The 121,896-nt window shown below is 33.4% G+C and overlaps 5 protein-coding genes across 19 annotated transcripts in view; 4 read left to right on the forward strand and 1 right to left on the reverse strand.

Moving 5' to 3' along the window:
• Positions 1–2,748, forward strand: part of Yellow-b (L-dopachrome tautomerase yellow-b) — a 23,776-nt gene extending 21,028 nt beyond the window's left edge. The window contains exon 6 of the mRNA XM_076388565.1: positions 644–2,748. Coding sequence (XP_076244680.1) covers positions 644–943 — 300 coding nt within the window. The 3' untranslated portion in view covers positions 944–2,748. The remainder of the gene's footprint in view (positions 1–643) is intronic.
• A 6,694-nt stretch (positions 2,749–9,442) lies between these two features.
• Positions 9,443–24,605, forward strand: Cyt-b5-r (Cytochrome b5-related). The gene is made up of 6 exons (XM_076388587.1): positions 9,443–9,580; positions 17,023–17,275; positions 18,482–18,749; positions 20,870–21,161; positions 22,425–22,640; positions 23,849–24,605. Exons 2-6 carry the CDS (start codon positions 17,045–17,047, stop codon positions 24,123–24,125), a joined length of 1,284 nt encoding a protein of 427 aa, XP_076244702.1. The 5' UTR covers positions 9,443–9,580; positions 17,023–17,044; the 3' UTR covers positions 24,126–24,605.
• A 1,265-nt stretch (positions 24,606–25,870) lies between these two features.
• LOC143185986 (uncharacterized) lies at positions 25,871–40,649 on the forward strand. Its single transcript, XM_076389338.1, is given in 16 exon segments — positions 25,871–25,971; positions 27,228–27,335; positions 29,571–29,629; positions 29,632–29,649; positions 30,449–30,618; positions 31,046–31,324; positions 31,400–31,624; positions 31,844–32,050; positions 32,263–32,457; positions 33,053–33,186; positions 33,697–34,069; positions 35,165–35,386; positions 35,472–35,540; positions 36,794–36,846; positions 36,929–37,082; positions 40,467–40,649. Coding segments are annotated over 16 exon segments (2,550 nt in total).
• A 7,277-nt stretch (positions 40,650–47,926) lies between these two features.
• Positions 47,927–61,867, forward strand: LOC143185987 (platelet-derived growth factor receptor alpha-like). The gene is made up of 19 exons (XM_076389339.1): positions 47,927–47,959; positions 51,470–51,600; positions 51,814–52,246; positions 53,024–53,151; positions 53,313–53,466; positions 54,596–54,719; positions 57,074–57,267; positions 57,499–57,666; positions 57,774–57,926; positions 58,005–58,144; positions 58,223–58,382; positions 58,470–58,570; positions 58,660–58,810; positions 59,309–59,533; positions 59,772–59,940; positions 60,305–60,572; positions 60,655–60,986; positions 61,070–61,175; positions 61,487–61,867. The coding sequence occupies exons 1-19, from the start codon at positions 47,956–47,958 to the stop codon at positions 61,865–61,867; spliced, it is 3,522 nt and encodes a 1,173-aa protein (XP_076245454.1). The 5' UTR covers positions 47,927–47,955.
• A 3,649-nt stretch (positions 61,868–65,516) lies between these two features.
• Positions 65,517–113,373, reverse strand: Mhc (myosin heavy chain). Of its 15 annotated transcripts, XM_076389996.1 has the most exons (26): positions 112,958–113,373; positions 108,961–109,104; positions 108,003–108,159; positions 107,424–107,650; positions 107,068–107,131; positions 106,631–106,729; positions 105,996–106,099; positions 101,476–101,613; positions 100,683–100,952; positions 97,489–97,659; positions 91,844–92,023; positions 90,683–91,101; positions 89,083–89,203; positions 86,729–86,992; positions 80,862–81,071; positions 74,345–74,718; positions 73,736–73,964; positions 73,365–73,648; positions 72,602–72,680; positions 71,484–72,213; positions 71,032–71,393; positions 70,541–70,936; positions 69,746–70,090; positions 69,170–69,418; positions 68,285–68,354; positions 65,517–66,519 (listed from the first exon to the last, which is right to left on the reverse strand). In XM_076389996.1, the coding sequence occupies exons 1-25, from the start codon at positions 113,162–113,164 to the stop codon at positions 68,310–68,312; spliced, it is 5,868 nt and encodes a 1,955-aa protein (XP_076246111.1). In that variant the 5' UTR covers positions 113,165–113,373; the 3' UTR covers positions 65,517–66,519; positions 68,285–68,309. The 15 variants fall into 15 exon arrangements, with proteins under 15 accessions (XP_076246111.1, XP_076246105.1, XP_076246104.1 ...); XM_076389990.1 differs by lacking the exons at positions 68,285–68,354; positions 97,489–97,659; positions 105,996–106,099 and adding exons at positions 93,755–93,925; positions 103,211–103,314; XM_076389989.1 differs by lacking the exons at positions 68,285–68,354; positions 97,489–97,659; positions 105,996–106,099 and adding exons at positions 95,282–95,452; positions 103,211–103,314.
• Positions 113,374–121,896: the final 8,523 nt, after the last annotated feature.

Genomic DNA, 121,896 nt, shown 5'->3' on the forward strand with positions numbered 1-121,896 from the left:
ATTCGAACATTTTATTATTCACATATTAAATAATCAGAATATAATTTTAAATGATCGTGATCAAGACACCATAAAGCATAATTCCAATCTATTAAATAATGACCAAGTGATTAGTCACTGGGACCATAATAAATGGATTCTTTAAATAATTGTGTTAAATATCAAAATTCTATAGTGTTATCTCGATATAAGCTCGACAATATATTTACGTTTTCTTAGAACTGCTCTTTCACTTTACTTAATCATCGCCTCTGATAGGTGCATTCTTCGCAAATTTTTAGTATTTTCACTTTTTTAAGTACACATATATGAAATTTGCAAGTGGTAGCTAATGCAAAATACCGAGCATAAAAAATGTAGCTTTACTCAGTTGAAGTTGTTAAAAAACTTGTATAATTTATCTATTGAAAACATTTAAGATTACTTATCTTTGATCAAACGAATTTTGATTTTATCATCCTCTATTTTTATCTTTATCAAACAATAAGATACGTAAAGATAAATGTTAGACAATAAGTATTTTATTGTCAGAAAATAATTGATTTATTAGCATACTCATATCTCCTTATTAATTCGATTAATCAAAATTCTGCTGCATTTTGTATTCATGATTATAATAAGACATACATGTGTACTATTTCAGATCGATCGAAAGGGTAATCTTTGGGTCCTCTCAGATCGCCTGCCAGCCTTCATGTACTCTGCCTTGGACCCCAATGACTACAACTTCCGCATCCTCACTGGCCCTTCTCGAGAGGCCATAAAGAACACCGTATGCGCGGCCGGAAGTCCTCCAACTACGAGTAGTCCTCGAGACTCTCCTTCAAGAGTCCATGTCGTCTCGCCAAATAAATCTGTAAACGGCGGTTGCGTCAACAATATCGAATTTATCTTCGTATTAGCAGTCGCTATGTCGTCTTTTTTCGCGAATGTGTTCATCTGAAGAGCTGCCTATAAACAAATATGGTTATAAACGCTTGTAACGCGTGATTCGAACTATCAAGAACGTGAATCTTGGAAATCATTAGAAGCTTCCACGTGAGGAAAAACAAATCGAAGCGAAAGATTCCCCGGAGTAGTGTTGTAAGACACAAGCAGTGCATTAGACAATTTGTGATGGAATGTTACACGCGGTTTTCTGGGAATTTTAGTTGTAACCGATGCGAAAGCACGTTGACGTCAAGCTACGATGTTTTGGCTTCTGCCAGCGTGCAACTGACTTTCAGTTATCTAACGAGTGTCAATATATAGTAAGGCACGAAAGTACTCTGATGACTACCGATTAGAAAGAACTGATAAGAGAGTTATACTTATTGTAATTTTCGTATTCTTGTTTGTTTACGGTTTAATTATTAACTCTTTTAGTTTATTTTTCTTTATGTTTTAATTTAAATGCTTTAATTTGTTTTGAAAAAAGAAAGTTATGGCAGATCTTTTCCTGATTGCAGAACAATGTTTGATATTTTTAACAATAGACAGTTAGATGATCTTTAAAATCAAGAATTATTGTATAATTACGGAGCAAAAATTTAAAAATGTTTCTTACATGTTTAGTCATTTTTCGGGACAATACCGTCCATAGTATTCATGCAATTATCTCTTCATTGTTTAAGTCGTTGCATATATTTCACGGTGTATCATTTCGAATGGCTACCATGATATCTCAATAATAAGTTGACCGATTTCCTACAAATTTTATGCACGTGTAAAATAAATGATTCTTTATCTGTCGAACTGGAATTATATTTGTATCTGAAATGGTTTTTTCTATTATCACCTGATGAAGTAAAAAATTCCATGGCAAAAAGAAAATTTATTTTATTCTAGTTCAGATGGTAATAATTAAACATTTAATTAAAATTTCCAAACTCGTGGTTTGTAATTGTATCATGATTTTTTATGTTAAAAATTGCCTAACATCGACGCCTCCAAGTGGAATACTCCCTTCCCACTTAATGTAATTTACACAAACGAGTAGAATGTACGTATAGATGCTTTAACCCTCCCAATAGGATACTAGAATCAGTGATGACTCGTCGCTGTGAGTCAGAAATGACTCCTGCTTCGGACCAGTAGTGCGAGGTTAACTAATGTAACTTGATCTTTTATAAAATATTTTTATTAAGCTTTTTGCTGTATTCAACTTGCCAATTTTTACATAATTTAAACAAAAATAGAGGTTGTCGGTAAAACTCTACAATATACACTTTGTAAATTTGCTTCTGTAGATATGAAATCGTTGTACATTGTAAACAGCTCTTACATAATTGTCAATTAAAAATAAGCATGGTTTTATATTTTATAAATTCTGTACAAATTGAATACCATTTTGTCTAATAAATAAAGTCATATATTTTGGTAATATTTTCTACGCTTTTGAAAGAAGTATTGTATAGTACGACGTAGGTGTCCTTGTATAGCTTCAGGAGGAATAACATCATAGGGTTGAAGAAAAACGATTTCATTCCTTTACTTAATTAAAAAATACAGCCTTTAGAAAATATATTCCTAAAATATATACATATATATTTAAGTAAAATTCATCTAAATAAGAAAGTTATACTATTTAATAGAATCAAATCTATTTGTTAAAATATAAATAAAATCGTCGCTAATGACTGATATCAATGAGTCGTTAAATTCTTATATACACAAAAAAAAGAAAGTTATAGGTCGTTTTACTGTGCTATGTACAAGGCTCAAAAAAGTAATATATTACTAAAATTATTATGGCAATAAAAATGATTGGCACAATTATTCCTTATACTCATTTTATTTTTTACAAACATTACCCTTTTCTTTGTTAATACTGAATAAAAGTAAGGAAAAATATGTAAATAAATATTGTTTTTGACATTATGTATCTACTTTCTTAAAAACTTGTAATTTTAGCGCATAGATATTTAGCGCAAAGGTATGTGTACCAAGCAGCAGTTTTTCTATGTTAGTAATATGGAAGTAGACTTTTAATTATTTTGACTTGATAAAATTGTCATACATTTTAATGTGTTTTAGGTTGTTTTCAGTGCGATTTTCAATACGTGTAAAGTAGAAGGTATGTATTAAAATAAATCGTACCTTTCTAATTCAAATAGCAGCATATGTAGACATTATTTCATTTTACAGTAGAGTCAACTCTTATCTAAAAATTATAATCCCTGAGGCAATTAAATTGGATTTGTAACACACTGAAGCTAGAGCCATTAATTCTGTACATTCTTTGATAGGAATTTGGATGCTCAAGATCGAAGAATATATTAAAGATATATTTTAAAGAAGAATTAAAGAATATATTTTAAGAATATATTAATATTCTTCGATCTTGAGCATGCAAACTGCTAATAATTGATTAATCCGTAATCTAGTATAATTACTAGTATAATTATCTAGTATAATTACTAGATTACGGATTTTTATGCATGTATAGAAATTTGAAATGTATAAAAAGTTATAAAATGCGTATGCTATTAAAAAATATAAAAAATATAAAAAATAGAGCGCAAATTACAATATTTGTAAGATGAAGCAAATCTTTGTTGAAGTTCTATTTATTGAACTGTGTTTATGAAAATATGAAATTGCATGAATATCCACAGTCTATTAATCAATTATTAACTAACAAGCAAAGATAACAAATACTGTGATCTCAAAACTAATAAAATATGGCAAATAATCGAATTTTTGCGAAATTCTTTTGTTTGTAAAGAATTTAAAACTTTAAACCCGTTTTTTTTCAAAATATTTTTATTTGAACTAATTGTAGGATTTTCTCCACCAATTCTACATTTTCTCGTCTTCATTTCTTATCATTTCTCATTTAATAATTTTCTATTTCTGTGTACTTATTTTGCAAAAACATGTTTTCAGTTAAGTGTATTGGAGTTCTCTAAAAATAATAGTTACTATTTTTCTCATTCTAAAACGAATATTCATATTTTACTGAAATTAAAAATTTGACGTTTTCTCAAAAATTATTGTAATTGAATTTTCATACGATAAATTATAATTACACTAATACAGATTAAATAAATGTTTTAATTTTTTTCGCAAATGAACTGAATATAAACAAAATAGGGTGACATGTCTAATCGACAGAATTCTGTAACGACTTCCATAATGCAGTTAAATACGTCTACTTAATAAACAAATTCTCAAATATTTTTCAATGTATGCATTTTTAAACTTTTCTGATCATTAACACCTCAACAAACTATGTGAACGTCAAAAATAATTCACAAAAGATATATTTTTTCCAGTTTTCAAAGCGTTGTTCCCCCTAAGATAGTTAAAATATTACATTTATTAATTTCTTTAAATTATATTAAAAAGGAATTTTATATGAAAGACATTGAAAATTATTTCGTTTGTTTATTTTATCAGTAAATCTTAAACAAATAATATTACATTTCTGATACTTCATGTTTCTATGGGAGCAAAGAATATGAAAAATAATAATAATAAGTCATTTCAACGACACAATAACTTTCACACTAAAGTATCTCGTCGAAAGAATAGATTTCCTTATAACATCACTGAACTCATCGCTTTTTCCTTATCTGTACGTTCAATGATTGGCTCATTTTATTATTGAAAATTATGGAGGTGGTGGGGTGACCATTGACTGGCAGACAAAAACATTCACCGATTTAAGAAACGAGGCACGTATACGCATGACAGTGTTCGGTTCCAAGGCATGAAACGAGACTAAAATTGCCCGAAGAGAGGACATTAAGAAAGATCTTATTTTTTGGAGAAATAGAAGGAATACTATACATTGAGATATTTGATCGGGTGTGAGTACCAAGTATTTTCTTCTTTTCAAAATATACAACAATTTTTGTAAAATATTTGAATCTGCTATCATTAAAATTACATTTCTTAAGCACAAGAAAATAATATTTTAAAAGTGAAGAGAATCTTTGACTTGTATTTTCTATATTTCTGAATTTAACAGAATAATCTCTGCCTAGTATTTTTTTTGTTATCAAATTACGTTTGCAAATGTCTAGGCAATTTAATCATAATTCTGAACTTATTAATTACCTATGAGTTATACTTTAAATAATTCTACATGAATTTATTAAATAAAAGTAGATATTAAAATTTGAATAATATTGATATTTCTAGGTATTTCTAGGTATATTTTTATGTATAGGTATCTATTTTATGACAGTCCAATATTAAATTAGCCTAGCTTATCAATAATTAAATATTTTGATAAATAAATCTAACTAAATTTCAAATATTTGAGTACAGTGGAATCACGAAGTTCAACAATCCGTTCTAGGAGATGAATTTGACTTTTTAATGAAATTTTCCTATTTGAAATAATGTAAATTGAATTAATTCGTTCCAGACTTTTAAAATTGACACAATACGAAATATATTAAATGCACATTTCAAAAGATCAAGTTCAATAATTAAATGCTTCTGTCCATAATATTACACACATAAAAAGCACTGTAAATTTAATAATTAATCACTTTTTAATTTTACTTTAGAATCCACTAGTGGGGAGTTGTGGTTCATGTATTTTCCAAATTTTCTTTTAAATTTTCATTTTTATCGAAGAAGTTTCAAGTACTTGACTTAACGTAAAATTGCATTATGTAGTAGACACTTTGGTCAGTATTTCAGATATTAAAAGCCTAAAGCTGTAAAAAAATTCAGCTTGAACATAAATAATCTAGTTTGTAGAAAACGTGAAAATATGTTTGTTTAAAAAGAAATAAATAGAAGACAATTTCTATCCATTATTAGAATCTGGAAGTAATAAAAAAGCTCTACCCTGATATTTTTTTCAACCTGCTAACTCTTATCATATCAAAGTAGAATTATCTTCATTAAGCTCTCGTTGTTAAAGAGTTTTAAGCTGCTTTCTCACTAAAGCAGCAACTAAAAAGTTCGTACTGCCTGTTGTTGCTGTATGTTCCACACAGTATTTGACAAATATCAAATTTTTTTAATTTCAAAGCTATTCATATGTAAAAACAGTAATCACATTGTTTCAAGTTGTGAATGATTGAAGACGACTTATTCCTTGAAACTACACGATTTACGTTACGTTTACGTTAGTCAACTTTTGGTCAGGTAACCAAATTGATCAACCTAAAATCGATTAAAGTTATCAATATAAACACAATTTCAAATTTCAACCAAGTTTAAACGATTCTTGATTTTTCAACTGGAAGTAGCTCATTCGTCTGTTTTTGGTTGAACATTGAACGATCTAATCGGCCCAGCAAAAATTGCCTAATCGAAGCACAGCTTTAGATCTTAAAGATCTATAAAAACTTCAGGTAGACATATATGATTTATGAATATATTAAAATATGACGAATTATTAACTAAAAAACAACACCTTTGAGACTGTACGTTTGTCAAATTCGGAGGTAGAACCTAGAATTGATTTGATAATATGAGTAGCTGACACAAGCTACATTTATCTTTATTGTCCTCCTTCCCATCTTAGTAATCAGATCGATTTCTCACTTCACTGTTTCAAGGATTAGACGTTCACAATTGCATTTTGCTGTGAATCAGACAACAAAATATACGTATTAAAGGAACTTGATGTCCGTCTCCTACTTACTTTTTATGTTTACCACTCCGATCGGAAACAAATAATAATAAACGACAACTTTCATTACTAGTAATAGAAATTTGAAAAAACGTGAAGTAAGGCGAAGAAACATTTAGCAATCACTGATAAATTTTTTAAGAAACATGGAACATAATAATAGATGCTTTAAGAACATAATAATAGAAGTTTCAGTGGGAACGCAGTTTTATATTAGTATGTGCATAAAGTAGGCTACCTGATACACAGTAAATACAGTAGAATCATCATTAACCATATCTCGGTTAGAGGAGACTAGAAGCAAATGTAACAATTGGGTTTTTTGACTCTGTAACTACTAAGTTTCACAGAACTTTTAAAAACGTCGTATACGATAGTAAACTTACAATTTTAAACTACATAATCAAACCAAAAAACTAGCAATATATTACATTAATTTTTTTAAATAAGTTTTTGTTTTAAAGCATGTCATTTGTTATTTTTGTCCTTATTCCTAGGGACGAAAGTAACTTGCGACAATATGAGGTAGGGGCGATGGCAACACTCAATTTCACTTTAAAAATTAAATTAAGTAATAAAAAAAATACTTTTGAAAGGTATTTTTATTTATTCTGAAGGTAAAAATAATCATAAATATCAATATAAAATTAATATAGACTTTTAAAAAGCAAGCCAACAATTTGTTTTTCTTTTACGAATGTTGGATATTCTGTAGACATTAATTCTATTTGAAGATCACGTTTCAAAATTTAAGAAGTCCATTTTTGTCGATTTTCTGTTTTTTTTTTTTTTTTTTTAAATGTTGTATGGTAGTCGAAGAGAAAGTTTTTATTATACATCAAAGTTAAAAAGCTGAAAATCTTGACAAATCCCAAAATATCAATAACTATTTTCATAATGGGTATATAGGGAAGTAAATTGATAAGTCCATGCGAAACAGGAGAATACTTTAGTACATCAACGAGAAACTCAAAGTTATTAAATAATTTCTAATAATTGTATTAAAAAACATTGACTACACTGATTGCATGACTCATTTTTGTCATTTTATAGTGTTCTGTTTCAAACTTTAAAGCCGCTGTTCTGTAGAGTTTAGGAAATATGACTTAAGAAGTTCTTTCCTTAATTTTTATTGAAATAACATATCCAGTAAAGTAACAAGCATAGAAGAAAGTCGCAAGTTAGAATCGGTGCAAAAGTAGCAACTTGTTACTTTTATCCTTACTAACGGTACTGTTCGTGTACATGTTCTACATTCTAATCTAACTTATAATCGTAACAATTTGTATACTTACCTATAAGGTCAATATCTATTGGACACAATACACAGAAAATCAAAGAAGCCAGAATAAAAGGATACGTAATTAAAACAGACCCTACAAGTTTAAATTTAAAATGTTAAAATACGAAGAATCGCTTAATATCACGTGTTGCTAAAAATTAAGGTGGAGGAGAGATGGAAATGACATGCAGAAATGGAAGCACAAAATTATTGGTCGACTAGCATTTGTTTTAGAACGTTTGTTGCATTCATCCCGTGTTACGTTTGTCTGTGGTCTTTTCTACTGTCTCTACAATGTTCCTCTTACCTCGTTTACCCTTCGAGCATCCAAAACTGTACTTCCGTACGCTTGCAGCCAATCATAATTCGAACTTAAATTTAAATTCATTAAGAGTTAATAAAGTGGTAATTTATACTTATACTGTTTATGACAAATTGGTCATAAAATTGAAAAAAGTGTGACTACTCGTATTAAAATAAGTGAGAAATGTGAAGTAAAAATTTATTTAGGACTAATTACGATTTGTATATTTTCTGATTTTCGTATCTGTTTATTTTTTGTATCAATATCAGTATTTATAAACATTGTGAAATTATGTTGGTGGATATTTATTTTGGGGTCAGAAGTTGAATATTTTGCACACAAATGAAGAATCGATAGATATTACAAATACAATTACAACTTACGCTACAATTTGTTATGAATATAGAAAGAAAGGGAGTTTTCAACAATATTATAGTATAAAACTTATAGTAAATAAATTAATACTATACTATAAGCTATTTAATTACATCGTACAGTATTAATTAATAATTGAAATACAATACGATGTTCTACTGTATTTTCATTATTATTACATCTATCATGTATAATGCTGAATAGTCTAAATTGTAAATAATCGAGGCCCAGTCAATCGATGGTCTCTTGTATAAACAAACATAAATAGTCAAATAAATTTCTCTCCTATGAGATAGTATGAATTCTATTTCCATATGAGAATACATATCGTATATACATTATAAAAATTAATGAATTGTATGTAAACTGAACTTTTATTAAATGATCATTAAAAATTAAAATTGTTTTTAGATAAATTGAGCTGAATTATATGTAAGAGTTTCATATATTTTCTTTACATTTTGTAAACCTTAAAAGATTAAAAAAAAATTTATCTTCACCTTTCCACAAAAATAGATATCTAGTGCATAAACCGATGAACCTCTACGAAATAAAGCTTTGATAGTATTGTTTATATTATATATTATAGTATTTATTATTTTCTATTAAGTAGTTAGATTAATTTATAAACATCAGCAGTTACAAATTGCAATCATTAAATGGTTCGGAACTGTTGCATTGTTTGAACATGGAAGTGAACATATTAATTATTGAAATGTCATTTCCGATGCATTATACATGACATAAACTTGTTATCTGCAATTAAGCATCCTGACCTTTAACTTCCGCCATGATTTCACGGAGAGAAGATAAAACTCGGACTATAAAAACATTGGGCGGTGACAATGTAAGCTTAGTTACGCTGATAAACTCATGCGAGTAACTTCAAACTGTAACAATCAAAAATTTGACCATTATTTAGAGTGAAATTCATTGATAAAATTTATCAAATGGGAGGAGGACATTAAGTGATACGAACGGTGTAACGCAATATTTATGATATTATAGATATAAAAGATTTGATCAAGAATTCAGTTACGTGAGTGTCAGCAATATTCATTGTTAGCTGTTTTAATCTTTATGAAAAGATTATTTGTAACGTAAGACAGTGATAAAGTATCGATTTATTTTACCACTTTTATCTGGAAAGTCTGTTTATAAAATCATAAACAAAGCGTAGAAACAACTGTTTTTACGTTACTATCTCGTTAGCAGAGCAAGTGTCTAAATTAATTTTGGACTTATATAAATTCGACTAACATAGTTATTAACATTTGGAATTTTCTTGCGCAAAGAGAAATCAGCTTGTTTTCTTACAATTTGAATCGTCGCGTTCTTTGTTGTTGCGTAAACAATTGAAACATGTGTCTGACTGGCACGCACTTCAATTGTGGTCACGCAGAACCAGGTGTGACTGCGAGGTACAGGTTCATGGATACTGCACTTATCTTGTGTTGATCAGAATGTAACTTCATGGTTTTAATGCGTCCTTGAACTGGTTTTCGTAAATTGTCAGTCGGCAAAATTGCGTCATTTATTCTAAAGGGTTAATACACTTTTATTGAATTTAAATATGTAGGTACTCTAAATAAGAATTTTTCGTTGTTTTTGAATTAATAATATTTTATAATCCGGATAAGTAGTTAAAGCAAATCAGTTATTATTTTGTAATTTAACCAGACAGTGTTCAATCTGATTGACTGTTTATGTCAGTTAAGAATAGGCACAGATACGAGTTTCAATATTGGTTGCAAACTATTTTATGTTCACAATCAGAATCATATATGGATAGAATCAGTAACTCAAATTTTATCACTAGACTGAGGATCTTTATAGGAAACTCTTTTGTATCTTTGTATTTAAAACTGATCAAAAGTTAAGTACCTATACGTTTTAATATTTGGAAAATGAAACAAATTTGTACTTAGTTTCCATTATTTTAATCATATTTATGGAAATTTGCATTTGCATAAAACTGTGCAGTATATTTATTATTATACAAAATATTTAAAATTTAATATTGCATTTAGAAATCTACTTCTGCCTAGAATCCTAATTGACTTCAAAGGAACCTTTAATGCTATTCCATTGCGTTAAATTTAAACTTGAACAAAATTTCATAGTAGGTTAAAAACTTGAACAATTTTTACAGTTAAATCTTCTTAGAGAAGTATCAGTTGATTTTCTCCAATACATGTATATCTAGAAAAATGAATTAAATAAATGCAATGTTACTAATTATAATCATTAGCACAAAATGCTTTTAACGATTTAAATAATTATCATAAAAATAGTTCTTATTTTATAGCAAATGCTTTATAACTTTATTTAATGGTTGAAGTAATGGATTAGATGAACTCTATGTTTGGTTTTAGGGTTGTCCATCGAGGCATGAATTTGCAAAAAAAGCGAACGATATTTTTAAAGTGACTTATTCAAGGGTATTATTTAGAAATGGCTTGAATATGTCTTAAGAACTCCGTTATACTTGTTTCTGATTAGTTATACATAATATACCTGTTTTGGGATTCCCTGAATTGTAAAAAAGCAATGGTGATACAGAAAACGATGTTTATCTTTTGTAAATGGCTTTAAATGGAGGAAAGTTTTAGCGGTTTACTTAACAATTTAAGGACCGGTATGGTTTCTTTCAAACTTAGCGTTGCTCGCAGTATATTTTGCGATATAAATCAAACCAGGGCCGGTTCTAATCTTTTAGCTGCCTGCGTGCTAGAAACGTTTGACCACCCCAGCCTATCTATGTAAATTACGAGTAGATTTATAGTATGTTTTTATGATAGTTACATGGAATCAACAAGAATAAAATAAGAGGTAAAACAATCCGTAAAAGTGTTTCGTGTATTTATTTTCATTTTATTCAAATAATAAGTTAGAACTGTACGCTGCTGGCTTTCTTGTTTGACAATTCATCAACAACATTTGACACAGTAAATTAATTATTGTGTAAAACGTTATATTAATGTCTCTAAATTCCAACTGTCTATGCTTTTGGTTATGTGGTTTAAAACAAGATATAAGATATATAGAGATGTTGAGAAATCGAATTGTTGAATGTTTTTATAGTAAAACTTGTTATGTTATTTTTGTTTAATTTTCATTGTAAATAGAGATTCAGAAAATATAAACTATTTTTATTCTTTAAAGTGCACGCGACTGCACAACTTTTAGAACCGACCCTGAGTGACACAGACATAAATTTTTGTCTTTGGTCCTTAACCCATTCGAGATGAAAGATTTCTTATAAGACGAACCTCAGGGACCGAAATTTTACTGTTTTTATTATATTACACACACGGCGTGTTATTCGTCGTTTTGGTTGAATACTACAAGGTTAGATGCTGGATTAACTCGAATGGGTTAAAGTATTAATAAATAGTTCATTTATTGGTACATGTAGGTATGCTATTACCGATTTTCTGCGATTGCACCCCATGACTTCCAGGATCTAGTTCTTTTATATCAATAATAGAAAAATTCGAAAATTTTCAACAGAAAGTTAGTTAGAAAAATTTATAGAGTTAGTTAATAAATTGTCGATTCACTATTATTAATTCCTTGAAAAGTATACTTTGTTGCATATTTGCTCTTTCGTACAGTGAACTGTTTGTACCTTTTTAAACGTCACAACGCAAATAATTTCGCCTGTTGGTTCAGGAATTATTTCAGGTAATCGTAACGATAATTGTAATGTTTGAAATTAAATGGTTATAACTAATTTTTTTGTTAACTTTCTATGTATTGTCCATGGCTTCTTCAGTCTTCTGTGACTGTTAGAATCCATTTTTTAAAATCAAGTAATTAATGATAATTGATTATTTTTTCCAAAGAATCTGACAGTATTTTCGAATTAGTCTAGTAGGATTCAAATTTGATAAAAAGTTGAGTGATTAAGATAAATATTTTCATCAACTGGTATACATTCATTTCACGTGAAGTGATAAGACTTATCTAATAAACGTGACATTTATATGTATGTATATTAATATCTATCTTTATTTTCATGAATAAGTATATGTATGCATATATTTCTGTAACAATGTACGATTTCCAACTGCTGAAGTAGGATATCGTCTCGGGGTCAAAGTGCGCAGCAATAAGACTTCAACCGCAATTGTTTTTATATACAAGCACAAAAAATTGTTTTCCGTGACACTCTGTTGCTAAAAACACGTCATTCTTCGTCGAAATAATATTTCACTTCAGTTGGTACTACTTGTCAGGTATATTTCCTTAGAAACTGAATAACACTGAATAAATTTTAAAACACGTGTCCTTCTTTAACACGTTGACCGCTACGGTGGTCATGTGTGACCGCAGATGGTTTTTCCTTTCGCGCCATGGTGGTTGTCAGTGACTGGAGTGCTTCAAATATTTCTAATTATAAAAATTGAATGAACATTGACAGTTAATGAATTTTGAATATCACCGTTAATTAGAGAATGCTTTGAAATAAAATGTGCACTATTCAGCAATTCATTTTTATTAGAAGATCAAAGATGAAAGATTAATTTTTATCAAATCTTCCAGTATCCAAAGTCCAAAGTATTTTAAACATAGTTGCGGCTGGTTAATACAATTTGGGCAATATGTGGTAACCTTCTTGATCCGATTTTTAGCAATCTTTATTCCAAAACTTGCAAAATTTTGTTGGGTAACAAACTTTGCAAAATTTTCGCACCAGGTATGCTAGCCCTTTTTTCTTTTGCATTTCATGCCGTAATATTCTTTGGATAGATATGTACCACATTGTACAAGCGTCGTAAATATCCATGGCATAAATAAATATTCCAAAATAGTTATCAAGTGTCATCGAGTGCACCAAGGCGCCACGGTGGTCACCCGTGGCCACCAGCAAGATAAACGCCTCATGGGTACGAGTTGACTCATATAACCATATTTATTATTATTTTGCCATTATATGCTTAGAATAATAAAAATACTTTCGTGGCATCCTGAGCAAAACATGTGATTTCGGCGCGGCGGTCAACGTGTTAATTAAATATTCATCTGCCGTTATATTCTTATCTAAATGCAGGGTACTATATGTATGTCTCAAATTATACTTACTTTCCATCTTTACAGTTTTTTGTGGATCGAAAAGGATCCATTTTTTGCTGTGTAATTGTATCGTCATAAAACGAGATAACATTTAGTTAACAAACGGATAGCATTACTTTATGGTTTATCAGTAACTGTCATTGTACTTTTACAAGTATATTTATCGAACGTATTGTTTGTGCATTTCTTCTGAGTGCACGCGATCGCAAGCTATTCCTTTTTTATCGTATTTTTTATTTTATTCGACAATTACTTTTTTATTTTATTTGATTTATAGAAATGCAATTCTATATACTTATTCTTATTTCTTCTGAGTTTGTGGTTAAATTAAAATAATTTATTAATGAAATGTTAAGTTGACGTATACTCATGTCACAAAATACTTACATACATGTCAAATCAAAAACTAATTACTAGACTGCGGATCTTGATACAATTATGCGAAATTTCAGTGTTCAGAAAAGAACAGAATTCATATAACATATAAAAATGTGCAAAATATTGAAAGTTAAATATATTTTATAATTTATGGTATTTTGAAGATGAATCAAATTTCAATTAGATACAACTTATCTAATTGTATTTATAAAAATAAGAATTCACATAAATATTTACCGTTTACTACGTATTAATTAATAATAATTGACAATTATTTGTTTGTGATTTATCAGTACAAGATGATTAGTTTAATTGGAAAATCTCCGAGCGTTGGCAGCATTTATTGTATGTATATTTTTACCGATAGAAAGTCCAAGATAGCACCAAATATTCCAAAGAACCTCACGTTTTCGCAATCAAATCTTAAGTAATGCTTGTTTATAATTCAGTTGTAAACAGGTCAAATAACTTTCTTCTGCAAATGATAAACGGGACCTTACTACTTATAAAAAATTGGAAACATTTTATCAAAATTATTTCGTTGCCGGTCTATCTTTATGTACCAGATAAAGAGGAAAGACAAACGTACGCCTAAGCACTGCGCAGTGATGATAAATAGCAATAGTATTTACCTCTGAATATACAAATTTTTTTAGTCGCGCAGCTTAAAAGATTTTCGGAAAACATTATGAAACATGGAACATACTATCGTTGTTTTCATACGAATTGGCAATAAAATTTGGCATATTTTGATAATATACATATGTACGTGTGCTTACTGTGTATAACTTCATAACTCGTTCCTTTGTTAAATGTAATGATTTTAAGTAACTATACGCGTAATGGTTTTAAGTAACTATATAAGTACTATGTATAAATATTCGTGAACGATTGTTGGTTTATATTTTTAGATCAGTGTTTTGATAAAATTTAAAATTATCACGGTTATTCATATTTGCCACACATTCAAATCAATTTTTTTCCAAAATGATTAATTTTTTTTTTTACTTAATATTTCATCAACAGAAATTAATTCACCCACTTCTACTATTAAAGTGAACTCTCAAACGTTCAGATTTCTGCCATGTTTCATTTTAGGATGGTCTGGTATTCTGCATTCGAAATATAATATAATTCCTGCTATAGGAGAGAACTGGGACAAAACTAATATTTTTTTATTTTGATTTAGTTGCCAATTGCTTTTTAAAGATATAAAGAGGAAACGTATGCCTTAAGAAAGTATGTTTAGGTATTGGTCTATCATTTGATCCACATTTTAGCCTTACGTGATAAGTAGTCAAGGACCTATAATAGCTTTCCGGAGTTACTGTCATTGTTACTTTCATCTTAGAGGGTAAGGATGAAAGCACCTTTCTATGGAGAAAATAGTATCGCTAATTGTCTCAAAGAAGATTAAGTAAAAATATTTTTTCCAATGCAATAATAGAACATTTTATTATAAAAGACGATAGAAGCAAGTATTTAAATAAACGTATTTTAAGTAATAATAAAAAGAAATATATTTTAAATAACGAAAGATAAAAAGCATAACTAGCTTCGTACGTTTCTTTGCGTATTGATTTAATATTTTTTATTATATTCCAAATTACAATTATAATAGACGTAATAAAGATCACTCAACGTGAAGCCTTCATGAGGCCAGCTCTTACAATTTAAGGGATCCACTTTTTTCTTAAGCAGCCTTCACTAAAAGACTAAACCAGACTTCAAACTAGATATGTATTATCTGAAGAATTCCTATCCTGTATGCTATTTTGTTTGCCTTGTTTTTTCATTGTTCTGTACCAATATGTACACGTTGAATTTTCATGTGAACAGTAACATGTTGCTAATAGCATATCCCCACAGTGATGTGTTACTTCGGTCTCCACTCGCGTTTTTCAAAATAAAAATGTTACATTCTATAAACTGCAAAAGACTTACCGAAGACAAATACAAGAACTTATAAAGACATTATCTAAGAACACTGTGGCCAATGGTTGGCTCAATATTTATAGTATAACTATGAATATTAACAAAAAAAAATAAACGAAAAGAACAGAAACCTATCTGGATGATCTAAATACATAAATTCAGTTCGACCACTTGAAATGGGTGTTACTGCTCAGCTCTAATTGATAAAATAAAAGAAACGTGACTATACACACGTAACTGTGTAAAAGAAATGTTTGTGGAACTGCGGAGGAGGCTTGTTACTTTCATTACGCCATTACTTTTGTTCCCACTCTACTCTATCCTTATTCAAATATATTAAATAAATAAAATATATCTTTCTATTAACTAGAGTGCACGTTTTATTAGACTAAAAAACAGTCAGTTTGTTAACACCATTATAAGTAAAAACTTATAGCAATAAACTCTCAAACATCGCAATGTGTGAATATTCTGAATATTAACCTCTCAGTGACGGACTCCATCTTTCGTACGGACATCCATTTTTTTTGTGGATCCATTTAGGAAAATTCTTCTAAATAACTGTATGTCATTTAATTTAGAAGAAATAATACTTTTCATTTTCATTTGCACAGTATTTTTTAGACCATAATATGCTAGCGTTAAGGGGTTAATGCGAATTAGTCTATAACTGTAGATACATAAAATACATGTATGTGACTCATGTACTATGTATATGTATAAATATATATGCAAACATAGTATAATCATTTTTCTTTCATTCATTCAAGTGTATTTAACAATTCATTCATTAACAATGTATACTTATATATCCTCATTAATAATTTATAACAATTATTTTTTTAGAATTCACAAATTTTAATGCTTAATGGTTTCAGCGAATATTTTATAATTAGTAAACTTAGTACAATTGATATGCAAATTTGTACAGCAGTATCAAAGGAAACACAATTACTATAAAAATTCATAAATTCCTTCAAAGAAATATCTTTTCGTTCTGGATAAAATAAGAAATTTGTTAAATATCTCATTTATATTACTATTTCAACGTATCCACGTATTTTCACAATGCTATTATTTTGTTTACAGAAGACGCTGAAGCAACCGTGCAATGAAGAAACTGGAAAGCTCAATACCAGGTCTAGAATATCTTCCTGGTAGAGATGTAGCGTTTAAAACTCCATATGGTTTCATTGAAGGAAGAAGGAAAATCGATGGTGCAGAGGGACTATGGAGGATCAGGAATGGTTTATACGATTTGGAAAAATTTGCCAAGTTTCACCCAGGAGGAGAAGAATGGATTCGTCTTACCAAGGGAACTGATATTACAGAAGTTTTTGAGGTAACTGATTGTTTTAGCACTACGAAATTCAAACTAATGCAACATTTAAGATCATTCCAAATTTCAAAAAGAAGAAGAAATTAAATCAAACCAACTATGAAAAATGTACACAAGTTATTTTTCTTTTGTTATTTATGATCCCTAATTGTGAATACAAGTGGTGCCGTATAATGGCATTTAAACGGTCACAATTTGAATTTGATCAACAAATTTTTTTAAGTGTCACAAACCATTAAAAAATTATTAGACATTTTTATTGATTTGACAAACATTTGTTCTCCTTTTCCGATTTTATAAAATTTGGTAATTTCTTTCATGGTTGATTCAAAAAAGATGGTAAGTCCGCAAACAGTTTTAAATAATGTAGAAGCTTAATAAGTTTTAACTTCATACTTCTCAATATAAATTCTATTTTGAAACAAAATATAAGAGATCAATACGTACCCTAAACATATAACAAAATTAATAAATAGATATACTTTTTAAAATGTATTTAAGAAAATATAAAATTAAAACTTTAAGATTGTTGCAACAGCTTAGACATTGTTTCAGCAAAATCTAAGCTTAATTTGAAGACTAAAGAGAAGTTTTTTACACTATTAGAAAACAAATTTCCTCGTTACATCCTACGCATCTTAGTATCTAATTTTTTTCGCTTTCTTGACTGTTATAATAGAACAGACGGGAAGATATTACTGCCAGTCAAATTTTGATTCTCTCCTCCCGGTTTTTAAAATTTTTCTACGTTTTGCGGTCTCCTATGTCCAAAAATACCAAAAAATCGATGACTAAATTCTGCGTGTATGCAGGCGTCTATTTCGCTTTATATTTCTAATGGATTATCGAATTTTGAGATTCTTATTTTCGAATCTTGAGATGATTATCGAATTTTGAGATGATTATCGAATATGAGATACCATGTTTCAAAGGAGGTTGAAGTTAGAGAAAATTTTATTCTATTAAATATTTAGCACACTATAAAAAAATACTACTGGTGAAAAAATTTTTCTCAAATATCTCCTTTCCCAGCTCCAAACATAAAAAATGTTTTCTTTTGATAATAAGCTACTTGTCTATAAGATATTGCAACTAGGTTGCCAATTTTCGTAACTTAAACCTAATTCTGTATATTAGCAATAACAATTTTAGGCTAACTGTACATTTTGTTGCTGATATTTTGTTTTAAACGAGCTTTTTTGTTTTCAGTCACATCATATAACTGATAAGGCTGCAAATTTATTACCCAAGTATTACATAAAAGATGCAACTATGCCACGATCCGTCCCATTAACAATTGAACCGAATGGATTTTTCAAAACATTCAAGAAACGTGCTGCAGAAGCCTTGAAAGATGTTGATTTTCATCGACCTTCGAAAAAAACAAATTTAATTGCCGATTCTGTCTTTACTACAACTATTCTTCTTAGTCTCGCCGCAGTCTCCACACAGTCTCATCTAATCATTATTCCTGCAGGTCAGTAACTAGGCTGCGAGTGTTTATGCATTTATTAGAAATTGAAGTTAAAATAGTACAGAATACACATAATTTGTGAAAAGATACAAAATACCTATATAAAGCATACGGTATAATATTATTTTTGAAAGTGACCAAAATCTGTACTTAAGTTTCATTCTTTTAGTTGTATTTATGAAAATGAAAATTTGCATAAAAATCTGAAGTCTAGTAATAACTATCAATGGAAGCCAGTACACGAAGTGTGACTATGAAATTCCGAAAATAATTCACTAAAAAATTTTATAATTGAAAATTAAAGAGATTTGAAATCACCAAAATTGTTTCTTTAAGTTTGTACACACTCTATTTGGAGACCAATTCATTGATTGTAATGTTTCTGATATCTATATTGTAATATCTGTTTCAATAACAGTGTTAGATTACTTTAAGTGTTAGAAAATGAGTAAAGGAGTGCTTTTTTTATTAATGTTTTTACTCGAGAAAGTTAAAAAAAGGTACACAGGTATACAGGGTGAGTCACCTAACGTTTGCACCCCAAATATCTTAGTTGTTTTCCAAAGATACATCAAATGTCTTAAGGACAAAGTTGAATGGTTCAATGGAGCTCATACAATGCTAAAAAAATTTTTTTTTTTTTTCATTTTTTTAGAGTTATTAAAGTCACCTCCATTTTTTTGAATGAAACCACCTTTTTTCAAACACCTACAATGGTAAACCCTTCCACTAGGAATTTAGTGACTATTATTATTCAAGGTCATTCAAGATCACGGATACAGAAAACATATAAGATTTAAAATATGAAAACGGAATACCTGTGTTTCATAAATGTTTGAAATGATGACCGTTTACGTCGATACATTGTATTAGAAAAAAATGAACGAGTTTGCTGCAATCCCCATTGACAAAAATTAATTCGATTCTGAAAATTACTTCCGTGTAATTTCTGATGTAGCGATATGTGAAACGGATGAAATTTATGTCAGGCGAGAATTTGTATTACGCTACTTTGACTGATGCCTGCTTCTCAGGTAATTTTTCTCGTACTCACATTGGATTTCAGCTATGGAAATATAGAATATAGAAAACGGATATTTATTTCAGTGTCTTCATTAGTCGCTGGATTCTTGCGTTTACGTTTTCTCTGTTCGTGACCTTGAATGACCTTGAATAAATATAGTTATTGAATTTCTAATGAAAGGGACTATCATTATAGATGTTTAAAAAGGGGTGGTTCCATTTTAAAAAAAGAACCTGACCTTGATATCTCTAAAAAACTGTTAAAAGAACAACAAAACGTTATTGTTTCGATGAATAATACTTTGAACTAATTCATGAATCAAGTCCAGATATGCTTTCCTTTGGAGATATTATTTATGTAAGCGCTGGCACGTACCAGTGATTAATCGTAATTTTAAATTTTCCATTTTCTATTAAACCTTTATAAGCTTATTATAGTAACAGTACAGAAAAGCTATAAGAATAAATTGATTATTTTACAAATTTTTGTGTGACGTAAGTCCATAGACTTATTGATCTAGAAATTTAAAACTCTTAGGTATTATTTTACTGAGAATTGTTAATGAACGATAGATGTTAATTAACTAAAAATTCATTCACTGGATTAGCATTAGCACATAGAATCAAAAAGTGATTTTATTTATAACGCGTTTCAAATAAACTATTATTAACGTTTTGATAAAAAAAATTGAGCTCAATTACGTATTTGATAAAGCAGATTACAGGTTTTGAAAAGTTTCTAGTTCCACCTCTGTCATTTGCTATAATTCTGAATCTTGCTATCAACAATGAGTTTGTAAAACTTAGAACACACACTGAAAATATTATCGCTAATAGAGATTTTCTACTATTTCATTATGCAGTAATTTATCTTAAAAAATGCAAGTAGCAGAAACATTTTACACCTATAAAATTATTGTTGTTAACTAGTCATGAAATTACGAACAACTGTAGTGTAAAATTAAGTTTATTATTTAATGAAATTAAGTCAGATTGATATAATAGTTTTCATGACACTGAATATAATCCCACAGTCTTATCTGTCTCTAGGTCTCTATCCTTTCTTAAATTTTGTTTAATCAAAGATTTTTTAATTTTAGGAATTTTTCTCGCATGGACAGCGATAATCGCTCACAATTATTTCCACATGAGGAACAATTTCCGAATGTATTATTTTGATTTATCCACAATGTCATCGAAAGAATGGCGTATAACTCACGTATTGAGTCATCATACCTATCCGAATACTGTTTGGGATTATGAGGTATATGCAGCTGAACCATTCTTTGAGTGGCTTCTATTCCAGAAGAAGAGTCTAGTTCGCGGCTTTCTCAGTCAAATACTTATGCCACTTTTCTGGGCTCTAATGTTCTACGAGCAAGCAGTTAAAAGGTTTAAATATTATTTCTTATTTTCACTTCGGCGTTTACGAAATTATCTTTGCGCTCTGTGGCCAATAGAAGGCTACCTGTATCTGCATGTTTGAAACTTTTTGAATACTGTGTGTCATCGGTGTACGCACACCCGTCTCTCAATTTATAAATTATTCCTCCGTTTATATAGTACCTTTGTGGTTTCAGTTTCTGCAATCTTACGCGAATTTAATAATTTGATATTAAAGCTGAAGTAGAACTTCAGAGTAAATTAAGCAATGAAGATAGTGACTGACAATGAGCCAGTTAAAAAGAAAGAATTGATCGTTTTGAAATACGATGCCGACAATGGCACCGAATTTAATTTATTTTGGTTTTTGAAGATTTCTGTAATTTTTTGTTGTTGTGAAGTACATAATTATTAACTATTAAGAGATTATATTCACCTAGAAATTCGCAGGAAACTTACAAGCTCGAGAATTATTTTTAAAAAGAAACTATCAGTGAACATGATGCCTAATGTTTTTTCATTGAAAGATACATACATCTCTTAGCTTTATTGTTTTACGTTTCCATGATGAAATACTATTAAATAAAGGAGATGTCGCTGTCTATAAGACATTCTTTTATGCGTTTGTTGGTGGATACTCCCTAGTCCAAACGTCTGGAAACAAAACTGAATAGATATTGAAGATAAATAAAAAGAAGCCCTTGACGATTTCATTTTTAAAAATTTTATTTCCAAAACTTCAAAAATAAAAGAAAAGTACTTTTTTCCATTGAAATTCCATGTTTTAAATTTATATGGCTGCTATTTCGTAACAAAATATAAAATTAAAATTCGGAGAACATTAAGGACTTCTAAATTTTATCTGTATTTAATATTCATTCAGCTTTTTACTTTTAAATGCACGGCTAGAGGATGTGTAGTAGCAAATGTATAAAAAAACATTTATCGACAGCAATATCTCCTTTAGTTAATAATATTTCTTCATGAAAATTTAGGATAATATAGCTAAGCTATGTATCTTTTAGTCGAAAAACATTTTGCATCGTTCTCATTGATGATTTTTTGTTTAAAAACAATTCTAGAATTTGTAAGTTTCTTGCAGGTCTCTACGTGGAGGTAACCCCTTAAAATGTTTCCCATCTGTAATCAAACACCCTGTATAATTATTCAGAATATAACAGTTTATACTATAAAAGTAGTTATAATAATCGTTTATACATTTACGTATTAATGATGGAGCTACTAATTAACGATAAATTTTACTTGTTGCAGGTATTTTTCTGTTTTCTTCGAATATCGTAAATTCGAGTTTCGTGATGCGGTACCATTCTTTCTTCCTGTCTTGATGTCCTTATTTGCATCGAACTTTCTGGTTGCTTTGAAATTTTGGTTACTGATCGTTATGACAAGCAGCTTTGTATTCTCCATGATCGGTTTTAATGCAGCGCATCATCATCCTGATATTTTCCACGATGGTGACATATACAGGTTCGTTCATAATAAAATTCTAAATAAGTAATTATCTACGTGTAACAAAAGCTTCTTCGTTTGTGTTTCTATTATTGTTTTTAAAATCACTTTACTTTTAGCCTGATGGTTCATGTACTATATGTACATGATACTCTATTTGATAATATTCTATTTTTTAAATATTCCAAGGGTATAGTCGAATCGGCATGGTGAAAATGCTCTCAAACCAAATTAAATTTGGTGTACATCAATTGATAGGGCCCTCAAAGAAAACTCTTTCTGTCAAATTTCAAGCCTGTGCCGTTATTAGGATGATAGGTGAACGGTGAAATGTCATTTATAGTTCAAGTTTCATATTTTTTGTTTTACTTAAATAGCAATTTATATTGGTTCTTGATTTTCTATACTATACGTATAATCTGTGTCTATTTAGACTATGGCATTTAGATTGTAAAAATATATAACCTACCTTGATCATTTCAATACAAAGTCAATATTTTTAAACTTTTTGAGTTTCTTAAAAATCAGTTTTGCAATTGAAAATTTTGAACGAATTCACAAACATATATTCAAGGAGAGAGAATATTCCTGATTGTTCTTATAAATTTCTCGTCAGTAAAATAAAAAATATGGAACTTAAACTGTAAATGACGTTTCACTTTGTAAGAACCCTCTTAACAGGGGTACTGTGTTGAAAGTTAGTAGAAAGGATTTTCTTCGAAGAGCCTATCGATCGGTGTGTACTAAGAATAAGTTGAATTTGGTTCGGCGGCACTCCCACCATGCCTATTTGATTACACCCTTTGTTTAATTTCCAATGTTTTCTCATTTAATTCAGTTCATGAACTACAATTTTCTCAATAGAATCATACACCTCTTTTTGAATAAACTACAGATGTTCACGAAAGTTATTATTTTTTTAAAATACAATTAGGGAAATGAAACCTAACTAAAAATTTATTTTACCCTTGCAATATTATAAAGAGTTTTCGATATTTTATACATTTTCATATGTTTTTGTATATTTTTGAATATTATTTGAATTCTGTATCTTTTTGTAGGTTCAAGTTTTCCATAAATGTATAAGAATCCGTTGTATAACTATAAGATAACTTTGCAATCCTTTAATGTGTATTTATTGAGTTTTAAGTTCTAAAGAAACACAACCGCTGTAAAATTTACTTAATCTTGATACATGTAACTAAATGATGCAATTGCTTTTCCAGGAATGATCTCGATTGGGGTTTGCTTGAATTGGATGCCGTGAGAGACCGAAAGGTGATCGATGATTTCGACTTCCTCGTGTTAACCAATTTTGGCTTGCACGGTGTCCATCATCTTCTGCCAACCGTCGACCATTCCTATTTGCCTCTCTGTCTAGACGCCTTCGAGCAAACTTGTAAAGAATTCGGAATTAAAACAGATAAGATGACGTCATGGGAGCTTGTGAAGGGTCAATTTGAACAGCTAGTGCGTCAAGAACCAAAGAAGAATTTTAGATAAAAGGAAATAAATTATGATCGGAATTAGAGAAACATATGAAGAATATATTGAAAATGATTAGTCCTTGTGAAATGATTAATTTTTTTATGAGTCTGTGCGTTTTTCTCTATTCCAATAGAAATTAAAGACTGAAAATTCGAAATATGTAGAAGTGCCAAATAAAAACGTTTTTCGCAGAAGTAGTGCTGTGTGTCAATAGTAGTGTCTATAAATATGTTCATTAGATTATATAGAAATAGTAATAACCACTTCATGTTTTATATCCTACGTTAATAAGATTGATATTATGTAAGTTTATTTTTAATGATGCACAGATAGTAAAGGAGTTCTAGTAGAGGCTAATGATTTTATGAAAAAGGAAGCGGAAAATGTTGGATATCATTTTTCATTTTACAATTTTGTTCTTGAGGATAGCGACATAGAATACTCGCTTGTGATACTGTTATTTTAGAAATATTAAAGGATGGTTATGAATATGTATGTATGTATTTATATCAATTTATTTCTTTAGTATGGAATCACTTAAACGATTATTTGAAATATAGAAATTCCTATTATTATTTATAAAAAGTATTATATTTGTAGTTATTACTACAGAATAGTAATGCAAGTAATGCTTATTGTTTCTAATCTATTAGAAAGAATTTTGCAAGATTTTGCTGAAATAATGCAGGCAATGTATATTGTTTCCCTCTTTAGGAGATAATTTTTGATACCAACATAAAATCGATCCAAGAGATCAAACAGTAAAATTTCAAGCTTTAATTCGGTTTTTATCGCAACAATTTTGAAGGAATTTTAACAAAATTATGCAACTTTAAAGTTCGACAATTTTTCAGCAGTAATTCGAAACGATTTCATTCGAAAGTTAAAAGAAAATACCTTTTAATTTTCTTTAATGTTCATCGTAATGATGTTACTAAATTTGTTTCAGTGCTAACTGTGAATTTCATTCCAAACAAATTTTCACTTCCATTTAAAAAATGGAAAATGATCTTGAAGTTTTAAAAAATGCAAATGATTGAAGCAAACCAAATGCTTCACTATTTTCCCTCCTTCAAACCACATAAATTTCATCTCAACTAATATTCACTATAGTTGTAACTTTCACAGAGTTGCCGCACTATAAACAATTTTTTTAAACGATTCCATTTAAAAAAATGAACTTGACCTTCATATATCCTTTATACATTTATTTACAAAAAACTAATTGTGTCAAACTATTCCCTCCCTCCGTAACCATCAACTTCTGTCTGAAACATTTTTTACTAAAGTTACTACTTAAGGCGTAATCGGGGTGCCTTTATCAACAAACAGAGGTTCACTCACTTTCGTTATCCTTGACTTTTATCCTGCTTTAATGTTTAGAATTGTTTCTATAATTTGCTTTCACTTGTCTTTATTGACAATTCAAGTGTAGTTTTTCTGTTTTTATATCTACAATCATTTGTAAACAATTTTCCTCAGTATTCTTCATTTTCAATTACGTACTTCCTATTTTTAAACCACATTCTACTATTTCAGTTTGATACTTATTGTTCAAAGCTAAGAAAGAGGAAGGCTTTTGAACTGAAATTAGAATAACTAATTGTAAGCCATGTAAGGCTAATTATGATTAAATACATCACACACCATAAAATTGGAGAGAAAGTGAAGCAATAATGTATAAGGACATTTAATCTTTAAATCTTACGGCAAAGAATAAACGCAGGGGGCGAGGTGAGGGGGTTACAAGGAGGTACGGTATGGGGTCGATTTCTTTACGAAGGTATGAAAGGAGGGGCGCAGCCAGAACGTTAGAGGGTACACCTGGTAATTCATGTGACCCCAGAGAGACGTGTCGTTCGTATCTTGAAACAGCTGTCTCCCATTCGCGCCTGTTTCTTCTACAAACCAACACCCGCCGAAATAAATCTTTTCACGCTAAAACTGCAATTCTTTAACTAAATATTCAATTATCCGAATTGCATAATTTTTCATTCAATGAAGAAAATAACTGTATATCCGAGTATGAATAGTACGATGAGAATTACACAGTAAGCTTTAAAAATAATATTGAAATAAATAAAAAAATAGTAAAAAGTATAATTGCAAATTTAAGAATAATAGATAAAATCACAGTTCAGTACACTCAAACATTTACTACTTTAAAAAACAGACGCTCCTATATTGAAATTATATTTGTATCCTATTCTTATTATGATTTTAAGATAAACATACCAATTAAATGTTTATAAATAGTATGGTAACACAGAATAAGAAGCAATAAAAATATTTAGAGTTTGTATTATATTATGTAGCATTTATTTGTGCTTGCATTGAAAGGTCATCGTTCGATCATACGAGCATCGTACCTTCCAACTAGTTCGGATGATTGAGATTCTACTTGTACCACTTTTGCATTTGTTAGCTCCTGTTTCTTTTCAGCTTACTTCTTCAGGAAGCTACATAAATGAATTATTTAATGATATTGGAATTTTCAATAATGTACAAACTGATTATTCTTTATTAGTACCTATCCATATACTATTATTTAATAGTAACAAGTCAAAAATTATTTCTTAGATGAGCTTATTTCAGTTTAAGTAATATTTGTCCTACAAAAATAATCGAGTAAGAAGTTTCATATAAATTTAATAATAATTTAGGTTAATCATGCAAGTTTAACAATAAGTTCTTGAGTTATAGGCAGTTATGTGTACTCATAAATTTTGTAATATAGTTCTACGTAATAATAACTATTACTGAAAATAAAAAAATGTTGAATTAAGGATACTTTACGGAAACAATATCATATTAAATTTGTTCACAGGGAAGAATCTATAGATTTTTGATAAAATACTACAAAAAAAGACCCTTATATATTTAAAGCTATCATGATTAACAGAACATCTTCTTGACTTTCTTTTGAAGCTGACTGTAATCAAAAACTTGTTTCAGATTTTAGACATACAATCGGTATTTTTCATTAACTTAACTTGTCACAGTTTTGCGATTTTGCGATCTTTCTTATATACATATGTTTACATAATTCCTATAATTCACGCAGAAGTAAAATAATTGTCAATATGTTACGGTAATTGAGAAACGTTCAATTCACAGGATATTTCACGTACCGTCTAAAGCATTGAAGTCTCCAGACTCCAATTGCTTGAGTCAGACGTATTTACTAAAGGAGAAGATGATTGCAAACTATTCAACAGAAATTTCGTATTTTGTGTTCCTTTCAGGGTTTTTAAATAATAGATAAATTAAGAAAACTTAGTATGTTCGTCAGATCTCAACAATTCATTTTAATTTTGTTCCTACATGAGTAGAATTCATATCCATCTCTTCTTCAAATAATCCCATATAATAACGAAATGCTACGCGAGCAAAAGGAGCTGAGAATCAAATATTCTTACACTTCGTTTAAAATTTTGAATGATGTTAATAATATATAAGAACCGATTTTGAAGCTATATATTTCCTTGATATCATACCATAAAATACAGTTTGGGCCACTGAAATGGGAAGATTTGTGGAAGGAATTGTTTACAAATCTTCCCGTTTCACTTGTCCACTGTATATAATATCCTACAGACGTCTAACAAAAATGTGGAAAACAATTTGCACCACTTGATTGAAACTTTAAAGAAGTGGCGACGAAGATTGCTAACTACGCCACTGCTTTTACACAATAGGCCTCTCTGCCAGCGGATTGGTCCCTTGCGTAATGCTCGTTCGTTGATTCGCTGTTGCATCCATGTGGAACTCGACTAACCGTCGTTTTAAATCGTAAAAACCGGTGCGGAATCTTGCGCGAGAAACGAGCAGCAGAATCTTCCCTCGCATACGGGGGTTAGAGCTCGATGGGAAAAGACGCGTATGTCGGGAGCCGGCTTATCCACAAAAAAAAGTTTCATCGGAAGTGATAATTAACAAATTAGTGCCGTCACCACTGTTTGTGTATTCCTTGTTTTAGTAAATTAAAGAACATTTCACAATGTCGTTTTCGAAAGCCAGAATCCAAAGATTTAACGAACGTGAAAGTGAGTATTGTCAAATCGTTCTATCGTTACAATAAATATCGTAAAATATTGACCGAATGAATTTGGCACGATAACAATTCGTGGTCAAAAGAATCAGCAAAACCTGTTTTATTTCATTTAGTAATCATTTGGAAATTATCGGAGTACGTATATCCATGCGGATTTCCTTAAACTGTTTTGGCGGGAATTTCACTTTTCCAGAGATCGAACTAACAAAGAGTGTGATACAAAAATTTGCTTCTGTCTGCAAACGCAAATTAATAGTGATTTTCAGTTTGACATCCGTCATATGTATATTTTTTATTGTAATTCATCACTCCTAAAGTTAAAGAATTTATTGGGAACAATGATTTCATCATATGTGATTTACTCGTGGGAATAATATATACGTTTTGTGTGTGTACATGTATCTTTTGCATTTATACTTATTTGTTTCTTAATTTATCAATATTTTTATATTGTTTCTCTTTGTACATGAATAAATAATTTATGAATATCGTACATTTCTTTTATTTACTGTTATATGGAAGTCAATGTACACGTGAATGAGTTTATTTCTTATCTATGAAAATGTCTCTAGCAAAGTATATGGTTTCATTTCATTTCGTTAACATTTAGATAATAATCTTATTTCTCTTTATCTTTAGGAAATTGCACAAATACGAAACAAATCGTTTTTTAAAATAATAATTTTTCAAAATGACAGTTTAACCGATTATAATGTATGATCCACATTATGCATGAAACACAAACTTTATCTAAAGGTATATTTGTCATCAATAACTTCCACCCCAAATTTTTTAGTTTAATTTTTTTGCTAGCTGCATTCTGTTTTGTATATTATCAGAAATAAAACTTTTATATAGAAATTTGTATATTATAAATCAGAAGTGACGAAATAATATACAATAAAATAATAATAATAAACAATTACATAATTACAATTATATAATTCGGTTATCTTTGTAAATAATACTTCATTTAAATGAAGTCAATGTACTAAAAATCATAACTACTCTATATATTAATATATAAAAAAAAGAACAATAACGAGTGTATTAATAAATTCATAAGTGTATCATTCACATAATGTCAGATTCAATAATAAAAAAAATGTTTATGCAACGCAATTGATAATATCATCCTTAAATAGTTTGGAAAATACATTAACCATTTGAAATCTTAAAACAATCTGGATATAACTCTTGATTTCATATTACGTAATGTCTTTATTTTGTCCATCACACTTATTGAAAAACATTAACAAAAGAGAAATATTTGCCGAAAAAGAGCAGAGAACAAATGAAGATAAATGTGAGATAGTATAACATTGAGACAAGAAATGAAGTGTGAGACAGTATAACATTGAGACAAGAAATAATACAGGAACTTAATTTTGACACAACGATGGGAGGGGGTCACATACAATACGGAGACGATTTCGTTACGGAATTATGGAGAAAGGGACGGTTAGGTACTACAGAGCACACCTGGTAATTCTGTGACCCCAGACGAAGGCGTTCCTTGCATTTAAAAACAGCTGTCTCCTATTTGCTCGAGTTTTCTTATGTCAGCTAACGCCCGCCCAAAACGAGAATCCTTTCTACCGTTTCAGTACTTGCTACTTCTCTGTCTTGCTCTTCTTTTTGATATGCAGTCTAAACTTCAGTCAGAGAAATATGAAGCCTTTTTAGCATTTCAACTAAAATCTTCTTATATTCACTTATTAATTAATTTTATTCATATTGTCATTGATGTTATGCATTTGTTCCTTAACAACATCAATTTTAACTCAATTCATTCAAGACTTATGTTTCCTTTACATATATTTTAATTTTATTATTTAATCTCTCTCTTTTTTAAATGAAACATAATAGAACATGCTAACTTTCATTGAATAGAGTTTTTGGGTACTAATGTATTAGAATATTTAGTTTTTTGCACGAACGTCATTCCGATGTTTTATTTTGTGAAACCTAATTTTTTTGTATGCTTGTGGGAATAATAATAGGAGATATATGACGAGAATATTTAGTAACAAATTCGGCTTTTCGGTGAAACAAAACATATGATTATAAAAATATGTACATAAATAAATTCTATATTAAATTTGTAGAAAATAAAATAATACCTGGGAAAGTAATATTTTTATCGTTCTTATTATTATGATTTTGTGATTAGCCATAATTTATCATAACGTTGTTGATTTGAAATACATAAGACTCAATTGCAGAGTAAGTTCAAATTCAAGATGAAGTTTTAAAAATTTTAATTCGAATATGTAATTTACAGATGACGTACCCCCACCAGGAGCATACGATCCAAAATTTGATAATAAGGTGAAGAGTTTCGTTATTGAAAAAACGGGGAGATTTCATGACAACAGAAGCGTTGCTAGTGCCGAATGCAACGTATCAGTTTCCACGAAAAGCACAAATAATGGAGTAACCTGCTTTAGAACGGTACGAATTAAAATTAATCTTGCCGATTGAAGAATGTATTATAAAGAAAATTGGAATAACAAAGCAAATAAAATATATTGGGGAGCTCAAAAAAAAAAAAAATTCTTATCACATTTTACAACTCTTTTTATAATATGATAAGTATTTTGTTAAAAATGTGTTAATGTATTGGGAGAGACATAAATATGCTATAAAATCCTCAATTGCTATGGAAACAATAACTTTTCATAAAAAAATTGTAATACTGTGTATGTTCTAAAAGTTTTAAATAAAAATTTCCTATTTTTTTTACGGTGTTTTCCGTAAATGTTAGTTGCTGTATTTTTAAAATTACGGTAATTGAATAATTTGAAAATTAATACCTGCATAAGACATTTGCATTTATATTTATCTTTTAGTGTTAATTTATTTCTATCTTCTCTTATAGCCACAACTTCCGCGAAAAAAGGTTACTCCGAGACCAGGTTTAAAGGTGAAGCCACGTTCACTTATTCCTGCCAATGATCAGAAATTAAAATACAAATCGGAGCATCAGCTGGCGGATCTTGAAGTTGAATGTTCAAATAAAAATGCAACGATACGAGAACACGAGAAACTTATCGAAGATATGAAGGAGGAAATGCGAAAGCTAGAACTACAACTAGAGGAATCCCGTAAGAGGCAATTGAAAGTGGAGGAGCAGCACAAAAAGGATATAGAAACAATGGTTGGAAAATATACTTCATAATCGAAGATATAACCTTATTCTTTTCGATTATGAATTTATAAGTTTTATTTGCAGGCTAAATTACAACAAGATGTACTAAATGGTCATGAAAAAAAATACCAGATTGAAGTAGAACATCTTCGTTCCCAATTGCTAGATGTATCAGAAGAGAAAGAGCGCGAAATTCAAAACAGGAAAACGACGGAAAGCGATCTTAGAAACCGTATCAGTGATTTCTTAAACAAGATAACTGCGTTAGAGCTGGAATTAACTAACGAAAGACGTTTAAGTAACGAAAAAGTAAGGAATAATAACTTTTAGACAAATACAACTATCTACAGTTAAATTGTAATAATATATTTCTCGGAATCAAATAAATCATAGTAAAATTACAGTTATAATTAATACCTGTTAGCTTCTATACATTATTATTTGTTTATGTATTGTATCCAGTTGCTGGGTTCTTACTTGTTTTTTAAACGTTGTAATTGAATTCTATCATTTACTACTAATTTACAGATTCAAAGTCTGCAAACAGAAATCGAAGAATTGAAGATGAAATTGGAGGAATTAATCGAAAATCACAAACACGAAGTCGAATCGTTGGAAGAGGAAAAAGATGAACTCAATTCTCGGATTCAAAGTTTAAGGAACGAGATCGCGGAGCGTGAAAAGAAGTTAAAAGAAGTGATCGCAGAAAGTGACGCGAAAGTAAGCGGGTCACATGTGTGTAGACGCAAAACATCACTGGTTCTACGCCTTTGTAATAGCTTAATAAAAAGTTATATCAAATTGGAATTTAGATTAGGATATAGTGATAGAAATTTCACCACCTTTTTTCAGAGACCTCTTAGAATGTCTATTTCCTGCTTTCTGTGATGTTTGCTCGAATATGTGAAAATCTCGTACATTCTTCTGATTTGAATTCCTTGGCGTAGGTAAATGCTATGATCAAAGAAGCAAAAGCAGCTGTCGAAGAGGAAATGCGACTCACTATGGAGAGATATAAATCGTGCTTGGCGCGAGTAGAAATGGAGCGTACAGCACTGGAGGAGAAATTGGCTCAGAAAGACGCAGAAATTGCCGCGCTTTTAGCTACTGTTGAAGAATTAAGGTCTTCTGCGGAAACTCAGGTAAATCATGTTAACTGAAAAATTCAAGAATACGCATAATAGGCCAATGCATTTTTAATTTTGAAAAAGTAGGAGAGAACTCTTCATAACTGCAGTGAAATTTTCCACTTGAATTATCTACTGTACAAGGGAATTTATACTAATGTAGACAAATTTCCTTGAAAAGATCACTTGTAATTCCCTTTTTAGTATTTTAATTGTGTAGACTTAAACAAAATGTTTGAAAATATTCTATAGTAATTCTTTCTAGACTCTTAAAATTATGCAATCCATGCAATGTACAAAAAAAGAATCGGTTATGAAATGAGTATATTAATTCAATATCTTTTTAGCAAAAACTCCAGTTATATTTACAAATTACGTAGCATTCATTACTCAATAGCTCATACTAATTTCTTTAAAAGCGTCATCTACGGGAAAATATTTGAATTTAAAATAGTTATTAGAAACAAGAAAGTAGATCTACAAACTTTAAATTAATTTAGACATCTAATATTAGTATATATGTATACAAGGATAAATCTTAAAAAGATTCGTTTAATTAAATTCATAGAATAAAAGGTAGTTTTAAAAGAATTTATTTTACGAAATTTAGGAAAGCTTCGGTCAGAGTTTACAAATGGAATTAGATCGAGCAGAAACTGAATTAGCAGAGAAGAAAGAAGAATTAAAAGCCTTGAAGGATCAAATTCGATTGGAAGCGGCTGAGATGGTTGCCAGGAAGAAAAGGTATTTATAAGTATAATATTTAGCATATGTAATATTAAAAACGAAGGATTTTCGAGGATTTTAAAGTAAATAGTATATGTATACGCACTAACAATGAATTTAAGAACTAGGATGCGGATACTTATATATCTATGAGAAATTGAAATGTGCGGAAAAGTACAGAATACATTTACAAAAATATACAAAATATGCAAAGTACCTATTATAATTTATAATATTATTTTCATACAAAAAAAAAATGTTGATTTAAATTTCTAAAAGAGAGGCTTTTCCCTACAAGTCCATCGTCAAAAGACTCAGGGAAAAAGTTTATCAAGGTCCCTACAGTCGTGTGAATTTGTAAAATTTTTTAGGAAAAACACCCTTAATTTTATACTTTATTTCTTATTATAATAAAATCGGCGAAAAAATGAAATTTCTGAATGTGAAAGCGGAGGTTTCCGAATTTACAATAAGTTCTGAATTACTCTAGCTAAACCAGCATACTGAAAGTACAAAAATAATGTTTAGATTTGAAGTTATAATGGCTGAAAATCAAGCGTCGGTTGCCGCTTTGACTAAACGACTGACACAAAGTAATGCTGAAGTAGAGCGGCTGCAGCACGAACTGAAACGTGGTGAAGATTGCATAAACGAGCACCGTGATTTGTTGAATATTATGCGTAACAACTCAGAGATGGTGTATATACAAGTGCACACTTTGATGGAGCAGTTGGATGCTAAGAAAGGATTGGTCAATCAACTGGAAGCTGAAAGCTTAAGTGAAGTGGAATCGATCAAGTCAATGTTCGAGGCCAAAATTGAAGATTTGAAACAAATAGCGATGCAAAGAGTAACAAAACTACAAGCGGACTGTGATGTAAAGGAAGCTAAAAATATTGAGGTGACTTTACTTCTTTTTTTAGTTAGAAAGTTTTCTGATCTAGAATGGGAAAAAAACAGTGTTACTTAGGAATTTTGTTTTTCGAAAACTATGATTAATAGTTTGCTTAAAGTTTATACATTTATTTGTATGCATTCGAAGGAATCATGTAAATTTTTTAAAGTTAAAATAATCTTTAATATTAAAATTATAATATGTCAAAGGAGGTGATAGACGAAAAATAATGCCGCTGGAGGAAAATACATTGAATATTTATAAGATACTGGTATTTTAACGAAGATGTAACTATGTGAACTATAGTAAATGGATTAATTTGTTTACTTAAAAAATTCAGAATTAGGACTACTCGAGTATTATTGAAAAATTGTCAAACTGCTGAATTCCATAGTTTTGTTAAAATTTCCCAAAAACTGTTGTAATAAGAAGCAAACTAAAGCTGAAATTAAAATTCGAGTTTACAAGCAACAGTTTCCGTAATTTTATTTTATAGTATCGAAAAGTATAGTCTTTTGTCTTATAAAATAAACGAGACCTAATTAAAAAACATATTTTTTTAACAAAGTTACAGCTAATTAAAGAAACGCTTCCATTTTGGTAGCCTCCCTTTTAAAGCAGTGACCAAAAAGTTACAACTATTTAACTAAACGTCTTCATTTTGGTAATCCCCCTTTTAAGGGAAGGTTTAATCCCTTGGGTACTGACCAACATGATTCTAATTCGATAATCAGAGACTGTAAATGACTGCAGATACCGAGTTGATTGTGAGGAATAAAGAGGATACTGTATAAATGCAAAATTTTATAAAGATGACGTCAATAATTTTGGAAATAATAAGGATACCAGTTCAAGACAATGATCTCTTTGATTAGCATAACAATAATAATCTTGCAAGCCGTATAACTTTATCAATTTCTCTAATTTCAAACGATGTTCTAGGAACACGTTTTTAAGATTTTCGAGTTTAAGAGAATATAAAAGAGAAAACAAAATAGATTTTTTTTTTAATTCTAGACCAGAAGACCTCTTTGATGATATTATCAAAAAGTTCTACTGTTTATGAATGAATAAATTTAACTGTTTAATCTTGAATGTCAGATGGAAAAGCAACTTCAGGAAATGCGCGATCGTCTTCACGAAGCGCAATGCATGTTGCTTAAATTGGAAGAAAAATATGATACTCAGGAAATTGAGATCTCTCGGATGGAGTTGCACAACAGTAAACTGGACGAACAGTTGAAGAAAGCTAAAGCAGCTTTGATGGAGACTAACAAATTGTTAGAAGATCAAACTGTTAAGCATCAGCTCGCTTTGAATAAGGTATGTTTCTAAAGCTACCGTATTTTTTTTTTATTTACTTTGTGAGATACGAAAATCATATTATTAATTTTTATGTGAATTTCAGGCACATTCTAAAATTCAAGAACTTTCTGGTAAAATTAAGTACTTCGAAGAAAAAGGAGCTGGAATAGAGGTACTTTATATTTTTAATCTTTTACTATTTCTATTAAAATTATTACCACTCAATCGAAATAATTGTGCTTTTTAAAAATAATTTCAATAACAATGATTACTAATTCAGAAACAAAGTAAGTTAAAAAGCGATAGAAATATCCTTATTTTGCCCTTAAGGCTGATGGGGGTGAAATTTTTAGCGATTTGGATCATCAGAGCAGGTAGAAGGTTAACACGTATGTAACCATAACAATTTATACTTGAATTTGTACGAGAAATTTACGAAGTAAGGTCACTAAGCATGTAGCAATAGTTTCCAGAATAATGAATTGAAAACTTGTTTTAAATGAAACAGATATGAGGCCACTTTGATCTTTATGAGATTTATTTCAGCGTTGGATTCATTGAATGTAACGGTCCTGATACTCACTTCTTGATATTTCTTTTAATTTTAATACTAATGTTGCGTATATGACTTTAGTCTTAAACTATTATTGAAAATGTTTTTTGATTGCTCCTTTTACTTGAATTAATAAAACAATATTATAAGGAGATAAATTATGTGAATATGGACATGCTGCAATATTGTGATCGATTTTAAAGTTACTATGTTATGTTGAAAAATCTATATTCAAGCTTTTCATATTAAAAGCAACTTTCCTAGCTTGTGAGACTTTTTCAAAATTTGAAGATAAAATTCTCGATTGATGGTTTAATTGAATAGAAAAAACTTCATGTGGACGATTGCTTTTCGATAAAGAAAATAATTTACTGATTTTTACTTTTACAACGGTGGGATATGTTTTATAGTCATTTGATTATTACCTTGTAATATTTTTTAAGTCTTTGAATAAAAAAGGTAATAATAACAAGAACGTATTTTAATAATACGAGTATTTGAAGAAATATCTATCAGGAAATGAGTACCAAAAACGTTACGTTCGATAGATTATACACTGAAATAAGTGTTTAAGTATTGCGTTATGGGAACTGCTTTGAAAGCTTTGGAAGTAGTAATCTTACACCTATTTAATTTCTAAAATAAAAGTTTGAAATAAATTATACGTCTGAGAATTTTATAATCACGCGTCGTGTTACTTAAATATTTTCTGTACGCTGGAAGAGGATTTTTACTTACCCATTATGTTTAAAAAGAACATAAAAAACTGATTTCTAACAATAATAACTATTCTTTACATATTTAAACTTTTTTTTAATTATAACAAATTAATTTAAAAATTATGAATAAATTGAAATACTGTCTTCGTATAGGATAAAACCAAGGAACTCGAAGAAGAAAAAGCTCGTCGAGAAGCAACCGAAGTGTATGTCTTCTTTATATATGTAAATTATATCTTTTATATAAGTATTGCATAATGAATAATAGATCTCCTTTCATTCACTTAGGGAAGTCAAAAGACTCGCTGAGTATAACGATCGTCTTAGTAAAGATTACCGAGAAGTTAGTGAGAAATACGCTGAATTGGTTGGCCATCAAAATCACAGACAAAGAATTAAGCATGTATGTCAATTAAAAGACAAAATTAACCAGTTGGAACAGGTGCGTTTGAAAATTTCTTTTAATTCATTTCTAGCCTGTACATAGGTAGAAGCAAAACCCTTTCCCCGTTTACCTCTCAAATGTCTAGAACTGTGCTTCGGTACATTTGTACTCGGTTAAAATTCAAAGTCAATCTTTTCGAAAATGAAGCACGATACGAAAAACATATCCTATATTTTTGTTTTATTTTTTTTTTTTATAAAATCACCCCCTTTCCGCTTGTATCTTCAGTTTTGGAGCACCCTGTATATGTACCCGAACACTTTCATGATGTCACTTCCGCCATACTTTTCGTGCTGATTATGATATCAAATTTTTAAATACTCAGAATCGATTTAAGGGGGTAGAGTAGTCATTTGACTTTTCGAGATTGAGAGATCAGTATCTGGTGTTACAGTTTTCGTTACAGGAATAGCATTGTCTACAAACATGTAATTGTATAATAAAGGCGAGATGAAGACACTCTATGCTTCCAAGTTAGGAACGTGATTTGAAAAATTTCCTCTTTCATTATATATGCTATAACACGAGCCACCTGTATGAACTTGGCGTATTGAGAAAACTCGAGAGAGAAGACAGACGTGACCCTTACTCTCTTGTTCTTGAAACGCTGAGATTCAACTGCCTCTTGAAGATAGATCCGTCACTGTCCCCTTTTAACAAATTGAAAAATGAAAATATTTGGGCAATTGAAAAGATTGTGCGTGACTCTTATCGCTTGCCCACGACTTGGATAGCATGTCTCAAAACCGAGAGAGTAAGCTTCACTTTAAATTCGCTTTCTCTTTTGACTTTCAGAAGATGTCTGAAGTGGTCTGAAATACCGAGTTCACGTACACATAGCTGATTTGGTAGTGTGTGTAATGCAGAAGGAAATTTTCAATAATGCACGTTGCCAATTTGGGTATCATAAATTCCGATTCCACATCGGCAGCCTTCTTAATTAGGCGCCCCCTGTTTACACAAGCCCAACTAAACTTGTCACATATTTTACTCTGTTTTATCGATAACCCAGCAAAAAGTAATGCTGAGACATGCATTTACTGGAGCTAACATTTCGTCCTTGTATAAGAAACTTTTGAGCTGGGAAAGCGTTCATTCGAAAGAAAAAAGTTCAACGGAGGGCACCCTGGTCATGATTTAACGAGATTGTGCTGATATTTAGTAAATACAAGTGTTATAAAGTAGAATAAAAATTGACCGTCACAATTGACCGTGGAATCCAAGCAACTTTATGTATACTGCGTTCACTGAGAGAACGCAGTTTCACGCAGATGGCTTCCATTGCCCCGACTGACTTTTCCACTGAGATTGGTGAAGGATTCAAGAGCCTGAAAGGACACGCCTTGCTTCTTTCTACTCTGTATACCTAGTGTCCAAATGAAACAAATGTTTCTATCTATTAAGAAACAATATTTATTGAGATATCAATGTATAAGAATCCACAGCATATTTGATTATAAAGAAACGGCAACGGTAGAACTGTTTCCTGGGTTTCCTACAAAATGTTCGATGCGACCAGGTAGTTTATGACACGGGAAATGTAGGGTCGTTTATGGTATTGCAACGTAGTAAGAATTCTGACTATACTTTGTTCACTGGGAGAACGCAGTTGTCGGTTGACGAGTTTTCGTACCCTTTGCGCAGTTCACGCCTACGCTCATTAGTTATTGGCTCTGTCACTCCCGAGCACATCCCTACCCATGAACCCCTTGTTGGGCCCTTGGAGGTCCTACCATTTCTAAAGAAAGTCACTTCTTCAAGTGTTAGCGCATAAACGGTGTGAAAGAAGTTTTGAGCAAGCAAACGATATTCTTTTAGATTTTAGTTTTCTCTGAAAGTATTAATGCGGCTCTATTAGCAAATAAAAATCTTCTTGAATATCGTCTCTGTCGACCGAAAACGTACTGGTACTAGTCAGAATTCTTACTGTGTTGCAATACCATAAACGACCCTAGATTTCCCGTGTCATAAACTACCTGGTCGCATCGAACATTTTGTAGGAAATTCAGGAAACAGTTCTACCGTTGCTGTTTCTTTATAATCAAATAAGCTGTAGATTCTTATACATTGATATCTCAATAAATATTGTTTCTTAATAGATAGAAACATTTGTTTCATTTGGACACTAGGTATACAGAGTAGAAAGAAGCAAGGCGTGTCCTTTTAGGCTCTTGAATCCTTCACCAATCTCAGTGGAAAAGTCAGTCGGGGCAATGGAAGCTATCTGCGTGAAACGACTGCGTTCTCTCAGTGAACGCAGTATAGTACCAGTACGTTTTCGGTCAACAGAGACGATATTCAAGAAGATTTTTATTTGCTAACAGAGCCGCATTAATACTTTCGGAAAAAACTAAAATCTAAAAGAATATCGTTTGCTTGCTCAAAATTTCTTTCACACCGTTTATGCGCTAACACTTGAAGAAGTGACTTTCTTTAGAAATGGTAGGACCTCCAAGGGCCCAACAAGGGGTTCATGGGTAGGGATGTGCTCGGGAGTGACAGAGCCAATAACTAATGAGCGTAGGCGTGAACTGCGCAAAGGGTACGAAAACTCGTCAACCGGCAACTGCGTTCTCCCAGTGAACGCAGTATAATTTAGAGAGTGTTCTGAACGAAGTCATGACCAGAGTGCGCTCCATTGAACTTTCTTCTTTCGAATAAATCCTTTCCAAGCTCAGAAGCTTCTCATAAGAGAACGAAAAGTTAGCTCCCGTAAACCCATATTTTTCCCAAATTTTGTCGACAATGTTAATCCTCTGCCATATCCTAGTCTACCTCCTTAACAAACGACCAACTGCAATTTACATTTTATTTTTATTCTATAACCACTTTGACTTCCAAAGTCATGCTTTAAATTTTCTTTCAACTACAATTTCTTTCAACTACATAACATACAATGCACTGTATGTTAATAAGAGGTCACAATATTTTATTTGACTTAGCACAAAAATAAATGAATAAAATCATAATGTAACTGAAGTATATAACTTTTTTTATTTGTAAACAGGCTGTAACGAATGTAATCTTCGATAATTTAAGGTGTGATACTGGATCCAAATTGGAGCAAAAAATGTCTTATAACATACTGTCCGATTTGCCTTTGTTTTGCAATAATGACCTCAAATTAATATACCAATATGCTAATCTAACAATCAGGGAATTTCGCAATGTTACAGATGCATTGAGGAGCAAACACAAAACAAGAAGTCTTAATACATTTTATTGTATATCTTACGGTTTAATTTTATAAAACTTTAAAAATCCGTGATCCAGTTACTAGAAACATCTTCGATTTTTGAAGCTTTAAAATATTGAAGGCTACATACGTTACACCCTCTATACGAGTTTTTTTCTCCTAATTAGTATTATGTAACTGTTTAGGAAACACAGGCTAAAGGAAGGACGATAGAGCAACAGCAAAGAATCATAGAAAAGTTAAGAGGAGAAGAAAAACGTGCGCACAGCAAGGGGAAAGAAAATGTGGAAGTTCCGAAAAGCGTTCATACAACGCCTGTTTCGTCTCCGCATAAATTACTGACGCCTCTTAGAAGTCGGAACGAATAATTATAGTTATTATAATTTAGTTATATAGTTTTAGCTATTCTAATTATTACAGTTCTTTTTTCTATACTTGCATTTAATATATGGTGAGAAATGATTGCAAGGGTAGCTGTAATACAATTGTCATAAATTATACATAAATATGTACTTTAGTATTAAGTTCACGATATAAATAATATTAGCATTAGTGTTAGGAATAATTCTTCCGCGTCAGCATTTGAACTTGTTTGCTACAGTACATATTTGTCATTGTAATATATTAAATCAGGAAAGTTTAACGTCAGGTTTTATGTATTCGACGTGATTTACACGAGATCAAATGTCCATGTTGTTACGTTCCGTTAAAAGTCTGTGATGATAATGTTTAGTGGTAATATTTATATTTGTAAACAATATCGACGGTTTAAATGTATATTCGGCATAGAATAACGATGCTAAAAGAAATGTATTATTTATATGATAAATCTGTTTCCTATGATATTTCAATGCATTTAATTTTATAGACAAACAAATGAACAAACAATAAACATTTTGCAATAACTTCGTTTAGTCGTAACTATAATTTCTCAATTCTTTAGAACGAAATATCACAGATTATACAGATTATACGAATATTGTGATACTCGACCTTTAGCCAATTAAGTCAAAAGACTGTATCATTTTATCCTCACAGACGTCAAGACATTAACCCATTATGGTAGACAATTGGTTCGATTTATATGTCATGTAATTAATAATTGTATTACATATTCTTTTGTCATACGATTAGTAATTATGTATCAGATGATGTCGATTGCCTAGACCTCATAACAAAGAAGTTACTACAAATGAGGAGCAACAAAAGATTGTCAACAAAAACAGTTTTTATCTAAATACAATCTATATAAGAGGGCCTAAAAATATAACATAAATTAACTAAAGATGCCTAACTTAACGTCAAGTATATGCATTAATTTAAACCAACTAAATATATTTAAATTAACTTAATTTAGTTAGCTAAACTTTCTTTGGGATTTATTTGTATGTAAATATATTTTGTTATCTGTTTCATGTATGTAAGTATATCAATAGTACATACTTAAACAAATTCTATGTTACCTATAATATATATAATTAATTTCTGTATTTAAAATTTAGTTTTTGATCATCACCGCACTATTATTGTTACTATGTGTATATTACTACTGTTATTATTATGGCATATTTTTTAGAGCATGCTTTTCAAAAATTACGCCCCATAAAATATTAACAACTATTATTCTTTATTATTACTTAGTATCCACATTTATTATACCTAAGTAATTATGTTAGCGCTCGTAAATATTAACAGCTTACCTAATCTAATGTTACTTAACCTAATGTTAACTTGTTAATTTAATTCTCCAACTAAACATGTGACTATTAATTGTTATTTGTCTTCCTACGAATTTTCTGACTTTCAACCATTTCACAAATACAAATTTTTTTTTGAAACATTCATTTACCACAAAATAAACGAATTCTATAAAATATCCATAAGAGATGCTACATTTTTCGTAATATTTATTAATCTATTAAATATTTTACAAAGTACCTGAGAGTGTTCCTTTACTTATAACTATTTCCGCAGTTCATTGATCAAAAAATTTTCAAGTGTATCTTCATTCGTGCAGCTATGTTAATTCAAGGCCATATTCTCGATCTTCACTTGAAGGCGTTGGTTCTTGGCAATTTTTAAAATAAAAAATTATGCACAGTATTCAATAACAGGTATCGGAAATTTTAAGGGATGATAGTACATACTAAAGTAAAACACCAAAAATACGCATTGAATGTGTCACTTGAGACTTATTCTAATGTCGAGGTACACCATTCAGGTCAGACACATCGAAGTTAGTAAAATAAGGTTAGAGTCATACATAGCAAAGAGAGTAAAATAAGTCTCAAGTCAGACGCAGTGAAGCCAAAAGATTAAGTCCAAAATAAGATGTTTTCAGACAGTAGAATACATTCCAAGTCAGACACGTTTCTTGTCAATTTTAGACCTTTTTCCAATCATTAATAACTGGAAGCCTTCAAGGTAATTCTGTTATTCTTGACTTTCGTCCTATTTTCACCCGTAGAATCACCCTTTAAAATTGTATAATTGCAGACTGAGTTTGGAAATTTTTCTTACATGTTTACTTATTTCTCAAACTAATCCAGTGACATTTACATGCAATTATTTTTATTGTTACTCAAGTTATTGCACGTTTCCCGGAGTTTTCGTTTCAATGACAAACATGTATATCTTAATAACGGTTTGACCGATTTCTCTCAAATTTCATATAAAATAGATATTTCTTTATCGATCCTCCGAATTAGAATTATGTCTATATTTACAACAGAGTTTGTGTCGTCTCAAGAAATAAAACTTTCATGATAAAAAGAAAATTTTTACTCTATATAACTACCATTTAGACAAAATGCCTAAAATACATTGTTTTTGTTTTATTCGATTTCGAACAGCAACTATACAGGGTCTTCAGTTAACTTTTAATCATTCCTTTTCGAGTTCTTCTATTAATCTAACAGACAGCAGCAAATAGTTTAAAAAATAATATACAGAATGAGAGATAAAGACCTTCCTGAAAGTAGTGTATGTACACTGCATCGACTTGATATCCCACCTTGTTGGCCTGTGTAATGTAACAACTGTATTTTATTGAACTAGTTACAATGGAGTGATCAGCTACAAAACTGTGTTATTCTTCAGTTCATACATTTTTTAAGTAAAATGACAATTTATGACAAACTACATTTTCTAATATCCTTGATGCAAGGTTTTGTTTACTTATCAATCTATAAATAGGAACCAAATGCTTATTTCAACCTTTCAATACATATAGGAGTAACAAGACCCAACATCCATGCTACAGAGAAGACACTTGATGTGAAGGATTTGTTACAAATAAGTCAAAGTATACGAGAGACAATAACATTTACTGATTTCATGAAGTTGTAACAATTCAACCTACAAAATAATAGGTTGGATAACCAATCCTTCTGTTGTTCGCAATTAAATAATATGACATTTAATGATCTCATTCGTATGCTAGTGGGTCACTACATTACCCACATAATAAATTTTATTATTTCCATACGTTTGTTTGAGTATAAAATGATTTTAAAGTACTTGTAAAATGCATCCCTTACATAGTCGAAATCGTCTCGAATTGCTGGTTCGCCTGAGCGAAAAAGGCCTCAGTGGAGCCACGCCTTAATATTTACCGAATTATGTTGTTTCAAATATTTTGGAATGTGCTACGACCAGAAGTTCCTTGGTATTGCTTTACTGATAACACAGAAGCAGAGTTAGAAATCTCGAAAAAGATTAAGTTCCAGTATATAGGAAATCCAGAAAACGATGATGTTATCGCTGATAAGGACTGATAAATACCAATGATTGAGTGGGGTGCGTACATGGTCAAGGATTTATAGCAATCTTGCCATAACCCGTTTGTTTAGTGAGAACTGGTGCATCTTCTGTATGATATTAAGTCGTTTTCGTGTTCTTGTCAAAATTTAAAGAAAGTGGAAACTACTATAGTAACTCAAGAGAGAACCATGCTACGGCTACGGAGGGAATTTTTTTTTACTATAGTTCTTATTCTGCACTTTGAAGGTAATTAGAGTGGGATAGGATCACCAAATAAAAATACTACAGTGCGATTTTCCGGAGTTGAGCCCTAGGTGTGTCAAGCGACCGGCGCTTAACTGTGAGGGGAACCCAATGACAGGAGTGTGTTTCCCGCAATGTTGCCAGATTGTGCAGTAGATCGGATCTCTCGTTCTAACTTTAAGAGAAAATTCGTTTCTCCTATATACTCGCTAAAGCAGATTTCTTCGTTTGTAGGTGACTCCAAGCAATGGCGCTCATACCAACTCGAATACTTACTTACTTTTTCAACAGATATAAGAGGTTTAGATCACGACGCAATCTTCAATGGATATAAATAAAATTGCAAGGTAGTTAAAGACGCTCTTTAGCTTATTTTGAATTTACTTACTGCACGCAGGTCACTGAAACATGACATTTTTGCCTTTTTTCGTGAAAACGTGTTGATTGAAATCATTTCTTTTACTTTGTTACGAGTCCAGACGAGTTATGTAAAGTAACTATGAAAGGACTCGATTCAAAGCTCCTTCCGTTGACCTTCGACTTTGCCTGGAAGTCACCATGTAAGGGCCGATAGGCATTTCCGTTGCACCAAATTAATAGATTTTTTTGAAACTAATATCTTTCAACTTTTCTCGGAAACTCTGCGATGCAGCCGGGTCCCCACCATTTTTCCCATAGATTTTTGATTATAAAAAGGCAAAGAAACTCGGTCTAGCGGGCTCATTTCCAATCCAGTTCGAGTTTAGTACGCGGCTTGGACTGAAAAGCAAGATCGAGCATTAGTTCTCCTTCGACCAGAATCATAGAGTACAGTACGTAAAGTAAATTCACTGGAACGTAGTCTTAACGATGCGTCCCCCGCATAGCTCTGCGAATAATCTAGAAAGAGAGGACTTAGTTCCGCGACACGTAAACTCATCGACAATTGTATTCCTTCGAGTCAAACTTAAACGTGTAATAATATACATTTTTATAAGGTTCGTTAAATTGGACTTAGTTCAATCAAAAGCTATCCTAAATCCAATAAGGAGCGAACGCGTAACGATCCCACAAATATTATATCTTTACCGCTCGAGATATATTATAAATTTGAAAGTTACGAGGTTACACTAACATCTTCGCAATCCTTGCGAAGGTCCCTTTCCTAACCTACAAGTGGCTCCCGGTGTTGGCCATTGCGCACTGGTTCGTCCACGTCCCGTGGCTCCCAACGAGTGCAAAGTTACCCGTTGGTTCGTCCACGAAACAATAACAAAATTTCAAAACCCTGACCGTCGGTCAGACTATCTAGCCCTTGGCTCGTAGCAACTTTAATTGAGAAGAATGTATATTTTAGATTTAGATTGAAATCTTCATATATACTTAAGAAACAATTTGTACGTATGTACAGATTTAATCACAATAAAAGGTGTCATTGGCTAAGAGTGGGTTTAAATTTTAAATAATAGAACTTGTCTGTAGTTATAAATGACACCATTCAGTCGAGTACAGTACCTGTCAACAATGTAAAATTGGTCAAATAAAAATTATTAGACAATAGGATAGACCTTCCACCTTAGAGTTAAAAAAAAGAACAATTTTTTCGCGTTAAAATACAATGGAAAAAAAGTATTTTCGCGGAAGTAAATATATCATACATAATCAGATGATATTCTGCTATTTTATGCAATAAAAATATATTTTTTTTATGTAACAGTGATGTAAAAGTATAAGATTTTGTTTCTCACTGTTTCAGAGATATTGCGACTTACACCTTTTTTGTTATGTACTGTTTACTACAGTTTGTTTCCTTTTTTTTATTTCTAAAGTGTAATACAAATCAATAACAGTGTGTTATTTATATTAATTTAATCCTTACGCATTATTGGAATAACTGTTACATACTCATATTTGCAATAAACATATTTCTATTGCATAAAATCGTATAAGTCGTATTGTCTTATGAGGTGACATTTCCGGAATGTTCGCCATCTTTTCCGTGCACCGGAGATCTCCCTAGATTACCAATAAGATTCGACACTTTCCCTAGCCGCCATGGAAAAGACGCAAGAAGTTACGAGGTAGTTCAGAATTGTTTAACCTGTTTGGAGTTTGAGTTAAATGAAACCGAGTTGTCTGCCATTTTTTCTGTGCGACACGAGCGTCCCTAAATTACCAATAGGATTCGACACCGTTGTCAACCGTTATTAAAATAGCGCTAGGTGGTTCCGCTGAGAAGGAAAGACGACAGATATCAGATAAAGATAGGGAATGACCAAGGACCTGTGAGAATTCACGACTAAATATTCGTAGATAATTGGTTCGAGCCCAGTGAGTAGGGGGTGTGTCGCGTGGGAGAAGCACCATTCACGAGTTAGAGAACGAAGCCGAAATCACTTCTGATTCACAGCGGCGGCGCTAGTCATTAGTGACTCGGGTATCGTAGTGGTTCAACGAATCAGCGTTGACTTCTACCCACCCACCAGCCTCGAAGTTGCATCGCGTATTCGACTTGTATTATACCCGTCTCATGAGAAGTCTCTTGGAAAGCGTTAGGGGTAATGCTTACGAGGGGACTTTTCATGAGACACGAATAGTACATACATACACATTCGCGTCTTTAATCCACCGCTGAAACAAGACAAGACTCAATTTGTCAATTTGTCTCATTTTATGAATGAATACTTTGGCATGTTCTCAGTTAAAAGACAAAATTTATGGACGCACACAACTTGAAACTTCAAATGGTCGACCAACAAAAATACTGTTAACACGTTCCGTGCCAAGATGAAACTAACGATCCATCTAAAAACTGCCAACCATGCAGCTCGCCGTTAACTGAACGTAGGTGTCTTACGCAATGCCACGTGGTCAGAAACTTTCGGAGTTTTGGACGTGTATCAAGAACGGCACACATGGCATGGAACGTGTTTATTTAGAGATCCCCATTTTCAATACATGTGTACACATGAAATTAAAATATCCGTGTATGAATGCGTGTATAGTAGGACACGGATACTCGGATCCGAATCTACGCAGGTACACGAATTCCGAATTACACGGTTATACGGACCCGGAACTATGTACACAAGTAGGTAATGTACAGTATGTCCGGTTTAAATGTCTACATGTGATTTATTCTCTAAATATTAAAAATACAACAAAATGTTTTAGACCAAAGTTATAGCATTAAGGAGCAAATATGGCGATGACAATGATTTGACCTTCAGATGACCTTGACCCCTGTAAAGGTTACATTTGAATTTTTAAATAGAATTCTATATTTTTCACTGTATATTCTTATAGCTGACATCGAAAAGTTTTCAAAACAGTTCAAACCATTGTTAAGTTATTAACTTTTAAAATTAATACCATAACCGACCGCCACATTTCAGGGCCACATTATTTTTAAACGTAGGAGCGATCTTGTTCCAAAATAATCACACGACTGTGGGGTTTTTAATTTGGTGCTTTCCGCAGTTGTCAGTGGTTAGGAGGTCAAATACTCCTTTAATGAAGTGATCAGTATGAGTGACCTCGGAGTGTTATAAACGTAAAATGTATTTCTGTGGCACTGTATACCTGCAATCAGCAGCCTCTACGCCACCACTACTTTATCCCTCAACGACTGAGGTCGGCAGGGTGACCCAGTGGAGTAAGTGTTCAAGCAGCAAGTGAATTCTTCTCCCAATGGGTGAGTTTCAACGATAATTGCATGTTTACTTATTCTCTTATCTAGAATTTGTTGGCTACTTTTTGGTTTAATGCGCTATAGTTAAGGAAATAAAAATCGCTGGTTACGTAGTTTTTACGGATTACATTTTGCAACATGTGGCATTTACGGGTTAGTTTTACATTTCTTAGGAAACAAACATTTGTACACGATTTCCAATGTTTTAGTACGCATAACAATAGCGTAAAATCCGTAGAAACTATGGAAATCATTGATTTTTATTTTTTTACTGTGGTGTATCATCAAATTGAAAAATGTGAAAGAAATTGAGAACAATAGTATTAGTGATATTTATCTGCTGAATTAATATGATTATTATTCCAGTATTACTACAATATAAGATCGCCATTTTTCAATTCTTTTTCCTCGATTTTTATTTTTTAGAACTCTAATGAATGTTGGCAACACTTACCATGCTAACATCAATTACAATAAATGTTGCCAACACTCGGAGGTTTTCCAATTAAACTAATCGCCCTGTATGTTTAATATTATATGAAGCATCAGAACTGTGTTGCCAAGATAGAAGGATGGAGATTTATAGGGGGAGTTCCCCTAGTACCGTCTTACAAGTCCAGACAAGTTACGTAAAGTAACTATGAAAGGGCTCAATTCAAAGCTTCTTCCGTTGACCTTTGACTTTGCCTGGACGTCACCATGCAAGAGCCAATAGGCATTTCCGTTGCACCCAATGAATAGATTTCTTTGAAACCAATATCATTCAACTTTTCTCGGAAACTCTGCGATGCAGCCGAGTCCCTACCATTTTCCCATAGATTTTTGATTACAAAAAGGCCAAGAAATTCGGTCTAGCGGGCTCATTTCCAATCCAGTTCGAGTTTAGTACGCGGTTTAGACTGGAAACAAGATCGAGCATTAGTTCTCCTTCGAGTAGCATCATAGAGTACAGTACGTAAAGTAAATTCACTGGAACGTAGTCTTAACGACGCGTCCCCCGCATACCTCTGTGAGTAATCTAGAAAGAGAGAACTTAGTTCCGCGACACGTAAACTCATCGACAATTGTATTCCTTCGAGTCAAACTTAAACGTGTAATAATATACATTTTTATAAGGTTCGTTAAATTGGATTTAGTTCAATCAAAAACTTTTCTAAATCCAATAAGAAGCGAACGCGTAACGATCCCACAAATATTATATCTTTACCGCTCGAGATATATTATAAATTTAAAAGTTACGAGGTTATACTAACATCTTTGCAATCCTTGCGAAGGTCCCTTTCCTAACCTACAAGTGGCTCCCGGTGTTGGCCATTGCGCACTGGTTCGTCCACGTCCCGTGGCTCCTGGCGAGTGCAAAGTTACTCGCTGGTTCGTCCACAGTCTTTATTCCATCCTAGTGACTCCCGATACTCGCCAAGTTGAGTGTCGGTTCGTCCACGAAAACGTACCTGGAACCTAAGGTGGCTCCCGGTGTTGGCCGTTGCGCACTGGTTCGTCCACATCCGTAAGGTGGCTCGCTACGAGTGCAAAGTTACCCGTTGGTTCGTCCACGAAATAATCACAATATTCCAAAAACCCTGACCCTCAGTCAGACTATCCAGTCCTCGGCTCGTAACAGAGTTGAAGACCTTTCTTTACTTGTCTGATGAACTATAAGCTATAGTTATGCATTAGCACGATTGAACATTTATATTATTTTATAAGATACTTAATAAAAATGATTATCATTAGTTAGAGCTTATCTTTGGCAATACATTCTCTTCAATGTAACTATAGAATCACTTTTATTAAATGACTTTTCTTTGAAGTGAAGGGAGTACACACGGATTGAATTTAATATTAAATTGATATGTAATACATCAACCAAAAATTTGTAAACCGTAGCATCGTTTGGAGTGTTGTAAAGTAGAACATTTAAAAACAACTTGTTTTTCATTAACAATTCATAATTATTAAACCGATTCCTTACCTATTAAATGTGATTCTTTTTTCAGTTCCTGGCACCTTTCTTTCAGTTCTGGCAGTCAGATCTACACTTACAAAAGGGATTTTCTTTAAAGGGATTTCTTTAAAGGAATTTCTTTATTCGCGTGGAAGACAAAAAGAGACATACGAACGAGGCAACTAAGCGTCACGTTTGCGTATTTTTAAAAGAAGAAGTCCTGCTTTGCCGCAAACGTGCCTCCTAGTTACTCCGTTTGTATGTCTTTCCTTGTTTCTCAGAATTGAAAATTGAGAATTGTCCTTGTTGCTATAACACGCAGCGGAAAAAAACGCTCGTTTGCAGCTGGTCTAAAATGTGCTAAGACACTACAAACACTTAAGATCTATTCGCACAAATCTGTCCGTGTCCGTCCGTCCGTATCCGTTCGTCCGTCTCCGTCCGTCCGAATCCATTCGTCAGTCTCCGTCCGTTTTCTTCTGAAGCCTGACATAAAATTTGTCACGATTTGATTTTGCGATAGAATCTGAATAATTAGATAGTGCTTTATATGGCCCGAGTGGTCGGCTATAGAAGTAATACAAAATCAACTAGGACATAACATTATTTTTTAGTAAATCCCAACTTACCAGTGGTAAAGTGAAATTCATATCCGTCGACACTTTAATCCTATACAGAGCCTTGCACTGAGATCCTTAAATTATTGGAATTACGAATATAGTAAAATAAACAAACTTAAATGTCTTTTATTACGTATATTCAATAAAAAGAAAATATTTATAGTTACAAAGTAAGTAAGAACAAATAAATGAATTGATAAAATCGAAAAAGCAAGTTACAAATAAATTAAACAGTTTGTTAAACAAATTGAACAATTTATGAATGAACCTCCAGCAATGGAACTCTCACAGTTTAATATACTACTGGAGATTAATATTGCGAAACAAAAATCACATAAATTCAAAAAAAAAAGAGTAGATAACAAGAAGAGGTCACCCAACAAAATCACCTCTCACACCCAACTTGTCGTTGAGTCCCCCTCACAGTCAAGCGCCGGTCACTTGGCACCCCCAGGGTTCAACTCTAAAAAATCGGACAGTAGTCCTCAAGATTTTCACTCAAAGGCACACACGTAACGCTAATGCCGGCGACACGCTAACTTTGGAAATTAAAGTTAAGAAACTTAAGTTAAAAATTTAAGAGTGACCTTCGTAGGGCTCTCTAAGGTCATTGCTAGGTCAAATAGTTATCATCATAGTATGTGCCCCTTAGTATCATACAACTTTTGTCTGAGTCATTTTTTCTCATTTTTATTATTTATGGAAATAGTCACCTGTATATGTATTTAAATTGGGCATACTGCAAATAAGAGAAACGATTAGGCAGTGTATGTATATTATGCTACAATATATTCCTGCATCATCCTGGAGGTACTATTGCTGATGCCTTTTTGTTGTAAAACATTACTTGATTTATCGTCGTTGGATTCATAAAAATAAACGTGACAATCGTGTGACACGTAGATTAACTTGATTAGTAAATGTATTGCTTTATTTTTTTGTTATTAGGTTTTACAGCAATGAGGCCCTTTATGTCAGTGAAAACTGATGAGATCATAAAACACGAAGGGGATCCTTTAAATTTAACGTGTTTTGGTCGAAATGAAATTTTCTTCGTTTATCCTAAGTCAACCGAAAATGTAAGTAAAGGAAAGTGGGATAAAATGAAACGTTTAACTTTGAACTATGATCATCAAAGATCAAAAGGCACAAAATGAGTAGGTAGAAAACTTTTGTTTGATGGGAAATTTCTGTTTATAATAATGAATAAATTGAAATATTAAGATATACGAAGAAAAAATATTTTCGATTGTTGACCGTTATTTGTAAATTTCTGTCTTTTTTAACGACAGGTTAACACATCAGCGTTTGAAACAATACAATACAATGAACAATACAATAAAGTACACCATAGAGAATGCTGTGAAGAATATAATGAAGAATACAATGAAGAATACAATGAAGAAGACAATGAAGAATACAATGAAGAAGACAATGAAGAATACAATGAAGAAGACAATGAAGAATACAATGAAGAATACAATGAAAAAGACAATGAAGAATACAATGAAGAATACAATGAAGAAGACAATGAAGAATACAATGAAGAAGACAATGAAGAATACAGTGAAGAATTCAATGAAGAAAAATTCCACGCAACCAGATTTCAACGGCTAGAAACTGTGTATGGAGATACAGGATGGTATGGTTGTGCGTATCATTTCATCGAAGACACTAATCCCAAATTTGATCAAAGTATCAGATGGGTCTACGTTTATATTCAGTGTAAGTAAATTTTTAGTTACAAATGAATTTATTTAAGTACATTATTTTGATTGAAAGTTCAACAGAGAACAGAAAGCAAATCTTATTTTTTTCAATACATAAAACATTAAGAAATGTTTGAAATATACTTATTTCTTCTTTTTACAAGTAGTAGTACTTTAAAAAAGGAACACGAAACAAAATTTGACAATCGCAACGAGCTTCCTAAATTTAATTTCTTAATTTGTTCTTTCAGAAAAATTATTTCTCTACAATAGTTAATCATTTTTAGATATGGTATTACATTAATGTAAAATAATACAATTTCTTAATTTTTTATACGAGGAAATCACCGGAATATTGTCTTCAAATATGTCGGAGCGAGCGGTTTCTCTATCACATCTGACATCGCGTCAGCGTTGCGAGGACATGGAAATGACATTAGCTCACTATACATATAAACTCTTACAAAGAATATTGTATTTCTGAAGATGTTAGTTTTTAAGAGAAAATGAAAAATACCAAATTATTTGATTTGCAAGTGCATAACATTATTTTCAAAGTCATTTTTCAAAATCCCAAAACTATAGATACATTATTTTAATAAATTTACTTACTTGTTGAATCAGTAGTTATAAAATTCATTCCCACCGTAACCGTTTCAAATAAGAGTTCGAATGAAGCTAAAAATGACTTCAGTACTGACTATCTTATGGACTTGTGTCTTTGTGAACCTATTATTTTTACGTGTAACAGTTTTTTAATACAGCCACAAATATATCAGCTGTTTCGTTTCAGCCGACAAAAATTTATTTGTCGAACAGGGCAGATCCGAGCCAATATATGTAGGCATCAATGAAATTGCTGTAATCCCTTGCAGGCCAACGTCACCTACTTTGACAGTTCGTCTAAAATTTAATGAAACGGTAAATATTCTTTACTATCCCTAATTGTGAATCTTGATGGTAATTAACAACGAAAGCACCAATTTCAATTGTTAATTTTACAAGTAAAATTAGTCACAGTATTTATATTCTGATAAGTATATAAGAATATTAAGTATAGTCTATTGCAATATGTTTCGCAGGAGCTTGAACCTGATAAGTACTCTTTCAACCGAACATCTGGATTTACACTGTGGAACCCTGCTTACGAGGACTCGGGCTATTACACATGTATAATAGAACGAGACGGAGAGAAAGAGAAGAGAGAAGAGATCAATTATTATTTACACGTGATTGGTAAGTGTTAATTTAGCTTCGTTACTCTACAATAATCATTCCGATATTTACATACAGCTACATTTCCAAAATTTCCCCTTTGAAATTCTAAGATGTAATTTTTTTCTTTCGGTACTTTTTCTTTTGTTAAAGACATGTTGTGACACGTAATACAAGGTTAAACTATGTATACAAATTGCAGTACGGACCTTGATGCAGATATGTTTTATGTTTTCAATTGAAATACCCCTATACGAGAATTAGCACTGTTTATTTGTTTGCAATAGTTGGAGTGCGTAAAAGTTTCTGAATGGTAATATTTTCATATTACCTCTGTTTTGTAAGGTACCTTGAATAGTGCAAAAATGAAAATGTACATATAATAAGAAAAATACCAAAAGTACAATAAAATGAGTTTTCTTTACCTGTAGAGATAGATCTGCTGACGATATCGAAATATGTCCTAGTTATAAGTTGAAATGTATCAGCAGACGAATTTAAGTGGATTACTTACCGTATCTTCTCTAAAATTCATTCAAATATATTTTCTAGAGTTTAATATAGTTACGTATATTTTTTCTGAGATCAGGAATGAAATAAATTATTTAATTTGCTTTAATGAAGAATATCTTCGAAAATACTTGTTAAAAAAAAATTCAGTTGATATTTTATACTGTAGCCTTAACAAAATGTTATTGTTACAACTAGGTTTCTCAATCATATACATATGTAGATGTCTTTATACTTCTTTTTATATTAGAATTTATTGTCTTTCTAATCATAAGTTTTATTTAAACATTTTCTAATAGAATACAATACGCAAACCTATAACTTCCATAAATTTTTGCACGTTACTGTATACAATAGGCTTAAATTTAAAAACAATCGCTAAGTAATCACTTTTTTACGAAAAATTGTAAAAAATTGGTTAACTTAATTAAATTATTGTACAAAACCACTTATGCATGTAGAACAAAAACTTAATTTATTATAATCATTATCTTTTACACATTCTATACAATTTAAAACTTACACGTTGCTATAATTAAAAACACTGGTCATTATTAATTTCAATGAATACTTCTTATTACGTGTACTTCTTATTTTTATATACAAAATAAATGTTAAACAATATTTATTTTCTTCATAGATCGAAACTCCACATTTATGACTCTCACACCTCTGGTTGAAAATACATACTACCGATGCAATCCTGGTGATAGTGTGCAATGGGTAGTAAATGTGAATGCTTCTGTCCAACCCGACCTTCATTGGTAATATACCTAATATGCTACAAAACATGTATATGTAGTCCATGTTAACTTATGATTCTTATTATCTAAGTTGCATACTAGTTATTCAACTTAAAACTATCAAGGATGAGAACTCTCACAGAGTTTAAGGAAAACGTCTACTAGGAGTACCTACCTAAAAGCGCTCAAAACACATACATCTTTGGGAATTTTTTAAAGAGAAGTTGTCGAATTTTTTTAGGTGTAACGCGATTTAATGAATCTCTATTTTCTCTATTATATTTCTCTTATACAAAAAAAGTGAGTGTGTTACGAGCCGAGGGCTAGGTAGTCTGACCGAGGGTCAGGATTTTTGGAATTTTGTTATTATTTTGTGGACGAACCAACGAATAACTTTGCACTCCTTGGGAGCCACTTCACGGATATGGACGAACCGAGTGCGCAACGGCTAACACCGGAAGCCACTTGTAGGTGTTGGGAGCCTATCTAATCTTACGTTTGACTCACGGAAGCGTCCCATTCCGATAAGGGTTGTTTTTGAGAACTGTTCAAAACAACTGAGTAAGCTTAAGCAGATCTTACTCATTTCGCTTCTTGTTTAGGACCAAAGGTCCATAAAACTATTCCCCACCGAAATCCAAACTCTTTATATGTATATGTCTGTACAACCAAAAAGTGAGAATTCTCACTCATATTCTCCTGCACTCCGAACCTTTGTCAGTCCAGCTTGCGAGTCTTTAACTGCTGTAACCTTTTTGAAATAGACATTGCTATGTAGTTAAATAGCAGACCTTGTATTATTCAGTCGACCGGGTTTCTCACATAGGTTAGGAAAGGGAACCTTCGCAAGAATTGCGAAGCTGTTAGTATAACCTCGTAACTTTCAAATTTATAATATATCTCGAGTGGCAAAGACATAATATTGTGGGATCGTTACGCGTTCGCTACTTCTTGGATTTCGGGAAGATTTTGATTGAACTAAGTCCAATTTAACAAACTTTATAAAATTATGTATTATTACGAGTTTAAATTTGACTCAAAGGAATACAAGTGTTTATGAATTTAAGTGTCGCGGAACTAAGTCCTCTCTCTCTAGATCACGCACTGAGGTATGCGTCGTTAAGACTACATTACAGTGACTTTACTTTACGTACTGTACTCTAAGATTCTGGTCGAAGGAGAACTAATGCTCGATCTTGCTTTTCAGTCTAAGCCGCGTACTAAACTCGAACTGCATTGGAAATGAACTCGCTAGATCGAATTTCTTGGCCTTTTTACACTCAAAAATCTATGGGAAAAATGGTGGGGACTCGACTGCATCGCAGAGTTTCCGAGAAAAGTTTGATGATATTGGTTTTCAGAGAATTCTATTAATTGGATGCAACGGAAATGCCTATCAGCCCTTGCATGGTGACTTCCAGGCAAAGTCAAAGGTCTCAGAAGGAGCTATTTAGATACTATATTAAATTATATAAATTATATAAATTAAATTATATGTAAGAAAATAATGACAGCTGAAAATCGATATTTTAATTTTTGAGATGTTAGCTGTATTTTTATATTACTCATTTTCTTGCATGAGAAAAATGTATAAAGATTGAATAAAACGTGCTACATATAAAGAAAAACGTTTACCTAAAAAAATTCAACAGTTGCTCTTTAACAAATTCTCACAGATGCATATGTTTTGAGCACTTTTGATTAGGTATTAAGTGTGTCGGCAAACTTGAATATCCGAGCAACTTGAAATCCGAACCGAGCCGAGTATGTATAAAAGATACAGGATTCAGCTTTTTTTCAAATAAATCTTAAAGGATGTACATATCTAAATATATTTTTTTTGTATTCCGAGAAAGATTTTTGCTACTACATTGTTTGTTAACTTTTGAGGAAATACACGGACAAGGGTTCGAAATAAACGACAAAAAAGCTATAAAAACGTTATATATTCATAGCAAGAGCAATTGCGAGCTCACAACTATATTTTTACTGAACTAACAGTGAAAAACATTTTGTTGCTACTCCATGAATCTTGAAAAAGTCGTCGCTTGTTACCGGATGTGTCTCCAGTTTTCTGCTTTCCAAGTGTTTCTTGGATTATATTATTATATAATTATAACTTCAGTGGGATCAAAATCTTTCTATATGTGGGTGTCTGTTAGAAACTTTTTCGAACGTACAATAACAAGAAGCAACAAGACGTTCCTCCTTATAGCTTCAGCCGAGACATGCGCAGCTTTTTTGTATATGAGAATAAACAAAAATTGTAACTTTAAGATAATTAATGACAAACAATAATTAACAAATCATAAAAAATCAGCAGTAATATTTTATATATTTTAGGGAATATAAAAAATAATTCTATAATTCTGCAGGCTGAGTCCGGAAGGAAAGGAAATCACAGAAGATTTGAATGATTCAGAAGAAAAAAAGTTCGTGATTGAAATGTCACCCTCTTCAACGATCTTAAGAATTAATCATTTGTCTGTGTTTGATGGAGGAAACTATTCTCTTGAAGCTCGTATTTACAACACAGTGAAAATGCTGTCCTTTATGTTGGATGTGAGGTGTACATAATTATTACTTTACAAGTAAAAGATAATATAATTAGTATAGGGTAACGTATACAGCTGTTGACGCCCATACATGTGTAAAAGTAGAGGTTTCTCATTTCAGAGCTGATCTCTGCAAAGAGAGCTTGAGATGACTCTACACCCTTGTTGAATCTATGCTCAGAATTTCTTTTTAAGCTTTTTAGTTCAGTTATTTCGTTACGTAAAACATGTTAATTCTATTTTAGGTGTAATTACAGAAGATATTTTACCCAAGAATGAGATTTCAGTAATCGAAGGCGATAATGTTGAGTTAACTTGTGTTGCTACCCTTAATTATTTCAATGGACGTGGCTATTTTGAAACTGGCAACATTAAGTGGCTAAGCGAGGATCGTACTCCCGTTCTAGAAAATAGTAAATATTTTTGTTCAATAACTGTACCAATAACAAAATAATTCAGCAAATGTATATTATACAAGAGGTACACTTTCATTAGATAATTATTTTTCTTAATTTGTCAGGTAGAGTGACGATCGATCACTATACAACTACATGCTATGATAACTTGACATTAAGGATTAAAAATGCAACGAAGGGGGATGCGAAATTGTACATATGTGAAAAATATGAGTCATGGCAGCCTACAGTACAAGTTTATATACTCCATGTATTAGGTGATTATTTCTATTCTATTTAACACACTGTTGCATTCATTAAGGAGTTGCAGATTGACTACTGTTATTTCTTTTTAGACATTTGGAAACCCAGTTTTACGAATACCAACATGGAAGCGAATGAAACGACAATCGATTTAAGTACAAATGGCCCTAAACCTGTGACCCTTAAATGTTTCGCAGATGGAATGCCTAAACCATATATTACTTGGTACAAAGTAAGGGATAATAATGGGTAATAGTCTTAGAACACTATTAACAGTATAAATTACACGTTCCTTAATTACTATTCATAGGACGACGCAATAATAAAAGCCAATGAACAATATTTGTTTCTTCATGATTATCAAGAACTTTATATTACTTATTTCTTAGAAAGTGATAGTGGAAAGTATTTATGTCGAGCAGAAAATCGAGCAGGAAAAGTAGAGGCTTATCAACAGATAATAGTAAAACGTAATTTATTACATTAAAAAATAATCAATCTTCGTAATCCATGCGAGAATTTCCATTATTAATGATATTATGATAACATTTTTATAGGAACGGAACTCCCTAAAGGACTGATCATATTGATTGTTGTCGTAGTCCTTGTGATACTAATTTTGGTTATTTATTTCACAATCAAAGTTTGCCATAAAAAGGTGATTTCCAATTTGAACAGTATCATGAATTGAAAGATAAAATCTTTAAAAATTAATTAAGAATTGTGGCGAATATTATGCTATTTCAGATTATGAAAAGAGAACAAAAGGAAGCTGGATTAAAGCACTTTGAAGAAGGGGCCATAGAGTGTTTAAATCCAGATTTAACTGTGGATGATCAAGCTGAATTACTTCCTTATGATAAGAAATGGGAATTTCCCAGAGAAAGATTAAAATTAGGTAAAGTTATTTTTATAGTGTAGGTGTTGAAAATTATAAACAAGCAAATAAAGATAATAAAAATTTGACGTAACACTAATATTTTACAAAGTGAATACTAATACTAAACGTTAAGACAAATTAAAATGTAGATTAGGTGTTATAATTAATGTATTTTCACTCCTGTTACAAAATACGTAGTGTTTGACGACAGATCTCAAAAATTTTAGGGAGTGATTCTATGTACTAAAATAAGACGAAAATAAAGAATTAGAACATGTGTTTAAGGCTTCGTTACAGTTATTAATTGCTGCAAAAGCGTCTAAATTTTATGCGTTTTCTCAACAAACAAAAACTCTGAAATGAGGTCTCAAATGCACTTTTATTCGTCTTGTTTTCCGTCATTTTTGGCGTACAGAATTACTTCTTCAAATTGTTGGCATCTGTTGTGTTGTCAAACACCCTGCATAATTAATGCTTTTATATATCATTCAATAGCATTATTTTCTGTGATATTAGGGAAAAAGTTAGGAAGTGGTGCTTTCGGTGTTGTCATGAAAGCAGATGCTCAAGGAATTTGTGAAAATGAACCAGTTACTACTGTAGCTGTAAAAATGATTCGCCGTACAGCCGATTCCACATATGCCAGAGCGCTCGCCAGCGAACTCAAAATTATGGTTCACCTTGGAAAACATCTAAACGTTGTTAATTTACTCGGTGCTTGTACAAAAAACATTTCGAAACGTACGTATTCAGTTAAAAGTTTATTCTCTTTATCTATCTACTATTTCTACTTTTTACTAACAGTTATCTTATTTCTTTTCATTACTTTATATCCTAGTCAATATCAATATTACAAGTGGAAGATATTATCTGTGTATACACATATACATAAAAATTGTAGATTTTTTAATACTATCTTTATATAAATAGTTATATACGCACAGAAAATACTAATTATAATTATTGTTTATTTCAACAGGAGAGCTACTAGTAATTGTTGAGTACTGTCGATTTGGGAGCTTGCATAATTATTTACTATCTCACAGATCTGATTTTATTAATCAAATCAATCCATCAACTGGAAAATTTGATTCTAGTATTGGTATAGATCTTCTAACCAGAAGTTCTAATATTAGCAGTAACAACAGGTTTGTCCCTCACATAGATTTTATATGCACTTTGTTAATTATTAATAGAAAATAACATTAAAAGAAACGCTCAGTTCAAAGCGCTGTTTAATTAAAATTGAATTAAATGTTTTACAATAATATTATTGGAAATGTTGAAGTAAATTCTAACTTCATAATGTGATACATTAACATTTTTTCTAATCTTTGAATGAAATGTTACTTGGTTATAATATTGTTACTTGGATTTAATAATGTTAATTAGTATAAACAAAATAATTTGTGCCTTTTATGTCTAATTAGTAACAGCATATCAAAAATACTGATTATTGTGCATGCAAAGGGTTTGGGGTGTTATCTCTGTTTTCTTCTATTTGCACAACAGGATAAAATATATGGCATTGTCATTTTCCCGTAGTCTTAGCGCAAATTCTGCCACTGAATCGGTACATTATCAAGGTACAGTGGATTCTAATGGCGTTAGCATGACACCAGATGGTGGCGTTCTCAGCAACAATTCATCCCAGCCAGGATGGAGATCCAATTATCGTGGCGATTATAAGGATCATAACTTAAAACCTATTTGTACGCAAGATTTATTATCTTGGGCATTCCAAGTTGCAAGAGGAATGGAATATCTCAGTCAAAGAAAAGTAAATTTCAATTGTTTTTGACAAGTCTAACTCTTTTTTCTTTTATTAAATATTTTACTAAGCATAAATATGTAAAATTCAGGTGTTACATGGTGACCTAGCAGCAAGAAATATTTTGTTGGCTGAAAATAATATAGTTAAGATTTGCGATTTTGGCCTAGCAAAAACTATGTATAAGGATGATAATTATAAAAAGAAAGGCGATGGCCCACTACCAATAAAATGGATGGCAATTGAATCAATTAGAGATCGAATTTTCTCAACACAGTCAGATATTTGGTCATTTGGTATAGTTCTGTGGGAATTTTTCACCTTAGCTGAGACGCCATATCCAGGAATGGAAGCTGAGAAACAGTACCAAAAATTGATAGAAGGATATAGAATGGAAAAACCTGAATATGCTACACCTGAAGTGTAAGTTTAATTTACTATATAATATAATATTATGGAAAAAAGATAGCGAATTTTTCATTCAAAATCTAATTTTAATTTTATAGCTACAATATAATGCTTCAATGTTGGAAAGCCAAACCCAATCTACGCCCAAGTTTTACCGAATTAGTTGGAAATATAGATAAGTTATTGGAAGAAAATGTGAAGGCGGTAAGTCTTTCGTTCTTTATACTACTATTATTTTACTATATAAATGATCTCCATATGTACCTAAAACTAGATATGATAGTACCAAAAAGTATCCGTTTCTTTACTTATTAGGTATTCGTCATATTTCAATTAAAAGAAATAATTACTCTAAAACAGAGGAAAATAAAAAACATTCATATAAAACATTTTATGTTCCATCTAACAATAAGATATGGTGGATAGACTAAAATGTTTTTAAAACTTCTGATAAACCAAACTATTTGTTAGCATCCTCACCCAAAGTATTAAAAAAAATGTTTATACAATTTCAGCACTACATCAATTTAAATGCTCCTTACGTGGAGATGAATCGAATGATGTTAGAAAGTGATAAAACTGATTACTTGATAATGTTGTCTGCTCCGGATCACGGTTCTTTACATACCCATGAATACGAGAGACCCAGAATACTTCAAGAACAAATTGATTTCGAGGTTCCATTACCCACCTCAAACTTAGAAGACGCAGACGAAATATTACCAATGCTAAGCAAAGAAAAGGGTGCCAACTCCTATTTAAAACCAATTGATGTGCATAAACGAAGAGCAGAATTTTCTCGGAGACGACAGGCACTAAAAAATCAAGCGATTGACCAGGCAAATGGTGGAAATTCTGAATACTATAATACACCACAAAATTTTCGTTTATCCTAGCCAAAATGAGTGAAGACTAGAGAGCGTTCTTAAGCGTTTAATAAGTGTTTCTTGAATGTTTGATAAGCGTTTCTTGGAAGTTTAATAAGAGCTTTCTTGAACGTTTGTATGCTTTAAAAACTATCTAGAACGCTTTCTAAACGCTCACTCTCTTGAAATGCTTATCGAACCCCCTGGAAATGTTATGGCCAGAGTTTGTAGAGGATTTGCAAACGCTAAGCAAACTTCTAAGTAGAAACGTTTAACGAGTCGAACGCTAATAAAATTGTCTGTACTGGATTTGCGAAAATGCTCTAAAAAAATGTCTTATAAATGTTGTTCATTAACAATAAGAATTTTCTGTCTCTAATAAGAAGTGTCTGTTTCCACCAGGATTGATATGCAACCTGTCGTCTCTTCTGCCGAGTAACGTCACGAGATAGAGTAGAGGCTATTGTTCCATAAGTCCCTTCTATGCAATGACGTCACGTGGTAGAATGAAAACTTTTCGAATGGGGTGGGAACTGAGAAGTTCATAACTAGTGTGCCGTTACTGGCCATTACTAACAAGCAAAACAACAGGTTACGTGCCATCCCTGGCTTCCACCGTCTGTGCGTGAATGCGCCCCTGCCTTGCCATTACGTTTGTGAACCCTGCCGGCTGTCGTGCAGTATAGTTAACGGTGGGAGATAGCGATTCCAATAAAACAGCAGTGTATCGATCATTCACACTTTTAATAATTGGCGTTGCGGTGATAAACCTGGGACCTAGATACAAACTAACCTATTTTTGCCTAATTCCTTGTAGTTTGAAGCTCAAGGAAATGCAAAACAATAATGTAAATATAAAGTATGTGCATACTGTTACGAGTCCAGACGAGTTACGTAAAGTAACTATGAAAGGGCTCGATTCAAAGCTCCTTCCGTTGACCTTTGACTATGCCTGGAAGTCACCATGTAAGAGCCGATAGGCATTTCCGTTGCACCCAATTAATAGATTTTCTTCGAAATTAATATCTCTCAATTTTCTTGGAAACTCTGCGATGCAACCGAGTCCCCACCATTTTCCCTATAGATTTTTGACTATAAAAAGGCTAAGAAACTCGGTCTAGCGGGCTCACTCGTAATCCAGTTTTGAAGTTAGTACGTGGCTTAGACCGGAAAGCAAGATCGAGCATTAGTTCTCCTTCAAGCAAAAATCTTTGAGTACAGTACGTAAAAACTCACTGTAACGTAGTCTTAACGACGCGTCCCCCGCATACCTCTGTGCGTAATCGAGAGAGAGAGGACTTAGTTCCGCGACACGTAAAATCATAAACACTTGTATTCCTTCGAGTCAACTCAAACGTGTAATTATATACAGTTTTATAAGGTTTGTTAAATTGGATTTAGTTCAATCAAAACCTTTCCTAAATCCAATAAGAAGCGAACGCGTAAACGATCCCACAAATAATATATCTTTACCGCTCGAGATATATATTGTAAATTTAAAAGTTACGAGGCTATATTAACATCTTCGCAATCCTTGCGAAGGTCCTTTTCCTAACCTACAAGTGGCTCCCGGTGTTGGCAGTTGCGCATTGGTTCGTCCACATCCGTGAGGTGGCTCCCAACGAGTGCAAAGTTACCCGTTGATTTGTCCACGAAAAAATAACAATATTCCAAAACCCTGACCCTCGGTCAGACCACCTAGCCCTCGGCTCGTAACAATACAAACAAATATAAGATTCGGAAAAAATTAATAGGTGTTAAGATAAACTGTCTTTTTTTTGTATGAAATTACATTATTGAAACTTGTAATTCATTTTTATGTTTTAATACGCTAACCATTCTATAAATCGCTTACAAAGCGAGTAGAATTAAACGCTCCAAAAACCAAGGAGTTGAGACCGAAAGAATTATGGCTACGGTCACGGTCAGGTCAGAGAGCCGACCAAAACGACACGAGCCGCTTCCAGGGTTAGTGAGAAGTTTGAGCGGTTAAGCGGTCAGGATTTTTGGTCAATCGGAAGTCGTGAGCGGTTATAACCGGCCAGGGCTCCAGTCAGAACTTCGGTATACATAGACCGTCTTTTACGAGAGGAAGAATCGGCAGGTCAGGAATTGTCTCTCAACCAGCATCGAGTTGAATTGCTCAGCTGACATTTTTCAAAAATAGAAATTCACTCAACCTGAATTTACGACCACAGTTCAGCTGTATCTAATTATATTATGATTACCTCTGTGATCGATTATTGAAATAAATTAGTAATTATAGATAATTTTTTTAATCTATGATCATAAATGAATAATTTATATTTTATTAAATGCAGTAGGTACGTAGTAGAATGTTTGAAATGAGAGTTAAGTAAATTAAAGTTAAAAGCAGATTTGTAAATTATACTTTTATATCGAAATCATAGTTTTATTTTCTTTAACTTTTCCCTAATTAATTCAGTAAGAGAGGAAGTATTTAGATACTTAAGTACTTTCTCTAATAACTTAAATCATTTTCAAGTCTGCTAAGAAATTTATAGGTAGTTAAGCATACAATTTGTTTGTTTATGATGTAAATTATTGACTTTGCCAAAATTTTCAAATACAAATGATTTACCTTATGGCTTAACGATTAGCTTAAAAGTTTGAATGGAGTTTAATTTTTTAGAATGTTTTAATTTTTTGTTTGCTAAAAGCAACAATTGATACATACACTTCAGCAGCTAAAATTTAGTAGGAATTTACATAAAAATTAAATATGATTATTTCTATCTGCTGGATATCTTATAATTAATGATATATTCCATCATACAAAAATTCACAGACTTCGCTTACACGCAAGAGACAGGGAGATTGAAAATCTAATATAGCAATTTCGTAACCGCAAAAACTAACCTACAAGACAGCCCTCATAACACCTCACCTTAAAACAAACAATCTTAAAACAATCTATTCCTGAATCTCCGAAACGATCGAAGTTCCTATTCACTGGAAATTGAAGTCCCCCACGTCGTCGTCTCAGAAATGACAGCCCGTGACCTCACGCTGCATAACTCACGAAGCGTGACACGCTATACCTCACGCCACGTTACGTGACACCTTTTCGCATAACGCTACTACTCACAAGAACCCACCCTCATACCGATCTCAAAAAGGCTTTCAATCTTAAAATAAGATATACTTTTAAGAATATGTATAAAGATTTCATTTCTGATCGACGAGTGTACTTTGTAACATTTAAACTGAATTTGCTTTCCGGCGAAAAATTTTCTAACAAGGAAATATGCTGAATCACTTCGGCTTCTGAGAACTTTTTGATGGTAAAATGTTTAGTAGTAACAGAAGAATATCCTGACTCAGAGTCAAATGACCTGCTTTAATAGAATTTAGGAAAAGAGACAATTTTTATTTTGCAAAAACAATCCACTAAGTTTTAAAATGATCTAAAAGCAGTTGCTCCCATATGCTCACTCGCATTTTTGACGATATAAATGTGACTTATCAGCATGTACCTAAGTTAACGTTGGAAACGCTTCATTCGCTATAAAGTTTCCTTGCAAGTGAAAAAAACTATAACCGGAATGTTCTTCTGACGTAGATCAGTGCATAAACAATATCTTCGATTTCTATAATCCCATCCTTATGACGCAAAAGAGGGAACAAGGAAAGGAAAGGGTACACGAAAGGATGCAGATCACGTTTAGTTCTTAACTTTATTTATTGCTTATTTACTTTAATAAATACATATTTCGGCTCTCTTTATAAATTACAATTAAGTTTATAGGATAGGATTATCATTTGAATGACATGTATAATATGCGAGCTGCCGTGCAAATCCACGACTAGTATTTGAATTCGTGTTCGTTGCTCGTCTTCTGAAAAAACTCGTGTAATCTCGTTCCTTTGGTTTCTCTTCCGTTTTTTTGCAATGGATATATATATATATTTTTTAAATATATGATTCGTCCGCTTGATTCGCGCGTATACCAGTATACACATGTATTCCTTTCTGCCACGTATATGCACAGTACAACGTTTTTTTATTGTTCTTACTGGCTCTTGATCGCCTCTCGTCTCGACCGCTCGCATCTTACCTTTCTCTCGTTATCTCTCTTGCTCTCCCACTCTCACTCTTTCATTCGCTCTTTCTTTCCTCGACCGTCAACGCGAGTGGTGAAAGATTAAACAATTATAAACAATTCCCCCACCCATCTTCCCCCCGATGTGTTCTCTGGATTTCAATTGAATGCATCCCAAAATGTTCAAACGAGGAAAATCCTTTATTTGTTCGCATTTTTTCTTTTTTTTAGTTTGCTTGTTTTATGCTATTTTTGTATAGTTTCGAAACTGACAATGTAACCAAGCATGTACATTCTCGTATCGATGAAAGTAAAGATCGCGAAAGTGTACTATTTCGTGTTTTCTGCTCTATTTTTTATACATCAATGCATGTACGAGTGATATGCGTGTAGGGTGTGAAGATGATGGGCTGAATTTGTTCCGGCGAGATGACACGATGAAGGTTCGCAGGTTGCGATCAATATTTTTTCGTTTTTGTCAAGTTGTCGTTGCGATTTAAGTCTCTCTAACGGGTAAGTTGGTCGCATCGATCTTTACAGTTCACCATCGGGCTGCAGGTCGAAGCGTGGCGGGAATGCGGAACCATCCAATTGGGGTTTGAACGCAGATCGATGTGGCTGAAATGCAAAACAAATCGTTTTTAATATCGTTATCATTCGTGAGGTGTCGTCGTGACGTTTCTCACGATGGATCGATACGTGGAAAATCTACTCGAGAGCTTCAAGACAGTGCCCATTGGCTGCGTCTTGCTGGTAGCGATAGCATCTCGAGCATTCTGATTTCGTCGATTTTCATGAGAATATGTGTATGAAGACACATTTAGACGTTTCCAAACAAATACAATTTTTTGGGGGAACATCGTTCGTTTTAGTGATGGGATCAAGTTTTATATGTGTTTCAGCTTCAATTGATTTTTTGTTTTCGTGTCTATTTAGTGTAATCGAAGTGAATGGGTAGTTTATTGAATAGACTAAGTGACATGAAAATGGGACTGAAATTTAAAATAATTAGTGTATTTGTAGGTGCTTGAGATTCGAGTGCCGAATTTTGAAAGTTATGAGAAAGGTGCTGAGGTCATGTAGAATAATTTAGATTAAAAAACTAGCTTCCTGTCATATGGGATATTATAGCTGATATAGCATGTTTTATAGAGAATTTAAATGTATTTCTGACTTTTTTTCTATCAGACTAGATTTTGAGCAGTAACAATCTTTATATAAACTTTTAAATAGATAAGTACAGTCTTGAAAGTAATGAATATGAGAGACCTTTTTCTTCTAAAAACTTCATTCCAAAAGAAATACTAAAACATAATTAGAATGTAATTATCTAGAAAGAGGAGATAAGTCCAATCGTAGTCAGCCAACGACACATTGAAGTGACACTAAATTTACATATCCTCGCTGTTAAAAAAATATACTTCTATTAATTCTGCAAATAAATTTGAAAAAAATTGTATATCAAAGAGGTGCAAAAGATAGAAAAGTGTTCATTACACATTTAAATTCCGGATGAAAAATAGCATATACGGCACTCATCAGTGTTTATATGAAAAAACTGTGTTCTCCAATGTTATAAATAGTGCATAAGACTGTGGAAGATAAAACGTGCGGTATGTTTTGTATTAAAAGTAGACGTTATATGCATGTATACCTATTAATACTATTTGTTGTACCCTTAATCCCATCCCTAACAGAAATCCACATATCTTGATGAGCAGACAAAAAAATTGTCGTGGGGATTAAGTCACAGGTTCCCTGTTTTCTGTGTTTGCTTTGTTTTCACATTTAATGACTTCTGGCCTTAAATTCAACAGAAGATACTGGGGACTGTATCAAGGATCTTGCTACCTCTTATGCACCAGCCGAGGTAATCACATCCAAATGATTTCGTGACAAAATAAAAATAAAAATACAGGTAACTATAATAAAATATAGAATAATATTATCTTCATCATTTAGAGCCGCGTTGTTCATCCTGATGAAAATAGACGTAAACTCCCACGTGTGCACGTCACTAACTAATAACTACTCAAGCAAATCATCGATCTAAAGTACTAGATTGTAGGATCTACGGTGATCTGATACTATTGTGAATTCGTTTGAGGGGGGGGGGGGGGGGGGGGGGGGGGGGCAGGTAATTACACAACGTTAATCAACGACGAGGACCAAGCTTTGTATTCGTGAGATGTGCCTTTAGAGAGAAAGTGTTATCAGCTTGTAACAAAGGTCAGAGAGAAAAAAATGTGAAACACTGATGGGAACGATTCGCAACGGTTCTGTCTGTGTGAGATCGCTCTTTTGCGATCGTTGCGCAACAATTTTGTAGTTTTGTTTCTTTTTTGACACACACACGCGCTTGTGACACCTGTACGAACTGTACCTTACATGGACCGGCGCGGTGTTCTTTACTCCATTGCGGAGGGCGCCGCCTTGCGGGCCTTCTGTTGCGGCTATACAGGGACACACAGATTTTATGATTAGAGATCTTTCATTGGAATGCTATTCGTACGCGAGGAACTACGCTTTGATATATCATTTTGCTACCAGTTCGAATCCGGTTGTATAGTTTTAGCTTTTAACGTAGACCACACAGGCGCGCAGATTTTCGTTTTTGGAAACTTGTGTTGCCATGTACCTCTATTGATTCCTGCATTCTTTTTCAGGTAAAATTTTACTGTCTAATTTAGAGCAAATTTTTCTATTTCTAACTTTGAAATTTGAAGAGTTCATTTGGGAGTTTTGGAAAAATTCATCTCTTTCTCTTCTAAAAGTAAAATCTGTGACCAAAGTTTCTCGTAGGTAAGTCCATAAACCTACAGTTAAATAATCAGCTCGAAATGTCCCACTACAAAATTTTAGGATGATATAATAATGAGATATGTTACCCTACTTCGAAGATATTTCAATTTTAGAAAGCCTAACGAAATGAATCGATAAATTAGCAGCATTTTATGAATATTTGATCTTTGTTTTTAAAATTCTATTACCTTTCTAGAATATTTTAAATTACTAAAAATTTTTTAATCTTTTGCGGTCAATATTTTTACAGTTAACACCCTTCGATTTTTTCAAAATGAAGGAACTATAAAAGACTTCGCGAAATATAATTAATGATTACTATAAATCTCGAGGTATTCAAACAAAAAAGAGTCTTTCTGTTGTGGCTTGGTTTTTCGTACAATTTCTAAAGACAGTACCTGATTTTTTCTTCAATGTAAGAAGAACCATTAACAATCTATGGTTAAGTAATATATTAGTTGCTTACCGCTGGGCTCAATCCACGCGCAGCACTTCCTCCACGTCCCTTAGTGCGGAACTTAGTAATCGCCTGTTCAGCAAGGTCCGCCCTTTCTTCCGCTTCCTCGAGTTCCTGTTGTGCCTTGCGGAATTTGGCAAGATTCAGAGCAGCAATCTCCTCAGCTTCTTCGATTTGCCTCTTGTATGTCTTAATCTTCTGCTGGAGCTTGTCAACAAGGTCTTGCATGCGTTCGTGGTTCTTACGGTCTTCATCCGCCTGAAAGCCATAACAGTAATCACGGTTATAAAGTGATAGGATGGTCAAATATTTATTTTAAACAGCAGTTGATGTCAGTGGTACGGCCGAAGAATAAGTAAGGTATATGGAATAAAGGTAACGCCTCTCAATTCTGATTGTACATATTTCGAATACAATTCATATACGATACTATTTTTCGGGTTTTATATTATATTCAGATGAACCAAATAAGTTTAAACATAACTACTTCCACTGTATGACTGACAGTACAACTATTTCATAGATAAACGGTGCATGCGTAATAAATATGGTGGTAAATAAGAGAATTGATGTAGTATTTGGTACCTGGAAGCTGAGTTCCTTGATACGGCGTTCAGACTTGCGGAGGTTCTTCTGGGCGTCAGCATGTCTCCTCTGTTCTCCATCAAGTTCGTTCTCCAATTCACGGACGCGTTGTTCAAGTTTCTGGATGGCCTTCTTGCCACCTTTAAGGGCATTGGCTTCAGCCTCATCCAGACGAACTTGGAGTTCCTTGATCTGAGTCTCAAGAGCCTTGCGCAGTTTTTCTTGAGTCTGGGCATGATCTTGCTCAGCTCGAAGTTCGTCAGCCAATCTAGCAGCATCAACCATCGCCTTCTTTGCTTTCTCTTCGGAGTTCTTGGCCTCATTCAAGAGTTCATCCAGGTCAGACTAGAAAAATCAAATCAATATAAATGTCATTGAAATATTTTGCACGTCATATATGCACGTCAACGTAACTTGTATATTTCAGGTATTTTGCATCTTTAATGAATAAACAACTTGAGGGATGGCGTAGACTGATCTCAATGTCAAGCATTTATAAAATAAAATAAGTGTGTTCAGACAGTTAGTAGAGTTGAATAAATAATAGAACTGAACCTGGATTTTAAAAATGTAAACAATTTTGTGAACTAATGTATTATAACATATCTCTGAGCTGCTGTGTCTCTAACACTATCATATTAAAGTCTTAAGAGAGAGAGTTTTACTATTTTTTTAGATTTCTTTACATACTGTCATATAATTTATAGTTTTCTTCTTTTTTATAGAGAAAGTGTTTAATTCTTTCTACAAGAATATCTACTATATGTGTGTACTAGAAGTAAAAATGAGACTTACGTGGAGAGTCTGAAGTTCAGCTTCAAGTTTCCTCTTGGCAGCAGAGATGGAGGCGTTCTGGGCTCCCAGTTCGTTCAGCTGTTCGTGACAGTCAGCTAATTCTTGTTCTGCCTGGCGACGTCCGCGGTCGGCCTGTTCGAGGAGAGTGCGGCTTTCCTCAAGCTCGTTCTGCAAAGCGTTGGCTCGGCGTTCAGAGATTCCAAGAAGTTCTCGCGCCTCATCGCGTGCACGTTGTTCTTCCTCAAGAGCAGTCTGGACGTCCTTCAATTGTTGTTGGTATCTCTTAATGTTCTTCTGAGCTTCAGCGTTCGCCTTGTTTGCGTGGTCCAAAGCAATCTCAAGTTCGTTAATGTCAGCTTCGAGCTTCTTCTTCATGCGGAGAGCCTCAGCTTTGCCCTATAAATTTTGAGAATTTATTCCTAGCGTTACAAAACTATTCCAATTGCAATTTCCTTAAGTTGAAAGTTAAAGAGACTACGTATCGGACTAACCTTAGCCTCAGCTTCGAGCGATGCTTGCATGGAATCGAGAGCACGTTGGTGGTTCTTTCTGGTGTTCTCGAATTCTTCTTCCTTCTCCTGAATGCGGCGATCGATTTCTTGTCTCACTTGGCTGAGCTCAAGTTGGCTACGCAGAACCTTGTTCTCTTCTTGTTCCAAAGCAGCTTCAGCTTCCTCCAGAGCGGCTTGAAGTTCATCCTTCTCAGCCTCCAGGCGCTTCCTGGCCTTCTCGATCTCGTGAATGTTGCGTCCACCCTCGCCGATCTGGTCCAAAAGGTCTTTCACCTCGTCGGCGAGATTCTTGTTCTCGCGGCGTACAGCTTCCAATTGTTCCTGGCCTTCTTCGTACGCACCTAAGTGTAACATAAAACGTGGTGTTACATGCTACGTTGCTTTAAGATGTGCTTGTTATATGATAACAAATATCCTCTTAGATACATTACCTCTGAGTCTGAACAGTTCTGTACTGTAGTTGCGGCATTCTTTCTGGCTGGCATCGAGTTCGGCAGCAAGATCGTCGACCTTGAGCTTCCATTCGCCAATGATCTTGTCGAAGGCCTTCTGTTTCTTCTCGGCAGCGTTTGCAATCGCGGTCGCACGGTCGACTTCGATCTGTAGATCCTCGACCTCTGTCGACAATCTCTGTTTCGTCTTTTCGAGAGCGATGACCTTCTGGTTGAGGGATTCGATGGTCTCTTCGGCCTCTGCCAATCGGGCCTGCAATTTCCTCTTGGCTTCCTCCAGTTCTTCCGCTCGTGCAACACCCTCGGATTCGTATTTCGTGCGCCATAATTGTGCCTCTGCGTTTGCCTTGCTGAGTTGCCTCTGTAAGTCTGCCTTGCCTTCTGCTTCTTCTTCGACTTGTTCCCGAATGTTGTCCAGATCGTGTTCCAGGTTGCGGAATTTGCCGAGAAGTGTAGCGCGCTCCCTCGATTCCTCGTCGGCCAAACGTTTTGTGTCCTCCAGCTGAGTCGTGAGCGAGATCTTGATCTTGGACAGTTGACTGACCTGAGACTCGGCTTCTTCCAATTGGCGAAGAAGGTCGCTGTTTTCGATGGACAGCTTCTTCTTGGCGGCGTCGAAGTCGTTCAAAGTGCGGTTCACTTCCTCGAGTTTGCCTTGGGTTTCGTTCAATTGGTGTTGCAGTTGCTTGACGATTTTCTCTTGGGCGGCCTTTTTGGAAATGTCGAGTTATTATTTGGGTTGTCTAGTTTTTCTCTATCTTAGATTCACTTTTGAAGAAATCAGTAACAAATATAAACGTTAAAGTAATGTATATTGTACTAGCATATTAAATTTAAGGGGAAGAATTTTATTACCGCAAGATACTGAAAGTTCCAAAGTGAATCTAAGATTGAAATAGGAAAAATACAAACAAGGAGCAAGCTTTGCAAGCTGGACACACTTTCCAACGATGCAGGTTGCGTGTGAAAACATGTCTACAAGACTTAAGAAGTGTCTCTGGATTCCATTTTCCGCCTCAGCTACAACGTATTCCTGGCGAAGCTGTTAGTTGCGTTAGTTTGCCTGATTTTGGAGAATTTTTGAACAGGGATCTTACCTTCTCGTTGCTTAAGTGGTCTACGCTCGCGCGCATGTCATTCAATTCGCTGAAGTATTGAACTTTGTCCTTCTCAACCCTAGTTTATGTGGAAACAGATTCACAGAGAATTAGTAACTGGGGAAAACATCAATCAGAAAGAATACATTTGTACTGTAACGGAATAATATTGTTTGGAACATATTTCATGATTATTAATATAAACCTGAGTATTAATTAATTTGACAAGGGAAAAAGTTTCGTGCTCATTCTAACGCAATAAATGTTTAATAAACCACAGTTCATGGGGTATACGAAAATGGTGTTCAGTATGACAATTCCAAGTAGTGACGATTTAAAGAGAAATTTAGATTTCGTGCTATTTCTGGACTAACGTAGACTTGACAAGACAAAATACAAAACGAACGACAGACAGTTCTGCAAACAACTTTCGAATAAACAGGGACTCGACATTCTCATGGTAGAGTGTACCTTCTCCCTGGCAACCTGATCCGTCGCGGCGCGAGAGTTGTTCAGCTCAGAGTGAATATCATGACGGCCCTTTTCGGCCCTATTGAAAATATTGTATTACAGTTTTGATTCCTTAAAAATTCATGTTACTAAAAAACGGGAATCTTAAAAAAACAATAACCATGAGGCTTTCAAGTATTTGAATACGAAGAATAATAAAAAAAGTTTCTTTCAAAGTTCAAGAATTTGATATTCCTTTTTGTTTGTATAAAATTCATAAAATATAACTGATTTTTCAGTATTTTCAACATACCTAGCCTTCAGTTTATTAAGTGTGTCGATTTGTTCTCCCATCTCGGCAACAGCATCGTTATGCTTCTTGCGCAAGCTGGCAAGTGTGGCTTCATGCTGAATGTTGGCCTCCTCGAGGTCCCTGCGGAGCTTGCTAAGTTCGGCTTCTCTCTTCTTGTTAAGTTCGATCTGGGCAGAGGTAGCGCCACCGGCCTCTTCGAGACGTTCGCCAAGTTCTTCGAGTTCTCGTGCAAGATCGCTGCGCTGTTTCTCAGCTTTCACGCGAGAACCACGCTCAGCTTCGATCTTAGAACGTAAAGACGGATAAATTAGTTTAATGCCTCCTTCGTGATCGCTTAAAGAACTAAGTTACAAACTATTATGGAAATTTACCTCTTCCTCGAGTTCTTCGATGCGAGCCTGCAGTTCCTTGATCTGTTTCTGCAGTTTACCCACCAAGGACTGTTCGTCCTCGAGTTTGGCAGTCAAGGAGGAAAGTTCCTTGTCCTTACGCTGGATGGTCTGTTCGAGTTCCTTCTTGTTCCTTTCGAGGTCGGCTACGGCTTCCTGTGTGAGCTTCAAGTCACCCTCAACTTTCCTCTTGGCCTTTTCTACGTCAGCTCTGTGGAAAGAAACAGATATTTTTGAACTCACTGCTTCGAAAGTAGTCACAGTTGTATTACTTGTTTAAATCCTTTGCATTCTAGAAATGTACTAATAGCTATATTTTGGAAGCTTTTCAAAAGAATAATGATATTTAAAAAGAAGAAGTCATTGTTTAAAGCTCATTTATAACGTCCAAAAGTAATATTATTAGCAAAATTGATTATTGAGGTTAAACATTTTTTAATGCTGTATCAATGATGCTGATAATTGTTTTTTATAAGTTTAACTTATTAGTTATAAGTTCATTATTGCTTCTACTATTTTTGGCATTTTACGAACTTTACGTTTATGTTCATTTATTCGCATTTTAGATTGATACTAAAAAGGAAAACTAACCGTGATTTCTTCTCACGTTCGAGGGAATCTTCCAATTCATCGAGGGTCTGTTCGAGTTTGATCTTGACTTTGTTCAAGTGGTTAACCTTGTCTTCGGCAGCCTGGAGCTCTTCAGCAGTCTTCTGGTTAATTTCACCCTGGTTCTTCTTTTCCTTGTTCAATTTGTTGATGAGTTCGTCTTGGTGGGCGATCTCATCGTTCAGGTTACGAATTTGGTGATCCTTTGTTGCCTTGTCCTGTTCTGACTTCTGAAGGTTGAGCTCGAGGTCTTCGATGTCTTTCTTCAGACCCGCTACCTCTTGCTCGAGTTTCTTTTTGTTTTGGAAGAGGTTGTTTCTTGCGTCTTCCTCTTCTTTGCACCTGTCATTGAGATCCTAAATGTCCAAGAAAGAAATTAAGTAATGATTAGACAGACTCTTATTTTTTTTTCAAATTTGCTCAGATATTTCGTTTCCGACATGCGAGACTTTGAATAATATCCAATTTTCTAATTGTGGATTGCAATTTACTTATCAGTTTCAGTGATAGCTACCATCTTCTTCCTGCCTTTCATAAATTACATTATGATGTATGTCATAATATTAATTTTACTGCAAGGAATTCATTATTGTTTCTTTGAACTGCACATTTTCAACTAAAAAAATTCTACAAAGTTTGAAATCAGTTAATAACAAGTAAGTAATCATTTCATATGTATATATAAATTTTTTAAAATTATTTGTGGATGTATATTACATGTATTTGAATATACATTTGAGTTAATGTAAACAGTAGAATCGAATAATAGAATATAGTTATGTAATTTAACTAATCTGATTGAAAAACTATTCATGTTGTAAGACGTATTTAAAATTGAAAATGAAAGTCTTATAAAATTGCTTTCGTTGAAATATGTCTCAAAATCTCCATATACTGTTAATCAGATTTCTCAAATTTCGCCAAATTTTTCAAGTTTTTTTTTTGTGAAACTTTCAAGTGAATTCACATTTTTTTGGCACTTAATATCACAAACAGCAATTGTTTACATGTTTTGGTTTTGTTAGTTCTATTTTTCTTCCATATAAAAAAAATATTTCTCTCATCAAATTCTCAACTGTAATGGTTTTTTCTTAGTTATACGGTACTCGTGAATTTTGTTTGTAATTGTTTAGAAAAGAGTAGTTTAAAAAAATAAACTTATTAACTTTAATATTGAGTTTTAACATTTGCAATGATTTCAGTGAAACTAAAATTAAATTATAATTTTCAAACTTATTCCAATTGGGAAAATACTTCTCTGCTATACAGGCTTCTCAAAACAAAAGGTAAAGCCACTATTTCCAGAAACCAAATATGCTAAGTATAGAAACTTAGCTAGCTTGAGTACCTAGGACCTATGTACAAAATAAACATGTATCGCTATGTTTAATAATAGATCAAATAAGTTATCGACAGATCGCTAAATTTAACTTGACTTGCCCATGGTCAGTTCTTAGATGGATCATTTAACAAACATTTTCTGCTGTCAGCAAATCTATTGGGATGTGCAAATGATCATACTCAATCTTTTTACAACTCTGTTATTCCTCGAGGGTTGCTAGAAAATAATAGAGTAAACAAACAGTTTTATGTGTGACAGTAGCATTTTGGTAACCAAAGCTGAATTGTTGACAGTCTTTTATTCACTCAGTGCTACTGTTAATCGATGTCATGTCAAAAAGGTATAGTATAACGTCGATTTGAATTATGATTTAATAGTAATCTACTACAAAAAATAGAACTAGTCATGATAACGGTGCTTTATAATCATAATTTGCCTGTATAATTTTCCTATTGTAGATACTTCGTAATTTGAATATTTTTTGAATCAACAAATTAAAAAATATTAACAATGAGGCTTGATAAATCAGAGAGTGAAAAATCAATTTTTATTCTGAGAATGTGGTGGGTTTAAATGAAAACTATACAATATAATTACTTCCGTAACTTGGAATTAGGCTGTATCTCGGAATTTTACTAATAAAAATAAGATATGTACTGTAACTAACAATTTATCTATTCTTATTTCACATATTTTATAACTTCTGTCTAACCAACTGTGCATGTCTAAATTCTGAGTAGAACTTCATCTAAACCTGATAAGCTGCCGAACCAACAACGGCGTCAGCAAGTACTTAATATGAATTAACACGAAGAAACGAATGTGTAACAACGGTTGTCGAAGCAAAAGTTCAACGGAAGTGTGTTAAGGAGATGTTTGGTCCGCTGATGCGTGAAGAAACATCCCTCTTGCGAAGATGAACGGTCAAGGAATCACGCGATGACGCATATAAGTGTACCGACGTATAAATACACCATACACCTGTTACCTCCTTCGTTTTCTCGGCTGTTCCAGCGCGTAACCACGCCCACTTTTAATAACCTGGAATCTGGGATCGACGGCGACTAAATTTGGCTACGTCGAAAGTAGGGGTGAACTATTCAACGCTCCCTCACCGCGTTAAGCGGATTTAAAACGCTTCTTTCAGTTTTCTTGCTTCCTTCCGTCCTGCCCGTACATGGTACCGCTTAATTTTGCATTTCCTCGCTGACAGCGCAAGCACCTTAGCCAGGATCGGAATAAAATCGAGTCACGAACTTTTAATAGCGATTATTGTTCATTTGGCCACTTTAAAGGCACTTATATGGATTCTTATAGTAACTATTAACTAGGATGTATTAACCCCTTTTCCTATGATTTATTTTCAGTACTACTTTATTTCAGTGGCATAATTTGATAAATTAATTACATAAATGCAGACAAGATTCGCTGTTTCCATTCAAAGGGTTAACACAGTACTTTCTCCTTATAAAGTGAAATTATTCTTGTCTCTTCTGATTTTTATCTTTGATATAGTTGCAATATTCGGAAATGTATAAATGCAGAAAGACGTTTCTTATTCTGTATAGATTTATCGCTTGACCTAATCATGAGTTTATGACGAGTAATATTGTACAGTTCATTTGAATAAATAAATAAATGAAGGCTAAGCGTTGAAACAATAATGTAGTTATTATAGGGAATTATTTCACAAGTGATAGCCCATTTTTCCATGTTGAATTCATAATTATTTAAAAATGTGCTTTTTTTCCTATTTCTCGTATAGCAAAAGGGATACCGTTACGATTACTGATATTATGACTGAATAAAAAAAATTATGCATACCTGTTTATTGTTATAATACATATGATAAAACTTCTCTGTTGATATATTCTGAGCATCGAGATTACTTGGTTTTCTTTTTTACGACCCAAGCTACTTCGGCTAATGTGAGGAGGTTGAAGAAGACGCATGGGGCGATTCTAAATTCAATCTCGGAACGAGCACGCGACAGTGCAACTGGTGTCGACGGAATATATGAGCTGGCCGATAGTTGAAAACGCGCCCGTTAAAAATAGTCTGGAATTCTGGAACGAATCTGATTCCCCACAGAATTCTTCAACTTCTTTTTATATTACGACACCAAGCTTCTCCAAGAAACCGAATTCCTTCTCTGGAGTAACAGTTTTCTTCACAGACATTATGAACAGACACGATATAAGCAGAAAGCTGCTTTCGAGAAATCCTTTAAAATTACTAATTTCCTTGAACATTTACAATAAGAATTCAATTACAGTTACTCCGAATAATATTCAAACGTTCGTGTATTTTAATTTGTAAACTCTGCATTTTGGATAATTATGTAACGAAAGAAGAAAATATATTGCATCACATAATGTAATATCTGAAAGAGGAAATAATATTGACTTGTTACAGACTATTATTTAAGTAAATTTAAGAAGAAAAATTGAGGAGATGCAGGTTCTACTACATAAATATTCAGGTATTTTACAAATTTAAGCCTCGATATTAAAACAATGATCTTTTTACAAAGGCACGACCATCATTATAAAGTGAATCGATTGTGAACATTAAAAAAGGTTTAAAACTCGATTGTCAAAAGAATAACATTTAACACTGATTATTTACAAAGAAAATAATTTCTAATATACCAAACCGTTTAAAACGCGTTATTGAACAAAAATGATATTCAAAGCAATCCTAAATCTTTATAAAAATATCGTCATTTTAATTTGTGTGGTGTCTAATTATTCGTGTGACATCGAAACTCTTTTAAGTTTTCTACTAAAATTTTAACAATCGCATGCAATAAAGCAATAATTATTTTTATTTTTGGTCTATCTATTGTTCTATAAGATGAAATAATAAATTTTTGTTACTTGTATGTACATTTACTCATGGTACAAAGTTTAAAAGTTAAAATCGTGGAAGTGCCTGAATATAATAGTATCTTTTAAATACTAATATTCAAATGTCAATTAATCTATTATTCTTCTAAAAATTGCAACAACTAAAGAAATATTAACGTGACTTATATGCTAAATAAAATTAGGAGAACAGAAGTGAATGTTGAAATAGTTGGTGGCCATGAAGAGGTACTGCAAGAATCATTTGGACAAGACAAGAAAGAAGAAAAAAGAAAGAAGTGGCTGGAGAAGAAAGAAGTCTGACTGCAGGGACAAGATCTCAAAAAGTTATTTTAATTTTAGAACGAACGTGGAAACGGCCAAATATGTGAGGAGATGGAACAGGATGATTCGTCGCGGAAGAAAAATAGCGCGTGATGAGTAGCAAAGTCAAATGGGTCTGACTAATGGCGCACCTCCGCTACTTTGTGTCCGAGCCTCTTGCGAAACGACGATGTATCAATTACTGTCAGATGCATCATTTTCGGTAATCCGAGCCAGATTCGTTTAAATTATGATCGCGCGACCGGCTCGGGTTTCGTAAGCTTTTCCAGAAGAGTACACGTGGGAAGCTCCCATTTCGAGAAACGCCAGCTGCACTTTGAGATTCATATTTTTGATTCGCGTTCCGCCGCTATATTCTCAAGTAAAAGTGTATTCCAAAATTTTAATATAATTATTTCAAATATTAGATTCTTTATAGCTTCTTCAAAAACTGAAAAAAAGATTTGCAGAAGAGAATCGTTTCTTCTTCGAACGATAAAATTTTGGGAAATTTTAATAGTTTTACTAATTACTGCTCAAGTATCATCCACTGCAATTCAAGCTTAATTTTTGGTCACTGTTTTTTGTGATCTTTCGAAAAGAAGTTTTACCCGAAAATACTTGATGCCATTTAAAATAGTTGAAAAGAAATATCGAGCATTTTTACGCAATAATATTCCAGGATTTCCAAAGATGTTTCTGGAAAAGAATGTGGGGAATTATGATCTAAGTTATTTAAGACTTCGTAATATAAGTAAATTCCCGAATCTTTTTTCGTTCTGTTATTTTTTCGCTGGTATTTTAAGCTCTGTTACTACGATCGACCGCTATCAAGTCAGTTTTTAATCTGGCTTTATAATAGCGCTGTATGATACATAAATGGCCTTGATTGAACTTTAGATCATTAAGGAGACACATTAGTAACCCCATTCCCTTTTGTTTCGACACCCAGTTATTCGAGGTATAATTATCAGTTGTCTGAATCACTATTCGATTCTTGGAGGACGCGCGTTCATCATCGTGAGATGGATTTCGTTATCGATGAACCGTGCCAATTGAACTACTTTCTAATCAATGAATTTTGCACAAGAAAACAATGAGCTGACTATTATTCAATGAAGCATGATTTTTTTATTTCAATAATTTGAAAACCTTATAGTAGGTTTAAAGAGATTTAAGGAATTTTCTTTCGTTCCTTTGAACGAAGTTGTCTGATTAGTGATGGAGTACTTTCACTTGGAAATCATGTAACGTAGATACTTATGAATATGTATGAATTTTATTATAAATTTTTTGTGAGAATTATCTTTTTATTGATTTTTTCTTAGAAAGTTGAAAATTCATTCATAAATTGTACTAGACTGCAAAAGAAATTAACGAAATAGTAATTTTACTGTAACATTTACTGGCGTAGATAACTCTTTTAAGTTTTATTATAGCTCTTTTCTAAAATACTTTTACCTCAGGGATTTTTTCAAATAATTGTAATATTCATTCATGAATTTAAGTTTATAAATTTCAAAATTTAAATATTCTCTTTCGAACATAGTTGCTGTGTAATACACATCCTCTTCTACTTGAAATAGAAATTTTTTAAGACTGTCTATCTTTCATTTAAAACATTCTTTTTCCTTAAATGTAGTCGTTTGCCTAAGACTCTACCATTTCCACTAGAAGACTAAACAACATTTAGGCATACTAATTTTTTCTCTTAGAATTTAATATTTAATGTGATAATCCTTTCTCGTTAACCAAACAATTTAATACGAGTCTGATTTAGTTAAAATACTATTTCCGCGCTTTTCTTTCTTCTGAAACTACCTAATAATAATACACTCGTATCGCTTTCTTCTTAACTATATCAATTTCACAGTTTACTTCTTGTTTTAATTTTTTACCTAGACTTCCCGAAAAATCTAAAATCTCGCACGAAACGAAACACCGAACACTATCACAAGACCACATAGAAACTAATTGTACAACTTACCTGGAGTTGTGACTCGAGATCAGCCTTCTGGGCAGCCAATTTCAGGGACTTCTCCATGTACTCCGACAAAGAGCCCTTCTCGCCATCAAGCTGCCGTTGCAAGGCATTCCTCTCCGTGAGGAGCTTGGTGTTTTGTTCCTCGAGCTCCTTGCGCAGCTTCTCTTCCTTCTCGAAGGCCTCCTGTGCCTTTCTCGCTTTCTCTTCGAGCGCCTGTAATTGCGATTCCACATCACCGTTCATCCTTTGCCCGGTCGCCGGAGGCTGCGAGTCCTCGACCAATGCGTCACTCATCTCTAATCTCCAACAACGGCTTCACAAATCTCCGACTGGTCACACTTCCAGCGTTAAAAAAAAAAGTCGTCACGACGGTATCGCAACCGCGTCGAGCGATCAATTAAAGAATCTAAGAGCCTCTTTCGTCGAGGAGACTCTTCGTCGATATCGAACAGTGTCGTAAGCTCGTACTCTCCGTACGATCTCTCGATAACAGGTGAAACGGAACAAAATATTAAAAAAAAAGAAAAACAAGGTTGGAAAAAATCTAACGATCGTGGCACGCGTAGAGATCCTTCTATCGTACGTCGTCGTCGATTCGATTAAAAAAAAAAAGGGTGTTTTCGAAGGGATCGGCGCGAGGTCGCGGGTCCAACTGGTGGACGGTTTACCAGAGGCTCAACTTTTCTACCCAAAATCCCTCTTGGCCTCTTTGAAGAATCGGCCGTCCTGTCCCCACTCCAGCGTTATGCTCATCGTAGAAAAATATTTATAACCGATCTCAATGACGAGGGAGGAGGGAAGCTCGCGTGTGCGAGCTGCCATGAGCCATTCGTGCTGGTAGGGGTATGGGGGTGGCTGGGTGGGAACAGCGGGGAGGCAGGGGCGGGGGGGAGGGTAGGGGGGAGGGGGTGACGACGAAATTAGAAGTGGCTCCAGAAGGGTACGATAGACCGAACTTCAGTCTCCTTTTACGCTCCAGAGAGTGTAACGCCGATCGGCCTCGTTATTTCCGTGGAATCGGCTTTCTCCCGTAGTTGGGAACGCCAGTCGATCCAGAGGGGTACGGTGGAGGGAGAGGGCCGCGAGAGGGGGGATCGTTTTACCGCGCCGACGCAGACGGATTCATACCTCGGTTAATATCATTTATAGCGAACGTTACTATTTTCGATTGGACGTGATTCGAACGACTTTATTTTAGTTGGATCCCCCTCTGACGGGGAATTCGGATAATCGCACGCGATTAAGGCTGTAACCGAGCTCGAATCAGCCAGGTTTAATTAGGAACGAAGCCGTTTCTGAAACGGTGTCGAAGAACCCACAGGCCTCGGTATCGTTTGAACGATACCGTTCTCTGTATTCGGAGCTCTTCGAGAATCTTTGATCGATAGGTCCGTCTTGTATGAGCAATCCTGCAGCGGTAGATGTGGTCAGAATAAATAAATATTTGGCGAGTTGCGTGGGAAAGACAGATTATGACAGAGATATGACACGTATTTATATACTTTATGTTCTCGTATAACCACTTGGAAGCTAACCAGGTTTTGGTTTATTTTATTAGAGCTTGACTAACGAAATAGAGAAGTTGAATATTGAAACAGTGACATAATATAGTAATTATTAAGAGAATCTGCTAAGAACAATTTTGAAGATCGACTACCCCGAAATAAGAAGATCGAATAATTATTGTCTTCTTTAGAATACTCCTGTATCTAGGTACTTATCGTATCTTCGTATTAATTTTATTAAAGCTGACTCTTTAAGTAAAGTCTCCTCTGATGCTACTAATTTCAAAGTATTACTTCAACTAGTTTGAATAGTATTAATTCAATAAAATACTATTAATATTGATATATTCTGTAAAATTATTACTCTAGTGATTTGTAACTTTTAATTCAATAAGATTGCAATTCTGAAGAAAACTAAACAATAGTGCTTCTCATCAATTATTTCATATTTAATTTTCTGTTTTATTTAAAAACCATACAGCTAAAATATCGACTGATAAAAAAGATAGGTAGTTAACCTGACATTGATGCTTGTGTCTCTCAAGTTAAAACACCTTAAACTTATTAAGAGAACATCCCTGTTCATCCTAAGTATCATCAAATGTATACGAGTGAGTTCTGACGGCCGCTTTATTTGAATCCACGTCGCTTCTATTTCTGTTGATCGTTTGAAATCAAAGATACATACTTGCTCGCTGAGAAGTAGAGGCGCCTGTTGATGCAAAGCGATGCGTCAATATCATCGTTTGAAACATCGTACGCAAACTATTTAGTTGTAACATCTTCGATTGCCTATAGCGATAATCGAATGTAACCATTAATAAACTATCGACATTAAAATCGAAAATAGCTGTGGCTCAGAAACACGAGGCTTCAAAGTCCCTTCCTGTTTTCTTTTTAATAACCCCCTCTTCCTTTGGAATAAATCAAAAATCCCCTTTTCGACTAACGACGTACTAAATATTGAAACATAGTTGTAACCCAGCATTTCCAGCAGCGCATTTTCAAAAATAGTTTTCTAAAATAAAGTCCCACTAAATATATCGAAAGGGTAATCTTCTCATCTCCGTAAGTTCGAATTAGACACAATGAATAATCGTCAATGAGTAACACGGAGTTACGTGACAGAATTGAGAGCCCGAAATATTTTTTGGATCTGTTTATAAGCGCGACGAGAAACTTATAGCGTCGTTTATACGTTGCAAAGAATGCAAGGATTAAAGAATAAGAAGATCGGAATAAAATATGAAAGTTGAGGCCTAGAGTGACGAAAAGGCGGATCAAAGGAGGGTTGGATAACTATTCATGTAGGATTGAGAAAAAGCTGCGATCGACCGGGTTCGATTCTTGCGTAACCAGGACTTTTGGAATTTCGATGGTCTAGATGTTTCAAGAACGCGACATCGACGGAATATATTACTGTGGTGTCGGACACGGCCCAAATTACGGCTACGAACTCATCGATAAATTTCTATAATCGCGATTTTCCTTCGATTTTCTCACTCTGGTACTACAAATAGATCCGCACCCGTGCTGCTTATTTAGGATGTTCCAGAAATATTTGATCAAACTTTGGGAGCAGGCTCTAGTGATTACCAACATACGATAACTTTCGAATCCGTTCGACATTTTACGAGTCACATTTTTGCTTCTATTTTTATTCAGAACGTGTTTTTATGTTCCTGCAATTAGCAAACTATGATTTTCTAGAAGGACATAACTCTGCTGAGTTATGTTCAAACGAGAAATCTTTTGATATCTTTGGGTAAGCTTGACTCGAAATGCGTTTGAAAAAGGCGAGAGATTTAAATTTTTGAATTTTACTTGAAATTCAAGTTCTGGGTATCACTGTTATCCTCACTTACTAAAATCCATTTTAAAAAGATAAAATAAGTGTCAAAACAAGTATCGGAATTCCACATCTGAAATACATTTAATATTTTCATCAGGATTACATTTAAACTAACAAAACTACAATAAACTAAGAAAGTAACTTCGCTCCGTATGATTAACATCGAAGTTTCGAAATGAAAAACGTAAATGCTGCTCTAACTGTATAGAAAAAAATTATTAAAATGTACAATTAAAATTAGAAAATATTAAAAAATAGAAACCAAGATATTTATTTAGAAACTAAACATAAAAACTGTGAAACTTGAAAATAGAATCCGCCTCTTCTACTGATATGATATTTGTATTTGAAATGAGAAAGAAACTATAAAATAGACAGTGAAATTTCTAGTATCTCCCTTTTTGATCGTAAAATCCCTTTTTGATTTTAAAATTTCATTTAAAAAAAAAGTCGGATCTCGTAAGTACAGTGTACTCGTGGCAAGATATATTTTCTGAACTAGATTCTTTCCGCATAGCACTTCCATGAAGGCTATTTCAAATATTCCTCGACGTAGGTCGGATAACAGTGAATGTCTTAGTACGTGGCAAACTTCCGCGGCGCGAAAGAAGGCGAAATGAGAAAATGGCGGAGTTGAGAAAATAAACGGGCCTGCCGAAAACCGGTGCGTCTGGAGAACGAAACGATCGAGTCACGGAGAAACAAATTCTGCGGGTGAAATACAGGGTTACGGCTCGGCCCTCGTAAATTATCACGAAATCGATGCTCCTGTTCCTGGTATATTTTCCCAACCGCTGTTACCGACATTGTCCACGGGTTCTCGGAACGATGGTTTATACTCTGCCAGCAGCTAATTGCCGTTTTACGGAGGAACATTAAAAAAGTGTTGGTCGTTCCTTTGCGAAATAGGATGATGAATGCGTATAACTTTCGATTGGTACATACGATTTCATCGATTTGAAATGCAAGTGGAAGCTGTGTATTTAACCGATACGTTGACGGAGATTCAATAAGAGATTTGCAATTGATCGAGAACACTCACCCCGTTTTGTTTTCTTTCGTGGAAGCTGAAAGGGCTTACGTAATCTGTTGAATGATTTTTAAATTCTTTGAAACTTTACAGCGACTCTCAGAACATTTGAATAGTGAAACTACGTGAAATGTAAGTAGCATCGGTGAAATCGTTTAGCTTGACTACTTAAAGAAACGGATCTGGGCAAAAGTGTCTCAATGCGTGATACTAATACAAAGATATCTAGTGAGAATAATGAAAATTGAAAGCTTATGAAATTTTTAAGTGATTTTGCAATTAATAATTTTGTAAAGTATAAAAAGATATTTTGGTATTGAAAATCTATAATCCTTGAATTTCTATGAACTATTTAAGATATCCAATATGTGTCTCACATTACTGTTTAATTTTGAATGTAGATTAAGTTAAATTTTCAGAACAATACTATAATTACGCCTGCATTATTAAATGAGAACGAAATACCAATGTGTTTTTTTCATTAAATTAAATGACGGCTATAATATTAATTTTATTTAAGATATCATTTGTTTTAAACTTTTATGTAGGGCCCCTTAGACTTCACCTCGCCAGTTACGAGTTAAGACTGTTTCATGAAGTAGGGTGCATACCCTAAGAAATGCTATTACTCTTTTAAACACTTCTAAAAGGTTCAGATCTATAAGTGAAAGAGGAAGCAAATATTTACTGTTCAAATGTTCTGTGCCTCTTTGAAACATCTTTTTGTTAACCAGAGCAATTATAGTAGAATATATGAAAACAGAACATACTCATAAATATATTCCTCGAATTCATTCCCTAGAATGTTGAGAATTGAAAGTAAAAATTATAGCTGCAAATTTGAAAGGCATTTTTATCAATAAACGCTATGGTATATTGAATACCATGTAGTAAAATTAAAAAATTTGATTTGAAAATAATTTTAGAAGTAAATTTTAATTTCAAACCATCAATTGGTTTCTTCATCACCAAAAAACAATTTACGATATTTTCGTTCTTAAAATTTCATGATTTTGCAAAGGTTCTAACGCTAACATATTAAAACTACGCTAAATAATTAAATGTAAATCAAGGTTAATAAAAACTAAAATTAACCACTAACAGTGTGCAGTATTTTCTCGTTATAAGCTCATTAGTATATTTATCTAATATAATATATTAAAATGTATTATAATATTGTATAGAGCAAATGAGATTTACTTATTATAAGATCATGTAAGACCATATTAGTCTGTCTCCTGTCACGATATCTATGAGTTGACTTTAGAAGATGAGTATTTCTCACTGTCAGCTCATTAGTGAACTATGAGCATATGAAACAATACTGTACTCTTCATTTTAGTAACCTTCAATGTACGATATCGTAATAATGAAATAGTTCGAGGTACATATTCATAAGAACATTTTCTACTATAATTACTCGGTGCATCATACTATAATATGGTTTACAATAGAATAAAAGTATTTCGTTAAGAAAACTCACAGCAAGCTCGTCCTCGATACGAGTGACGTTGAGAAGAGGTTTGACTTTCTGCCAGAGTTTCCACCATGGCCAAGTACGAAGTTGGAGGTATTTCCTCAAATTTCTCTGGACAACCACCAAAGCCAGACGCTGTTCCTGGAGTTTCTTGTAATCCTTTCGGGACAAGTAACCTCTGATGTAGGCTTGCATCCAGGACACGATCTTGCTAAGACGTTCATCACGAAGCTCTTCCATCTGACCCAAGACTCCAGCACGGAAGAATACCTGTTGTTTTTCAAGGTAGGAGAAAGGGGAAAGATTCAATCAGTAAACATTTTCTGACAATCACCTTTGCAATACTTTGATTATTTTTGGCGTAAAGCTCGTTTGAGCCTTTTGTTTTGTCTTCTTTTGCCAATTCGGAATAGGGAAAAATGAACGATACTACGTTTCTTTGTAAAATTTTAAGAGTCCATACATTTTTTCTGATCAAGATTTTAGAATTATTATAATTATAATTTGATGGGACATTTTGAAAAATCAATTTTGTATGTTCGATTTTCTGTAGTTGTAAATGGAGAAAAATAATCAAAGTATAATGTTTTGTTGATAAAGAAGTATCATGCAAATTTAAAATACAGGATATTTGTATTTTCGTGGTTTCCGCGTGTTAACGCGGAAAGTGGAAGAAGAGGAACACAGCTAATTAGGATATTAAGAAGCAAAGTAAAAGTTACCTTGTATGCAGCAAAAGAGAGTAATAGCGTTGTGTAAACATTCAGTCTGTTAATGTATCAACATAGACATATATTAAAGAGATGTTCCTTATTACTAAATGATTGGATATTTTAACCCTTTGAAATATTATATATAATCAAACTAATAGGAAATATATGACAGTCTTTGAGGACAAAACAAAGGATTTTAATTTATGCAAAGTGACCTGGAAAAGGTGTATTTATATTCATTTAAATGTAATATTTCTTCTACAAATAAGGTTACAAATTCTTTTTATTACTGCTTGGATAATATTGACGAAATTTAATATTGTTTCTATTTGTTAAAATTTGATATTTTAATGGTGTAAATAGTCTCAATTGTCATTTGAAATCTGCTCTTTTCTCTCAAAAGTTTAGAATAACATTAAAAAGACTTTTCCTTCAGTTCCTTATTTTCATCAATTTTACATATAGTTAACAAAAAGATCGCTAAGACTGAATTAAATAATTCACAAATTCATAAATATGTTCAAAATTTCCACGAAAGAGGATTAACTTTATTACTCTACAAGACTTACAAAACAATTTTCAACAGAATCTATAAATAAAAAGCTTTTTTCAAATTTCAAGTTAAAAACTATCCACTGTCAATAGTAGAAAAGGTCCCTTTGCACATTACAAAAAACTCCATTTAATATAACCATAAGAATATACTGCATATTTATCCGATCATCGACTAAAAACCTCTGTCACAGTCACTGACAAATGACAGGGAAATCCTGGAATGTTTCGTACAGACCCAAAGGGTTAAATGTTATGAACGCACATAAATTAGAAACGTGTTAGGATGGAAAGGTAGACCAAAGGTGTCTGATACCTTGGTGAGACCCATACGGTATTGATCGGAGTCCAAATTGATCGCGTCCAGAATCAGCTGCGTCGCCTTTTGCGGTTCGCAAGGCTCTTTGATGGCATTGGCGCACAGAATTTTGTATCTGTGGTGTTTATGGTTGGTATGCCACAACAAACAAAGATTACCACACAAGGTTAATACTTGATCACGATTCTACTTGTTACAGTACTAAACAGGATGATAGGATTCGAGATCTATGTAGTAATTGATCTCTTTCACATTATGTCGATAAAGTGCTAAAACAGAATTTCACAGAATTGTCTCTACTCAACATATTCCACAATTTGGAATAATTGTATGAAATTCTGCTGTCTACAATGCTTAATGAAAATCAGGCTGTTGTGAATCCACCGACTCAGTCTTAGGGAGCGTTGATGTTTCCTTTAGTTAGACACGTTTACACCTGTGAAACGATTATGCACGAGGCAGCATCAATTACTGTATCTATGACTCTTGTGCTTAAGATATTCACTTGGTACGTATAGTGCCCAGATATGAAAGTTGATATTACTTTCTACAAAATTTATCCAATAATGGTATTTCACCCTAGATCTTCTAATATTCGGAGACTCTATATTTTCTTCAATTTTCTCCTAGACGAGATCTCGAGAGTGTGGTAAGCTCTAGTAATCAGCAAAGTCATAATACAATAATCGACAAAATCCGCACGAAGCTTGCTGCGAATATAGAGAAGAGGGCCCCCGTGAGCAACGAGGGGGCCAGGATCGCGAGAGGAAACGTGCCTTGGTGTGTCCAAGACGGTATTGTTCGGGATCAAGGCCAGATCCCTCCAAGATCGCCTCTGCGGCCTTCTTCGGATCGTTGGCCACCTTATCGACTGCTGCTGGTGCCAGAATCTTGTACCTACGTGGTAGGGGGTCACGGGGCAAAACAGGTGATGGAACTCAATTAGTACAGAGGGTCAACACAACATTTTACGTGGAACATGTTCGTGCAAGATGGCACGTTAAAAATGATAATTGAAACGGTCGAATCCTCTCTGCATCGGTCTCTGCTTTCTTCAACGTGTACTCCTAACCTTTCATTAACTTTGAAGGGGTCACACAAGGGTGCATTCATGTTTGTGGTTAACGCTCGGAGTGTCTATCTATGGGGGTCAATTCGGGGACTATACTAATTGATAATTTTCAGATTCTGAGATACAGGAGTATATAATATCTAGAGTTTGGTGGTAAGGGGCAAATAACAGAGATAACGGGGCACTTCTACGATTCTATTTAAAATGTCAGGAGCACTCCTGGAAGCACTCGACGAACATTCGATAATTTTAGTTTTGGGAAACAAACGTGAAGTTAAAAATAAAAATGATCAAATTAAATTATGAATCTTAAAAGTAAAATGTTAAACGAAAATGTGAATTAACGAAATTTAGGTGATTGTGTAACTCAAAATAGAAATAGGCTTGAGTGAAATTATAATAATAAAATTATCGAAGTTCTAGAGAGATTTCAGGACGGTATTTCGATCGCTATGGGGGGTTCAAAACTTTCAGACAATGAGAATATTCTACGAGGGATAAACAGAGAGACGAAATACGTGAAAACGGTGCAAAATTCTATCGGGGGTTTGTAACTAGCCTTAGTGTGACCAATCCTGTACATGTCCGGATCAAGTCCGATTTCTTCGAAACATCTTGCCGCGGACTTTTTCGGATCCGACTCAGCTGCCATCGCAGCAGGAGCTAAGATCATGTAACTGTACGACCACAATACAAAAAGATGTTTTATAACGTGTCGTTTGCATTTTCTTTCTACTATTTAACCTACTCTTTCTACTTCGCGTTTCATTTCATTTTTATTTCAGTAGCTCATATTTAAACTTGGATCAACCTTGGAAGTTAAGCGAAATATTGATCGTAATCAGGGACAAAATCGAAAAATTATATTATGCAGAGCGATGAGAAATAAATTTTCTTAAAAGATAACACATTACCTGACGAAAAATATAAATTACAAAAAAAAAATAACTACAATCGATCTGTACAAATAATAATGAAACTTATTTTAAAATGTTACTGAAAATCTTGAATAATACCATGAAATTTAATTCATGCTATAATCTACTATATTGAATTTATAATATCAATTGAAATTCTCTAAGCTTTAAAATTAAAACATTGAAATCTTTCAAAATTTCCAAAATATTGTTACGTTGGATTCAGTAAGCCTTTTCCAATTTTTCTTGCAAATATTTTTCACATTTTTTAACAAAAATCAGAATATTTTCACCCCGTATAATGACAAATACTTAATCGAATAATGAACTTTTATCTAAAATATTTATAGAACAGAGTATAAATAGAATTAAAAATAGAATTCTTACCGCAATTTGAAGTCAGGATACACCATTCTGTTGGGGAAGCCCTTACGACAAATACGGATGCCTTCAAGTACACCGTTACAAGTTAGCTGGTGCATGACAAGGTGAGAGTCGATGACACCCGCTTGCTTCATCTCGTTGGGGATGATACAACGGACGAAGTGAGGCTGAGTAGCTCTCAGTGTGGTCATCAAGTTGTTCAATTGTTCCCTGTAGGACGAAGACACCGTGGAGAAACCACCTCCCTTCTTACCACGTCCACCCTTGCCACCACCGCCACCGCCAGCATCACCGGATTGTCCAGGATGGTCAGCAAAGATCTCAACCAATAGTTTGTTGCTTGATTTCTTGAACTGGTCTACTACAGTGTCGTTCAACGGGTCCTTGTTCTTTTCCAGCCAACCCGTGATATTGTATGGTACCTGTTCGTTCAATAATCGTTTAGAATTTTTCAATTGATACTTTTACGATAGTGTGTAATCAATTAAACTTTGGGAGCAAATTAAAGCTTTTCGGAAATAAAACCTACTTAATCTAAATTTAAAGTGGAGAAGCTCTTCGATAAGTTTGTAGAAAGCATTGTAGGACATTTAATAGAAACTTTACTCATATGGTCAGTTTTTAAAATTTGCATTTCCTTAAATCACATATTAGTAGTATTACAACTGCCTAGATGAAATATTTTCTTTAAAATTGGTTAAAATTGAATGATTCTGTTTCACGATTTTAGTTTTGAGAAATTCACTTCGAATAGTGGCTTTTTTGAATCATGAAATTATATTTCTTTCAATTGCTTCTATTTAAAACTTGAAATTTCTTTACTTTTCTAAACATTTTTCTTAGCTTTTGTATTAAAATCGCTTCTTACGCTTGATCAGACATCATTAAAAAAAATGTTTAGTAGAAACTGAATGTCTCAGAAAAATTATTTAGTTTTCTCTATCTATAGAATCTAAAACATACCTAAATAAATTTATCTCTAAAACAACCAATCTGCAGTATGTTAAATTTGTACCCATAGATTTGAAGCATCTTATACTCTACATATAATTTTACAAATTTGAATGTCAATTTAAAATCTGAATATTACGTATAAAATAGTCGTTCAGTTTCAAATATCATATAATTTAAATAATGAAAATAAAATAGAAAAGTGCAACGTACATTTCCGGCATAATGGCCAATGGCGAAGTGGGCTGCTTGCTGGCCTGGTTTCGGTGGTTTCGGTTTCAGATAGTTAGGACTCTTGCCAAGATGGTTGTTGTTCAACTTCTCCTCGAAGGTCTTGTCCGTGGCTTTCGGGAACATAGATTCTTCTTCAAGGATGGACAGAATACCCATAGGCTGTATTGGTAAACAAAGGGTTGCATTAACTCTTGCACAGATATTGAAAGAGTTTCTTTCTAAGAGTAGCATTTCCTTTCAAGAATACGGGACTTTTAACTAAAACTTAATATTCAAACATCGGAAAGAACATTGACCTAAAATGTGTACAAATTAAGCGTGATACTTTAATCAAATTTCAAAGCACGAATGAACTTACCTTTAGTGTTCAAATTACTTACAGAAAGTGAATGACTGAAATTTATTATCTTACATTCCGGATAATAGATGAAATTTAAGGAAACGCGAAATTAAGAGAAATAACCAACGCTACTCTTAGCATTTCATTTAACGTAATCTTGAGTTATTTTGTACAAAAATTAAAAATTTTGGTGTTTCTTCGATTCAGAAGTCAGTCACAAAAATTCACTTAAAAATTGAATTTTTGAATCTTTCAAATCAAATCGAAGCTTTTGGAGTTAGAATGGGAACTTCTGAAAGATCTCTCAGCCTTGGTATTGTCTCTTCTACTTTACTAGCTTAACATTTCTCCGAACAACAATACATACTTTACAAACCCAAAGTTTGATTTGCCTGTTTGATCTTTCAAACATTCCTTATCGGCGATTAATTTTATTTGCGAATAAAACACACAATTACAAACATATATGCAGATATTGCACAAAAAGTAAAGCATGCTTGCAAGCGCGACGTAACTGGTTATTATCTTGGTGCTATCTTAGATCGATTCGTCGATCACTTCTGAGCCTTTACCTTCCTTACCTGGTTGATTCTTCAAATCCATAACAAAACCGAGAATGCAGGTTACCTCCAAAGATCCAATTTGATGATCAATAATACTGATATAATTGTCTCGTTAATCCAAAACTGCTCCAGTTCATTGCGCCATTTCGATAATGCACGAATAAGCAGAAGGAAAGGATTGCAAGAGAAAGAGGAGCTTCAGGATGCAATATGTTATCCTCTTTAAAATTGAAGAATAACAATTTTCGTAACTCCAGTGATATTTTATATTCATTCTACAGGATGAAAACAAAAAAGTATTCATAACTTTTATGGTAAATAGCAAATTAATATTTACAAAGTTATAAACAATGTCTTGTTTCTTTATAAATGAGTTCCTTATTCGCTTCAAGAGCTATGGTACCGAATGAAAAAATGGATTACTTTATCGTTTCTTCTTTTTCTGTTTACCACAGGGTTCGAGTTCAAATAAGACAATTCTGTGTTATGACACATATGTAGAGCTGAAAGACAGGTACTCCATCGTTTCCATATAGTGCACAATACCTCTTAAAGCAAGGAAGTCACTTCTTTGAATGAAAGTAATAAATGGTTTATAACTTTGAAAATATTATTTTTTCGATCCATGTTTATGAGAACTTTTGGCGAGTACTATCTAATCCAAAAGTTATGAATCCTTTCTTTCCATCCTGCACATGATATAAAATCTATTCGTCATCAAGCCTTGGTTCAGACACATCCCCAAGAAGTAATGCAAAGTTTGAATAAGAATGAAAGAAGATTGAAGATGAAAGGAGATTAGTCGAACAGGAGCGATAAGTAGTAAGTCACATTCTCATGCCAACGATTCGTTTTCTCTAGCTGCGAAACATCGTCCATTATTGCGGTTCTCTGCCATCGCCCTCCCTTTTGCAGCAATTTTATCCAATTTCAGAAGCCGTCGACTCTTTCATTCCTGGTCGTTCATGCTGCACGGCTGAACAATACCTTCTCGATCAGATCGATCGTCGTTTGTAGATCCATGCCGAAGTCAATGAACGTCCACTCGATTCCTTCGCGTTTATACTCCTCTTGTTCGAGGATGAACATGTGGTGGTTGAAGAATTGTTGGAGCTTTTCGTTGGTGAAGTTGATGCAGAGTTGTTCAAAGCTGTTGAACTGCTCGTGACCAAGGGGTAGGGAAAAGCAACGGAACAGAAAAACAGAGGCGAAAGACAGCCGTCATTAATGCTGCTTTTATAATAGTCATGAATTGTGGCAGAGCTTCCCCGTTTTCTCTTTTTCTTTGTGAAATAGGGGCACACAAGGGATGGTAAGTGGAACACGTGTTAAGTGTCCTTGGGTATTTTTGTTTCCGTGATCTACTTCCAATCTGAATGATTAGTGAAGAAGTACTTAATTTACTGATAATTATCAGTAAATTAAACAGTTTAATTAAACTGTGGATGTTTATGCCAATTCTTATTTTTATACGCAAATTTAGAAAAATGGAACCTAATTAAAGACCTGTACCACCCTTCAATTATTATAACGTGTTCATTCTTCGATAATTTCTCTATGCCTTCTTATTATATAGATATATAGATTTTATATTCTGTACCAAATTTTCTATAAATAGGATAAAGATCCACAATCTACTAATACTTAATTATTGTTAACAAATGTATTTGTTTCTGGTTTTGAAATCTGAATTTCTTCTGTGATTCGGATTCGAAGCAGACCAAGAAAGACAACAGGTAACAGAAGCTCACAAATTGAAAGTAATGAGTAATGGTAAAGAAATGGGTAAAAGTTCATCGAATTAACGTGCTATAGATATTTCGACAAACTTTAAATTTTGATTACATACTAAACAATTTTTAAAGTCCAATTTACATAAATAATAATAAAAAAATTTCCTCAAAATTGTGAAAGGTAAACTTGCTCTTAAACATTAAGCAACAAGTTCATCTTGCACGTTTATCTTCCAATTCCATCTGGTCACTAACAAAAATTCTTCCTTTCACTATTACATCTGTCAGGAAATTTGCATGTCTTAATGAATAAGAGATTATTATGATCCATGAATCAAGTTCGTCGCTATAGGCGATTTGAGTGATTCAGTCGAGAGGACAATCCAACAACAGGCACGATATTATTGCCGTTTCAGGGATGGAGAGAGAGACAAAGATAGAAGGTAAAGCAAGGTGAAGACAGACAACAAGTGACAAGGTACACGTATCAAGTACCTTTGGTGTCTAAGGATAGCAATAACAGCAATAAAACAACTGTGGTTCTACGAGAACAGTGGAATAAGCGTCCAGTCGTCGATAAGCGTACAAAAAAATGGACCAACGATCTATCATCACACCACTGACGACCAGTTGAGGAGGAGGTTCTGATTCCTTTTCTCAGTTGGAAACTCTTTGCAAACGTCTGTAGTTATTTCCATCGGTCAGCCTTTGTTGTCTCCATGATCGGTCATTGCCTTTTTGGTTTTTGTTTTTGGTGTCTCTGAGAAAATAATGGTTATACCTTCTCAATCAATTCGATACAAGCAGCCAAATCCATTCCAAAGTCAATGAACTCCCAATCGATGCCTTCCTTCTTGTACTCCTCTTGTTCGAGTACGAACATGTGATGGTTGAAGAATTGCTGCAGTTTCTCGTTGGTGAAGTTGATGCAGAGCTGTTCAAAGCCGTTGTACTGTTGCATTCACAGCAACGCGCGCGCAGAGGGCAGTGCGTGACACAGCATGGCGAATGAGATAGGACGAAGAGAGACACAAGGGGACAAAACAGAGAAATAGAAATAAGGGTAGAAAAAAACGATCAATAGAATGAGATCTGTCGATCGTTTGATAGATTTCGGTGACCTACTTGTGTTGTTTTTTTTTGTAACCCTCGTAGACTTTAGATAGTCGAAGATTTCGATTCTAGGGAATAAGTTTGTGTTGATTCAAATAATTTCATTGAAGTTGACCACTTTTGAGGATTTTAGTAAAAGTTTCCTTATTTTACTTTTACTATTATTTCAGTGACAAAAAATACTAGAATGAAGTTTTTAAAATTGTATTCAATTTTTGTTAAGAATAATGAAGCTGAGGAAAAAGTAATGCAGAAAATCTTTTACAAAACTATAATCTACTTTTCTACTTCTCAATTTTACTGTATTTTTACATAATAATCTGGTACCAGCAAAATATATATTGATAAAATATCTAGTGACCATGTGCATTCATTTTTCTACTGTAGCATACATTTATGTTTACTGATAATTAATGAATCTTCTAATTTGAAAAAAAATTTGGAAGTTCAACTTCTGTTAATGTTAATGTTAATCATTAACATATTAACTGAAATTGTTGAATTATAACGTTAATATATATGGGAATAAACTAGTTTTATACTCGAAAACTTCGACTAACAATGAATTAAGTTCTTAAGTGTCGTGCGTATGTTATAAAAAGTTTGAATAATTGTTGAATGCTTAACAATTGTCGAATTTAATGCATTAATTATGCATAAGTTACAGAATCTTCGTAATTGATTAAAGACCTAAATATCAGAACCTCTTTGAAACGAGTGCGAATGTAGTGTTGATAGTGTGACATACATAAAAGTGAACGACTAAAAATTGTGAAAATTAGCTCTTGCAAATCCTCTTCGTTATTTAAAAATAAAATATAAGATATACCTAATCGAATTCTGGATCACAAAAAATGGGAAAAATTTGAAAATAAGAAAATATCTAAAATATTGACATTTCGGAAATCTTAACATATTCACGATCGATAATGTAGTTCTACGTCCTTTCAAATTCTTTAGCTGAATACCGATGACGTAGTTCTACGTCATTAATATTACGTCACCGTTATTAAGCTAAAAAATAAGGACTAAGTTACCGATCACGAATGTGTTAAGACACTGACAAAATGCCACCGTAAAAATGATTAAAAAAAAACAATTGAAACAATAACATAACCTAATTTTTTTCTAAATAATAAATTCGATCCTAACTCAAGATATATTTCGAATGCAAATTTTTGATCTTCTATAGTTTTTCTTGAATTAAAAACATTATTTGCCAAATAGATCCTTTTTCTTTTCATGTCTGTCTTCAATGAAAGTGAACAACGAATAGACAAATAAGGGAAAATATTTGACAAAATTGATGACAGATTCAAGAAAAATAGGTGAGAAGAAGAATGTTACAGGAGGTGGACAAAACAAAATGATAAGAAATGGTTTGATTTGTCTAAGCAAGACAAAAAAAGAGTGCTTCTCACTGAAACGTGAAACCACACCGTTCAGCAAAAACGACAATACATAAAATGACAAATACCATGAAGAAAAAGTCACCATACTGTCAGCGCAAAAGTGTTCTGTCATATTATCTAAAGCATTATCAGTCTGACCAATTATACTCAATTTTATTGTTTGTAAATGTTATCAACTGCATATAATTGGTTAGATCAGCGATGTATTCATAACAATACGACATGATACTTTTGAGCTAATTGTACAGTAACCAAATTCAGTAAAACAGTGGACGATCACTATTGCTGTTGCCGTATAATAAGCGTTAAGTGGTGGCGTGTGTTAAGGATCCATGTGTGGTCCTTCTCACTGATCCTTGTGCTACACTCTGTGTTTATTCCTTTTTTGGATTTTATTTTCTTTAAGGCTGGATCTGTCAATCGATCCGTTACCACGACAGATTCCGTTCGCCTTTCTTTATACCTTCTCAATCAGTTCGATACACGCGAGGAGATCCATGCCAAAGTCAATGAACTCCCACTGAATGCCCTCCTTTGTGTATTCTTCTTGTTCAAGAACGAACATGTGGTGATTGAAGAATTGCTGAAGCTTCTCATTGGTGAAGTTGATGCAGAGCTGCTCGAAGCTGTTAAACTGTTCGAGCAACGGTCAGGCATGCTTGTTCGTCAGTGGTCAAACTGTGTAATCTTTCAATTCTACGGGTCCATTTTGGTTCAACGTTTTCATAGACCTTGTCCTCGATACATCGAGGACTACTTGGTAGACTACTATACAATCTATTCAAGTTTAGGGCAACCTTTAGGTCTACAGTACCCACTAGTATTTGGAAATAGTGGTCAACGTTCTAACAGGTCAATAGACAATTTCTCTCTTATTTTATAGCCGAATTTTGGAATGTTATGAATGACATAAGTATAATTTCTTTAAAAAATCTTATTTGAAACTTTTAATTGTCGATCGGCCTGACGTAACGTAATACAAAGTACTACACACACGTCAACGTAGGGACTCTCCCTGAGCCTGATAAATGATTTGCAATGTGTCTTTGTAGTGTATGCAAACCTTACGACACTTCTACAATGTCGTTATTCGGGATATAGTGTTGGACAATGTTCAAATATTTGCAGTCTTAGTTAACAAAAATTTTAGAATAACGCGTTTTTCAATAGCAAGCTTTTTCAATTTTCTAAACTCCTAAACCTAAATTCTTCCATAAAACAAATCGAACAGAAATTCACTATTACTATTATAAAATTTATTTGTTCTTAGTTAATAGTAGAGATTATTTGATTCAAATTTTTGTAAATATTTGAACATGAGTATGAAGAATCTCCAAAACACAACTATATAGAATGGAATAGTAACTTTTCCATAATATTGAGTATTCTGGAAAATCTTTCGTCCAATACATTCCAAAACACTATGATACATATCTAACATATTAGTCTACTTTCAGCAACTACTACTCAACAAACAACATTTAAGACTTGTACCTGGAGTACCGTCCTGTTCCTCAATGGACAGTTAAAAGTGCATCAAAGTTTCAACTGGTTAATTAACTACCAACAATCTTAATCTATTCAATGTGAAGTCCACTGTTTTTATACGCTTCAGAACAACGATGGCTGTAGGGAGCATGATGAACGAGAGGAGAAATGCCTTCCAACGATGATTTTATTATTGCTCAGAAGTGTTTCTTCTTAAGAATCCTTTATAACACTTGTTTTCAAAACCCCACTACGTTATTAAATATTCCTTATCTTAAACAGACTAGGATACATATCATGCTTTGATATAAGAATTTCTTCTAAAATCCAAGATCTTTTTGCAACACGATAATTCATGCACTCTAGAAAACATTTGGGATTTAAATTAGAAACTTCGATTCCTTCACGCTAAGGAAGGAGATGAAACACTATTCAACACAAAGATACAGACCTCTCGTGGAGATCTATCTTCATACAAGACTAGGGGGTAAACATCTATTAACCCTCAGAAGGCGGACTCGTGTTCTGACGGTTCGTACCAGTTCATTTTGATCCGGCGTTCGCCGGCCAAGGGTTAAACACAGGAAAATGATTAAAAAAGTATGTATAATTTTAAGGAATGTTTCAGAACGTTATTTATAAATATTCACAAAATATTTAGGAGATCACATAAAAGAAGGGATAATTATGACCGTAGAGATTTGGGGAAACTATTCAAAACATTTTTCATTGACCAAGTCACCACTTCAAGAAAACTGTACGTAACAAAACACCTAGTTAAATCGTGGTACAGACACGATTTAAAAAATGCACATGAAAAATATAGAGGATGAATTTAAACGCTACCAAACATAGTGACAACCATATATGCTAGACACTCGGGAATGAATATCTCCTAATGAGATCAAACAACAATTAAGGGACAATTTTCTTGCAAATCTCATACAGAGATTACACAAATGAGTGAGAAGAGAACATGGGAAAAACGTTTCTAACAGATGAGTTAGAAAAATCAGAATTCGGGAGGTTTCTGAACACGGGGCTACCTTTTCGATCAACTCGATACAAGCGGCCAAGTCCATTCCAAAATCAATGAACTGCCAGACGATACCCTCTTTCTTATATTCCTCTTGCTCGAGGACGAACATGTGATGGTTGAAGAATTGTTGTAATTTCTCATTGGTGAAGTTGATGCAGAGTTGTTCAAAACCGTTGTACTAGAGAACGAATTAAATCAACAGATTTTCGAGTGGAAGGTTTACTCTTTGGACAAACTAAAGGACAAACGATAAGTGGAGGAGCTTCTGAAGTATTTTAGAGAAGCTTTTCTCACCCTTTACGAATGAAGTCCACATCTGACAAGTGTTGAAAATTGGATTTGTGTGATTCATTATGAGAAATTGGTAGATTAATTTTGATCTGTCGTTTTGTGTTTTCAACGTTAACAATGGGCTCTTTTTCATAATGTATAAGTTTTATGATTTGTTACTCGTAATTTAGTGATGATAGCTAATAGATTGTATAACTGTTTTTATCTATTTTAAAATTAAACAAATTTAATAACTGCCCATTGTCAATGCAACTAAGTATTCCTAAAAGTATCTGTGAATCTTATTTTCTAAGCTCTTTGTAGATCGCGTTGGTGATTATGAAATACAGGTACATAATTTATCTTTATTGCAATGCGACGAAACGTAAAAAAGTATTCTATTAATTTGAAAAATATTAAATGAATAAATTTGTACGTTAACCTAAATTACTGCTTAAAATACTACTAAAAGTTTGTATGCAGATATAAATAAATATTAATATTAACAGTAAATATCTCTTTGAAGGAAATGTTTAACATTTTGACCACTCTTATTTTTATGCGTATTTAAAGCAATAATTTGAAAAATAGAATGTTTGATCACTTCATTTGAAATATAGGATAACCCAAAAAATTCTATCGCATTTGATGATGCCAAAATAAATTCTATTTATAATTCTTGAGTTTCATAGATTTAGCTTTCTTCAACTATTAATAAAAATTATATCACAGACGATAACTAATTAAAAGAGCCAGTAAAATGTATCTAAAAAATACAAGTATTTACAAAATCACCAACAACTGTGTACTGAAATCAGTGTAACATGTATTCTATTTGTACAGTGTTTGCGGAAACTTACGTCGAAAATCTCAAAACCGGCAATATCCAGTACACCAATGAAGTGCTGTCTCTTCTGTTTGGTATCCAGTGTTTCGTTACATTTTTTGACCAGCCATTTGAACAGCCTGTCGAACATGGCCTTCGACATGGCACCCACGGAATACGCTACTTGGTCTTTGTTACGACCTTGTGTCACGAACTCGTTACCGACTTTGATCCTTGGCTTCAGCAAGTTCTTGTAAAGATCGGCACAGTCACAGCCAAGCAGTTTGGCGACACGTTCACCTTCCTACAACCCAAACAATAATTTTAGTTAATCGTGGAACAGTATTAACATATTTTCTATCAGTTTTTATCGATTTCATTATTTTTATATTTAACTAGAAGAATACAGACTACAATATTTATACTATTTTAATGTTGAACATTTGATCAAGAAAATATTCTTCAATAATTTTCATAAGTTAATGAGCTAGCAGTTTGTAAATTTTACATACATATTATTAAACGTCCTAAATTTTGATTCATTTAAACATTTTTTTTTATTACTATATATACATTAAATAAATTGTACACATGAAACAAATATTCTGAGAACTTTGTTAATACAAAAAAAAAAAAACAAGTAGGAAGAAAGATTTTACTTAATGATATATTTTCGAGTATTCAAATACGCAATAATGAAAGTGGTGCAGCACACTAGGAGGTAATCGTGTGCAAAAATTTGTAGATACGATATATAGCTTTCAATTTATGAATTAAAAAAATATGGAAATGTTGATGAAGAGAATATGTGAAAAAGGAACAAGTACCTCTGTGCCATCAGCTTCAGCCTGTTCTTCACGACCCCTTTGTTTGAATTTCATGCCACCCATATGCATGACAGCGGCAGTGATCTTGTAGATATCGTTCTTCTCCTCTTGAGTGAAGCCCAGCACATCGAAGGCTTGCTGTTTGATAAAGGAAAGATTATCACTTACTATTCTCTAGGCTCTCGTATCAGAAGTGATAGGCGCAATGGAACAAGAAAAGCTCTTTTTATCAAATTCAATTTAGTTTTTTCTTTATTTTGAATTTACGTATTTTGTGACAGACTAATTAAACATATGTAAGAAAGAATAAAGCGTTCTAAAACTAGAGAGTTTTAAACAAAGTACTTCTGATACAAAAACAGTTTCTTTCTTCGGAAAAGATGCTGAGTTATTGTTAGTGGAAGCACATAAGGACGACAGAAATAGCGGTAGAAAATAAGCTTGATAATGAATTCTGTCATAGCTTTCGTAGAGAGACTATCGAAAGGGGAAGGTGGAAAAAATGGAAAATTTCGATAGAATGATAATTCTAAACAAAAAACAATACTGTATCGATAGCCTCTCTGTGGCATTTCGAAGCTCGATGTAAGCAACGCTTCTGATGCAAAGCCAATGGACATTTTGCCGAAATTGCATCGTAAATGAAGCTCAAAGAAAGCTCAAAAGCGGAAGCAATGCTCGTATTATGTAGCTGCTTCGTTCTACCTAAATTTGTTCTCGTTAGATAAGATCAAAAATCAGACAGTTTTGAAAAAGTTGGCAGTAAAAGAAGAGAGAGAAAAACTCAAAGAGGACGACGAAGGAGGATCGATGCTCCTTTCAGTTTCGCTTGCTTGGCTTGCGCATTGCCTCCTTCGTTGATTGTAAAAACAGGAAAATTTCCATTTCCTTTAGAGAGGGCTCCTGAAGAGAATTCTTCGGGTTCCAGCACTACCACCCACTTCGATCCGGCTTGTTTTCAAAGTTGGAGCCGGAAACGAACTGCTCCTCTACGACTCGAGACTGATGTTTGGTTAACCATCGAGAATATCCATCTCGAGGTTGTTTCTCGTGTTTGAAGAGATCAAAAAAGTAAAAGGGAACGGGGGGACTTGTCAAAATCTACCAGGACTTTTTAAAGTGTGAAAGGATCTATTGATTTTGATATCTCATCCATATCTACGTCCAGGTTAAAAACTGGATTCACGTTGACAGCTACAGAAAGTGTAAAACGAAAGATCGTGTAGGGTTCAACCTTTATGTACATAGAGTCTCAAGGGAGAATAGTAACGAAATTTGAAATTCTAGTTTAAGCGAAAGATTAATTCTAATAAAAATTCTATTCAAATTCCTCGATTATTTTATCAAGAAATCTTGTAGTATTTCAGCTCTATGCATGCAACTGAAAAACTAATAGGTATAACACATTATAAAAATTGCAAAATATACATATATATTATGAAATATCTTGATCTTAATCAACATAGAAAGATAGATATGTCTAGCGGTCTAATGCTTCTAATAAAAGAAGTATTAATGTCTCCGGAGAGATTACTCGAAGTGAATAAAGTTCGTTACTATTTTGTTTCAACTACAGGATGGAAGTTTGTTAAAGTGTCTCCTCTGATTTGGATCACTTTAGGGGAATACAGGGGATAAAACAGTCGTTTACTCCGATAGAGAAGTACAAGAGGAAGAGTGGAATATCTACAAAAAGAGTAACATGGGAGCAAGGGTCTACTTTTCAGGGACTTACGTCCGTCAGCATACATTCTTCTCCGTCGTCGACGTTGGGGATCGTGATTTTTCCTTGAGACACGTTGACATAGTCGTATATGTTGTTGGACAAGAAACACATGTCTGTGAACCATTTCGAAGAAAACAGTTTAATGATTCGATTCTAAGATGAAATCGCTCGCTGTAAATCCTAACGTCTCTGCAATATTTCTCAAGCATCCCACTGATTGCTTGTTTCCCTCGAGTAAATGTCCTTCGACGATTACCCATTCTCCTGGATAAACCTTCATCCCTCTTCGAAAATGATACCGTTCAAATCTGAACGACGCAAATCATTCAATAAAAATCATTATGACGAAGGATTTTCTTCCCTTTAGGATATTTCAATAACAACGTTGTCAGCGATCACTAAATGGTCGATTGTTGTTTCCAGCTGTAGCAGTTGCGCGACAAAGTGCTGGCGCAGTGAACAGGGAAAAGGTAAGTCAGTGCTGATCGGGGAGCGGGTACCCTGGGGGCTCGATATTTCTTTTTCTCAAGTCAAACCATGCCGAGGCAAACGTATCTTTGACCTCCCCCAATCTCCCCGCACCCCGATTGCGGCGGCAGCAAGCTCTCGCAGGCGGGGCGCGAGGGGGTGACGCGAACCTCGGCCCAACTTCTCCAATACCTTCCTTTCTGCGAAGGAAATTCACGTATCTATGATCACTGTATCATAATTTGGAATAATGCTTTCAAAATCTGACTCATTTCGCAAAGAATCGGTCAAGGTAGTCGTAAATTGGCCGAGATTCATAGTGCACCGTGGGGCTTGGACTTACGTCCGTCAGTTCCATCTCCTCGGCGTCGTTGACTCCAGGAATTCTGGTCTTACCCTGGCTAATGTACCAATAGTCCCCGATCCGGTTGCTCAGCAGGGTTAATTCTGCATTATTTTGCTCGATTCAAGCTGGCTGCTTTATGAATAATTGTATCGTTGACACGCGTCACTGCTTGCAATCGTCCTCAATTCTGAATCACAACTTGCGTTGTTGCAGAAGTATTTCGATCCAATTAGAGTTTACGTGTCACTTTCTATTTAATTTTGATGGACAGTGATGGTCATGGACGATTGCAAGAGAGCACGCATGAAAGAGATATGTAGGTATGGCACGTGGCAAATTATTGGCAACAGGTAGATGCTGAAAGAAAAAGAGTGAAGGAGAAAGAGAGAAAGACAGAGAAAAAGAAAGAGAGACACAGTATATAGACAATAGATTTAAAAGCAGAAAACAAGTCTTCTGTGACAGTGGTAATTCTTGATACTGACATTGCTGTATGTGCTGTTAAAAGGACATAAATTGGTTAAAGTCTGACTGAAAGTGTTGAAGAGCTGAAAGAGATAGATTGACAGACAGAAAAACAGAGACAGTGAAAAAGAGAGAGAGAGAGAGAGAGAGAGAGAGAGAGAGAGAGAAAGAGAGAGAGAGGAGGGAGCAGAAAGTAGAGAAAGAGAGACAATATAGAACAAACAATAAAAAAGACATCGCGCATAACAGGCGGAAAGTCTGTAGAAAGAAAGACAAATCACACGTGGTAGAAACAAAAGGTTTGAAGAGCGTTTTAAACCTTTGAGAACAATAGAGCAACTAATAAGGAAAATAAAATACAAAATACTGAAAATAAACTACAAATAACAATGTTCGAGGTTTAATTAAAAACTTCCAAAAATTTTCAATATTTTTAAATTTCTTAAACATCTAAACATTTTGAAAACTAAAAATTCCAGAAAACAAATGGATATGAAAAGCGAAGGTTCTTTCCCATTACAAAAGTATGTTCTTTTATTCAACCTCGAATATTGCCCAGAAGAGTGCTTGACCTGTCAAAGGGGAGCACTTACATCAGTAACCAAAAGTTCCTCGCCGTCATCAAGGCCAGGGATAACCGTCTTGCCTTGCGACACGAAGTAGTAGTCGCGGATATTGTTCGACAGCAGCAACATCTCTACAGGTGGTGGAAGAGGAAACAAAAAAACACATGCGGGCGTTAGCCACAAGTGGAGGCGTCATGTTTCCTGTTGGATTTCTTTGATAACATAATTAAGAGGGCTGATCCGTACGTGGACTTTCCCTGGAGCGATGATTTTGTTAGGGATAATATGTCATTTCAGTGTGAAATTCACTTTCCCGTTTGATGGGAACTGTTTCACAGAACTTTTTTCCTAAATTGTCTTTCCATGTTAGCATTTCTAAAATTCTAAAAAGTGCTTAGACATTCCACTAATTTCTATCATTTACTTATATTAATCGCTTGACAATTTAAGAATCCAGTTCTATCGAAGGTTGCTGGATGATACAGTTAAGGATAACAATCTACGGTACAATAGTAACAGGTACCGTTTTTTTATTCGGCCATTTCTCCATCTGCAGGAGCTTCAGATAAAGCTAAAGAGAGTCCTGTACTTTAAAAGGACTTTATGGAATCTACGAAGGTACAATTTCAGAGAAACACAAAGGCCATTGACAAATACTCCATCTTCCTCCAGGAGTAAAACAAAAGAGAAATCAAAATTGTGACCTCGGTATTCCTCTTTTTTAGGGAATTCAAACATGGTCTATCTTAGCTCTACAAACAACGAACAATCACCAAACTCAAGAGATGGGAGTATGGACAACCTGAAAAGAAGCGACAATAAAAAAAGCCACAAATAATGTTGACCGGGTTTATAGCAAGGAGGGTCGAACAAGAAAGGCAATAACAGAGAAAACATGAGAAGGGGGGCGGGATAGAGCGTAGCCCTGACTTGATCGTCAGATCCTTACGTCGGTCAAAGTACACTCCTCGCCGTCATCAACGTTTGGAATCGTAGTCTTTCCTTGAGAGACGAAGTAGTAATCGTGGATGTCGTTCGACAGGCAGCACATCTCTATATGGAACGAGGATCAAGTGAGAAGTCTGACAGAATGGGCAAACAAGGACAACACAGCGTTCGATGCACGATGGTATGCACCGACCGATTAAACTGTACATATTAGGTACTTCGGTGGTCTCTGCTGCATTCTGCTATTTTTCCCGCTTCCAGTGTCCAGGATTATACGATTGGACACAAAGTAGGAATGGATAGGATAGGTATGATTGCAACTAATTTGACGGAAGTTTTGACGTACCAATTCGAAATTTCGTTTTAGTTTCATCTACCACAAGTTTCAGGAGTCCTATATCTCTGAATAATTTCCCAAATTATTTCTGATGAAATAAAATCACGTTTCTTTAAACGACAAAAGAATATAAAAGGAAACTCGTTGATGACTGTATGATTATCCCCTACTAAAAGATATTTCTTCTGAATCTTTGCTGTTCAAGAGAAATCTTTATGTCATTATAGTACTAAATGTAGTTCATTGTATTGTAGAATATATTAAAGTAGAAGTTAAAAGTAACTATCAAGTAATCTTACCCTTTAGGCCAGGAACGGAACCGGACATCATCTGATAGAAGATGTGGTAAGAACGCTCGAGAGCTTGTTGAGAAATGACACGAGCTTTCTCCAGTAGATCTGTGTGTAGCAAAAAAATTTTCATGAAACATTGAGTCATGAATAACTTGTTCCAAAATTGTGTAAGATCTACGGATACGCGTATTTCGAAATAAATAGTGATGCAATTATATCTAATGAAGCGTGGCATAGCTGATGTAAAAGGGAGTGAAGCCAAATCAGATGTAAGCCGAATGTGTTACTAAAATAATCGACGCAAGTGAACCAGAACCGTAGCCAACTGCGTTTCTGTCTAAATAAATTTATTTATATATGAGTTATCAATGGGAGAATCTTACGCTATTCATTCGAAAAGTTCGTTGAAACAGTCAATTGAAAGACTTTAAACAATTACTTACATGTCTCGATATCAGCACCGGCCAGTTTTCCAGAGGGACCAAAGTGGATACGGATGAATTTACCCTATTCGATAACAGGAGAGTAGATTAATGAACTACATACAAATCAGACAATCGTGTCATGTAGAAATAATATAAGTATGAATGTGTTTTCACTATATGCATATCGTCATTTACACCAAATTTCTTGGAATGTTTTCATACTCGACACATGACTTGTACATCAATTTGTCAACTCTTTGAAAGTTAGTCCAAGTCATTCGCTTTTATGCCTGAGTACATAGAAGTTTTTACACATTCTTACTGTGTCACTACTTCTAACTCTAACATATTTAAGAAAGAAGAAAGTAACTTACGAAACGCGAGGAGTTGTCGTTACGCACGGTCTTGGCATTACCGAACGCTTCCAGTACAGGGTTGGTTTGGACGACCTGGTCTTCCAGGGAACCCTTCTTCTGGTTAGGGTCATCAGTCTTCTTGGTTGAGGCACCGACGGTGGCGAAGTAGGCAATTACCTTCTTCGTGTTCTCAGTCTTTCCGGCTCCAGACTCACCGGTGATCAACATAGACTGGTTTTCACTGTCTGTAAAGAACACAGTTGTGAGAGACAGGGATCGCCAGAGTTTGAATATGACGGCTGTGTAGGTACCAGTTTTATTGTTATAGAAGATATCTTTAAGAAAATCCTGTACGTTAGTGTTTTCGAGAAGTATGACTTGAATGAAATAACATTTAATATTGATATTCTAAGGGAGGTCATTAGACAAGAAGATGAATAATTAGAACCGATAATTAAATGATTGTTTAAGAACTTTTGAGACTTAGAAAAAAGAAAATCAATTTAGGTAACTGAATTTTTACTATTGTTCTTCGATAAATTTGTCTTTACTTATTCTCCCACAGTAAAATTGAATTTTCTCTAATGATATACTTACTCGTAAGCATGTTCACGTATGCACCGTCAGAAATGGCGAAAATGTGTGGTGGCACTTCATTACGCCTTTTACCACGGTACAGTTTGGCGCACCTTTGAGTATATACGGGGAATCTTTTGTAGGGATTGATAGCTACACAGAACAGGCCAGAGTAGGTCTGCAATTGAGATTAAAAAATTGTTAGAAAAAACCTCGTAATGACCACATTCATGGTCATGTAAAACAATTAAAAATTCAGGTTGTGACTCGTCTATTTGTCACAATACAACAAAAAATTACAATTTCTATTCGTCAATAGTTTTCAGAATACATGAACTTCTAAGTGTACAATAAAAGAAAATTAATGCTGAATTAGTTCTGAATTGTACCATAGCACGAATAAAAATTGTATTTTATACAAACAACAAACCAGTAGTACTTAATCTAAAAAATACAAAAAAACATTAGGACGAAAAATGACTTCATGTGTCAGGAATGCAACTTGCGTCTCGAGACAAGAACTTTCCTTGTACAAGTAATCAAAAATATGCCATCGAAGACTCAATAACACCGTGACACGTCTTAGTGGTTTGTGTCGGCGTTCAGTCATAAAAATATTCATGCACTTAGAGGAAAATGTGTCAAAACAACCACTTGAAAGTCCATAATTGCCCACAATTTTATGGATGAAGAATCGTGACACAAAATCTGGGAAGGACAAAGACATCGTGGCCTTTTGGAGAGCCTTGAACCGACGTCATGAATTTTGTCATGCAGCTTGGTCCGAATCAGCGTTCGGCATAGAAGAAACAAAAATTGAAACAAAACGTTGTGGCACGTCCAAGTGCTTTTCTCAACGTTTCTTGTTTTTGTGACGAACAAATACTCTCAATGGTAGAGAATCAAAATAGGAAGGGATTTGAGACATCACGACGCCATCACAGAAAACGATCCTGCTCGGGTGAACACGAAGTCTTACGTAGATAAGTTTGGCGTAGTAACGTTGTTTCAAGTTGTGAAGAACCGAAGCATCGTTGAGGTAGGTCAAATTTGACATGTCCTCGCATTTCTCGTACTTCGGGGGGTTCACCTGCTGCAGCTGGTCCTTTTTGAAGTCCTTGGTCTATATCGCGCGGGAAAGGAAAAATACGCTAGTTAGTATCTAGTAGAGAAATCGAACTTACGTAGATCAGTTTGCTGTAGTAACGTTGTTTCAAGTTGTGCAACACGGACGCCTCGTTCAGGAACGTTAGATCCGCCATGTCCTCGGCTTTCTCGAATTTCGGCGGATTCACTTGCGACAGCTGATCCTTACGGAACTGTTTCGTCTGTACGGGCATTCTCTTTTCATACCATTGTTTCTATCTTGCCTCGACTTTTCCGAGGCTTATAAGGACTGCTTTAGAGCTTTACAGTTTATTTCAAGGCTACACTGTTTCTCCTGCATAAACTCACTACTAAATTCTCTGTACGTGTATCTATTACAATTAGGTAGGAAATTTTATTCGCGAATGTTTTTGATTTGTAGTTTGAGAAAATAAACGTGAACAATAAGTAGTAAAAATGTGCCTCCAGCGATAAGCTTGTCATTAATTAATATACGAGCTTCTGATGAAGAAACATTGTAGGTAGTCACTGCGTAGTCTGAAGCCTTCCACTGAGAACCCCTAGTATAAACCATTTTCTCGTAATGGTAGTTAATCAAAAACTTCCATTAACATTTACAATTAAATTTTCAAAGTTTGTGCTACTACTTTCTTCAAATTTATTCAACTCTTTGTTCGTTGGAGTAATAACTGATTAACTACAATTTTCTTAAGATTCCTTGAGGTTCAGTTTATAATCATGATCTTTTCAATGTGTCCTACTTCTGCTAATTACTTGGAAAAGTGTGAATTTATCAGAAAATATAAATTCAAATATAATTCAGTCTCTGTACCATCAGCAATATCTATCGTCTACACGTAATGAATTTGCAACACTCCTAAAAGAGTGGCTATTCTTTACACGAGACTGAAGCCGGAAATATACAATAGAATCTTTTAATCAAAACACTATAATTTCCCATTTTGTCTTTTTCTCACAACTTCCTAACAAAAATCATTCGAAACATTTCGATCGAGAAATTCTGAAACACCCTATATGTACCGGTTCTAACGTACTACGATGCATCTATATCAGCATCCCCATCTTAAATTGTCGATAATCGATGCCTTCCGATTCTATTCCCTTTCGGTACATATGTTCATATGCATCTCTCTCTCCGTTCCGCTTTCGACGCTCTAAAAATATGTTGACCCGCGTTTCGAGAAGTAACGTTTCAATTTATTATTACCGATGCCGGCGACGATGCTAACAATAGCATTTCAGCGTCGGTCGCCGGTTGACGAAGAGACGGGCAGGGTTTGCTGAACCATTATGTAATCCAGTGCGTAGAACCGCGACGTTTTCTACGCCATTGCGTTCCGGAATTCGCTGCTCCCGGGCAAAAATAAACTGCTGCTGTCGGAATCACGAAAAGCACCAACACAGAACATCTGAGAGAGGTGCACACAATCTCTCAGCTGTGGATTTTCGCGCGGTGAGAAATGCCTGATCTAAGGATCGTTTCGAGTTTAAATCTGTGTCTGTAAAGCAAAACGACATATGTAGGTCATGTATATTTGTTTTCGAGATATTGGAATATCGGAATTAAAATTTTGAACTCCTCTATTGTAGATAAGTTATTATTGTTACGTATATTTATTATATACTTGTTTTAATCTTCGCGGTACTGACGATTCGAGCAACCACAGGAGTAATGCTAGGCTTGAGTCTACCTGGAACTCAGTTCGAGCGAAGGTTAAATAAAAAAAGGATTCATTAATTCATTCTTCGCATATTGAAAATATAGAAACTATCTTCTGAATCTCAAAATATGTAAAACTTGACATTTTTTGAAAATTTGATTTACACTGTTTTGTATCATAATCACAAAATTAAACATCAAAATTAATTTATGAATATAAATAAATAGAAACAAAAATAATAGCAGGTATAAAATTTTTGAAGTAAATAGTAATGGTAATTAATTGTAAAAACTATTTTGTTTCTCTATCTTATTTTTTACTTCTGAGTTTAATTTTTATTCAGTTTCTCTAATTTTAATGCAAAAGCTAAAATATCTTTACGATTTGAATATTTAAATTTTATAATCCTTTACAAATTTGAAAATCACTGTAAATGTGAAACACAATACAAAAACAGTTCATTTAATTCAAGATTTTATAAAATCTAGTGATTCGTTTAGAAGTGATGCAACAGCTATAAATTTACTCAAGGAAGTGTTCGACAAGAGGTATTTAAAAAATCAAATAAGAAAAACTTTAGTGCTCCCTTCTATGTATTCTTCCTTCAAGCGTGTAATCTGTGATAGCTACAGAAAATTAAACTTCCTTCATCGTTTCGAAAAGTGGAAAGTAACGTACCAAAAGTAAAAATATTTAATAAATTATGCATCAACTTCGTAAGCGTAGAAACTTTCAAAAAAGTATTTAACAAACCCTTAATTCGGTTTAACAAACAATCCCTAACTTCAAAACAAAAATACTAGCAGGTACTGACTGTAGTCTATAATGTAGGATGTTTTTACCGCGATTTATTTTTGTATCGTGTAAGAAGAGAACGAAGTCAATCGGCAGAGTGCTAGGTGACAGCAGACGCTAACAGCTACCGAACGGTTTTCCGTTCGCCAAAAATAGAAATCGAGCAGTACAAAACGATAAAGACATCTCTGCTTTCTTCTTTTTTATACACGAGGACCTGCTGCTGCGCGCTACTGTGCGATGCTACAGTTCCACTCCATTTTCGGTGACGAAAGAAAAGCAAAAAGACGATGAAGAAAAAACACTTGTTTTAAGACTAACTCTAGTACTCAAAATGCTAACCTGTTGACTAGGAAAGACGAGTTAATATGCTTGAAAATTTCTCTGCATTAAGCAAAATAAAATCATTTATGAGAAGAATTTTGTAGTAACACTAGTACAAAATGAGAAATTATAGTATTAAGTTATGTACAGGATTCACTGTGAACAATTATTCAGTTACATTTTAACATACACTTCTAAATGCAGTAAAGAGATTTCTAGTCAAAGGATGTATAAGACTCTTTCTGGTACAAGACAGAACTTGATTTTAATAGATTTTGTAGCCTCGTGAAATTGCGTAAAAATGTGTGAAATGAAACATATTTTGCAGTCAACCAAAATTTTGCAATCCCATTAAAAAAACTTTCAATAACAAAATTAATATTAAACTTATTTCTAATTATTTCCAATTTGCAGAAAAAATAATACACAGGATATCCAAGAAACGATGGTACAAGGGAGAAGGGATATTTCTATATGAAAAAAATAAGTAAAAATATACAATCAAATTTCATGACACTACCCTTTGTTTTCAGAAAGTTGATTTGAAATTTTAGCCGACCACGTGCACATCAAAATATAACCTTAAGCACCTCAGGGGTATACGGAGCAAGAAAGACGCTTCTACTTCACAGTAGATAGGATCAACGGTTAGACTGACTATACCATATACGCACTACTAAATTTTATTCTATATTTTCGATTCATTTCTTCAAGTGGAATCACCACCTTTACTTATACCACTGATTTAGGATATCCCTTATATAATAACATTCAAATGTCTTTTAGACTTTTAACACTAAAACTACCAGAAAAGGCAAAATGACCCTTGCGCTTAATTTATACTAGCATTCTATTCTTTCAAAATGTTATATTTTCTCTTCATTAATACCGAATAAAAGTAAAGAGCTTTGGCAGCTGGATAATAATAGACATACATTAGCCTTGGTAGTTCCAGCGTTAATCATAGTAACTTTCGAGCATCTATCAGCAGAAGAAATATCGACAGCATGCGTTTCTACAAAATACAGAGAGATGCCCAAAGTCAAGGAAATTAAAAAGGTTGATTACCTCGCCGCCAGGCAATCCGACAGAGACGACATCACCCTTGGTAGCCTTGATTTCACCAAGGAGGTATCCTTCCTTCTCGTCGGGTACCCAGCACGCCTTTTTCGCATCGTACGGTTTCGTCTGATCGATTCTCTTCTGCTCAAGGGAGACGAAGAGGTAGGGGGTTGGATCGGGATCCTCTTCCGGCTGCTTTGGTGGCTTTGGCATGGCTGCTAATGTCCCTTTGACACGCTGCCTTAAATTCGCTGCTTCGCGATGTCCTCTTGCTTCCGGGAAGGTCTACGCGCCTTCTACGTCGTTTCCCACGTGTCAAGGGGTGGGAAGAGGTTCCTTGTTACTTCGTTTCTTCGCTCTTCTCGTTCCTCGGAGAATTCGGCGGCGGACGGACTACTTCTGGCGGCACGTTCTGGGCGGCCCTGTTTTACAAACAATCAGCCCTCGTTATTATTAGGCCACTGCCTCGCCGCTACCCGTGGCTGTGGCTGTGGACGGTTCTGTACACGCCTGTTTCGCCAAAAACGGCATGGAGGATGTACAGTATTTTCTCGCTATAACTGAAGCTCGCCACTCGGTACAAGTAAGGAGCTTATAAAGCTATCTTAGGTCGATCCTGGCGTAGGTGGTTCGTTTTTATCGTGCCAAGAACAATAGAGGGGATAAAATACTGTGTCGAGAAAATACTGTAGTTCTGAATTTTAATCATGGCGAATTGTACTATGACTTTCTTGGTTCATCAAGTATTTTTTGAAAACTGTTGGAGTAATTTTACCAGTACCAAATAATGTGCTAGTGCTCATAACAGTAGTTACGAAATCTGTCATGAACACTATACAGTTAGCATAGAAGATATTGAAAATCAGAATTTAAAGGCTAAGTTTGCCGTTAATACAAGGAAATTAAAATAAATTAAATTTTTGTTTCAGTTAGCCTGTAATGAACGCAATTGAAGTTTAAACCAAAACGAACTTTCAATTTTAAACATTAAAATATCCTATTATAATTACAAAAATGTAACTTCTATTTGGAAATGAAAAAAGATTCAGAAACAGCACTTTTTAAAATATGTATTCACAAAAAATATTTTTCGATATATTTTGAAAAAAAATTTAAAGATAATTAACCATTTTAATGGAACTTGTTTTTGGTACATAATTATTCGAACTTTTTTCACTATTTTTTTATAATTCTATTGCCAATAGCCAACTAATGAAAGAATAAATGTGATTTCAGCTATTTATTAACATTCTATTTGTGTTATTAATTTTAACGAATAAATGGTGTATAAAATTATTTAAAGATATTTCAATTTTTTATTATTAATATCGTTGTTAATGTTATTATTATTATTACTATTATACGATTTCTTCATATATTTTATGTTACGAGTAGATTGTTACGGATTTTAAAATGCATTTAGTTAATATATGTTCCGATACTCATTAAGGTGTAGTTTAAATATTAAATAATTTCTTTGGCATAAAGCAACCATATTTAAATTTTAGAATAAAACATACGTAAAAATCTTCTGTCTCAAATAAATTTCTTTGAAATTAAATGTTATTTGAAATTTTCATTTAATTTGAATTCTTCTTTTGAAACAACATGGCGAACTAAACACGTGAATTCGTGTTAAAAGAATCTTTTATAATTTCGTTAAAACACTACTTTGGAATAGTAGTAGTACTAAATTAAGTTTAATATCCAAATTATCAATTAATAATTTCGATTTTACATTCTCGATTACGTAACATTCTAAAACATTTTTCAACTTTGAAGACTTCGCGCGTGTAGTTTGCAGTTACGTATGTCTTATGTAACGATGTTATGTTACTAATATTCTATAAAGTAAAGTCCAGCGGCACAGTGTGTGTTGCAAGAAAAAGAGAAAAGGAAGAGTAAATTTATCAATTCTCTGACTAATAATTCAGTTTTGCGTTTTCATTATGGAATTGAGCACCTGTATTCGACAAAGTGGAAAGAACGAAACGAAATGGTGAAAAGGGAAGACCAGTTGTTGTACCAACTCCCAAATTTAATTAGACAAAATAGTTTAAAATTGGAAATAAATTTTTTAGAAACTAACACAATACGAAGAAAAGGAACAGCTTTAGAGAAAATATTCAGTCACTTAAAAGAAGAAATTTAAAAATAACGTCAACAAAGAAACAATCACTTTCGAAATGACGAGAAGGAGGAGGTAATATTACGTGTGCAACTGCGTAATAGGTAACGCTATTCCTCGTTCCACAAACGAAGCAAAGGAAGCTGTACCGAAAATATCCAAACAGGATGGAACAGTTTAAAAATAACGATAAAAGACGGAAGACCAATCAAATCGTTGGAACAAGACACCGTACTTCCAACCGATCCAAAAAAAGTAACGTGATTCACACTTCTCGATTCACGATCTACACTTCGATGTCCTCGTTTCTTTTCTCATGTAGCGGGCGTTAAAAAAATCGCACTTTGAGGAAAAAAATCGATTCTAATCGGAAGAGAAGATTAACGAAGAATATTCACTGGTAGAATTTCTATCTCAAAATTTTGTACGACAATAAAATGAAAAGAAAAAGCAAATACATGCCGCGGCGCGAACTTCCAGCTTCGATTTTCTAGGGTTCCACTGTTCGCGAGTCAGTGTTACCAACCGAAAAAAAAACGAAACGCGCAGCCGAAAATCCGTCACGATGCAAAAAAAAGAAAAAACTTAGGTCCTCAGGATCTCCTTGGAACACCTCGATGTCGCACTAATGCTTGATGTCCATCACCAATGACGTCACCGGCCGTCGAAACTCGCGCCCGAAGAACTCCACTTGCGCTTAGCATCCACGGGCGTACTAGGGGGAATCGAAGAAGATCGACAATTCGATGGGGACAGAAAGCACTGTTCCGTTCACCAGGAGGAGCACGCACAAAATTCTCCTTTCCTTTTCAAGACGACGTTCCTTAGTGATAAGATAAGGATTACATCTTGAGAACCCAAAGGCCGGTCACATGTTCGAGGCTCAGGCTCGAAAAATCACTAGCGAGATCGGCATGGTGTATCCACAGGAGCTCCTTTCCTCAACCAGGAAGAAGAATTATTTGAACCACACTCTCGTCTTTTACCTAACGAGTCCTCCATGGAAGAGGGTCGGTTTGCAAGACTGGACCGGGTCACTAGGCACAGAATCTGACAAAATCCCCTAGGATCTTCTCACAACCACGATTTCCCTTTCGTAATACCTTCTGTTTCCGGTTTCTGTTTGCGATTAGATCTCTTTTTTGTTTCTCGCGAGTCCTCCGTTCCCGTCTTTCCGTACTCGTTCTTTTGCTTTTCTATTTTTTTTCTCTTATGTGTACGCGTCTCCCTTTTCGCTCTTCCTTGCCCAATCCCATACGGTTTCCCGAGGTGTCTCGGGGCCTGGACTTATGAACGTTGTGTTGTGTGCGATCAAAGAGAGAAAAAAGAAAAACCGGTGATTAGATGAACACCGACGTGTTGCACTTACGTTAGAGAGCCGTTCTGTCGGGGAAACGAGCGGGGGCTCCCAATATAAGCGCGTGCAACGTGATCCTAGAATGTAACGAGCTCCCCGATTGGTCAGCGATCCGAGCCAATGCGAGGCCGCGTTAGTTCCTGGGCCAATCTACCTTTTTAGGTGGAGATGATACCAAAAGTGTGACAAGGGGTGGCCACGGAAAGCTACAACCGCCTCGCTCGGTCGAGTGAGATGAAAATAGACGTCGGAGCGAGATAGGGGAGCCTACCTTCGTCGGGCTCGTTTTCTGGCACATCCGCTTTTTCTTTTACCTTCTTGTGTTCCTTCGACCCTGTCCTCCTCTCCTTTAGTCGTTCCACGATGTTCTTCCTAGATGAAGACGAGCCGATGAGGAACGTTACTGACGCCGAGGACATTTCAGGTTCGAGCCAGCTATCGGACCTAGAGACACTCGGCTTTTGATCTGCACCAAGATCACCGGTCCACGTGGAAGACACACGTGCTCGATGATAGCAGCTGCGACCATCCTCGATCACCAAGCTGCTACCGGCATCGCTGATGTTCGAGTTACTGCTGAAAAAGGGGAAAAATGGAGATTTATAGGAGCGTCCAAATATGGACGTTTAGGGATCTTTGTAGTCTTCTGATAGAAGTATAATATTTCAATGTATTGTACTAGAGATCACAGACAACAGTTTCAAGCTGCTTGACTGACCTTTCATCTTGTTCCACTTGTATCGATCGTAATGAAAAACAGTGTCTCCCCATTTTCTGAGTCTCCTTTACCGCTCACATTTTGCCATGGTACTCTTATTTCGTAGATTCTCTTCTGTTGACAGTCTGTGAGTTCCGATTGTGTGTCAGGTAATGATTACATGGAGTACGCTTATTCTTTAAAATATTGAATATGGCACATATATTTCAAACATGACACAACTCAAATAATATGAGCTTTTAGTTATAACCATGAAGTAGTTTAATAAATACACCTCTATTTATCGTATAAATTGTACTATTTATTCAAAACACTCTTGAAATATAAATTATTAATTATTTGAATAATGTCAACAAACATTTTTTTGTAACTATTTTTCAACTGAAAGATTCGAATAAGATTACTTTGTTAAATAATTCTTTTTTATTTGTTAATATTATTTGTTTAATGCATAATTTTCTTCTAAGCTCATAAGTAATTTTTGTTTCTTTTTCTAAAAAACATAAGTATTTTTCTGAGTTGTGTCATTTTTGAAATATATATGGAATATATTCTTAATAAAATTGAAACATAGAATGGTATTCTTATAATGGTAGATGTGTATGTTTATACAATTTCCACAATAATTGGAATCATAAAATTAATTGTGGTGAGTGGAAAATCCTTATTTGTTGTTTTACAAAACGTAGGTGTAATACGATTTTTATTAATTACTTTAATATCAAATTCAAAATTAAAATATTCTTATGATGTCTATGTTTCTAACTTTCGTTAAACTGTCATTAAGCCACGGTTCTAGTTCTATTTTAAGTTCTACTGCAATCTTACCAATAATATACTGAATAATTGAAACCCTGAATAATAAAAAATATAAATAATCAAAGTCAGATTAATCGAGGTTCTACTATACTTTCAGAAGCACTCATCTGTTGTTTGACAAAATGCTTGGTTTCCCTTGGTTTCTAGGTAAAGGTCAGTTCTTCATTACATTACTCTGAATTTATTACATTTTCGTATAAGAACATAATAGAGATCTTATTGTAGTTCAAAAAGTTAAACCAGCTCTGTATACATTGCTTCAAATTGTACTACCGCTATTTTTCTACCGTTCGCTATAATTTTGCAAAAATACGAAACCCATTTTTTTGTCTACTCAATCGATCATTTTTAATACTATATTTTTCTTATTAGTTTCGCACACACGCATGTATGAATAGTTTGTTCAAAAATTCACATTATCGTAATTTTTTAAATATGTATATTTTTAGTCAATCATAAATAATAAGATAATTTATTTACTGTTAGCATATGTGTAATTAAATTCGTCATACATAGAATATTTAAGATGCTTACAGCTGTTTCAGTTATGTATGTTTGATTATATGTTTCTACTTGTTGCGCTTCTCTGCTAGGGAAACAATTGACAAAGGATACAGAAGTAAACTTCAGATTGTGAGAGTGTTTTCTTATCGAAGTTTATAAGTTAAAAACGAAAATTCTACTTACAGACACTTTGTTCGGGAACTAATATTTTCTGAATTGTAGAAAGTCGAAGAAGACAAAATTTTAGAGATAAATTATGTATTGTAATAACTATATGAACAATTGCAATACGTACAAACATAATCATAAGACGAATTTAAAGAAAAAATAAATGACAATTTGTGGTCTGCATACATTATTCTGTGTTATTATTCAGTAAATTTCTAATACTACTTTATCTTAATAGTATATCAATGTTATACGTGTCTATCTATTACTTAGAGTTGCAAAGACTTAGAGGTGAAAAAACATTTTTTCATTTTTCATTAACGTTTATTATTGTTTTCCACGAATAATACGGTCCAGTTTATTTATTAGTTATATGAAAACGTAGGCTAATAAAAATAACTAGATTCATCAATAACAAGAAAAAGTAAAACATTTATTTTAACATTTCTATTCTAATGATAAATTACACTTACAAAATAAATATAAGGACTTACTAGGTTTCGTAAAAAAGATTAATTATATAAGTAACAGAACAGTAAAATAATGTGCTGAATGATTTATGTTCCGATGACATGCAATATCACATCGTAATTTCTGTCTTCGGTATGTAAAATGTCCTCCTTGACAACGGTAATCATCACAAAAATGCATGAAATTGAATTCAGGCATGAACCGCGAATTAGAGAAGTTCCAAAGTTCTGAATCACAGAACATTTGGATTCATAGACCTAAGCAATTTCTCAAAGGAATTGGAAGTATTCCAGTTTTTGCAAACAGCGTGTACATGAGGTGCTTGCAATAAAAATGTATTTATTGATTCACTAAACGATTCATATCACATGCTCAGACATATAGTCGATCAATGTGCATTTAGAACAGCTTTTTTGTATTATGTTTATTTCAGAATTTATTATTGACACTTAGTTTAACTTTTGAAAATTAGATTGACCTTTAAAGACAGTTCTGCAACTATTACTGACAGTAACACTCAATTTGGATGTTTTTTATTATGTATTTTCGATATGTGCATATTTCTTTTATTATAGTTTTATTTAATTTCCAGTAATGGCAATAAGTATAATTAAAGTTCATTTTATTTATTTTGTAAATTAATATATATTAAAAAACTTCGATTAGTTTAAACTGTAATGGTAACACTGTCTGGACAATTTCGTAGTTACCCAGAAGACAAACATATCGTTTCTTATGGGAGAGCTGTTGCTATTGAAAAGCTGCCAGTGTTCCATTCCACACTCCTCCATGAAAAATATGACCCACTTCAGGCATATGTATAGTAATCCCCCAATCGAAACTATTCATGTACTTCTAGCCTAAGATTCTTTTATAAATATTTGTGGTTGTAAGACAAAACTGTCTATGTCACATTTTCAGAAAATTCGTGTTAAAGCCATAAATGAATTTTTTAAAGGTTCAAGAAGGCACATAAGACAGTATTAAAGTTAAAAATTCTAAACACCAATATCTCGAAAACGAAAATATGAGACTTTAGTCATTTTGCCTTACAATCACAGAAATACGTAGTTGAAAATTTTTGATTAAATGTACTTAAAATATAAAAAGTGGGACAGTTCGAAAATAGAGTGAATTTTGAATTAAATTGATATTGACGTGTAAAATATGTCGACCAAATAGAAACTTCAATGCCAGGATCAAAATTAGAGAGATTACTCTATTGCGGAGAAATCTAGAACAACCGGGGAATTCGCGCAGTTCAAGTTCATTAGAAGTAATTACTCATACTAAAACACTGATTTGGAGATCAAAATTCTCATTAGGCGCGATCGACGCGAAATATTAATATTTTTAATATAAATTTATGATTTATTTTCATGATTTATTATGTTAATTTATGATTTACTTGTCCGTAATCAAATTAACAGAAAATTAAGTTTTGAAATTAACTTTCTAACAGGAGAATTTGTTTTGGTACTTGAATGAAAAAATTTTCTTTATTTACATGAAATCTATTATTAGATCCAAAATCTATAATATAATATTAATTACAAATGTAAGATCTATTATAATTTAATACTATTTAGTAATACGAATACGAGTACCTATTGCATATTTTAATGAATAAACAAATAAAAAGATGGAAAGACGGGAGAAGGATGAATAAAAAATGTTTTTTCTTTTAAATTGAAAACATTTATCATTCCTTTTTTAGAATTAAAAACTACAACTAACTAACAAAAGTGACAAAGTGCAACAATTTTTTTAGACGTTTCATAGACAAACAATATACACAGTTTTATTTATAGTTTAAGCCCTTTTTAAGATTCTTTTTCAGAGATTACCTATTTGTTTTTGATATCTTATCCTTTAGTAGGATAATTCTATTGTGAATTTAAACAAATATGTGGCATTAATAAATATAACTCTAAAAATTACAGAACCCTAATCGATTAGTAATATTTGCAGTTCCTCTGAAAACAATGTTTAGAATGTTATGCATTTTTGTATGTTTTATTTCTTTGAGTTAATCACTTTTATTTCCATAACAGCTTTGTGTACAAAGTAAGTTATGAATCAATGTCTGATCGCACATAGGGCATTTCTACTTGTTGCTATTCTACCTGCAAAGAAAACAGTTCGTCAGGACTTAAACAAATATCTTCTTCATCTATCATTTTCTATATTTACTAATTTATATTTTATACTTCTATATTCACTAGTATTTACTAATTAATTTATTTGACAAGAAATAGGTAACAAACACTGTTTGAAAAGTCATGCACTATATGTTTAAAACAATTTCGACAATTACGTTTCAAATAAATCGAAAGAGAATTGCGTGGTTTTCAAAAGAAAAATAAATTGCATGAAATAGTTTTCATAAACAAAAAATATTTTAATTTTTACTTTATACAAATTATCGCAGACATAAACTACATGCGTTCACAAGAATATCTTTCTTTCTAGAATGAATTTCACATTTGGTTGTACTTTTACATATAATTCATGCTGATGTTTTTATAATATCGTCCTCGTATCAGATGCAATCAAGATTTAATCACATTTTAATAGAGAAATCAATCTCGATAAATAATCGTAAATGTAATTTGCGGCAAAATAAACGATGATAAAGTACGCATTTTAAGTAAGAGGTTCTATGTTTGTATGTTTAAATTGGTTTCAATAGCTTTCTACACGTTTTTATACCGAGAATACGCTTCTACAATTACGCAGTGTAATTTTGGAGCGCCCTGTATACAAGAATAACGCTCGAA

The sequence above is a fragment of the Calliopsis andreniformis genome, chromosome 12 (genome assembly GCF_051401765.1).
Source record: "Calliopsis andreniformis isolate RMS-2024a chromosome 12, iyCalAndr_principal, whole genome shotgun sequence".
In the NCBI taxonomy this organism is placed as follows: domain Eukaryota; kingdom Metazoa; phylum Arthropoda; class Insecta; order Hymenoptera; family Andrenidae; genus Calliopsis; species Calliopsis andreniformis.

Excerpts from the sequence above, each read along its gene's own strand:
- LOC143185987 (XM_076389339.1), top strand. Across the intron at positions 52,247-53,023 it reads GGTCTACGTTTATATTCAGT|CCGACAAAAATTTATTTGTC; the intron begins GTAAGTAAATTT and ends GTTTCGTTTCAG. Across the intron at positions 58,811-59,308 it reads CAGAGAAAGATTAAAATTAG|GGAAAAAGTTAGGAAGTGGT; the intron begins GTAAAGTTATTT and ends CTGTGATATTAG.
- Mhc (XM_076389990.1), bottom strand. The coding sequence starts at position 113,164 with ATGCCAAAGCCACCAAAGCAGCCGGAAGAGGATCCCGATCCAACCCCC. Across the intron at positions 81,072-86,728 it reads GTATCGAGGACGAGCTTGCT|GCGCTCGAAGAGAAAGCGAG; the intron begins GTGAGTTTTCTT and ends TCGCAATTACAG. Across the intron at positions 74,719-80,861 it reads ATCTCGAGTCACAACTCCAG|GATCTCAATGACAGGTGCAA; the intron begins GTAAGTTGTACA and ends TTGGACATTTAG.
- Cyt-b5-r (XM_076388587.1), top strand. The coding sequence starts at position 17,045 with ATGAAGAAACTGGAAAGCTCAATACCAGGTCTAGAATATCTTCCTGGT. Across the intron at positions 17,276-18,481 it reads ATATTACAGAAGTTTTTGAG|TCACATCATATAACTGATAA; the intron begins GTAACTGATTGT and ends TTTTGTTTTCAG. Across the intron at positions 22,641-23,848 it reads CACGATGGTGACATATACAG|GAATGATCTCGATTGGGGTT; the intron begins GTTCGTTCATAA and ends TTGCTTTTCCAG.